This window comes from Peromyscus eremicus, chromosome 1, assembly GCF_949786415.1.
Source record: "Peromyscus eremicus chromosome 1, PerEre_H2_v1, whole genome shotgun sequence".
Classification (NCBI taxonomy): domain Eukaryota; kingdom Metazoa; phylum Chordata; class Mammalia; order Rodentia; family Cricetidae; genus Peromyscus; species Peromyscus eremicus.
This window is the reverse complement of record NC_081416.1, coordinates 154,803,459-154,937,609: the sequence shown is the minus strand read 5'-3', so window position 1 is coordinate 154,937,609 and position 134,151 is coordinate 154,803,459. Positions and strand designations below refer to the sequence as shown.

At 46.0% G+C, this 134,151-nt stretch overlaps 2 protein-coding genes and 1 long non-coding RNA gene across 3 annotated transcripts; all 3 read right to left on the bottom strand.

Moving 5' to 3' along the window:
• Positions 1 to 2,502: 2,502 nt before the first annotated feature.
• On the bottom strand, positions 2,503 to 8,231 carry Pdcd5 (programmed cell death 5). The gene is made up of 6 exons (XM_059274815.1): positions 8,025 to 8,231; positions 6,949 to 6,986; positions 4,719 to 4,780; positions 3,921 to 4,012; positions 2,939 to 3,010; positions 2,503 to 2,668 (listed from the first exon to the last, which is right to left on the bottom strand). Exons 1-6 carry the CDS (start codon positions 8,088 to 8,090, stop codon positions 2,621 to 2,623), a joined length of 378 nt encoding a protein of 125 aa, XP_059130798.1. The 5' UTR covers positions 8,091 to 8,231; the 3' UTR covers positions 2,503 to 2,620.
• Positions 8,232 to 49,478: 41,247 nt separating this feature from the next.
• On the bottom strand, positions 49,479 to 117,840 carry Dpy19l3 (dpy-19 like C-mannosyltransferase 3). Its single transcript, XM_059274804.1, has 19 exons — positions 117,673 to 117,840; positions 116,042 to 116,183; positions 113,199 to 113,332; positions 91,617 to 91,707; positions 88,919 to 89,040; positions 87,409 to 87,554; positions 84,735 to 84,858; positions 83,250 to 83,384; positions 77,797 to 77,928; positions 76,657 to 76,758; positions 72,477 to 72,550; positions 72,202 to 72,360; positions 69,020 to 69,142; positions 68,538 to 68,649; positions 67,809 to 67,865; positions 63,832 to 63,914; positions 55,676 to 55,808; positions 52,781 to 52,939; positions 49,479 to 49,917 (listed from the first exon to the last, which is right to left on the bottom strand). Exons 2-19 carry the CDS (start codon positions 116,142 to 116,144, stop codon positions 49,756 to 49,758), a joined length of 2,151 nt encoding a protein of 716 aa, XP_059130787.1. The 5' UTR covers positions 116,145 to 116,183; positions 117,673 to 117,840; the 3' UTR covers positions 49,479 to 49,755.
• Positions 117,841 to 125,386: 7,546 nt separating this feature from the next.
• Positions 125,387 to 127,195, bottom strand: LOC131902380 (uncharacterized). Its single transcript, XR_009377079.1, has 3 exons — positions 126,974 to 127,195; positions 125,972 to 126,122; positions 125,387 to 125,641 (listed from the first exon to the last, which is right to left on the bottom strand). It is a non-coding gene; the product is annotated as an uncharacterized LOC131902380 (long non-coding RNA).
• Positions 127,196 to 134,151: the final 6,956 nt, after the last annotated feature.

The window sequence follows — 134,151 nt, the reverse complement described above, 5'->3', positions numbered from 1 at the left end:
ACCTTCAACACACCCAGCTGCAACGATCTTTTGTAAGCGGGCCAGCTGATTCAATGAAGATGGTGGTAGTCTGGCCCTGAGACAGTCCTGTACAACACTGGGATGCGTGGAAAGCATCCTCATGGGATGGATGCAGTGTTTGTTTTTGTTTTTCAAGACAGGGTTTCTCTGTGTAGCTTTGTGCCTTTCCTGCATCTCTCTCTGTAGCCCAGGCTGGCCTTGAACTCACAGAGATCCTCCTGGCTGTGCCTCCCAAGTGCTGGGATTAAAGGTGTGCGCCACCACCGCCGCCCGGCTTGGATGCAGTGTTTTCTGTACTTAAGGGTGACTAGGACACACCCCCAGATCATTTAGAGCAGACCCTCACCCATCTACCTGCTCAGGGTTGATGCGATGAAGATGGGTCAGTAGCATACACAATTCTGAGTGCCCACAAAGACACTTCTGGTGGTACTTAAGTTGCCCAGTCTGGCCTTGGACTTTCATTCCTACTGCCTTGGTTTCCCAAGGAGCTGGGATTACAGGCCTTCCCCTGGCACACTCACAGTTAAACAAACACAGCCTCCTGCGCTGACAAAGAGCATGGATGCTGTCGGTTTGTTGACTCTTCTCTTTCCCACTTAATGAGAAAGTACTGACCTGCTTTTCTGTCTCTGCGCCTGCATATGTATGCCTGCATAGGAAAGAGGGCATCAGATCCCCTGCAACTGGAGTAATAGGTGGTTGTGAGGCACCCTGTGGGTGCTGGGAACCCCATCTAGATCCTCTGAAGAATGGCCAGTGCTCCTAACAGCTGAGCCATCTCTCCAGCCTGTCCATTGTCATTTTTAACAAAACCACTTTATTAATATGTGCTGTTCTGGCTCTGTGACCTCATGGTTTATCAGGGCAGTTCTAAAGAGGCAGACACATGCATTTGAGTGGAGTATTCAGCTTGCTAGTGCAGGCTCCTCAAGGCACAGGCTCACCTCTTGCCAACCACTGCAGTAAGGAGTGGAGCAGTGTATTCTAATTATTCTTCCACATGTTTTTGCATTTGATTTCCCCACTTAAAAGGAAAACTTTACGTGGCCATTAAAAATCCGTGTTGTTTGTAGGTCTCAGTACAGCCAGCTCCATGCCTGCAGGCTAACCACATGTAGCACGTTAGCTGTCTTCAGGACCCCATCCTTGTGTAAACAGCCAACTTTCCTTCATGTTTCCAAGTGTCCTTCAACACACCTCAGCCATTAGGCATCACAACTGGTGACTGTAACAAAACTCGAAGAGACATGTCAGGTATCTTTCTAGCATTTCATATAAATGAGCCATAAAGCAAATTTTAAGTATAACTGGTAATTTAAGGATATGCTTCAGATAGCATTGTTTACTTAGCATTCATGAAGTTGTGTTCAATTCCTAGCACCACACAGACCAGGTGTGGGGTACACATATGTAATCTCAGTACTAGAGATGTGGAAGCAGGAAGATCTTGAGTCTGAGGTCATCCTCAGCTAAATGGAGAGTTGAGACCAGTTTTAGACATAACAGTAACAACAAACCCAAACTATATTCAACAAAACCCTCTGAACCAAAACCACCCACAAAGCCCTTCAGCAGATTTCAACTATGACAGTGCAATCCTGAACACAAATTGACAAATTCATTTGCATTTTTTAAAATAATTTTTTAAGATTTATTTATTATGTATACAGCATGTATGCCTGTAGGCCAGAGAGGGCTCCAGGTCTCATTACAGATGGTTGTGAGCCACCATGTGGTTGCTGGGAATTGAACTCAGGACCTCTGGAAGAGCAGCCAGTGCTCTTAACCTCAGAGCCATCTCTCCAGCCCCCATTTGCATTTTTTTTTTAGGATTTATTTTTAGTGTGTGTGTGTGTGCGTGTGCGTGTGCGTGCGCGTGCGCGCGCTTATAAGGGGGTTCATGCGTAGGTTTCTGAGGCCACAGTGTGTCTGATCCCCTGGAGCTGGAGGTACAGGCTGTTATGATCTGCCCAACATGAGTGCTGGGAAAAGAACTTGTGCCCGGTGCTCGTCGGCTCTCAGCCATCTCTAGCCTACTCTTCTTGTAAACATGTCACTATTCAACAGTGACCACGGGATGTCCTAGTTATCTGCAAAAGTATTACTCTAGTTGTTCTGGATCAGAGTGGTATCTGTTGGAGAATGTAAACTCAGTGCCTCTGAAACGTAAATTAAATCAAAAGCCGTGAATTTGAAATGCTACCTGCAGGAAAAGGCAATGTCCCTGCTTTGACAAGTTCTGCCTTAAGAATGCCGGATATGCTCAGCTGATTGGGTTACCCAGGGGTTTCATTCCCTTGATGTCTCTGGCTGCCGAAGCGTGCTGGCACAGCTTCTATCTCCACCTCACGTTAATGTCCCAACTGCAAAGGAGAAACTTGCACTACCACCATTTAAAAGCTTTTGGAAGGAAGGGAAAATTATTCAAAATGCAGATCTTCTTAAGAGTTGCCTGTGATTCTGAAACACCCAAACTGCTTTAGTTTGAGTAACAAGTTTATTTTTTTTAAAATGCATATATAGACAATAAACAAAGTAAACATTTAAAAGGTTGTAACTGCCCTAGACACTGCTCCGTAAGTCTAAGCATTTCCTCTTAGTAATCGTCATCTTCATCGGACTCCATTACTTTTCTTCTGTTGAACTAGAGGAAAATTAAAGGAATGTCACACTTTGTAAAGCCTCAGATTTTCTGAGAAAAACATTTTTAATTACTCAAGTGAGGCTTTTTGTGTGTGTGTGTCTTTGGACCAACTTAGTGAGTGAAGAGGGATAATTTGAGAAGTAAGAATTTGAGTGTAAGATTCACACTCTCCACAAAGCCAGTCTCTCACCCCAACCACATAACAGGACCAGTGTCTGGAAGCGCTCAAAGGCACTCGACTGCTCAGGCACATGCACACGGGGCACTTACTTTAACTGTTGTTTTCTTTTCTGTCTGTTGGCTGACTTTCTCAAGTATTTCTATTAAACCTTGTTCTGATACCTATAAACAAGAGAAAAGTGTTTCAAAGCAAACATCACCTCTAAGCAGACCAGTCACAGTAAAGTCTCTCTGAGGTGCAGGGATAGCTCAGGAGGGAAGTAGAGGGAGAGCTCCTGAGGAAAGCAAGCGGGTTTAAGGCCGTCTTTGTCACTGCTAGCAAGGCGACGACCACCACTGTGTGAAAGGTCACAGGCATAGATATGCCGCCTCTGCCGACACCACCCCAGAGACAACACCCTCAGAAAAGACCACCCCCCTCTTTCCAGGTTCAGTGCAGGCAGGGCTTGTGTGCCGCTGAAGCTTGAAGATTGGACTTCCCAAATAGAATCCTTATGGCGATATAGCCAGACAGACACACAGACATGAACCAAAGACTTCAACCTCCCCTCACAAGTGCAAAACAAGCCTAGCTTCTGCAAACATTGGTGGTATGTTAATGATATTGACAAACCCTATTTCTAGTGCAGGGACAATTCAAGCCAGGTGACTCTAATAATCACTGGCTCACACTTGACACAGTGCCAGCAAAGGAGAAAGTTGAGCATTTTAGGACAGGCAATCATCACTCAAGATTTACAGTGGGGGTGATTATTCTCTCCTTTAAAATTTTGAGTCAATAAGAATTCTATATTCAAATATGGAAATTACTTGGTGCAGCCGATTTTTTAAGTTTTAAAAATTCATGTGCATGAGTATTTTGCTTCAATGTGTCTATGCAGCGCATGTGTGGAAGTCAGAGAGCCCTGGATCTGCTGGAGCTGGAGTTAAAGGCACTAGTGAGCCGCCTGACATGGGTGCTGAGAACCAAGCTCCAGTCTTCTGCACTGAAACTGGGGAGCCACCTGCCGGCCCCTAAGCCAGGGTTCTGCCTGCAGGTACCACCGCGCTCCTTCAGGCCGTCTAGGCTTACCTTCCCGCTCAGCTGTCCATATCGTGCCATCTGTATAAGGTAGTTCTCTACTGCTTTAGTTTTCTCAGGCTTCACAAGTGCTAAGTTACTTACTGAAAAGAAAAAAAGACAGACAAGAAAGCATGAAGACTAAATGCTTAGAGTTTACACTTAGAACTATCCACTGACACTTCCAAAGTATCTCACAAGCTTTTGTCTGTCAACAGGCAAAAGGTAGTTAGGGCAGACAGTGTGGTTAGGCCTCTCAATCTCAAGTCAGTCACTCTGTGGTGGGAGAGCCAAGATTAAACTTGAGTTCTCGGGTTCTAAACTCCATGCTTTCCTGCTTCTGATAATATACAGTGGCCTATGAAATGATGGCACGATCCATCCACAGTGGCCTCTCAAAGTGGAGACTGGACTCAAGTTTCCAACAGAAAAGGTGACAGTTTGCTCTGACTGGCCCATTCTTTCCTTTCCTCATGGTTTCCTAGATTTACTTTGAAGACTCCAGACAGAGCACTAAAACCCAGAATATAATCAACTCCTAGCCACCGCTCCCCACCACAACTCCGTGACTGTGCAAGAGTCAATCCTTACAAACTCTACTAAAATGTCCTCAAGGGGCATTCCTAAAAAAATGTGCTTCAACAGTAATAACAATCTCTCTCTAACTTTATAAACTTCATACTTCTTACAGTGTCTTTCAAGTCCTTTAAACATTTGCTCTGATGAGAACAATTAACTGCATACATGTTTCTGACCATCCAATTACCTCAAGCCAATTTTACGAGAATAAAGGAAATTGAAGAAGCTTACATCTGGCCCGGGCTGACTGATCCAGGACTTGGGCTAAGATACTGTTCCTCATCTCTGCTTCCCTACAACAAAACATAGGTCATACAAGATTAGAACTGAGCTGTCAGCAGGCTGAGTACAAAGTCATTTATTCAATGTCCCTTTAAAAGAATATTTGCATTTATTTATGTATTTATTTGAGGGGGGCACACGCCACGGCGCACATGTGGAGGCTGGAGAACAATTCTGGAGTCAGTTCTTGCCTCTCCCCATGTGGGTCCTGAGAACTGAACTCAGATCATCAGGCGTGGTGGCAAGTGCCCCTATCTGTTCAGCCATCCAGCAGGCCACTATAAGACACCTGCGGTTCACAGACTGGACGATGCTAGGTGCTCTGGCCTTCAGCTAGCTCTGTGGGTGTAAACCTACCAGAACGGCAGAACACTATTTCATGAAGCAGTATTTCAGTTCAACAACCATTACCAACATTAAGTACCGAGTGGGACACATGCTACAAACCTGTAGTAAAGTCTCAGCAATTAAGAGAGACCAAGTGTACTTTCTTTAGCGAGGATACAGAAACCTATGGAGACTCTGAAAGAGAAAACTGTGACCCAGGTAGAACCAGAGCCCATGGAAATTCTAACTCTGCAATTATTCTTGCTTCTTCCTGAATACTCAAGTAGCAACCATGGACAATGCTTTCAAACTTTTTGGAGACAGGGTTTAGCTACAGAGCTCAGGCTGGCCCGGAATTCACTATGTAGCCAAAGCTGGTCTCGATCTCTTCACCTTCCTTCCTCAGCCTCCCAAGTGCTAGGATCACAGGACTGTGCCACCTCATGCTGCTTTAAGACTTTTAAGTAGAAGACTTAAAATATTCCTCTAAGGCAACCACCCAAGGAAACGATTACACAAAGCAGACATGGACTAGCAGAATTAAAGGGACAGCTGGGGCTAGGTGTGCCCACTATCAAGGGCCTTGGGAACAGGGCTTAAAGTTTATTAGGCCATTTTCTCAGAGTTCCTGAATCTAAGATACTATGGGTTATAAGATGTGCCAGTCTGTTTTCACCATACTAGTACCTGAACCCAGGGCTCTGCAGATGCTAGAAAACGCTCTACCACTGCGTTGCATCCCCAGCCTCTCTTCTTTAATCTTTTTCAGTTTGAGACAGCATCTTGCTAAGTTGCTTAAGCAGGCCTTGAACATGAGATCCTGTCTCAACCTCCCAAGCAGTTGAGACTAGACGCATGTGCTTTATGTACTCACAGAATGAAAAAGAGACCCTAGATGAGGGATCCTGAGTAGAGAAGGAAAATGAAACAAGCTCCTCGAAGAATGTGGACTTAGAGGTTTAACCTTGCAGGTTGCTATCTGGATTTACATATACCCAAGAAATGGCCGAGGCAAAAGCAGGGTGTATTCACACATCAAATGTACGTCTGTGCTTCTGTGAAAGTGCTCTGCCATGTGCAGGGGTAAGATGGTGTTGTTGTTTGGTTGTGCTCTTTTGGGGGGCCCACTACCCAGCTCCCAAATAAATAACACACGGAAGTTTATTCTTAATTATAAATACCCGGCCTTAGCTTGGCTTGTTTCTTACAAGCTTTCCTTATCTTAAATTATCCCATCTACCTTTTGCCTCTGGGCTTTTCCCTGTTCTCTTACTTCTGTAAATCTTACTTTTACTCCGTGGCTTGCTGTGTAGTTGGGTGGCTGGCCCCTGGGTCCTCCTCCTTCATTTTTCTCTCTGAGATTTCTCCTTCTATTTATCCTCTGCCTGTCAGCCCCACCTATCCTTTCTCCTGCCTCGCTATTGGCCGTTCAGCTCTTTATTAAACCATCAGTTGTTTTAGACAGGGACAGTAATACAGCTTCACAGAGTTAAACAAATGTAACATAAACAAAAGTAACACACCTTAAAATAATATTCTACAACAAAACAGCAGTGTAAAGTAATATTTACTGAACGTTTACTGTGTGGTCCTGGGTCTAGAAATCCCTACGAAGTAATTCTATTAAGCTTATAGAGAGTAATCAGGCAGAACTTCAAAACAAGGCACTAAAGGAACTCCATGAGTATACAGTGAGTCAACCTAAAAAAGGAATTACCCTGACTCAGACTTATTAGAAAATCACTCTGTTAGGAAATTTGTTAAGAGTCACATACCAATTACAACTACTAAATAAGAGACAAATTCAATCTGTGAAACCACCCTTCCAGAAAGTTCCAATTGTAGCTCATACCTTTGCTTTGCTTCCTGTTGGGCTGCATCACCAGGATCCTGGGGGGAAAAAGGTAATTTTACCTTTTAATCAAGTGGAACTTCAAAAAGGAGAGAAAAATAGAAGGTATATTGCAGGGTTTGGGGAAAAGGGTGAGGTGACACACATCTGTAACTCTAGTTAGCACTCGAGGCAGGAGGACCTCAAGTTTCAGGCAGGCCAGCCTGGGCTACAGACAGAGCCCCTATTTCAAAATAAAGCAAACAAATGAAAACAAAAATAAAGGGCTTATTCGATTTTCTTTCTGCTCTAATAGGCTCCTGAGATGGAAACTAGGCCTCACAAAAATCAATGAGTCGGTTTCCATTTGCAATGCTTTGTTTTATTAAATATGGAAGGGCTGAGGAGGGGAAGACAGAAAGGGTGTTGAGCATACAGGTCAGCACTGCGGCTCAGGCTAACTCCCACCCCCAGCCCCACATTCACAAAGCGAGGACGAGCTTCCAAAGTCACAATCTAATAGAATGTTTGGGAACACACGCATTCCCTGGAGGGGCCCTGGGTCATGGAGCCCTATTTTTCCCAGTAAGATGACTGTCTGAAGAGACCCTGGCTTGGCACAAGGGATGCTGCGTCAAGGGGTGCTGCCACCGAGGCCACCCACCATCACTGTCCGCAGCCCGCCACTCCCTAGACGGCACCGCAGGGGCTGAGCACTGTCTCTCGAGCCCAGCTTCTGAGTCCCGCCGGGGACACGCCGTCGGGACGGTGTCCTCCGCACTCAAAGGACCCTCTCTACACAGCGCTGACTTCCGGTCAGCAAGACCGAATCCCTGACGACCAGAATTCGGCGGGGTTGGCACCAAGCTCGACGGCGGCGAAGGCCGAGGTTTGGGGGCGACCCGCGGGCGCGCACACCCCGACCCGCACAAGGCCCACGTGCGAACCCGCGCGACCCGAAAGGGCTGAGGCGGCCTCCGGGACCCCCGTGTCCCCGCACACACAAGGGGCTACAGGGGCGCGGGAGGCCGTGGTCCACGGACAAGCGCCGGGAGACCTTTCCCGGGGCGAGGGCGGCGCCCCGCCCGCTCGCTCACCCCATGCTTGGCCTGCAGCTCCGCTAGCCTCTGCTTCCTCAGCGCCTCGAGCTCTTCGTCCGCCATGGCGCGGCCGTCCCACGTCGCGCAGCCGCAGCCGCCGCCGCCGTCGGGGGTCGCGCAGCCGCACCTGCACTCCGGTAAACTCGGAAGGAATCTCCCCAGCCCGAGACAAGAGCACGACTCCCGCTACTGCGCAGGCGCGTGGGGCACTCAGGCATCAACAATCAAGTCCTGAGCCACGGCTGCCCCGCCCCTGCCAAGGGCGCCTCGCAGAGGACCGATCCTTCGATGATAAAAGGCGCAGAGCCGCTCTAAGGGGGCGCTTCTTACCAAAAAAAAAAAAAAAAAAAAGTCGTCTAGTTATAAGACATCGACTAGCAAGGATAATCAGTGCAATTTACTGGTAGCTTTCGTGGTGAGACGCGGGGGCTTGGAAAGGCGAAGTAGGGGTTGGAAATGTTCTACAACTGGGTCGTGGCGATGGTTGCACATTTTTTACATACGCTAAAAAAAAAACCCATTTGATTGTAGTGGATTGAGATGCCTAACTGTGAGGAGAAAGTGGAAGAGACTATCTGGCAAATGAACAAGCCTAGCGAAAGCAAAGTTTTGGCTAAGTTTAGTTGATGCTGGGATGGGGGTGCAAGTGATCCCTAGTGATTGGCAATGGGGCACTGCAGCAAAGTGTAAGCTCCTTAATCCTTAATCGATACCCTGTCTGCCTTAGCCCCACGCTGAGAAGACGCTGTGAGTGTGTGAACTCTGGCAATACACACACACACACACACACACACACACACCCTGATTTTGAAGTGGAAGTCTCCATATGGGGTGGAGTGGCTGAAAAAAAAAAAAAAAAAAACATGCCCAATTCTCCAGTCTTGTGACTTGCTTGAGGTGTACGTATTTTAATTATGCCAAAATATACCTAACCATTTTTATAATTTTTAAAAATCGCGCGCGCATGCGCACGCGTGTCTGTGTGTGTGTGTGTGTGTGTGTGTGTGTGTGTGTGTGTGTGTGTGTGTGCTGGAGGACCTAGTGTGGAATCCCTGGAGTTGGAGTTCCAGGCAATTGTGAGCCTCCTGACAGGGAATCAAACTGTGGGCCTCTGGAAGAGTAATATACACTTTTAACCTCTGAACCACCTCTCCAACCCACTGAATACCTACATCCACGCTGTTGAGCAAAGATCACTCTATGTATAACTTTTTCATCGTCACGGACTGGCACTCCATTCCCTAAGTAGTAATTACTTCCCCCTATTCCCATCACAAAACAAACAACACTCCTGTCTCTATAAATTTGCCTACTCATACAATGTTTATCGATTTGTGACTGGCATATTTGGTTAATCATACAACCTTCAAGTTTTTAATCCATGATGTACCATGTGACAGAACTTCATTCCTGGTTGGACTTGGTGGTGTATGCCTATAAACTCTGCCAACCCAGGGGTGTCTGAGGCCGGAGGATCTAGAATTGGAGACCAGCTTGCCATTACAGAGTGAGGCCTTGTCCTCAAGCAAACCAGTTCTCCCTCCTCCATTCCATTGCTTTAATGGCTGAACACACTTACTGCATAAAGCACATTAGATGGATCCATCAGTTTTGCCTTGTTTTCACTTTTTGTCTGTTGTAGGTAAAGCCCTTGTCTATATTGGTGTATAAGTGCCTGCCTGCACTCCTGCTTGAGTTATTTTAAATCTATACCCACGGGTGGTGGAATTGCTGATCCTGGGCTGTCTGAGTCACTGTGGTGGTTTGAATGAAAATGGCCCCCCCCAGGCTCATAGGGAGTGGCACAATTAGGAGGTGTGGCCTTGTTGGAGTAGGCGTGGCCTTGTTGGAGTAGGCGTGGCCTTCTTGGAGGAAGCCTGTCACGGGGCTTTGAGGTTTCAAGTGCTCAAGCCAGGCCCAGTGTCACTCTTCCTGCTGCCTGCTGATCCAAATGCAGAACTCTCAACTACCTATCCAGCACCATGTCTTGTCTGTGCTACGCCATGCTTCCTGCCATGGCAATAATGGACTAAATCTCTGAAACTGTCAGCCAGCCCCAGTTAAATGCCTTCCATGATAAGAGTTGCTGTGGTCATGGAGTCTCTTCACAACAGTAGAAACCCTACTGCTATGACAAAATACTTGGACCAAGGCAATTTATAAAAGAAAGCTTTTCATTTGGAGCTCACCGTTCTAGGGGGTTAGAGTCCATGACTATCCCATGACAATACGCAGGCAGGCAGGCTCGGCTCTGGAACAGTAGCTGAGCTCTCACATCTTTCGACAATAATCATGAGGCAGAAGAGCTAACTTGGATTGACTTGGGATTTTGAAACTTCAAAGCTGAGCTCTCAGTAACACACCTCCTCCAACAAGACACACCTCCTAATCCTTCTCAAACATATCCCCTCTCAACCTCTTTGTAGTGTAGCCTTGGTTGTCCTGGAACTTGCTCTGTAGACCAGGCGGAACTCGAACTCAGAGATCCACCTGCCTCTGCCTCCTGAGTGCTGGGATTAAAGGCGTGCACCACCACCGCCCAGCTCTCTCTGTTGTATCATAGTTACAGAAACTCAACATACTCCAAACTGACCCTTGACGTCTTCACTAGCCAGCCCTTCCATTGTTCGTCACCTTGGCAAACGACACCACTTATTAACTAGGTCAGAATGCAGGCATCTGGAGCTGAGAAACGGCGTAGTCTGTAAAGTGCCTGACACACAGTGTGAGGACCTGAGTTCATATCCCCTCTACCCACATACAAAGCTGAATTCAGCCTAGAACCCCAGCTGTGGGGGGCAGACACAGGTCCCTGGGACTTGCTGGAGAGCCATTTTGACCACAGTGCAGCGCTCCAGGTTCAGCAGAAGACTCTTGTTTCCAAAAATAAAGTGAAGAATAACAGAGGAAGACAGCCAATGTCAGCCTCTGGCTTCCACACATGTGCACAGGAACACACAAGTGCACTCCTGTGTGACAGATTTCCCCTAGGAAGATACAGCACATACATATCTATTCAGCCCAGAAAGGGAACCATAAAGACAGACCAAAGTCACGATTACACCAAAATCCAACTTTGTGAACCTTCGCGTTTTTCCTGGGGTTATGCACATGAGTATGTGTGAGGGTTGCTTCCAGGAGTGGGGATGACTCACAAAGCAGACCCGTCACTGAGAAGGCTGCCCCAGCGTGGGTGACAAGGGCTCATGAAGGCTACCACCCTGGTGCTCTCTGTACAACTTGCAGACAGTGTCTAGGCCCCAGAAATCTCCTCTCCCAACCGAATCAGCTCATCCAGTGAGAGTCTCCCCTCCCATCAGCTGTTTTAGTGGGGAAGGGCCTTCCAGAATCTTCCAAATTTTCATTTTCCCAGACATGTGACATTTTGTTTACTTCTGTGGTGGTTGGAATGAGAAATGTACCCCAAAGACTCGTGCATTTGAACACTTGGTCGCAGTTGGTGGCACTGTTTGGGGAGGTTATGGAACCTTTAGGAGGTGGAGCCTTGCTAGAGGAAGTATGTCACTGGGGGTGGGCCTTTTTAAATTTATAGCCTCACCACCTTCATGTTTGGTCTCTATGTTCTATGTTCCTGGTTGAAAATGGGATCCTTATACTTCTTGCTCCAGTCACTGACAGCCATGCCATTTTTGACTCTCCCCCTAGAACCACAGCCCCAATAAACTCTTTCTTCTACAAGTTGCTTTGGGGCATGGTGTTTTATCACGGTGACAAAGAGTAACTGATACATCCCCAGAGTCTCATGAGCCTTCCCCTCTAGAGGAATTTGGAGGATATTGACATACAGCACACACAGACGCACGCGCATGCGCACACACACACACACACACACACACACACACACACACACACAGGAAAGGAGAGAGGAAGGGAGGGAAGGAAAAGATGGAAACACCTTTGGTATGAACACAGGTGCACAGCAATCCCCGAGCCCACAGGGGCAATGCTTACAGCACCCTTTGGTCCCTCTACCATGCTTACCCCCATCCTTCTTTTCCCTGGGCAGGCCACCTTCTCGGCTTAAATATCCTGGACAGCAAAGCTCCGGCTGTCTCCTGTCAGCAGCAGAGGGAGCCCATACTCTACCAAAAGGGACTGAGTTCCTCGTTATACTCCAAAGCAGAAAAGACCGCAATTGTCGCTTTGTGCCACACGGTATGTCCTCACAGACAGGGCTCTAACCTCCCTCATACATCTCTGTTGCTGTGAATCCATGCTCCATTATGGGCTCACAGCGTCACTCTTGGAAAGCCTGGGCCAGCTTGGCGGGTGAGTTGGGGCTTCAGTGCTGTTCTTGCTGCAGGTTGTGTTGTGCGCTGTCACCTCCCACACTCGGGGTTTGTACCTTCACTGACTGCTTCCTGGCAGCCGCTTAGCTATGGTGCGTCAGCTGATCAGAGTTAGGTGGCAAAATGCAAGAGGCAGGTCAGCTGGTCAGAGTCTCCTAGCCCAGCATTGTAGATGAATGCTCGATTGCCCACCTGGCAGAGCATGGTGGCCAGCACCTCCCTGACCCCTTACTTTTGGTGCTTTGGTCCTAGAAACTATCAAAGAGAGCAAAGCACTCCTCTCACATGTCAAACTCAGTGTGTAAGCAGACGATCAGTAATGACAGAGGCTGAGATACTAATTGACAAATGTTTCTTCAACTACACCGGCATCGCTTGGGGACATGGCAAGTTTGGTTGCGGGCCATTACAATAAAGTCAATCACACGATTTCTACCCAATGCATTTAAAAGTTATTTTTACAGGACTGAGAGACTGCTCAACAGTTAAGAGCACTCGCTGCTCTTGTAAAGGACCAGGGTTTCGTTCCCAGTATCCACGTGCAGTCTCACAACCCATGACTTCAGTTCCAGGGCATGCAATGTCCTCTTCTGGCTTCCAGGGGCACCCACATGCACACGTACACACTCAAGCACATACATACTACACATCAAAATAAAACAATATTTTAAATGTATGTTTACCATGCTGGTTGGTTTTTTGTCAGCTTGCTACAAGCCATAGTCACCTGGGAAACAGGACTCTCAATTGGGAAAATGCCTTCATTAGATTGGCCTGTGGGCAGGTCTGTGGGGCATTTTCTTGATTGATGATTGACTTGGGAGGGCCCGACTCACTGTGGGTGGTGCCACCCCTGGGCAGGTGGTCCTGAGCTGTGTAAGAACGCAGGCTGAGAAAGCCATGGGGAGCAAGTCAGTAAGTAGCACTCCTCCACGGCCTGCATCAGTTCCTGCCTTGGGTTTCAGCCCTGACATCTCTCAGTGATGAACTGTTCGGTAGAAGCTAAATAAACCCTTCCCAAGTTACTTTTGGTCATGGTATTTGTCCCAGCAACAGAAAACAAACACTGACCCTATAATGTGTTGTAAGTGCACAGCATTGCATCTACAAAGAACACTATTGGGCTTCCAATGTCCTTTTGGTTAAAAACACTTTATTGCTAGCAGCGTGTATTACTAGCAATGCCTGTGTGGGCATTTTGCCTGCGTGTGTGACTATGTACCATGTGTGTGCAGCATCTGTGGAGGCCAGAAGAGGGCGTCATATCCCACTGGAACTGGAGTTGCAGATGATTGTGAGCTGCTGTATGGATACACAGTAAATAAATAGGAATAGGTAGGTATGGTAATGCATGTCTATAATCCTAGCACATATGTGGCTGAGGCAGAAGGATCATGAGTTTGAGGCCTGGACTGCATATCAAGATCCTATCTCAATCTAAAATCTAAAAATTGAACCCAGGTCCTCTGGCAGAGCAGCCAGTGCTCTTAACCACTGAGTTATCTCTTTGCCCTCTTTCTATTTTTAGAAGTAAGTTATTACCAATCTGTGCCATGTGTTTGGTGGTGTTTGTGTCCACATAGGTGCAGAGCCACCTACCACACTCAAAATGAAGTCAAAATCTGCTTGTAAAATTGAGTCTCTCGGGGAAAGCACAATCTGAAAAACTATTGTTTCCATAAAATGGTGTAACTCGGGAGGAGACATCTTGGTCTCAGCACTCATTCATCCACTTACTCATTCAAGAAGTATTTTAAGCTTAGCAGTGGCACATGCCTGTAGTTTTAGTACTTGGGGAGGGGAACTATGGAAGGAAGATGTGTGAGCCCTGGAGTTCAGAACCAGGCTGGCCAACACAGAGAGACTTTGTCTCAATACACAGATAAGTAAATGTATTAGTCAGGGTTCTCTCTCTGTCTCTCTGTCTCTGTCTCTGTCTCTGTCTCTGTCTCTCTCTCTCTCTCTCTCTCTCTCTCTCTCTCTCCTCTCTCCTCTCTCTCCTCTCTCTCCATATATATATGGAATTTATTGGGATGACTGACAGGCTGCAGTTCAACAATGGCTAACTGTGAATGGAAAGCCCAAGAATCTAGTAGTTGCTCAGTCACACAAGGCTGGGTGTCTCAGCTGGTCTTCTGTATGTGCTGGAATCCTGAAGAAGTAAGCTCTAATGCCAGGGAAGGAATAGATGTGCTGACAAGGGCAAGCAGGTGAAGAATGAACCAACCATTCCTCCTTCCACTGTCTTTCCAGCAGAGGGGGTGGCCCAGATTAAAGGTGTGCTTTCCAGCTTCAAAGTCTGGATTAAAGGCGTGTGTCATCCAGCCTAAAGATCCGGACTAAAGGCCTGTTGTCTTCTTGCCTTAAGGTTGGTATCACAAGTGTGACCTCCATTTCTGGATTATAGTTCATTCTAGATATAATCAAATTGACAACCAAGAATAGCCATAACAGTAAATAAATAGACAGGTATGGTAATGCATGTCTATAATCCTAGCACTTATATAGCTAAGGCAGGAGGATCATGAGTTTGAGGCTTGGACTGCATATCAAGATCCTATCTCGATCTAAAATCTAAATAATGAATGGATGGATGGATGGATGGATGGATGGATGGATGGATGAGCTATTCTATGTCTAGTCAGTGTCCAGTGGCATGCTCAGACCTGGAGAGTGCAGGTGACAAGCATTGAGTGTCAACTCTAAGCACGCTAAACTCCTCTGTCACAGCTCTGACCTTTCTCCACCTGCCTCCCGTGATACTTAAATTGCATAGCTCTAATCTACCTAGGAACAAATCCTAAAATTTAAGATGATTTTTGAAAATGTTTTTAACAGGACTGATGCCCACACTTGGAACATCAGAACTGAGGAAATGGAGGCAGGAAGATCATGAAGTTCAAGGCTAGCCTAGGCTACATAGTAAGTCAAGGCCATCCTGAGCTACATAGTGAGACCGTGTCCTCAAAAACCCCAGGGGTAAGGCATGTAGTTGAATGAGAAAGAACTTGCCTACCATGTGTAGGGCCCTGGGTTTGACTCCACAATGTTGAAAAAAATTTGAACGAATACAAGTGATTGATCTAAATTTCACTTTGTAAGTCAGAGAAAATTACTATTCAGTGTGAGGAGACTTCTTACATCTATGCGTTCATTCATAATTAAGCCAACTGTGCCACACAGGAATGAAAGCATATGAATATATGTGTATATGTGCACAGCTCTCATATCAAGATAAATGCTTGTGGAAAAGGACCAAATGGTTTTACCTATTATTTTTGTGAATTAAAATCCTCCCACTAATTTTTGCGGTCGGTACCCCAAATCAAAAGTTATTAACATCAATGAGTCAATCAGGAAGCATTTTCAGGACAGTGAAGGTGTGTTTATTATGCTTCTCGGAAAGACAAACACTCAACAAACAGATAGTTATAGAAATGCCCCCAGTCCTTACCCCAGGGAAATCCCAAGCTCCACCCACTGGTCCATCTGCCCCTGGAGGAGGCAGACTGAGGAGAAATGAGATGGAGCACATGGGCAGGCAGATGATAGGGGTCTCCTTCCTCAGAAGCCTTTCAAATGAGCAAGGAGCTGTCTGAGAAGAGCCGATGAGACCTCTGGGCCCCTCCATGGCTACAATGAGCCCCTGGCTATGTGATGGAACAAGAGAAACAGATTTTTTGTCACAGTTTTGCTTGGTTTTTTCTGAGGCTTCTCTCCTTGCCTGGTAGATGAATCTCCTTTCTGTATCTTCACAGGGTTCCTGGTGCTGTAGTTTCAGACCAAAGCCCAGGCACATTGGTGTCCAACAGCCACGGTTTCAATATACCAGTTAAAGAGATGACTATCCCAGAACGTCACTAAGATCACACATTAAGAGACCAGAGCATTGTAAACACAGGCTTGTCATTTAGCAAGGCTAAGTGACCTGTGTGACATCACTTCTCTGTCCTGTTTCTTTGGACCCTACTTATATTCTTTAACTGCCTCTTTATTTTCCGTTTTCATGTGTGTGTGGTGGGCATGTGTATGCATGCTTGCACATGTGTGTTTGTGTGTGTATGTGAAGGCCTGAGTTTGATATTCAGCATCATCCTCAATCACTTTCACCTCAGTCACTGAGGCAGGTCTTTGAATCAAACTCAGAGCTACTGATGTGGCTACTCTGTAGGCAGCTTGCTCTGGGGATGCCCTGTCTCTTCCTTCGATGCTGGAATTAGAGGTGAGCTACCATCTAATGGGTTCTGGGGATCCCACCTCGGGCTGCAAGCACTTCAGCCCTGAGCTATCTCCCGGCCCCTCAACTTATACTCTTCTCATAGGAGACCAATAACATATGGTTAGTTAAAAAAAAAAATGTATCGAATGTTTGGAGAATTAGAAGCCTCTCCTTAATTGATTTTGACTTGAATTAATTGTTTTCTAAAATTAAAAGCCCTCTGTCTGACTCAAAATCTTTTCAGATATCATTTAGCCTCTTGTTCATATCATTGTAGTTAGTTCACAACTTTGAGTTTTTCTTCAGAAGAATACCATCATTTATTTCCCCAAGAGGGTGTGTTTGGATAAGAAGAACAAAAAGTGTCATTATCAAAAATAAAAAGCTTATGTAACACACAATTATGTATTATGAAATATTTGGATGAGAAGTGGAACTTTCAGGGGGCTGTGTGTTAGCTTGCTGTCACTGTGCAATATACTTGACAGCATCAACTTACAGGACAAGGTAATTTTGGCCCATGGCCTCAGATCATGGTTAGCATTTGTCTCATCAGGGAGCCCTTGCTGAAGCCGAGCATCTTGGTGGCAGGCATACTGGAGCAAAGGGATTACCTCATCGTGACCAGGAGGGAGGGAGAAAGTGCGAGGAAGGGTCTAGGGATGAGATACAGCCCCCAGTCCTATGCCTCCAAGGACCCACCTCTCCCACCTCCTGAGTCTCCATCATCGCCCACTAGCCCATCAGATTATGGTGCCGTCAGCGGATGGACCCTCTGATGAATTCAGAGCCCCTGGGATCCAAGTTCTTCGCCAAAGCTCTGCCTCTCATCATGGCCGCTCTGGGGGACTGAGCCAGCCAAACTCGGCTGTGATAAAATACCAGACACAAGCAGTGTAAGAAAGGAGAAGTTTTCGGTCACCCAGGGCGGGGAGACATGGAAGGGTGGTTCTATTCAAGGCAGTAAGAGGTAGAACAAAGTAGAAATAGTAAGGGACCGAGCAAGATAGAGTACCTAAGGGCATGACCCAGTGACCAAGCCATTCCCTCCATCTCCTAATAGTCTGCTTGTAAGTAGATTAAATCATTGGCCAAGTCAAGCCCTTATGACCTGATCATCGTTTTGGTTTTTTACATTACTTATTTATTTTACAGGTATGTACCTGAGTGTATGTATGTGCACCAGGTTTAGTGAATGTCCTAAGATGGCAAAAGGGGGCACTGGATCCCTTGGAAATGGAGTTACAGTTAGTTGAGAGCTACCGTGTAAATGCAACCAAACTCCAGTCCTCTGCAAGAGCAGCATGTGCTCTTACCACTGAGCCATCTTGCCAGCCCCTCTAATGGACTTCCAAACCCAAGCAAGTATACTATCATGCTTTACCACTGCAGAGAGTACAGAGTAACAGGCACCCCATGGCTTGTCCTACTTCTTGTGGGAATTATGAGATGTCCCAATCTCTTGTTTATGAATGAAGACCTTTTTATTAAAACACTAGAATATAACAACTCTTACAAACTATGCTTTCACAGGGTTTATATATGTGTATGTGTGTCTCTGTGTGTAAATATACACCACATGCATGTAGTTACCTTCAGAGGCCAGATGAGGGCATCATATTCCTAGAAAATGGAGTTACAACAGCTGTGAGCAGCTGTGAGATCTTGACCTACTGTGTGCATCTGATCACTAATTAGAAAAACATGTTCCTACCCCAGACACTGCTGAAATAAGTGAGCTTAGTAAGTTAAAAACATAATTTATTTATTCAAATTAAATATGTAAATTAAAACCAAAGGCATCAAACTTTGCATGAGGGTGCTGGGACCTGAACCTGGTCCTCTGAAAGAGCAGCAGGTACACTTAACCACTGAGCCATCTTCCTAGCCCTGAAGCTATAGTTTTTAATCTTCCTTTTTTTAAATATGTGTTACGTGGTAGGCAAATTTGACCCCTTTACCTGTCAGGATTATCTAAATCTCGGGCCACTTAGGAACTGAAAAGCTGATTCTCGGTTGGGATGTCTTTCTATGACTAAAGTAAGGACCAATTCAGTAAAGAACCAAACACAATAATGACAAGAAATGAATTACATCATCTGGGGAGGTCCAGACCCCTACAAGATCTTGACCTACTGTGTATGTCTGATCACTAATTAAAAAAACATGTTCCTATCCAGACACTGCTGAAATAAGTGAGCTGAGAAACATTAGTTATGTAAATTAAAACCAAAGGCATCAAACTTTGCATTTCTGATTACATATTCAAACCATACAATTACAGCGTATAAAATCAATTTTTACTATAGTCATAAGTAGCAATTAGACATAGAGTTTTAAAATTCAAATGATATTTGTATTAGATGAAATTCCTCCTCTTCCCCCAGCTCCAGGAAAACATCTGAGTAGGAAATGATCTCCTGTGGTTCCTTTCTTCATAAGGAGTCCCCCCAAATAGCTGCTTGTGACCATTTCAGCCTAGGGGATGTGGGAAAGAAATGACCTTGACTCCCTCCAAACTCTGTCACTAGGGTCAGAGGTTCATAGTCTTCAAAGGTTCCAACACTTTGTCAAAGATTTGATGCCCAAAGAAAGTTGGGAAGAAAATGAGGGCAGATATGTGGAATTGGCAAGCAGAAACCAAAGACTATTTTCACTTTGTTTTCTGGATTTTGGTGGTGGCGGTGGTGGTGGTGCATATGTGTGTGTGTGTGTTTCCAGAGGAAGTGAGCAATAGAAGACTTGGAAACCATGAAAACCCCACACCTGAATCATGGTCTCTAAGCACCATTCCTTCCTAAAAGGAACCAAGGCTTCCTTGAAATGATAGATTCCAGATGTGGAGAAAAATACAAAGTACATATATTATGTGTACAAATAAGACTTGAACATACTCAGGATTGATGGAAACATATTCAGAGGACACCAGACTTAGCTTAAGCTGTGGGTATGTGTGTGTGAGTGCAGGTGCCTGTGGAGGCCAGCAGAGGGCATCAGATTCCCTGGAGCTGGAGTTGCAGGTTGTTGTGAATCGCCCCACATGTGTGCTGGGAACTAAACGTAGGTCCTCTATAAGAGCAGCAACTGCTCTTAACCATTGAGCCGTATCTCTCCAGCCCAAGAAACAGCTTTTTTCTTTTTTTAGACAGGGTTTCTCTGTGTAGCTTTGTGCCTTTCCTGAATCTTGCTCTGTAGACCAGGCTGGCCTTGAACTCACAAAGATTCGCCTGCCGCCTCTGCCTCCCAAGTGCTGGGATTAAAGGCGTGCGCCACCACCGCCGGCAAGAAACAGCTTTTTGAAGCAAGTTTTCTTGTAATTGATTTAAGCAAAATCAATCAGCGGATATATCCTACTAGTTAGCTTTCTCCTCATGATGACAAAGATCCCCGATGGAAGCAAGGCAAGGGAGGAGAGGTGTTTCGGCTCATGGTTTCATGATGGGGAAGGCATGGTGGTTGAGCTTGTAGCAGCTTGCCACATCACCCTGGAAGACAGGACAGAAAGGACATTTGGTCTGGAAGTGGGGACAGGAAACCCATTTCCTCCAGGTAGGCCCTACCTCTTAATGGTTCCACATTCTCCCAAAACAGCAGCACCAGTCAGGGGACTAGTTGTTCAAACACATGATCCTCTGGGAGATATTTCATATTTGAAGTGTGACAAATGCTAAGTCATTTTCTGTGTCAGTCAGTTTCCCAGCACTGTGACAGAATACCAAAGAATACAGCCAAGGGGAGAAAAGCTTTAATTTGGTCCGTGGTTTCAGTTCGTGGTCACTTGACTATCTTGATTTTGGATCTGTGGTGAGATAGAGCATCATGGTGGGGAGTGCTGCTGGAGCTAAACTGCTCACTCACGACAGCCAGGAAGGAGAGAAGATGAAATAAGAGTGGGGGGAGGTGGGCACAGGGATAAGATCTACCCACTAAGCTAAGGACCTGGAGCAGAGTTAATACACTTGCATCAGGGAAGCCTTTCCGGGAGAAGGACACTTTGCTGGGGAATCCGTCCCCCTCAGGAACAGAGCTGAAGCACTTCTGTTGGGATACTTTTCCCTCCTGAGCTTAGGTAATCCTTGGTTCCACACTCCCTTGAACCAGGCTCCAGCACTGGTGTCCACCACCTCCCAATAGCCCATTAAGCTCCGAATCCGGAGGCTGGAGAGCTAGCTCAGCAGTTAGGCGCCTAGAGGGCTGAAGTTCAGGTTCCAGACTCACAACAGCCTGAAGCTCCAGATCTGGGGAACACAGTGCCCTCTTCTGGCCACCATGGGTACTGTGCTCACATGTGCAAAACCCGCACACATACACAAAATTAAACAACAGCAACAATACATCTTTAGTTGTGAATCTATCAATAGGTTAATCCTTTGGAGTGGTCTCATGATCCAATCACTTTCCCCAAAGTCCTACCTCTGAACATTGCTGCCTGGGAAACAGTTGTTCAACACAGGAGCCTCTGGGAACATTGAAAACCCTAACAATAAGCCAGGTGGTGGCGGCACATGCCTTTAATCCCAGCACTTGGGAGGCAGAGGCAGGCAGATCTCTGTGAGTTCGAGGCCAGCCTGATCTACAGAGCAAGTTCCAGGACAGGATCCACAGAGAAACCCTGTCTCAAAAACAAACAAACAAACCAAAAGAAGAAAACCCTAACAATAACAGTCATTGACAAGTGTGTTGTTGGAAAAGATGCTCATGCCTCTGAGTATCACCTCAAATGCTTATTCATTAACAGCGGGAAGGAGGGCTGCAGAGAGGCTCAGCAGTTGAGGGTACTGGCTGCTCTTGTGGGGATGCAGGTTTAGTTTCCAGCCCCTACATGGTAGCTCACAACCAATTGTGACTCCAGCTCCCGGGAGATCTAGTACCTCCTTCTTTTCTCTGAAGTACATCAGGCAGGCATATGGTACATGTACGTACATACAGGCAAAATATTCATACACATAAACAAATTAATCTAAGAAAAAAGAGGAAAAGGGGTCTTCTCCATGGAGAGGAAAGTTCCAACTGTACTATAACCGAGAGTTCCAGCTATACTGCCAGTAAGGGAGCAGCTGATGCTGAGGATCTGTCTCCCAACAAAGGACCCACTTCCTGTAAGTACTGAAGGGCCTGTAAGGTGCCAAAGATGTTGGACTTAATTCAGTCATGGGGTTAGTGGAACAATTCAAATTGAGGGGCATTCTATAGAACAGCATGCTCAGATTCTAAAAATGTCAGCCTCAAGAATGTCCAAGATTGGGCTGGAGAGATGGCTCAGAGGTTAAGAGCACTGGCTGTTCTTCTAGAGGTCCTGAATTCAACTCCCAGCACCCACATGGTGGCTCACAACCATCTATAATGAGATCTGGTGCCCTCTTCTGGTGTGCAGGAAGAACACTGTATACATAATAAATAAATCTTTAAAAAAGAGAATGTTCAAGACAAAAAAAAAAAAAAAAGAAAGAAAGAAAGAAAAGAAAAGCCAGGCAGTGGTGGTACACGCCTTTAGTCCCAGCACTTGGGAAGCAGAGGCAGGAAGATCTCAGTGAGTTTGAGGCCAGCCTGTTCTACAGAGCAAGTTCCAGGACAGCCAGGACTGTTACACAGAGAAAACTCTGTCTCAAAAAACAAAACAAGCCGGGCAGTGGTGGCACATGCCTTTAATCCCAGCACTCGGGAGGCAGAGACAGGCGGATCTCTGTGAGTTTGAGGCCAGCCTGGGCTACCAAGTGAGTTCCAGGAAAGGCGCAAAGCTACACAGAGAAACCCTGTCTCGAAAAACCAAAAAAAAAAAAAAAAAAAAAAAAAAAAATGTCCAAGATAGGAGGCTGGGTGTGATGGTGCACACCTTTAATCCCAGCATTCAGGAGGCAGAGACAGGAGGATCTCTGTGAGTTTGAGGCCAGCCTGATCTACATAGTGAGCTCCAGGACAGCCAGGACTACATAGAGTAACCCTGTCTTGAAACAAACAAACAAACAAACAAACAAACACAAATCTCCAAGACAAGGCTGGAGCGATGGCTCAGTGGTTAAGAGTGCACACTGCTCTTCCAGAGGACCTGAGTTCAGTTCCCACATCCAACTTCTAGTAACTCTAGATCCAGGGAGTCTAGCGGCCTCTTCTGGCTCATGTGGCATTGCACTAATGAGTATGCCCCCTCCCCCCTCCCCACCTCCCCACCTTCCACCTTGTCCACCTGGCCTCCATTGAAATAGATATTAAAAATGAAGAGTGCTATGTGGAGGCTTACCACACTATTATTTCAATACTTCTGAAGGTTAAAAATAATCCAAATTACTGGAGTGAGCGTGAAACGCTATAGGCTACATAGAGTGAAAAGCTACACAAAGTAGAACTCTGTGTGCCTTCCATGAGGTCAACACCCATGATGGGGTGGGATTTTGCAGTGATATAGCTGCTCGAAGGCCACCTATACTCCTGTAAGTAACCCTTCGCTGTGCTGTATAAGAAGCCCAATGAACCCACTGGTTTCAACAAAAATAAATGAATAAATAAGTAGATAGATGAAAGCATTTTAAATGAAAAGTTGAAAGGAACAGTCTGGCTAGTTCCCTGTTACTGTATTTATCTAAATATGTTAGGCAAGTCTTAACAAAATAATGGATTTATTTTTAATAATCAATTATTAAATGAATGTGAAATCATTGTAACATGACTTGCTTTTCTTCAATTAACAGCTAATTGACTTTCATGCATATTTAACTCTTGAATAAAAATATACTCACATGGCTAAAAATGAAAAGGTTACAAAAAACTTCCCTGAGGCTGGAGAGATGGTTCAGCAGTTAAGAGTGCATACTGCAGAGGACCCAAGTCCACTTCCCCAAATGAACACCTGACTCTAGCGCAGGGAGATGCAGCGCCCTCTGCTGACTGCCACAGGCACAGGCAGACACAGGGTACAGATACATGCATAGGAAATGCTCATACACATACAATTAAACAAATAAAGCTACAAATAATTTTTAAGGGGCTGGAGGGATGGCTCAGTGGTTAAGAGCACTGGCTGCTCTTCCAGAGGACCCTGGTTCAATTCCCAGCACCCACATGGCAGCGCACAACCATTTGTAACTCCAGTTCCAGGGGATCCAACATCCTGTTTTGGCCTCCATGGACACCAGCACACATGTGGTGCATAGACACACATGAGGCCAAGACACCTATACACATAGAAAAATTTAAAGCCAAAACAAGAAAAAAGTGAAAGAAGAGGGCTGCTGTTATAGTTCAGTGCTTGTTGGCTGGTTGCCTAGCAGCCCAGCGTAAGCCCCAGGTTCGGTCCCCAGTACTTCACACACATACACAGAACCGCCTGCCTAGAGAGAAACGTTTGGTGAGAGTCGCTCACTCACAAACTGAGGGATCTGCTCTCCGTAGGAAGCAGGTGTCCACATATTTGTCTTGATAGAACACTCAAATGAAGAAACTGAGCCTAATGTCACTTGCTCCAGAACTTCATAAGATTTTAATGTCTAAGAATCCAAATTAGCACGTCTCTGTCCAAGGGGTATGAAAAACTAATCTGAGTATAATGATGTGATAATGCCTTAGCAGGAGCAGGGACCCACACCACTGCCTGCGCTGTGAGTTATAGCGGGGCCATTAACAGACTCCATCAGCCGGGCCTGATTCCGAAGGCTTATCAAGAACAGTTCCCAGGATGATCCTCGGTGCCGAGAAGGATCAGCCGTGGCTGGAGGTTGACGTCCTCACTGTGGGGCCTGCAGAGCAACCTGCCTGGAGTACCGAGTGAAATCCACGTTTAACATTCAGACTCCAGAGTTCTCAAAAGGGAGCTGCGGTGAGTGACAAGGACTTGGGAGGCGAGGAGGCTGGGAACCGTGATTAATGCCACCTCCCCTCTCCGCATGCCCGACTTCCTGAGCGAGCTGACCCATGTGTCTGTTGGAAGTCAAAGGGGTGGGCTGCTTCAAACAGGGCATCGATACACTTCAGGATAATTAAGTGCCTAATTGAGTGTCTCAATTCAGCTGAAGCAATTTATGTGGCGTCCTGTCATGTCTGCAGTGCCAATTCTACTCATGTCTAAGATGACATATTTTCTCTTGTGTGTTTGTGTGAGGTATGTGTGGTTTGTGTGGTGCGTGTTTGTGATGTGCATCTGTTGTTTGTAGGGTATGTGTGTACAGTGTGTGTGTCGTCTGTCTGTGTGGTGTGTTTGTATTTGTTGTGCGTGTTCTGTGTGTGGTGCACAGTGTGTTTGTGTGTGGTATGTAGTGTGCAGTATGTATGTGATGTGTGTTCATGTGTGCTTGCACACCCATGCATGAGCATATGGAGAACAGAGAAGGATGTCATTGCTTTCCTCCAGCTCTCCCTCTTATTCCCTTGAGGCACGGTCTCCTCTCCAACATGAAGTCTACCATTTCAGCTAGGCTCCTCAGAATCTCCCTGTCTCCATCCTGCAACACTGAGGTTACAGTATGCACAGCATGCCTCTTCTCTCTCTCTCTCTCTCTCTCTCTCTCTCTCTCTCTCTCTCTCTCTCTCTCTCTTTCTCTGTTTGTGTGTATTTTATGTGGGTGCTGGGGATTTGAACTTAGGATCTCATGTCTGTGCACACTAGGTAAGCCCTCTATAATTAAGCTACATCTTTAGTCTGCTCCCATTTTCACGAGGCCTGAAGCCCAACCCCAGAGTCTTCTGAAGGTTCCCTGCCTATTCATGCCATCACTTTGGGGGTCTAGCATGTCAACGCAGGGCATAGACATTAGACCATAGCAAAAGAAAAAAATATTGATATATTTTCAGTGTGGCCTTTATCAATAGATTTTCCCTTATCTCTAGGGGGGGGGCAGTTACTACTTTTTGGTGGGTGTCATTGCTTTGACTCCTGCATACTCAGTTAAACACTTATGAAGTACTTACTGGATATGCTGATCCATTGTCGTTCTGGATCCTAGTGTTAGCCCACACTGTCTGATTTGGTTTTGTTCTTCTAAGTGGAGTCTCGGCTTGTCACCTCAAACAATCATGAGGTGCCAGAATGGGATGAGTGGGACTTGGCTCTGTGTAGAAATCCTGAGAGCTTTGGGGAGCACGATGCATATTGCTGGCTTCTCTCTGTCTCACGCAACTGAGGAGCTGGAGTCTTCCAGCAGGGCCCACGCTGCTGTCTTCTGGTTGAGAAATCTATTTTTGAATGTCTTAGAAGGAATGGGATGGCCAAATAAGAGCTTTAAGACACATCAACATGGACCTAATTTATACAGTAAGATGCGTCCTTTGCTGTGGCATATGCAGCTTAGAGGAGGGATGACCTACCTGAGCTCACAGTTTCCAAGGTTTCAGCTCATGGTTGGCTGGCTGCATGGCTCTGGGCCTGAGACAAGATGGAGACATGCTGTGGAATATTAGTTTAAGGTGTGTTACATTCATTTATGCTGTGGAGTATTTTTTAATGATACATTCTTTTATGTTGCATTTGTTTAACTCTGTGAAGCTGTGCTCCTTTGCCTGTCTAAAACACCTGATGGTCTAATAAAGAGCTGAACCGCTAATAGCGAGGCAGGAGAAAGGATAGGCGGGGCTGGTGGGCAGAGAGAATAAGTAGAAGAAATCTAGGCTTGGAGCCGGGCGGTGGTGGTGCACACCTTTAATCCCAGCACTCGGGAGGCAGAGCCAGGCAGATCTTTGTGAGTTCAAGGCCAGCCTGGTCTACAGAGCAAGATCCAGGACAGGCACCAAAACTACACAGAGAAACCCTGTCTCGAAAAACAAAACAAAACAAAAATCTAGGCTTGGAAGAAGGAAAGGGGGAGGAGCAAGAAAAGGAGAAGGAGAGGAAGACACCAGCCAGCCAGCCACACAGTAAGAAGGAAAGAAAATATAGAATAAAGAAAGGTAAAAGCACAGAGGCAAAACGAGATAATTTAAGTTAGAAAAGCTGGCTAGAGACAAGCCAAGCTAGGGCCAGGCATTCATAAGTAAGAGTAAGTCTTCATGTATTTATTTGGGAGCTGGGTGGCGGGCTCCCAAAGAGTAAAAAACAAAACAACCAACTACAGAGACAGGAGTGTGTGGCAGAGGAGGAGGCTGATCATCTATCAGCAGCTGGGAAGTAGAGGGCCAGAGGGACCAGAGCCAAGGAATACCTTCAAAGGCATACTCACATCCTCCAGCCCGGGAAGCCTTCAAAGGCACACTCACATCCTCCAGCCCGGGAAGCCTTCAAAGGCACACTCACATCCTCCAGCCTGGGAAGCCTTCAAAGGCACACTCACATCCTCCAGCCCGGGAAGCTCCGCCTCCCAGTTTCTGACAGTCCCCACCATCACATTTTACATATTTACTCTGTGTCTGTGTGCACACACGCACACAGAGAGCTCAGAAGTCAGCTTGCAGATGTCTGTTGCTTCCTTCCACCGTGTGGGTCCTGGGGACCAAACTGAGGTTATCAGGCTTGGCCACAAGTGCCTTTACCCATGGAGCCATCTAGCTGGCCCAGCCAGTGGTCCTTTCAATGACAAATTTACTAATGAGTTGACACACTGATGAAGTCAGAGTCCTTGTGATCCAATAGTTGTCCTAAAGTCCCACAGTGAACATGGCCCTCTGTAGCCGAGGCCAAGCCTTCAGCACAGAAGCCCTTTTGGGGGACACATCACATCCAAGCCAGCATTCCTATCCTGAGTCTAGCTTTAATGTAGGAATTCCAGTGTGTGCACATGTTGAGAAGACAGTATGACAAACCCCAAATTAACTAAAACCTAAATAAAGGTTTGTGTTATTTCCACATACATATGTAATGCACTTGCATTATACCCATCCCCTCATTACAACCTTTTGTCTCCCCTCTTGGATCCCAGCAGTCCCCTTTCCCTCCACATCCTGACCCCCATCCTGACCCTGCCCCTCATCCTGATCCCACAATGAGGGGAATTGTGTAGTACTTGTCTTTTGTAGTCTGGCTGCTTTCACTTAACACAGTTTCCCGTTCCATACACTTTCCTGCAATGATGTGGCTTTCTTCTTCTGTATGGCAGGAGAGTCCAAATGGGTTTGCACCACATTTTCTGTACCCATCAATCCATCTGCTGACGAGCAGCTGGGCGGGTTGTGTAGCTTGGCTACCGTGGGAAAGCCTCAGGAACCACAAGGGGGCAGATACCCCTACAGCAAGGTGACATTGATTCTTTTGGGTATTAGGTGGTGGGTGGCTTTGAAACATTAAATGACTTATTTAAATTTGAGTCGTGTTTCATAAAGTGTGTGTAGTGTCTCTATGACGATTTTGGAGTTCCCCGGCGAGCTGGCCTTCCTGCTCCTTCTCCCTAAGCTCTGTCCTGCTGGTGCACATCTTTCACTGTCTGCACGTCCAAGGTGACAACATTAACCCTCCCCATAACTATGTTGCCCCTAATGTGTCTAGAGAATAATTTAAAAAACTAGCCAGGCATAGTGGCACACACCTTTAATCCCAGCACTCGGGAGGCAGAGGCAGGCAGATCTCTGTGAGTTTGAGGCCAGCCTGGGCTACAGAGTGAGTTCCAGGACATCCAAGGCTACACAGAGAAACCCTGTTTTGAAAAAAAAAAAAAACAACAAAAAAAAAAAACAAGCCAAACCACACCCCGAGGATTCAGCTGGGCCTGGTGATGCACACTTGCAATCCCAAGACTTGGGAGTCTGAGGCAGAAGGATAGACAAGGTCAAGGCCATCCTGGCCTACACAGAAAAGCACTAGAACACTGTCACTCACAGGCACACACACAGGGTTGAACTGGAGAAGGAGAGAAGGAGAGAAGGCCCAGAGGTTAAGAGAGCTCACTGCTCTTTTTTTTTTTTTTTTTTTTTTTTGGTTTTTTAAAACAGGGTTTCTTTGTTTAGTCCTTGCTGGGACTCACTTTGTAGAGCAGGCTGGGAACTCAGAGATCTGCCTTCCTCTGCCTCCAGAGTGCTGGGATTAATGTCGAGTTGACTGTTCTTACAGGGAGCCCAAATCCAATTCCAAGCAGCCATGCTGGGCAGCTCACAGCCATTCATAACTTCAGTGATGAGAACACCAACTTCCAGTTCTGACCTCCGTGGGCACCTGATAGTGCCCTGCACTAGAAGTGTTATGGTCAAAATTACTTTACCTGTGCAGTTTGCGAGATTAATTTCTCTGTCCGTTTCTACTAAGGAGAAAATGTTTGAAGACCAATCAACAGAGCCAGGCATGGCTCCAAGTGTCTTAGGATGGCCTGGAACTCACTGTGTATCTCAGGAGACCAATCAACAGAGCCAGGCATGGCTCCAAGTGTCTTAGGATGGCCTGGAACTCACTGTGTGTCTCAGGATAGCCTTGAACTGACTATCCTCCTGCGACAGCCTCCTGAGTTCTGGGATTACAATCATGTACCACCATGCTCCTCTCCCAAGTGTGTGTGTGTGTGTGTGTGTTTTAAACACACGTGTATTTTAACAGAACATCTTTTATTTATTATTTTATTTATTTGACTATTTCATTCATGTAAACAATACATCTGAATCATATGTACCCCAAACTCACACTCCCCAGGAGCCCCCAACTCCTCCCTTGTCCTTGTATCAGACACCTCAATGTGTCTTACCTTCATATTCTCCCTTCTCCATCTCCCTGCCCCTCTGTTCCCTCCCCATCTCTCTCTCCAATTAGTGCTGCCCCTTGACTGACCTTGTATATGTCTTGTGCAGTGACCACGTCATGTCCCGAGGACAGCACTTCACAGCCCTCCTCTCCATCCTCCAGCTCTTACATCTTTTTGTGCCCCCCCCCCATGATGTTTTTGAACTTGGGGCGTGGGGGTTGAGACAGATGTCCCATTTAGGGGTGAGTACTGGGTACCAGATGTTTTTCTGACGAGGAAGTACCTTAGTCCTCTGACCTTGGCAGTGGAAGGAAAAGCACACAGCTTGTCTAGGCAGGACTTCGACTCCAGCACCACCTCCTGCCCTCTGGCATCCACCTTCTTCTACCCAAGGCTACCCCCCAACAGAGGGAGATCCTCTCCACACCTCCAGTTCCCACTGGAGTCTGGAAAGAAGACTCCCCTCCAAGCCCTTCAGGCCCCAGGGTACAACAGCTCCCGCACTATTGAACCCAACACGCTTCTCCACTGCAGTCAGCCCTCACCAGCTGCTCCTTACACCTGCTGCGCATCCACAGTCAGTGTGGACCGATATCTGTGGTCCGTGGGTTGAAGCCATCAAAGGCACTACTGTATACGCCACACACGAAGAGGGAGAAAGGTTAGGCTTGTGAATTTTATCCCTTTTGTTTGGGCTCCTCCTGCCTCCGTCTCTTTAACACTGGGGTTTAACAGGAACTGTATGTGCACCACCACGCCAACTCTGTGCGTTCAGACTTCATGCTGAATATCTCCATGTTTTACAGGACACACTTGGTAGAATCCTGTTAGAGCGATTCCACCACTCATCTTGTCCTGTTTTTCCTATTGCTATTTCATATCTGCTCAGTACAACAGTTGGTCTAAACCACGAACTGAGTTAGGTTTTTCAACGAGGAGTCATGGGAGCTGGAAAGATGGCTCAATGGCTAAGGGCACTTGCTGCTCTTGCAGAGGACCTGAGTTCAGGTCCCAGCATCCACATCACACAGCTCACAACAGCCTGTAACTCCAGCTCCAGAGGCTCTGACGCCTCTTCTAGCCTTTGAGGGCACAGCACTCATGTGCACATACCCCTACACAGACATGCATACATATACATAAATAAAAATAAGAATTTTAAAAAGATGTCAAGTCGGGGTTGGAGATTTTGCTCAGTGGTTAAGAGCCCTTGCTGCTCTTGCAGAGGACCTGGGTTCAATTCCAAGTACCCACATGGTAGCTCAGAGCTCTTTGTAACTCCAGTTCCAGGGGATCTCATGTCCTTTTCTGACCCCCACAGGTACCAGGTATGCTTGGGGTGTGCATACATACAAGCAGTCAAAACACTCATATGCATAGAATTATCAAATAAATCTAAAAAATTTAAAAATTAAAAGCTATCGTGTGTCTTAAGTCTTTGTGTTAGACTGAATTTTGAAGTATTCTGAAAGCCCATCATTCTTTCCATGGGGTTCCGACTGGTTTAGCCTTCCCACTGGGTTTTCATTGTAGCCGCAGAAGGTTGTTTTCCAGAATCTCCTTGGGTCTCACACTGCCTGGGGTCTGAAAGTGAGAGGCTGCGTAATAAGGTTGACTTATAAGGCCAGGACCAGTCTTCCCAGTGGGTTTCAATTGTCATCAAAAGAAAAGAATGTTCTCCAGAGTGAGACAACTGGTCTCTGGGAAAGATTCTGGCTTTGAAAGAGTTACCATGGCAACCTGTCTTTAGGGTAGCTTTTGAGTTTTAGGAAAACAAAGGACTTGGCTTTGTGTTTAGTTGGTCACCATGGAAGTGCCACAGCATGCAGCCTTCACCGGCTCCCTTTGCTCCTGGGGGCATTTGTTTTTCTGAGATTTGGAGACTGCTCAACACTGGGTGGCCATCTCCCACCTCCCCCTGGTATCTTGGACTCAAGATACCTGGCCGTGTCTCTGACACAAGATATGTTTTCTCTAAGACAGCAGGCTCTCTGCTGGCTGGATACAGCCCTTCACCATGTGTTTACTGCTTCTTAAATACAGCCTCTAAGTCTGGAAAGAAGAATTTGGTGCACTGGAACACACTCTGTATATGTCTCTGCCCACCATCTCTGCTGTCCCTTTCTCTGGCCATAGGGTGCTGTTTGTCCCTTGAATGGTCCACTAACATTGCCAGGACGAGTTAGTCTCTTAAGGGGGAAATGGCATCTGCACTCTCCTGACATTCACGAGATTATGTGTGGATTAAAAATCTGAGGGTGACTCAGGTGGAGAAGAAACCATTGTGTATGTGTTTGTGTGTGTGTGTGTGTGTGTGTGTACACATGAGTGCAGTGCCCACAGAGGCCAGAAGAGGGCATCAGATCCCTATCAGATCTGCTGGGAACTGAACTCAGGTCCTTTGCAAGAACACTCTTTTTTTTTTTTTTTTTAAGATTTATTTATTTATTATGTATACAGAAGAGGGTGCTAGATCTCATTACAGATGGTTGTGAGCCACCATGTGAGTGCTGGGAATTGAACTTAGGACCTCTGGAAGAGCAGTCGGTGCTCTTAACCACTGAGCCATCTCTTCTGCTTTACTATTTATGGCTTTATTTTTTGGGCTGAAGATCCAAAACTCTCTTCTGGCCTCTGTAGGCATGGCACACATGTGGTGCACAAACATACATAGACGCAAACACTCATAAACATAAAATAAAAATATACAAAACCCCCAAATTGTATGCATGTATGGCATATATAGATATGTACATATATATATATATATATATATATATATATATATATATATATATATACACACTTTGGATGTTTTCTCCTTCAGTCTTATCTCCATTCATTGCATTTATTTTGGTCTTTGCAACTTTTTGTCCAGTGAAGAATCCTGTAGCTAGAGTTTTCCTGCCTGGCCCACAGTCAGGACAAATCTCTCTCACCTGCCAGTCCCACAGCAGCTCAGACCCAACCAAGTAAACACAGAGACTTACATTGCTTACAAACTGTATGGCCGTGGCAGGCTTCTTGCTAACTGTTCTTACAGCTTAAATTAATCCATTTCTATAAATCTATACCTTGCCACATGGCTCATGGCTTACTGGCATCTTCACATGCTGTTTCTCATCATGGCAGCTGGCAGTGTCTCTCTGACTCAGCCTTCCACTTCCCAGCTTTATTCTCCTCCTTGTCCTGCCTACACTTCCTGCCTAGCCAATGGCCAATCAGTGTTTTATTTATTGACCAATCAGCAACACACTTGACATACAGACCATCCCACAGCAGAATCCACTTACTTTTCTTGTATGACAGTGAAAGTACTTCTGAGAGGCTGTGGCTCTCCTATTGGCTGGTTTCTGTCATCCCCAGCATCCTAGAACCTAAGGATCCTGTGCTGGCTGCAGTGTGGGCTTCCTCCTTGATAGAGGGTTGTTTTAAAAAGGCGTCTTTGGTGGTGCACGCCTTTACACCCAGCACTCAGGAGGCAGAGCCAGGTGGATCTCTGTAAGAAAAAGGCGTCTTTTAGTTCCAGGTTTGGATTTTTAAAAAATTAACCTCTTACAGGCGATTTCTAGTTTTACTAAATTGGTACATCCTGTGGATCCTGTGGTGGAATTAGACATTTTCCACTCTCGACTCTTCCATCACGTCCCTGACTAAGCTGATTACGCATAAGCAAGGAAGTTGTGCGGCAGAGCCCCAAACTCTTCGGTGCTTCTACTTGAACGTGTCATCAATGGAGACCTTCATGCTGCAGCATCTCACTGGGATTTTCTTTCGGACATCCATTCCTCAGTTTCTTCTACATTCCTTAATATGCTTTAGCTTCGGTAACTGACATTTGTGTCAGTGACTCGGCCATCTTCACCGGGAAGTGTTCCTCCTGGCTGTTAATATCTCGGCACAAAGCCACATCACGCATAGCCATGGGTTTTCCTTAGCTGGCAGCGGCCTGGTAACCATTCATTCGTGTGTCTGCCAGCCCTGGCCACCATGCTGGCAACAAAATGCTGAAGAGAACCAGTGCAGTGCCTGCCTGCACAGAGCTTCCGGGAGGAGACCGATAGAACCTGAGCCTCACACGCTCATGCACATACTTGTTCACACTGACCCTCTTGTGCTCTGCACACTCAGTCACACGCTTGCTCCTTTTTAGCCTGTAAGATGCAGTATTAGGAAAGACGTAGACAAAACTGCCATTTTTGCCTTGTCTACAGATTGCATGATTTTATATTCTGTGATGGTTGGTGTGAAATATCAGGTTACCAGAAAATGGAGTCACCTGGGAGACGGCTTCTGGGCATGTCTGGCGGTGTTATCTTGATCGTGTTAACTGGGATGAGACTCATCTTAATGGAGGGAAGGACCAGTCCTCAGGGACTGTGGCCTGGATAAGTGGACAAAGGGAATTAAGTACTAGTTTGCACTCATTCATTCCTTTCTGCTTGCTGACTGTGGGTGCAATGTGAGCCGCCACCATGTGAGTGCTGGGAGCAGAACCTGGGTCCTCTGCAGGAGCAACATATGCTCTTAACCACACAGCCGTCTCTCAGATACCTCCCACGGCCTCCCCACCCCTTCCTCCTCTGTGCCCCTCACCCCTTTCCCTCCCAACTTTGTGCGCTCTTTATTTTTTACTGAATTCCCACTGAGTCCATCGGGTACTGCCTATAAGCCCATGTGTACTAGTTCCCTGGAAAAATGTGGAACCAGGCATGGGGCTCATAATGTAACTAACACCAGTGTCTCCTGTGCATGCGTGTTTGTATATGTGTATGTCTATGTGTGTGCATGTTGGTGTGTGTGTGTGTGTGTGTGTGTGTGTGTGTGTGTGTGTGGTGTATACATTTGTGTATGTAGTGTGTGTATGTTTGTGTGGCTGCATGTGTGGAAGTTTGTGTGTGTATGTAATGTGTGTTTGTAGTATGTGTATGTACATATGTGTACATTTATATATGTGTTTGTGTGTGGTATTTGTTTATGTGTGTTTGTGTGATGTGTGTGTCCAGTATATATGTTTGTGTGTGGGTGTGTGTGTGTTGCATCTCCCCAGGACAAGTCCCTCACACAAGCATCTAACAGCCATTGGGCATTACCCACCTGCTTAGCTCTGGCAGGCCCTGGCATCTGAGCTGATCTGCAGGACGCTGTCTGGGTTGTGCTGGAAGGGCACAGACGCAACTCTTCACCTCTGTAGCCTTACCTTGCACAGTCAATGGACTGAGAGCGTCGGGAAGGGTACTTAGAGAATGGGGGGAAACTCTCTTCAAGGTTTCTCATTCTGCTTAATTTTAACAAATAGAATATATATCAGCTAATGAATATTTCAGTCTTTCACGTATGAGCCGAGAATGTAATTACGGATTTGATTTTGCCGACTGTTGCTGCCTGCGGTAGTCAGAGATCACAAATCGCATTAGATGAAAGGTGAACCCCATTACGGCATCGGGAAAATGGAGCTTAATAAGTTTTATAATTATGGGGCAAATCTATGCAAATTGCCATTTTTTATCAGGCAATTTTCCATCTTCATCTTGGCGCTAATAGCCCATTAGACCTGTGGCAGCCGGTGCCTCGTTACGGGAGCACCCAGCTTTCTTTCTGGGTTGTTCTTTGTAGTAGAGACATGGTGGAGTTCGAGGGTGAAACAGACACAGGTGGATTTACTTTCTGTTTTTGATCTTTTTAAAAATAACAAGACTTCAATCCTGTGTTAGTCACTCAGCTAGAACTCAGTTTATATCCTTCTTACATAGAGATTGAGAACTGGGAAAAGCCAAGTTCAAGGCATTGTTTTGTTTAGGTTTTGAGACAGGGTCTCACTATGGAGCCCTGACTGGCCAGGGATTCACAAAAATCTGCCTGCTTCTGCCTCCCAAGTGCTAGGATTAAAGGCCTATGTTTTAGTTCAGGTTTCTGTTGCTGTGATGAAACACCGTGACCAAAAAGCAAGTTGGGGAGGAAAGGGTTTATTTGGCTTACAATTCTACATGGTAGTCCATTATTTAAGGAAGTCAGGACAGGAACTCAAGCAGGGCAGGAACCTGAAGTCAGGAGCTGATGCAGAGGCCATGGAGGGGTGCTGCTTACTGGCTTGCTCCTCATGGCTTGCTGAGCCTGCTTTCTTAGAGAACCCAGAACCACCAGCCCAGGCTGGCCCCACCTACAGAGGGCCGGGCCCTCCCCCATTGATCACTAATTAAGAAAATTAAGCTCTACAGGCCTGCCTACAGCCCAGTCTCATGGAGACATTTTCTCAATTGGGGTTCCCTCCTGTCAAATGACTTCAGCCAGCACAGTGTGGACCACCACGCCTGGCTTAGCTGTTGTTGTTTTGAGATATGGTTTCACCCGCTAGCCCCAGGCTTGCCTGGAAATAACGGGAATCATTCTGCCTCAGCCTCCCAAGTGTTAGGATTACAAGTACGAAGCCCGGCTAAAGATATCAATTTTTGAAGTGATTTTTGTTTTTGTTTATTCAAGACAGGATTTCTCTGGCTGTCCTGAAACTCGTTCTGTAAACCATACCAGCCTTTAATTCAAATATCTGCCTGCCTCTGCTGAGTGCTGGATTAAAGGCATGCGCCACCAACCTCCTTGCAAAGTGATTATTTTTTAAAGACTTATTTTTAATTATAAAATTAAAATTATTTTATAATAATTTTATATTATTATAAATAAAGGGGGGTATGTGCATATGAGTGCAGTGCCAGCAGAGGCCAGAGGAAGGTGTCAGATTCTCCTGGAGCTAGAACACAGGCAGTTATGAGCTGCCTGATGTGGGTGCTGAGCACTGAACCCAGGTCCTCTGCAAGGGCGGTGTGTGCTCTTAACCACTGAGCCACCTCTGCAGCCTTGATTCTGTTTTCTTCACTCACTCTGCACCATCATCTGAGATGTCATGTTTTAACACAGTGGCTTCTAAAAACGGATATATTTTATTGTTATGTGTTTTGCCTGTTGCATGTATGTGACCACATATGTATCTAGTACCATCGGATGTCAGAAGAGGGTGTCAGGTCCCTCAGACCTGGAGTTACAGACAGGTGTGAGCTGGGACTCTAACCTAGGTCCTCAGGAAGAGCAGCCAGTGCTCTTAACTGCTGAGTAGTCCCTCCACCATTCTGCACTCAAATCTAGGAGTGTGCTGTCTCTTTTCTTAATGATTCTGTCTCTGCATCAACAGACTTGTCCTGAAATTCTTTTCTGTGGTACAATTGGGATCCCAGCTGGCACGTGGGTGGAGTTCTAAAGTGGGTCCGTTCCTCGGGCTGCAGTTGGCAGTGAGGGTCCATCCTGCTGCCACCGGCAGACCCCAGACATGCAGAGAAGTAACACAAACTGTGGATTCTTTGGATTCTCTGGACACATAAAAATATGCATGGATACAGTACTGAGGATTCTGGCTTGAGCAACAGGGTGGACAAAGATATATGTCATCATGTCATTGGCTGCATGTCTCAGAACATATGTCTACCTGGAACATGTGACTGCATCTTCACTTCGGGAAAAGAGAAGAGATTTTGTGGATGCAATTAAGAATCCTGGGACTGAGCCGGGCGGTGGTGGCGCACGCCTTTAATCCCAGCACTTGGGAGGCAGAGCCAGGCGGATCTCTGTGAGTTCGAGGCCAGCCTGGGCTACCAAGTGAGTCCCAGGAAAGGCGCAAAGCTACATAGAGAAACCCTGTCTCGAAAAACCAAAAAAAAAAAAAAAAAAAAAAAAAAAAAAAAGAATCCTGGGACTGACCTCAACAGTTGGGGCTGGAGAGATGGCTCAGTGGCTAACAGCACTGACTGATCTTCCAGAGGACCCGGGTTCAATTCCCAGCACCCACATGACAGTTCACGCCTGCCTGTAATTCCAAGATTTGACACCCTCACACAGACATACATGCAGGCAAATGCCAATGCACATTAGAAAGACAGAAAGAAAACAAAAGAATCTTGGGGCTGGAGAAATGGTTCAGAGGTTAAGAGCACTTGCTGGTCTTCCAGAGGACCTGAGTTCGGTTCCAGTCAACAATGTTGGGCAGCTCAAAGCTGCTTATAACTCCAGCTTCAGGGGAGTTTGATGCTCTCTTCTGTGACCTGCACTCCAGGTGCACACATACACAAGATTAAAAATAAAAGAAATCTTTTTTTTTTCTTTTTTCTTTTTTTTTAAAAGAATCTTGAGAACATTCTAGATGATTCTGGGACTTCTAAGAGGAAGGTACAGGGAAGTTTGAGACATATGTGAAGTGCACATAAAGACAGAGAAAAGAATTGAAGATATGTAGTCATAACCCAAGAACCACAGGAGCTAAGGAAGTATGAAGTTCCCAGAAATAAAGAAAAAAATCCATACCTATGTCAAAGGCTGATTGACTATTAGAGCTGTAGAGAGTTGGAATATTGCAGATTTAGAGCCAAATCATCTTGGGCCATTTCTTTCCCACTGCTGTGTCTGACCTAATGTCTTTTTAACTCTCATGTAAAACCTTTCGGAATGTGCTAACCAGATCTGTAGCGCCCACCAACCCCAAAGCCCAGAATGCCATAAGCATTTATCAGATGGTGTCTGCTGCTACCCCTCCCACTCGATGTTCGAGAAAATAAAAACATAACAAGTGAAGCTCCATCCCAGACGCTGAGAGCTGAAGAGAGGGGGCTGGGGTCACGTGACAAAGGGTAGCCGAGGCCCACCCGAGGCGCCGTACCTCCATGTTGAGTGGCACCTGCAATCAGTGAAGTTGGATTTGCTTTTTTTGCTGATGGAAGAAAGTGTTTCAAAACAGGCATAGAGAAGAAAACACACATTAATATATGTTTTAGCCACGTCCTGGGCAGACACTTTATAGCGAAGGGTAAAGGAGTAATCATGGGAGCCAACCTCCCTGTTAGGATTGTCAGAATTGTGTTAATAATAGCAATAAATATTTATTAGGTGTTTAGTCTGCTCAGTGCTGTTCTAAAAGCTTTAAATTATTAACTAATTTAATCCTTTCAAAAACTCCATGGGATAAGACTGCTGACTTAATCTATTTACAGTCAACACACCGACGATATGCCCAAGGTTATGTTTCGGGCAAGTGCTGACACCAGACTGAATGCTGGCTTTTCCTCCAAACCTCTCAGAAGGACATGAAAACATAACAGAAAGTGGGTTTAGAGGGATAGCTCAGGGTCAGGGCACACATTAATCTTGTAGAGGACTTGAGTTCGGTTCTCAGCACACATATTGGGCAGTATGCAACCTCTTCTAACTTCAAAGGGATCCTACACTCTGCTGGCCTCCAAGGACACTGAACTCATATACAAATACACAGGCACACATATGATTAAATTAAATATAAAGAATAGTAGAAAACAAAGTGTGTAATAACCGAGACGTCTTCCTGCCTCGTCCTCTGCAGCGCTGGGATTGGACTTGGTTCCCTCCACCCCTCGCTGTTAGAGATTTCCCAGCGACCCATGAGACACATTCCTGTGCAGGAGGTGACATGGATACCATAACCTTCCAGGGGCAGACTTCAGTCTAGGTTCCCTCAGGGCATGACACAATCTATGCATCACCATGACCTGAGACAGAACAGTTACGGCTTCAAAAGTCCTCCTTGTTGGGTCTGTGAGATGCCTCAGCACATAAAGGGGCTTGCTGCTGAGCCTGATGACATGAGTTCAGTCCCCAGGACCCACATGGTGGGAGGAGAGAACTAACTCCCAAAAGTTGTCCTCTGACATCCACATGTACTCCATAGCGCACACATATGCACGCGCGTGTGCGCACACACACTCACACACACACAAGATCCTCTCAGTGGCTCTTCTTCAACCTTCTAACCCATATATTTTAATAAATTTTATTATTTTTATTTCATGTGTATGTGTTTCAATACATGTATGGGTATACACCATGTGTGTGCAGTACCCACAGAGGCCAGAAGAGGGCGATTAACCTGAAGCACCATCCCTAAAAGTCCTATCCCCAAACATCAACTTGGATTAATTCCTACCTTCTTGTTTGTATGCATGCATATGTACATAGTGGCCAGATCTGAGTGTCCCCCTCTATGGTTCTCTACTTTAATCCCTTGAGAAAAGGTCTTTCATTGAATTTGGACCTAGATAAACTTTGAGCCTAGGCTAACAGCCACAAAACTCCAGTATCCCCGTCTCTGCCCAGCCCTAGCACTGGGAGCATGCATGACTGTTCCTGGTTTTTTATGTGAGTGCTGGGGATCTGAACATAGGTCCTTGTGCTTGCCCAGCAAAGGCTCTTACCCTAGTTTTCACCTTATTTACCATTAATTTATTTTTATAGGTGTGTGTCTATGTGTATGTGCACATGAGTGCAGTGCCCACGGAGACCAACAGAGGGTGTCAGATTTCCTGGAACTGGAGTTGCAGTTGGTTGTGTACTGCCTTATGGTGATATTTTATTTGTGCTGAAATGTGATATTTTATTTGCATGTTAATAAATAAAGCATGCCTGGAGATCAAGGGGAAAAAGGCCAGCCATTTTTAAGTAAACATAGAAGTCAGGCAGTGGTAGCACACGCCCTTAATCCGATCACATGGCAGGCAGTCTTTGTGTGTTTAAAGGCACACTAGGGAACAGCCAAGCGTGATGACACACGCCTTTAATCTCAGTACCAACCATAGAGATCTGGAGGTCTGTACAGACAGGCAGTGACAAGGAAGTGAGGTAGCTGGGCTAAGAGCCAATGAGAGGGCAGAACAACAAGGCAAAAAAGGCGTGAGTAGACAGGAAGTAACTCACCTTTTGATGGCTGCAGAGCTGGAAAGGTAAGGTTGGTGGCCATCACTACTTCCCTGATCTCTAAGGCTTTCACCCCTATATTTGGCTCTGTGTTTCTTATTTAATAAGACCGTTTAGAAATTTGGCTACACTGCCTGCCTGATGTAGGTGCTGGGAACAAAAGCTGATTCTGAGACCAGACCAGCTACCTCTGGATAGAGAGGAGACAGAGAGGGCACATAGGAAAATGGCGGTTTATAAAGGGAGAATGGGAACCCCTGTGTTAGAATGGGGTGTTTCATTTCAGTTGGACATGTTCGTTAGGTGAGCCAAAGGGGGCTTTTAATCACTGGACTTCAAAACTTTGATAGCTGGACCTTGGTAGTCAGCTTCAGGAGGAGGAAGTGCCCAAAGAAGGAGTAGACCTTGGTGGCTGGCTTTAAGAATGTAATCTAATGGTTTTAGCAAGGCAGAGGGAATGAGGAAGAAAGGCAAGGCCTGCCAGAGCCATGCTCACCACACTCAAGCTGGCCAGAGTCTACAGGAGCAGAAATGATTCAAAGACAGCAGCAGCATCACCAACGCCCACCCAGCAAGCACGGTGACAGATCACAAAATCTGGAGCCCACTGCACAGCCTGCAGGCAGAGCAACAGGCTGGACAATGTCCTTTCCAGGTGCCTGAGTTGGCCTAAACCTCTTCCAGCAGCTGTCCTGGGTTCTGCTTCTTCCAGGCAGCTGGTCTGGTCTCAGACTCTTCTTTGCAGCTCAGCATCCTTTAGTCTGAGAGGGACTCACAGTTTTCATTGCTTTCCCTGGCAGGGAGGGGCCTAGTGACTTTGGTCAGTTTCAGGGACTTCCTGAAGCTATTTTGAGTTGTTTACTTTCTGGCTTAGGAGTTCTCCTGCAGGATGGACTGTTTGCATCTCAGGAAACCGTCACAATAGGCGCACATGCAGAAGTCAGAGGAAAACTTGTGGTGTGTGCTCTCTTCCTTCCATGTGGGTCCCAGGGATTGAACTCAGGTCCACTGGGTTGCCAGCAGAAGCCTTTGCCCACTGAGACATTCTAATGAGTAGTGATATCTCCTTGCTGTCTAATTTGTAAACCCCTGACTTGAGTTCAAGTATGATAAAGGAATGTCCTCTGGCCAAGGCCCACCTTCTCACTTATTTCTAAATCCCTGGGATATCAGACTGGGTTGTGGACAACGGGAATGAGATGAGATGGGGCCAGGAAGAAGGTCCGTGGAGGGAAAATTCACGTGCTTTTTCTTACCAAGACAGTCACATAATGTTACACCCAGAGATGGTGCCACTGTCTCCCTCACATCTTAAGGGGTCAACAAGAAAGGATATAATGAATTTAATGTATTAGGGTTCTCTAGAGCAACAGAACTGATAGATTATATTAAAAGGGACTTTATGGGCCTGGAGAGATGGCTTAGCAGTTAAGAGCACTGGCTGTTCTTAGGTTCAGAGGACCCAGGTTTGATTCCATCTGTAACTCCAGTTCTAGGAACCTGATGCCTCTGGCCTCCACGGGTACCAGGCACACAACTGATGCAGAGACACACATGTAGGCAAGACACCCATAAAAATAAGATAAAGTAAATGAAATAAGGGAGTTCAAGATTAGCCTGGCCTACATAGTCTCAAAAGCATGACACAGAGCACTACGGAAAGACATACCCTAAAGTGGAGGTCCAGTCCACCATGATTAGGAAGGGGAGAGGGTCACCATAGCCCATAAATATGTCTCCCTCCCCTGTAAATGTTTGTAACCCTCCCTTACAAAACAGGAAGCCCATAGTCTCTGCTTTACCCCCTGCCCTGTGTCAGCAGGATCAAGGTTCTCTAGAGTTACTGTCACTCTCCTGTGGCAGATCCACACCTGTGTAAGGTGTCCCGCTCTTTGCTGAGGTCTTCTCTTCCAGAAGACATGAACTAGGAACACCACCCCCACCCACTTCTACAACTCCTAACTACTGTTATGGGGAGGAACCCTGTCAGGCCCCTCCCCCGGCTCCGCCCCCAGGACATGATTGACATCCTCAGAGATGTTTTTGTCACACTGAGCTGGGAGTTAGGGAGAAACGTGGCTCTGCTTCAGGTGCCAAGGATGCCGTTTTGTTTTGTTTTTTAACCAAATTTTCATTTACTTTCTTGACTTATGGTTCGTTATTTGTTTCAAGCAATTGATTTTAGAAATATTTCCCCAGTAAGACTTGCTTCACTTCTCAGGTCCAGAAAACTCCACGTGAAAGCAAGACTCTCCTTTCATAATGGATGCACTGCCAACAATACACGGGTTCTCCCAAAGCGAATACCCTGATTAAATGGGCCAAAGGCCATTATTTTGCAAAATAGTAAACCCGCCATCTCCCACCGCAACCCCTGCCCTGGAGCAGCAAGGTTTAAGGCTTGCTGAGATGCCGTCACTTTACTTTGCTAAATCCACAGCTGCTGTAAAGACTAGAAATGTTTCTAAAGAAAATATGCAAGTGGCCAGCAGAGGCTGAAGAGATGGCACAGTGCTCACCAGCACCAAGGCTCATGCAGAGGACCTGAGCTGGGTTTCCAACACTCACCCCTGGTGGCTCACAACCATGTGTAACTCCAGCTCCGGGAGATCTGGTGCCCTCTTCTAGCCTCCACAGGCATATGCATTCACACAGACAGACAGACAGACAGACACTCAATTAAAAATAAGCCTTTAAAATTTAAAATACTCATAGTGAGCTGGACCCTCCCACCCACCTGACCAATCAGCAATCAAGAAAATGCCCTATGGATTTGCCTCCAGGTCAAGCTGACACAGGCCTTTCTTGGTGGAGGTTCCCTTTCCCTCCAGTCTAGGGCCATCGATTTCACAAAAACCAACTGGTACAGCTACTCTGCCCTAGGGATGGATGCCTAACGGGTTTCTTTCTTTCTCTGAACAAGTTTTAAATGGCCATCTTGACATCTTTGCTGAATTTGACATTTGGCAATCTTACAGGCCATCTTCGTTGCCTGCACATTCCTGAGCCTTCTCATGTCTTATCATTTTTAAAAATAAATACATTCTGTCATTATTCCTGCCACCGTTGCATATTTAGAGCCTGTCGACTTGAGCGATCGTATATTTTTAGTGGAATTTTCATATTTATGCACTCCTTCAGAATGTGCAACTCAGTCAGTTTCTTTGACAGGCAGTGGGAAGGGCAAGTTGGTTTGTCAGGCAGCATGGTTCCCGCTCTCACTGTTTCTTTGGGAGGAGCCCACTGACTGCCCATCTCTGTCAGACCATCAACAATACGAGCACAACATTTCTGTCGCTGCGTCTGAGCTACCTCCTCATTTGACACAGCTATTTCAAACTTTTGTCGTTTCCCCTCCTTTTAAGTGTTAAAATGTTTTTGAAAACTTCACACTAGAGTACTATGTTCACATCATGCCTCCCCCTTTCCTTCTCTAGCTCCTCTTCCACCTCATCTACCCGGGAGTTTCTTCCCTCGCTCGCTCGATGGGTCTCACCTCGTCTGTTCTGACATCTCAGCTACTTGGTCTGATGGTCTCACAGCACTTCCCTTCTTCTGAAGCATCTGGCATTTCCTTTACTTTTCTTACTCAATGCCTGACCCTCCACTATATAATGTTAAGTTCAGCGAGAATATGGACTTTATCTACACTTTCCACTGATGGGAACCCAGAGCCTCAAAAGTATCAGGGCTCAAAAACTATGGGGTGAGCAGAGCATGGTGGCATACACCTAGGATCCCAACACGCAGGAGGGTGAGGATGGAGGATCAGGAGTTCCTGGTCAACCCAGGCTTCAGAGAGACCCTGCATCAAAACACCAGAGCAAAATAAAACACGGCAAAAACAAGACCAACAAATGGACTGGGACGTTAGAGTAAATGTTATCTGAAGGTCGGTCTGCTAGTTTCAGTGTGCTCACAATCTCCACGGATGGTGTAAGCCAACCTGGGCTAGGTTTTCTGTAATTGAGTCTGAGCCACAAGCTGGCACTTTTCCTTAAAGGTTATGGTAATAGATTGACTTTATACAGTTCTAGGGATGGAACTCAGGGGCTCGAACAAACTAGGCAAGTTCTCTACCACTGAGCCACGTCCCCAGTCATACAACTTTTATTTAGTAAAACTAGGGGGCTTATTTTTGTTTTGGAGACAGTCTCACACTAGCTCAGGCTGACCTGAACTCACTTAACAGATCAGAGTAGCTGTGAACTCACAGTGGTCACCTTACCTTGACCTTACAAAAGATGAGATTGCAGGCGTGCACCACCATGCCCAGCTTTGGGATCTTTTTTTGTTCATGTTAGTATCATAAAGTTTCTAATCTAATACCTTATCGTCAGGTGTCCTTCTGGTTCAGAGGACTGGGTAAGTTCTTACACTCCTGGTGTCTGCAATCCAACAGGCTCTTATACGTATGAAGACACGGAGATTTAGGCAGGAGAGATGGCTCGGCAGCTAAGAGCACCGGCTGCTCTGGCAGAGAACCCAGGTTCCATTCCCATCACTCATGTGGCAGCTCACAACTGTCTGTAACTCCAGTTCCAGGGGCCCTGCCGCCCTCTCCTGGCTTCTGCTGGCACTGCACACATGTGGTGCACAGACAAGCATTGATACACATTAAAAAAAGAAGAAAAAGAAAATAAGACTGAGACATTTTCTTCATTAAACAGGCAAGACCACTGCTCACAGAGACAGCAGACCACCATACAGAGAGCTTCCCCAAAACGGCTGCACTGACCATTACCCACAATCTCCAGGGCGAGCTCAGGTGCTGGAATAAAACCCACATCATTGAGCACTAAATGAGCACCGCTTATGTAAATAATCTTAGTAGCAATAATAAGAGAGATAATTGTTCACAGGTGTCATTTCCTGGGGAAGAAAATCCACCTTTTCTTCTGAGAGAAAATGCTAATAGTTTCATTCAATTTATGAGTCTTAATTAGCACACTGCTGTTCTAATTATTGTGCGGGGCCTGAAATCATTTTCCTGCACCCCTTTCCCTCTCCTGCACATCCACACTCAATCAGCCACTTCTCTCTTTATGAATATGCACTTCTGGGCATGTGCACACATCTGTGCATGTCAATCACACACAGCACAAAGCGATGGAGTGCGGAGAGCAATCTGTCAGTGTCCGTCCTTGTCAGTGGTCCTTCCCCAGTTTCCATTCTCTCTCCCTCCCTCTTCTTGTGCTCACACACAGAGACACGCAAATGTGATGATTTTATTTTTAAGATGTATTTATTTAGTTTTTATGACTTTTTCTTTTTCTTTTATGTACATTGGCATTTTGCCTGCATGTATATCTGTGTGAGGGTGTTGGAACCTGTGGAGCTGGAGTTACAGACAGTTGTCAGCTGACACATGAGTGCTGGGAATTGAACCTGGGTCCTCTGCAAGAGCAGCCAGTGCTCTTAACCACTGAGCCATCTCCCCAGTTTGATACGTATTTACTTTTTTATTTTATGGGTATGAGTGTTTTACTGTCTGTGCTTCACTTCTGTGCCTGGTGCCCTGGAGGACAGGGTGTTGGATTCCCTAGAACTGGAGTCACAGACAGTTGTGAGCTGCCATGTGAGTGCTGGGAATCGAACCCAGGTCCTCTGGAAGAACAGCCAGTGCTCTTAACCACTGAGCCATCTCCCCAGCTCCTGCGTCTGGCTTTCTACATGGGTTCTAGTGATCAAAAGTGGATCTTTGGGCCTGTCTGGTAGTAGTTTTTCCCACTGAGCCATCTCCTTGGACACCATGCTCCCCCACCCAGGGGTTAAGAGCACTGGCTGCTCTTTCAGAGGACCAGGGTTTGCTTCCCAGCACCCACATGGCTACTTACAAACCACCTGTAACTCCAGCTCCAGGGGATCTGGTGCCTACTTCTGGCTTCCATGGGCACTGAACTCATGCAGTATACAAACATATATGGAGGCAAAACACCCATACGCATAAAATAAATACATCTTTATATGGCTGGGTGTGGTGTGCAGACCTGTAAACCTAGTTTTTCGAAGGAGAATCCTGAGTTTGAGGATAGCATGGCTACACAGCAAGGTATGGGGGAGGGGGAAGAGTGGAGTGAGAGAAGATGAGCATAGCCACGAAGCAGAACCTCACTACCCCGTCCCTGGTGATCTGCTCTACTGGCACACATCTCCACCCCTCCAATTTGACCTTCAAAACAACAAAAGACACCGCGGATCATTGCAAAGAACTTTATTTAGTATATAATCTCTATACAATTCAGTACAACAAATTAGAAATGCCCTTTCTAAGGTTTTCCCCAACAGATATCACAAACGGGAAGGTCAGTCGCTGCCCCGACCTAACAGACCAGTGCTTTCCCCCAGCCACGGGCCGCCATGGCTGGAGCAGCCGCAGACGTGTGATATGACGGACAGGATCCGAGACACTTTCATGCTCTTTCTCTGGTTCCAAGCTGTGTTTAAAATCAAATGTTTCAAACACAATTTGGCTAAAGATAAGCTACATTTCTGGGAAGTATCTTTATATCTTTAACGGCCTTGTTGTTTATGTGCTTGGCTAACACATCTGGAATCAAGTGGTGGGCCCTCCTTACTGACCCTCTGCCAGGCATGGGAACAGTAACTGTCTACTGAATGGCTAGTGCAGGGAACCGTCACCAGCAGTGGACAATAGTACGATCACTCACTGATCTTCTGATGAGAAGCCAGGGGCTTTTATTTCATGGAAGTCCTTGTCTGTGGTTCTTTCTTGCATAAATCACACCAACAACATGATTTGGGAAGAATATTCTCGAGTCTTCCTGTCAGCTGAGGCTTCCTCCAGTGCTGGGGACAGAACCCAGGACCTCATGCATGACAGGCAAGTTCTCTACCTCTGAGCCACATGCCCAGCTTCCAGCTTAGACATTAGAAAGGTGAGATGAGTACATAAATTATCTAGGAAGGAATGTAAGCTCATTCATTTCCTTCATTTTTATCCCCTAATATTTAATAACTTTCCTGACCACATTTAATTTTTAAAAAATATTTTCCTTTTATTTTTAATTATTTGTCTGTGAGTGGGAATGGGTACATGAGTGCAGTGCCTGTAGAGGCCTAAAAAAGGCATCAGGTCCCCCTGGAGCTGGAGTTCAGGCATTTGTGAGCCGGCCAACATTGGGTGCTGGGAACCAGACTAGGGTCCAATGCACGAGTCACACACACTCTTAACTACCGAGCCATCTCTGCAGACCCGAGCACGTTTAATTTAAAAGCAATTCTGATGAGAAATCCACCTTATCAAAGTATCCAATTTAAATTTTTGCAAAAAGTATCTCTTTTTCTGTCTGTTTTCCTCTGCAGTGCTGGGGTCAAGCTTAGGGCTTTGTAAGATGCTAGGCCAGCACTACTGTCAAGCCACACCCCAGCCCTCTTGTGGCTGGCCTCCGTACTCACAGTCAGAAGCAGAATGTGTACCAGAGACTGGGCTGGGCTACCACTGGAGCCTGGCACACAAGGCAGTGGCCACCTGCCGGATTGCAGCAGGTGGCTCCCAAGAGGGCTGGAGACTTGAGGCCCTGCGGAGTCAGAAGTGCCATTAATTAAGAGCACTTCTGCTGTTCTTAGAGGTTCTTCCGTGAACTCAAAGCCTAGTGCTTGTTCTATCCGGAACCACAACTGAATGTTATTACCAAGATGTAACAGTCCCCAGGGCCCAAATGGCAGGGAGTGAGGCCTGCAGGGTGCTGGTTTCAGCCTGCACAGCATTGGGGCCACAGCCAAGGGCAGGCCATCTTTTCTCCTGTGTGCTTGATGACAAGGTCACAAGCTATAGTCCTGATTAGAGCTAAAAATATCAAACATGATTTGCTGAAAGATTTGGTCACCAAGAGTAAAAACGTGTCCTATATACATCACAGTGTCTCGGGGAGAGCGCCTGTGTGAAGACTGGTTTTGGCACTTTGAATTTTCTAGGAAATGGTTTGGCAGCAAGGGCGCTGTGGATAATGTGAGCGCCGATTAGCATGACTGTACCACGGTAAGGACGTGCATCCAAGTTAAGTCCACGGCTCTTGGATACCAAGACGCCAAACACTGAGTGATGAGACACATACATACAGGAATGTTTAAAACAAATGCAAACTGACCCACAAAGTAACAGTCATGGGTCTCGATACACTGTGCCTTACTGCATCTGCTGTCCCTTCAGAGTAAGGCACTGGCCCAGAATGTTCCACCGGCGCTGGTGGCTGTGGCAGGCATGCGACTTTGCTGGCTTCATTAAAGTTTTGGCATTGATGAACATGTTTTCTTGCTGCGTTACCCCTAATTGCAGTGGTCTCCAACCTTAGGTGTTCAGAAAAGGCAGGATTCCAAAGTTCCAGTGGCCTAATTTAAAAACCTAGCTGTCCATGTTTTATTTAAATGAGTTTTGCATAAAAACCCTGAGCCTGACGAGACCATGGAAACGCACTGTGACAGCTCCTTAAGCGGTAACCGAATAGCGACTCAGTGGAGCACTCGGTCCTCCAGCCTGGTGCTCCAGGGGATTTATTGCACTAATGTGTGAGGAGAAACAGTTAAATCACTTCCGAATGGCAAGAACAGGAGAGAAAGTTAATTTCATTAGCTATCTTGATTTAATTAAGTGGACAATGTGCCTCTATCAGCAGCTTTTACATGCCCCCACCATTAAAAATGAATTATAAAAGCAATTATCAAAAAACTCTGAGCAGGTACACCACTCCTCTCTGCTGTTTACAACTGAGCACAGCTCGGAGGCACTTGGTCACCTCTTAGGAGGAAGAGGGTCGTCTCCGGGACCGAGAGGGAGGATTGGAGACCACAAGTCGAAGGGTATGAAAATGCCACACTGAACTTGAGGAGTCAAGATACAGTGTCTAAAAAACCCCAGACTTTGCAAGTTTCTAGGCTATGAAAAAATACAAAGGCTAAAAACACAAAAAGTTTACAAAGTTTTGCAAGCCCAGTAAATTGAAATGAGTAAGAAATGAAGCAAAACTGTTTTACTTGCAAGAGACACTAAATACCATGAATGAGTTTTTAAACAAGCCTGAACAGTAGCATAAGCTACCTGGTTACATGTACTTCTGCACCTCGCAGACTTCTAGGATGAGACCCGTGACACCTTTTCTCTTTGAGACAGGATCTCTCTACATAGCCCAGGCTGGCCCAGAACTCACTATATAGACCAGGCTGGCCTTGAACTCTCAAGAGATTTGCCCGCCCCTGCCTCCGAGTGCTGGGATTAAAGGAGTGCGCTACCACACCTGGCCCAGGAGCACCCTGATTGCTGTGCCCTGATTTGAACACACACTCTAAGTCTGCCCCACAGTTCTGCACATGTGACATTTTAGAGCACAAATGGAATATTTAAGATTCAAAGACCTAACATGATTTGTTTCTTCACACGTGAAAGCATGTAAATTGGAAAATGTTATAAAATTTTAAAAGAGACAGGACAATAAGGTTTTAAAAAGCCACTGACTGGTCCCAGTGGTGAAGAAATATCAATAACTGAACCGTGCAGCCTGTGAACTACACTCATTCATGACTAGCTCAGGCTCACTGATAATCACAAGTATTTCAGATCTTAAATAGGCTCTCATTTTCCAGGCCACCAGTGGGTCACACACGACTCCCTCAGTGGCACAGTCCCAGTCTTGGACAGGTACACACAGTTAGGCGAAAGAACACTCATGGAAAAGGCAGAGACGGGATGGAAGAGCCAGGCGTTAGTGGAAGGGTTTCGGAGGATGGCGGAGTGGTCTGCAGCTGCCCGCAATCCCAGCACTCCTGCCAGCCCTGCTCCTGACTCACAGACACTGACTCCGTCAGCCGCAGATGCACTGGGGTTTTAAGGATGGACACGGTTACTTGTTTCTGGACAGTTTGTAGACGTGGAATGTCTTGTTCTGGAATACTCTAGTGAAGTGAGCTGCATAGGAGGGCAGGTTCCTTTTAATCTCCTCACAGAAGCGAGGGTGGTCTGCAGGTCTCAAGTCGGGGTCACTCTCTCCTGGCCCATCCATCTCCTGAAATCAAAACAAACCCAAGTACAACTTGAGTGGCAGTGGTGAGACCTCATCTATCCATCCACCCCACCCCACCCCATCCGTTCAGCCGCCTATGCATCTACCCATCCACCCTGGCTTTTGTTTATTGCTTTTTTTTGATTTTGAAACAGGGTCTTTCTATGTAGTCCTAGGTAGCCTGGAACTCCAGATATCCGCCTGCCTCTGCCCTCTGAGTGTTGGGATTAAAGGCGTGCACCACTACGTACAGCCCAAAGCTTGGTTTCTGGGGACAGGAACTCACTATGTAGACAGGCTGACTTAGAACTCTTAATTCTCCTGCCCTCACTCCATGAATGCTGGTATTGAAGGCACCTGTCACCGCACCCACCCCCCAAAATAATCACATTTATAAAGGCCACAAAAACCAGGGTAGGTCCTGGGCTTTCTGAGGGATGTGATGCTGGTCAGTTAAAGGGTATTTCAATGTCAACCCCACTTAGAGATCATGGTCCACCTCGATCTCCTCCATCCAAACCAAGGCTGGAAAGGAGAATTCTGTGTCATAAGACTTGTCACCATTCATGGCAGATCAGAACCACAACTCAGATCTCCCTGTGCCCTGGTTGGTCTTCTGTCAACCTGACAAAATGAGACTCATTGAGAAGACAGACCGTTAACTGAGGGACCGCCTCCATCAGGTCGCTCATTGAGAAGACAGACCGTTAACTGAGGGACCGCCTCCATCAGATCGCTCATTGAGAAGACAGACCATTAACTGAGGGACCGCCTCCATCAGATCGCTCATTGAGAAGACAGACCATTAACTGAGGGACCGCCTCCATCAGATCGCTCATTGAGAAGACAGACCGTTAACTGAGGGACCGCCTCCATCAGATCGCTCATTGAGAAGACAGACCATTAACTGAGGGACTGCCTCCATCAGATCGCCTGTAATCAAGTCTATGGGGCATTCTGCTGATTGATGTGGAAGGGACCAGTCTACTGTGGGTGTCCTTTGTGCCACCCCTGGGCTGGTGGTCCCGGGTTCTATATGAAAGCAGGCTGAGTAAGCCATGGAGAGCAAGCCATTAAAGAGCATCCTTCCATGGCCTCTGCATCAGCTCCTGCCCTGATTCCCTTCATGAAGGACCGTAAGCTGTAAATGAAACAAATCCTTTCCCTTGTCTTGTTAGGGTTTTACTGCTGTGAAGAGACACCACGACCACGGCAACTCTTATGAAGAAAACATTCAGTTGGGGTGGCTCCCTTACAGTTCAGAGGTTCAGTCCATTATCATCATGGCAGGGGGCATGGCGGTGTGCAGGCAGACGTGGTGCTGGCTACAACTTGATCAGTCGGCAACAGGAAGTAGTCTCAGTGTCACACTGAGGGAAGCTTGGGCAAAAGAGACCTCAAAGCCTACAGTGACACACTTCTCCTAACAAGGTCACACCTCCTAATAGTGCCACTTCCTTTGGGGGCCATTTTTCTTTCAAACCACCACACCCCTCCAGGTTACTTTAGCCATGGTATTTATCACAGCACAGAAAAGCTGACTGAGCCATCCTGTTCTTACAAGCACATTATCCTGTCTCATGCCCAAAAGTTAAACACAAGCACTCGGGAGGCAGAGTCAGGTGGATCTCGGTGAGTTCAAGGCCAGCCTGGTCTACAGAGCGAGATCCAGGACAGGCACCAAAACTACACAGAGAAACCCTGTCTCGAAAAACCAAAAAAAAAAAAAAAAAAAAAAAACCAAAAAGTTAAACACAGAGAACTACAACAATTGGAGACAATTCCCCAACTCAGATACTGGGTGAGGAAAAGTGCTGTGGATATCGCTCTGTATAAATAAACACTGACTGGCCAATAGCCAGACGTGAAGTATAGGTGGGACTAACAGAGAGAATTGAGGAAACAGGAAGGGAAGGGGGAGACTGCTGGAGCCGCCGCCAGGACAAGGAAGATGTAAGGTACCAATAAGCTACAAGCCACGTGGCAAAATATAGATTAATAGAAATGGGCTAAATATAAGAGTAAGAGGTAGACAATGATAGGCCTGAGCTAATGGCCAAGCAGTTTAAATAATGTAAGAGTCTGTGTGTTTATTTTATAAGTGGGCTCTGGGACTGGTGGGACTTGGTGGGAGCTGGAGAGAAATTCTCCAGCTACAGAAAAGCAACACACGTGCTCATACACATGCTCACACACGTGCTCACACACGTGCTCACACACATGCAGGTGCGTGTTCTGCTCAGCCTCTGAAGTCAAGGCAGTCACTGCTTACTACTTTCCTTGGGCAAAAATCTGAGTCTCTAACTCTCACCTTCAGGTTGTTTTTGGATTTAGGCTTGTTTCCACACACCACTAGTCACCCCACATCCTAAAAGGAACAAGGACCCCATTTACTGTGACCTGGCTCAGCTCCAAGGGAATGTTCCTTTCTCTAAGGGAGACACAGCTTATCCTGCTGTGGAGGGCAAGCTTAGCTACCCTGAGGCGGTGTGGGCCACAGAGCCTGGGAAGAAGGGGTGGCCACTGCCTGACACTTAGAGATGTGTCAACAGGATGCTCTGGAGCAGTGCATTTAGAGGCAGATGTGTTGTATATAGCAGAGAAATACTCTTTACAAATAAAATTTATGCAGTGCTTCATCATGCAAAGCAGCCGAAGGCAGGGAGGTGCTGCACCTGAGTCAAACTGCAGGTCTGGACCTGCCCGTGCCCTGGCCCAGGCCCTGCTGTCACTAAAGAGCGGGCCTTCTACAAACATCTGTCTGTCGTTCATGCATGTGGTATGAGGTGATGTACATCACCTGGAATTCATCCAGGATTTCCACCCTCTCTGAACGCTCCCCAAGACAAAGAAGCAACACGCTCACGTGTCCGTTGGCGACGTCCAGCAAATCACGCAGCCGGCAGCCCCTTTGGTGCCTGCGTTCGTAGCAGATGCTATCTTCCAAGATCACAAAGTCAGCGCCAAAGGACCTCAGGAGCGAGTGCACTTCCTCTGGAGACCGTTTCGCGTATATCTGATAAACCTTCAAAAGGAGAGGAAAACGGGACAGGGCACATTAGCCTCTCAGTTGCCTGGGAGTTAATGGAGGAAGGGAGGGAACATCCCCAGGGGCGGTGCTAAAACCTGACACTCAAATCTCCTTGCTGCCCAGGCCACTCCTGTCCTGTCAATCACAGTCTGGAGTAGGGGGGTAGGGAATCCCAAATGGATACTGTGATTATTTAATAGGAAGAGGGAACAGGAGTCACACTGAACACATCTAGCTTAGATGTCAAAAAGACCTAGATTCAGAGCAAATCATTTTAAGTTCTGGATATATTTATCAGATTATAATTCTAAGAATTACTAAACATGACTGAGTCAACATGACAAGCATGTGTGTGGTACCATTTGGGCTCATGTGTGTCCAAGGGCCCCTGACCTTGGTTGGAGCAGGCCCTCTTGCTTTGTGGCTGTTACACTGTGTGCTGCTGGCCCAGGAGACCTAGGACTCACCCTCCATCTCAGCTCTTTTCTGGAGTCCAGGGACTCTGCAGTAGCAGTCTTTCCCTGGGGGTGCCCTGCCCTCACGTCCACCACCACACACCCTGAGCAAACACTGAGAGAGAAGGTAGTGTGGGGCACAGCAGGGGGCTATGAGAAGTACCACTTCCTCTGTGCCCTGAGCCCTGATACAGGGCTGTGGGTGAGGGCCTGATGCACAGTGAGGCACCCACAGGGGTAGGTGAGGTGGGAGGGTGAGCTGTTCTTATCACCGCTTGGGTCAGCAGGAGGCCTCAGCCGAAGTACACGGAAGGTGAGGACTGGTGTCCCCGGGACGTCGGTTTTTAGGGCTTTACAGATGGTACCTCTGGGAGAGGGCAGAACACAGCTATCTTTCTGTAGCTGAGTGGAGCTGGCTAACTCCCAATGGAAACTTCTGTCCTTCTACCAAATATGGGGTGATCTGCTAACACTCCAGCCAGATGAAAACCTTTTGAGTTCTTTAACCACATCACGAAGCAGGCGCTGGAGAGACGGCTGGAGTGTACACTGTTCGTGCAGAGGGCTGAAGTGCAGTTCCCAGCACCCATGCTGGGGGGTTCAAAACTGCCTCTAACTCTCGCTCCAGGATCCGAAGACGCCTTTGGCCTCTGTGGGTACCTGTACAGTGCACAACCAGCAACCCCCCAAATACTCCATTTATACATAATTAAAATAAACCTTAAAAAGAAAAGTAGTGGTTAATAGGATCCAGGCACGTTAGGAAAAGCCTATAGTCCCAGCACTCAGAAGGCTGAGGCAGGAGGATGGCAACTTTGAGGCTAGCCTGGGCAAAAGAGTGAGAACCTATATAAAAAAAAAAAAATTAAAAAAAAAAAAGGTAGCCGGGCTGTGGTGGCACACGCCTTTAATCCCAGCACTCAGGAGGCAGAGGCAGGCGGATCTCTGTGAGTTCGAGGCCAGCCTGGGCTACCAAGTGAGTCCCAGGAAAGGCACAAAGCTACACAGAGAAACCCTGTCTCGAAAAACCAAAAAAAAAAAAAAAAAAAAAAAAAAAAAGGTGAGCAGTCTGAAACATTCAGCAGTATGAATCCTCGTTGATAAGGACTTGGGTACCAGGTACCTTCCTGTACTGCTGACTGGCATATAAACTGAAGGGACCTGTTCAGAGGGTGCTTGATAAAACCTAAAAACCTGATACACCAGTAGAGACTATACAGAAAAGATACATACAGTTTCCCTCTCTTGACTACTCTATGCACGTTTGTGAAAGACAGGAATGGCCTAAATGATTGAAGAGAACACACCACACCCACAGAAAGTATTTACAGCTTTAGAAGTGGCCAGGAGGGGCTGTGGCTGCAGTCTGGTAGCAGTGCTCAGCAGTGCTCATCTTCATCTGAGGTCCTACTATACACGGTACCACGCCCTGGTACAGTCATCTCCAGAATACAGTGTCAAGAAGGAAGGCAGGCCACAGTACTTCTTTGTAAGAAGACAAAGAAAAGACGGGGCTGGAGAGGTGGCTCAGGGCTTAAACCAGGTGCTATTCTTGCAGAGGACCCAGGTTCAGCTCCTGGTACCCACACTGGAGGCTCATAACCACTTCTAACACCAGCTTCAGTGGGGGTCTGATGCTCTCTTCTGGCCTCTGTGTGCACTGCTCTCAAGGACACAAACCCACATACAGACACATAGAAACATACATACATGCTATCTGTCTCCTCGGAAGGCAGCGGATAGCTAGGATACAGGGACGAGGTGAACATGTTTCAGGCCATTCCTTTCTGTATGCTCTGAACTTTGAACTATGTGGCTGTATTATCTATTTAAACGAACAGCAACAGCAAACACCCTCAATACACACACATACACACACACACACACACACACACACACACACACACACACACACACACACACACACACAGCAGAAATGGCCCACTGCTGGTGTATGAGACATGACCAGTATGTCTCCACTTCCATTCTTTTCCTTCCAAAATCACTAGCTCCAAGGGCTTTGGCCTAAATGCTGCCTCCCACATGTCCCAGGATGTTGATATCCTCTTAGTCCTTTCCCTACCTAAGAGGAGCATGTGCTGGACCCAGCCCTAAAAGGCAGAGTCAGGAGACGCCAGCCCCATGTCCTTATGCTCTGGCTCCTTCCTATGTCACAGGCAGGAGGTGTGCAGCATGCAGCCCATCCTCATGGCACAGGGAGACCTGCCCTCTGGCCTCAGTGACAGCATAGGGCACACGAAAAGATGGGCCTCACCGCTTGGGTCCGCTCTCTCAGGCTTTTGTCTTCATAGTGTGGGTGGTTGGTTAGGGTCCGTCCCGTGCACAGCTTGACTCCAGCCAGCAGCTGCATGCTCCCAGCGAACACGGCCTTTCTTGGTGTGTTAGAGCTACAAGGTTTCAGAGTGCGAATTAACCCCAACACTACAATTTCCAAGAAGACAATACCTCCCCCCTCAGAATCCCCCAGTTCTGAAGGGAAACGTGAAGAGTCAGAGTCAGGGGGTCACACGAATGACTTGAACTGACTGACATCCAAGGCATTCTATGCAAACTTTAATTATTTAATTATTTTGAGACAGTCTCAGGATATGTAGCTCTGACCTGCCTGGAACTCGGGATCTTCCTGTCTCAGCATCAGCCCACTTCCTGTCTGTTTTCTTTTCACTAGAGCAAAGGTTGAGGAGCGTCTCGCTCTCCAGTTTGAAGAGTTGGCTTTTATGATGAATGGACTATTTTTGGAAGCAGGCAGTGAGCTCCTGAGCCCACAGTCTCTGCAGGATTCTCTTCTACCACTGCCCAGAAAGGCGGAGTCCAACTGAAGATCTCTGGGGCTGCAGCTGTTTTTTGAGCTAAACGAAAGGGCAGCTGAGAGCAAAGGTAAGACATGAAAAGTGAGCGTCTGGAGAGAAGGCTCAGTGGTTACGGACATTGGCTGCTCTCGGAGGGTACTCAGGTTCAGTTCCCAGCACCCACTCAGTGTCTCACAACCAACTGGAACTCCCAGTCCAGAGGATATGATTCCCTTTTCTGGCCTCCTCAAGCAATACATGCATATGATGCATATACATGCACCATGCAAATATATGTGTGTATACATGTGTATGTGTATATATGTGTGTATATGTATATGTGTGTATGTGTATATGTATGTGTGTATGTGTATACACACACACACACACACACACACACACACACACACACACACACACAGACACTCATACACAAAACAAGTGAAAAACAAATAGTAAGTGAGACGCCAGGGAAACACAGCTGACCATGACTCAATTTCATGGGGTAGAAGTGCATACAAACAGAACCCAGTACCACTGTAGACGACATCTGAAGAAGAAAAGCCTGCGAATAAACCCAAGAGCTGGGAAGACACCTCTAAGTAGTAAATCCGAGCGGATGCACGTTATTTCTGACATGGGAACATTCTTCCTCTTTAACCTTGACAAATAAAACAATACACAAAGCCAAGTTTAAACAGTGTGGGATACCCTAATGCTATCCCATGAACTTATTTCCCAATGACCACCAAGCTCCGACTCTGCTTCCTCATGACTGTGAGGGGCAATGATGGAGAACACGGGACAGACGCCACACACAAGGCCCTTCCTTTCCCTCAGCACTGGAGAGAAAGGAGCTTTCTTCTTTTAAATTTTGACACTGAGTCGCCACATAGCCCAAGTTAGCCTTAAAATCACCATCCTCTTGTCTCAGCTCTTGGGTGGTGGGATGACAGATGTGTCTGGCCAAAAAAAAGAGCCTACAGCTGACTCAGTTCCCTTCTTCCTGGGGAAAGCTGAGAGCCGTTGGGGTGGGGGCTCCCCCAGGCCTCTGCCCCAAAGAAGGATCTCCCAGATGCTCACTAGGAACATCCCAAGACAGGTTTATCTTTGAGTTAAGAAACAGGAGGGTCGCTGGCATGGCACTTGCCCTTGATCTCAGCACTCTGGAGACAGGCAGAGGCAGGTGGACCTCTGAGTTCTGAGCCAGCCAGCCCTGCATTGCAAGGCCCTGCCTCAAACACAAAACAGAACAAAAGACTAAGCAGAAAAGAAACAGGAGGCTGCTGCTCTGTGCTAAGACACGAAGGTAATCCTGAAGACTACTTGAAATGTAAAAAGAAAGCCAAGCAGGCGGCTGTAGCCTTCGGAAAGCAGGCTTGCAACCTGCTCTGCTGCCGCGGCTGAGACGCCCGCCTCTTGCATTCCTCTTTATTCCAATTTAGCACTAAGAATACAGCCTGGACGCAGGCCAGCAAAGGCCGACGGACGTCTGGGGGCAAGACACGCCGTGCCTCGAGTGATGACACTTACAAATAAATTACTTTAAGAAGATCCGAGGTTCCTTTCTAACCCTGACATTCATCAGCTGTTGCATTCCAATGAGGCTTCCCGGGTGAGGGGAGGAAAGCGGATGGAATGACAATGAGCGGGGAAGGAATGACAGACACATCATCTGCACCCGCCCTCGCCCTCGCTGAAGCCTAAAACTCTAGCATGAGCTTGGCTGGCCTGACGGGGTTGTCAGCATTCTAACAAGCAGACTCAGGAATACAGACCAGCTAGACACTTGCTCTGTCCCCCAGATCCACAGTTTACAGGGAAGTTTGACACTGGTCCCACATGGTCGGAGGAACCGGAGGGTTATGAAGGCATGGGAGGGTTTAAATAAAGGCATGCGTAGGTAGAGAACTTCAATTAAGGCTCACTTAACACTTATCCTGGGTCTTGTCTGTCTTCCTACCCTCCATTTAGAGTCTAAATTTTAGTTATACTCTAAATTTTAGACTGAATCACAGTTGCTAAGGGGAATAAATATGAATGAAAGGCAGAGCCATTATTTTCCCAGGCCAGTCCTCATTCCCCTTGGATCTTCTCAATGGCGTGCGCCATCCCACTGCAATAAGCCTACAATAACGTATCTTCTGCATGACATAGACTAAGAATACACGGCGAAGGGAGCCTTGTTTCCACGTCTGGCAGAGCAGGGGACACAGGTGGCCCCAATGTCATTTAGTCTTGAAGTGCCAAGCTTCAATAGGTTAATTACTGCTGAACTAATGGGCAAACTGAACACTTCAAATAACACAGAATTATGTGGCTAGGAGAAGTGATTCATGAAATATAAAAGGTTTAGGGTGAGGGGCTGGAGTGGTTAAGAGCACTGGCTGCTCTTCCAGAGGACCCTGATTCGATTCCCAACACCCACATGGGAATACACAGGTCTCTAACTACAGCTTTGGGGATCTGATGCCCTCTTCTGGACTCTGAGGGCACTGTGCACACAGGGTGCTCATACATACAGGCGGGCAAACACTCATACACATTTCCTGAGAGGCTCACCAGCACCTCAAGTCTGAACTTAGACAAACAAATGCAACTCTTTCTACCTGATTAAAAGCAGAAGAAATTCAGCGTGTGCTTTTCAGTTGTGCTGAGAACACTCCACACATAGCAAGCTTCTTGATTGCAGAGAGACTACTTCTAGTGAAAATCTTCTAAAGGCAAGTAATTAAAATGCCATCTTTCAAAATATTCCCATCTACAGGTCCCTCTTAATTGCACAAGAAAATTTCTAGGCAACAAAAATGTTGCATTCCAGGGATAGACTGGCACATGGCATGACCAGGCCAGGAGGCTGTCGCAGTCAGCTTTGCTGAAGTAAACATGCTTTCTGGTCACACCTAAAGCCTGTAAAGGGACACAAGAAGGCAGAAGATCTGATCTCTGCACCCAGTGTCAGAGAGGGCTGGGGCTACACATCCAGGGACCTGATCTCCACAAAAGGTCCTTGCAGGCTAACGTGCCTCTATGCAAATGTAGTTAATTAAAATTTGCTGAGAGTTGTGGCACAAGGGTAGAGCTACAGAGCAAGGCCTCAACTGGGAGAAAGGAAAGAAGGGGGAGAGAGATTCTCTCTCTCTCTCTCTCTCTCTCTCTCTCTCTCTCTCTCTCTCTCTCTCTCTTCTTTTGTGACAAGGTCTCACATGTATCTCAAGCTGACCGTCAACTCACTATGTTGCTAAAGATGACCTTGAGCACTCAGAGTTCCTATGCCCCTCCAAGTGTTAGGAATATAGGGAAGTGCTAGAGTCCCAGGCCTGGGTACTCTTGGTTTATAAATTTACATGCTCATTCCATTAGGAAACTAAAATCCAAACACCTTCCGACCACACTTGTGAAGCTTCTACAAGCTGTGAAGTTGGGTGAAGTAAGAGCATGGAGAACTGCATGGCACACACCTTTAATCCCAGCACTCGGGAGGCAGAGGCAGGCGGATCTCTGTGAGTTCGAGGCCAGCCTGGTCTACAGAGCAAGTTCCAGGACAGCCAGAGCTACACAGAGAAACCCTGTCTCTAAAAATCAATCAATCAATCAATCAATCAATCAATTTAAAAAAAGAGCATGGGGAACACACAGTCAGCAGGGCCGGCAGAGAGACCCATTGCTTCGATGAAGGGGCAGTGTAATGGACAGCCGCCAGTGTTCATGTGTCCCCTGGTGTCCTGTGTGCGCACAGCTGGTGCTCATGTAGAAGCTACTGAACTGTACCAATCAGCATATAACTTCAGTGTAAGAAGCTTGGTAACTTAAAGGCTTCCAGAGCTTCCACAGGACTCACGCCCCTTCAGCCCCTTCAGGAGTACTATCGAGTCTGAGGTTCTCCCCTGGAAAACCACAGCTGGGCTCCTTTCAAAGATGGGACAATCACTAACTCCCACCAAGGCGGTGGCATCTTCCACTGCGTCCTCAGTCAACCTGCAGGAATCCCTGACCTCCATGGCCCTGCAGTTCAGCAGTGAAGCCCAGAGCAGGTGTGGGGCTCCCGCAGAGCCTGGGACGGTGGTGACCAATTGATGAGTAAGCCTCCTCTCCACACTCTGAAACAGAGTAGTGTGATAGAACTTCTTACACTAACATGGGAGACAACTGCATGTGTCCCTGGGTTTTTGCATGTCATCCTAAGGCTAGCCATCTTGCACCCGAGTGTCTCCCCTTGCTCCAGCTGGTAAGAGTGCAGGTACCCGTCGTCAGTGACGCGCTGGATCCCCAGCTGCAGTCTTCTCTCCTGGCAGCAAACACACACCCTGTGACCAATCTCCACAGGGGAGCCAAAGTAGACTGGAGAAATAGGAAGGTTGAAAGAATACTAAAGTGGGATATGGTGGCACAGGCCTGTAAGTCTGGCTATGGGGAGGCTGAGGCAGGAGGCTCAAAGATCAAGGCCTAGCTTGGGCTACAGTGAGCTCAAGGCCAGCCTGGGCAACTTTGTGAGACCCTACCTCAAAATAAAAAGTAAAATGAGGTCTGGGGATGGTACTCAGCAGTCGACTGATGCTTACCTGGCATGTGTGAAGCCCTAGGTTCAACCTCTAGTACTAAAAAACAATAAGAATATTAAATGTACTCCCTTACAGGGAGACTCGAAGCCTGCCGACCACAGCTGATTTGAATGTTGATTTAAACAAACATATTTTGTGTCTAAATAGACCCTACTTTGGCATACATTCATCATCACTTAAGCTTAATTTACAAACATGCCAAGCAGCTATTTTTTTTACCAAAAAAAAAAAAAAAAAAAAAAAAAATCGTTTTGATTTGAGGAATTTTCAGGGAAAACAGGCAAGATTAGATGACAATGTAACGAAGCAATATTTTTAGAACAATATGAATCTTTCAGTTGCTGAGCATGAAATAAAGAAGAAGAAGCCAACCAGCTAATAAGTCAAAGTACTCGAGTATGCCGCAAAGATGCTGTTAGCTGAAGGGGGCTCTAGGATGCCAAGGCCAGTCCCCAGCAGGGAGGAGCTTAATTAGCTTCTGCAAGCCATGGATCACAGGTGGAGACGGTAAGGGTGTCTCAGGGAGAGGAGAGCCGCCATCTACAAGACGCAGTCTATGGCACTACCTTCAACAGAGTCATCTTAAAAATACAGAGGACCGGTGCTGGAGAAGAGGATCGGGCTCAGAGCATTTGCTACTCTTTAAGAGGACCTGAGCTCAGTTTCCAGCCCCCACGGTGGGTGGCTCACAATGCCCTACAACTTCAGCTTTAGGGGATCTGACACCCTTTCTAGAGTCTGTAGAGATCCCCACATAAGTACACATCCCCACATGCACTTAACAAAGATAAAATAAATCCTTAAAAAATACAGACAGAGAGGACCAGCCTCGCTTTTAGATGAACATGTTATAAATATCTAATCAATTAGTACAAAAGGAATTAGCTTCTCTTTATATGTATAAATAATCTTTCCCTATTTACAATAAATACTGAAAGAATTGTTTACTACAATATTACCCATCATGATTTAAAGTTAATAAATAAGGGCAAAGTGCTGCCCTCCTCCCCCGAGAAACATGTCAAAAATTACACTCCTGTCCCGTCAAATCCAGTTGGACACTGAGACCAAAGCCACACAGATACTTAGACTTAAGTCTCTATAAACCCATGCACGGTGCTCAGGAGACCCAAGCAGCATACAGTTGCCATCTCTTCACCTGAAGCAGTACTAACTGGCATGGCCAGTAAGCACTAATCGAGGTAGGGACCCATGAGGCTGCTGCTAAAATCCTAAGGGATGGAGACAGTGGACGATGCCTTCAAGACTAATGTGTGTGCCAGACAGGTGACTCCTGCTTATAAAGCAGGAGCGCTCACTCTACAGAGCATGAGCAGGCTGTTAGGTACAGAAGTTTGTCTTTGCCAGTGAGAGTCAGGGTTTCTGAACAAAACTTTGAAACACACAAGCTTCATTCTGAGGCTGGAGGTTGAGGTAAAGCAACCACGTTCAGGAAAAAAAAAAAAAAAAAAGAAGGAAAAAGAAAAAGAAAGCAATATCATGCTAGGGCATTCTGATGTTGATATATTGAAAAATCTTCTCTATGGGCTGGAGAGATGGCTTAGTGGTTAAGAGCACTGGCTGCTCTTTCAGAGGACCTGGGTTCAATTCCCAGCACACACATGATGGCTCACAACCATCCAGGGTACCAGACACACATGCAGGCAAAACATCCATACACGTAAGAACATAATTAAAATGATTTTAAAAAGGAAAATGTTTGCTGGGTGGTGGTGGTGCACACTTTTAATCCCAGCACTTGGGTAGCAGAGGCAGGCAGATCTCTGAGTTCGAGGACAGCCTGGTGTATGGAGGGAGTTCCCGGACAGCCAGAGCTATACAGAGAAACCCTGTTTGGGGGGTGGAGAGGGGAGGGGAGAAAAAAAAAAAAAAGAAAAGTGTTTTCTTGTTTCTTTCTTTCTTTCTTTCTCTCTCTCTCTCTCTCTCTCTTTCTTTCTTTCTTTCTTTCTTTCTTTCTTTTTTGAGCTGAGAACCGAACCCAGGGCCTTGCAAGCGCTCTACCATTGAGCTAAATCCCCAACCCCGTGTTTCATTTTTTAATTTATTAATTTTAAAAATTTGAAACAGGGTCTCTCTCTCTGTAGCCCTGCCTATCCTAGAACTCTCTGTGTAGACCAGGTTAGCCTTGATCTCAGATATCCACCTGCCTCTACCTCCCTAGTGCTGGGATTAAAGGCATACACCACTATGCCTGGCTAAGGAAAATGTTTTAAACAAAAATAAATACATTTTTCTGTAAAGTAAGAACATGAGCAATGTGATGAGTCTGATGAGGCCTGCAGTGAGCTTTAATTTAAAACTTCCAAGGAAAGACACTTTCATGTGTGTGTCAGCATTAACAGCAAATCTGAACAGGATTCAGATGGAAATAATAAAGATAAAATCAGTAAAAAGAAGAAACAAAGCTTTATTGAGAGTTAAAAAGTAAAAGGTGGTGTCTTTGTTTTTAAACCTGTGTGTGTGTACATCCATGTGGGGTGTGTGCATGTGAATGCAGCTGCTTGGGAGGCCAGAGGGAGGGTCAGAGGTCCTGAAACAAGAGTCCCACCTGGTTGTGAACTACCAGGTGCAGATGGTGGGAACTGAACCAGGGTCCTCTGCATGAGCAGTCAGTGCATGCTCTCAACTACTGAGCCTCATGGGTAAATAAAATCCCACTCTGCCTTCTGTCAGTGTCAGGAGTTTATTTTTTGATCCTGTTTTCCACTTCAAATGAGTACTTCCTTTCCCTCAGGGGATGTAGCTGCAGAGAATCCTTTTGTTGTTTAGAGACAGGGTCCCACTATGTGGCCTAGACTGGCCTTGAACTCACAGCCTCTGCCTCTGCCTCAGTGCTGGGGTCACAGGTGTGTGACATTGCACCCAGCTAGGAAGAGTTTCTTCCAAATTCAGAGTATTGAAGAAAAGTTTGATTAAAAAAAAAGAAAAAGGATGGTTCTTCACAATTAGAAAATAAACAACTCTCTCCCCCAGATGTATGAGATCTACAGTTGACTTCAGAAAGGCATTCTGTTTTAAACTTGAGAAGTTCCTCTTACCTAATCCAGTCCATGAGTTCCACTGTATCTGGGTCATAGAATTCTTTCAACTCCGAGAGTTCATCCATCATTCCTGGCCAGGACTGAAACCAAAACCAAAAATGAACCCCTGCAACTGTCACCAAGAGTAAACAACAGAGACAGAGAAACTGTATCATGTACTCAGGAGCCAAAGAGAAATGGCAACTGCAACCAGAACTGCTTTACCTTGCAAAGTTCCAGAACCATCCCTGCTGAAGCTAATGGGGTCAGAGACTCTGTTAGCTTTTACATACAGATTTTTATGTTGCTTTGAAAACAAAAGGTTACTGTTGGACCTGGACAGATGGCTCAGTGACTAAGAGCATTTGCTGCTTTTGCAGGGAGAATCTGGGTTCAGTTCTCAGCACCCACATGGTAGGTAGGTCACAGCAGACTGTAACTCCAGTTCCAGAGGATCTGCTGCCCTCTTCTGGTGTGTGTGTGCGTGCGCGCGCGCACACACACACACACACACACACACACACACACACACACACACGCACGCACACGCGAAAGGCTTCCCAAGCAGAATACCATCCTGTCCTCACCTAACTCACAAGACAGATGGCGCAGCTGGAACATCACCGTCAGATTGTTTCTCAGGATGGAAACTATGGCTTGGGGAGGTGGCTGACTCAACCAGGCTCAAAAGCAGCAGAGCTGTGCCCCAGAACCTGCTTCTAAACGAGCCCCCTGCTCGTTAGTGTCATGACTCTATTCTGCTGCTAGAATTCTGGGCAAATGGCTTGATACACAGTAACAGAAACGCTGGCACAGTGGGAAAAAAAATGGTTGGAAACTGGACTCTCCAGGAGAATCTAATACATTTGACTTTGTTATTTATGCCATTGGTCAACTCATGTCACTTCAGGTTATGCAGACACAATGTAAAAATAACCTTCCTTTCCATCACTAATCTAGTCCATTAATCAATTAAATCTTAATTATTCTCAAATGATGGTGGACCAAGCACCACTTTCTCTGTTAATTCTTATTTTTGTTGTTTTGAGACAGCATCTCACTATGTAGCCCAGGCTAGCCTAAACTCCTGACTCACTCTAAGTATTTTAGAGATCAAATGTGTTGTCCCTGTTACTTGACAATCAACAAAATACCAACATTTATCCAATAAAATAATCCAATTATTTTGGTATATCTGTGAATTCAATGGGTATTGGATATTTTTCTAATTTTAAAATTGCGGTTACTAAAAGAATGTTAAACATTCTGAATGTTAAACATTGGTTAAGCGTCCTGAGGGAAACTCCTTAAATAATATGCGAATAAAAACTAAATGTCACCTTTTAACAGAATGCAATAGATTAGCTGGGATTTCACAATCCAATAAGCTAACTGAGACCAGAGTAAATGCTTTTAATCTCTGGTTCTGAGGAGCCTAGCACATGCTTTTCCCTTTGAATGGGATTATCCTAGAAGAAAGAACCCACATTATAACTGCCAGTGAAACTCAAGCCAGGCTTTGTTCGAACAGCTACATCACTGACAGAAAAGCTTAACACAGACGGAAAAGAGTCTTAGTGTCAGGGAAAAACTCCTAATGTCTATATTGTTCATTTTCTCTGATTTTAATATACATATACATACATACATACATATATACACATACATACATACACACACACACACACACACACACACATCTTTTTTTTTGAGACAGGGTTTCTCTGTGTAGCCCTGGCTGTCCTGGATCTAGCTCTGTAGACCAGGCTGGCCTTGATCTCACAGAGATTGGTCAGCCTCTGCTGGGATTGAAGTCATGTGTCACAACGCCTGGCTTTACTTTGCATATTTGAGATAAAGTGTGAGTAGAAGCTTCCTACTATCTGCCCAAGGCCTGAGCAACAGTCTTGAGAAACTCATCAGAATCCCAATTCTCTCACCCCAGGACCACTGCTGGCTGCTGCTGGCTGCTGCTGGCAGTGGTGGCCTTTCCAGTTCTTCCACTGGTCCCCACAGCAGTGGTTCTGGAGAGGAGGGGACTTTGCTCCCACCAGGCGGGGCTTGGTATAGCAATGTGTAGGGAAATGACTGGCTGCTAAGGGGGGCGGGAGATCAGCATCAAAGGACACAGAAAGTTGGCCCTTTGGTACACTATCTGCAGTCAGCGCCCCAGCACATGGTTACCCGTGATAAAGTCCTAGTGCAGAGCAGCAGGTCTCACAAATCCAATGCTTTCCGAATCCTCACCAAGGCTGAGCATGAGCTTCTGACTCGGTGAGTCTGGAGTGCAATGCATATCTTGAATTTCCTAGTTCACTGCTGCTGATGCTTCTGCCTGCCTGGGGACCACGTGTAAGAGCCAAAGCTCTAGAGCATGCTTTATTTGCTCCCTAAACCCTTCCTCAATCTTATCACCTAGTCCTTAACCAGCTTAAAATAATTCATCAAATTTCAACAAGTAGTGGAGAATTCAGCCTACACCCAACCCCCACACCCCCCCACATACACGCACACACACACACATATGCACACATATACACGTAGACACATACACATGCATACAGACAGGCACACACACACAAATGTACATACACACACATGTGCATATGCATCTATACACACACACAGAGTCAGTCCTTGTTCCCATATAGTCCTGTTTCCACAGCTGTAGTAACAGAACAATGCTGAGCTTGCAGGGGTTTAACCCTCATAATTCCATGTTAAGGTGACGCTGCCAAGCTGCTTATTAAACATTTACCTTGTTTCACTTATTTACATCCAAGAATAAAATTCCGGGGGCTGGTGGGCCCTGCCTGTAAGGGCAGCTGCTATGACAGGACACGGACTATCAGATGCAGTTCCCAAGTGTAAAGTCTTTTGTTCACAATCACTCATGTTACAGTAGAAGCAGGCCCGTCTGGAGGCCGAGCTGCGGGCAAACTCTCTCTTGAACACCCTGCCAAATCAGGGCCTCTGCACAGTAACCTCCAGTCCACTGCTCTAACTTAAAATGCACATACAAATATCAAAAGTGTGTTTGTTTTGTTTGAGCTTGGTTTTGGTTTAAGAAAGGGCAAGAGAGCTGGATGGTGGTGCACACCTTTAATCCCAGCACTCGGGGACACACACACACACACACACACACACACACACACACACACACACACAGAGAGCCAGGCGGATCTCTGTGAGTGTGAGGCCAGCCTGGTCTACAGAATGAATTCCAGGACAGCCAGGGCTACAGAGGAAGAGGGAGACAGACAGAGAGAGAGAGACAAGAGTTCCGCTGGATTAAGTATTCTGTGCTATTTTCCCAGGCCCACAAATCTCAAAGACATAACAAATGAATCACCAAGTGGAAAAATTATTGATGACAGTGTCTCTGAGGGGTGCCCTGGCCCTTTCAAGTCAGTTAAAGGAGACTACGACATTTTTCTCCACATCACTACAGTGTCTTCGGGGTGGGGAGAGGGTCGATCTTTCCTTCCTTGTCTTGTTTTGTTTAGGTCTCACTGTGAAGCCCAGGCTGGCTCTGAAGGCTGGCTCCTCCCAACCCAGACTCTCAGCGTTGAGATTACTGTGGGTACCACCACACCTGGCCCCAGAGATGAACTACAGTGTTTATTCCATGTGTCCAGCTCCCGTGAAAGCATTTAATGAAATGTACAGGTTAACATTGGTGCTATCTTAAAACCTCTCTCTCTACATAAACCAATTTTTCCTGCCTTATTTGTTTCAAAATAGGTGTGAAAACATTTTCAGAATCTGCTTCCAGAAGAGCTGACACTAAAGGGATGGCTTTTTCTAAGTTAGTTTGTTTGTTTGTTTTCCTCTTTTAGGAATGGCTTTCATACCATAAGGCTTGACCTCTAAAAACTCCAAGTTTTTAAAGACCGTTTTTCCTATCAATGGCCCCTCAACAAGATTCAAAGGAAGTCTTTTCCAATGCCACAAGCACTCTGCTTCCAAACAAAGGATGAGTGAGTCGGCCTTACCTTACAGCACAGGTACAGCAGGGTGACTATGGGCACCGAATACCGCATGACCCAGATCTGTGGACAAAGACTCTGGTAAGATCACATCTCTCTGGGCTCTTCGGCCTCCCAGTCTGGCTTTGTTCACACACACCGTTTGAAGACAGCAACAAAATCAAACAAACTGAACGAAGTGTCGGTCTCCAGTCTGTCAAAGTGAGCTGAGTGAGGCACCCTGCCACCTAATGAATGCAGAGAGGGCAGAGTGGTTCACGGCTACGGGCTGCCCAGCTCTATCCTGGAGATGCCAGTAAACGATCTTTAGGAAAATGGCTTATAGTAACAACTGCAATTCTGGACAATGGAACTACTGGCGAGTTTTAATTTTGCTTTTTTTGTTTTTTACTGCATTCCTAAGTTCTGTGTATAGTGAACATATCCGACATGTAGAAATATAAGTGACTCAAAAATATAATTGACAGGGCCAGGCAGTGGTGGCGCACGCCTTTAATCCCAGCACTTGGGAGGCAGAAACAGGCGGATCTCTCAGTGAATTCAAGGCTGGTCTGGTCTACAGAGCAAGTTCTAGGACAGTTAGGGCTGCACAGAGAAACCCTGTCTCAAAAACAAAGCAACAGCAACAATCCAGATTTTGTATCTACTCTACATGACACCTGGCACCTACTAAACCCTGACAGAGAAGAAACTCTACGGCTCACTTCCACCTGGATGGACAAGGACAGCACTGACCCTCTTTGGGTTACAGAGATGAACCAGCCTCAGGAGCAACTCCCAGATCTCAGAGCTGCACAGGCCAAACGATGCGAACACACACATATGGGAGGTCCACAGGTACTTCATCCTGAAACGGCAGAGAGAAGGACGTCACAGAGCCTGCTGTGTGAGCGTCTGTCAGTGCAAGCAAGCCAGGGGGCCAGGGAGGGAAGCTCCCACACGCAAGATTGTCCTGTCAATCTGCGCAGAGGCCGGAGGGTTACTAATCCATTCCGTCACTTTCTAGGAGCACTCATGTAAGTAAGCCATTGGAGAATGTTCACAACTAAGGAAAACACCAGCAGTGACATTTCACAGAGGGAAGAGAATACATGAAGGCAGATGTATGGGGACAGAATCATCAACAAGGTGATGCCAGGTTCTGAATCCTGCTGCTAGACAACATCAATTAAAGAGCCATCAAGTTAAATCAAAGAAATCAGCAGAGATGGAAGTACCTCATCGTACTCAGCGCCAGGACCCCGAACAGAATGGTGTGGATTAAGTTGTAAGCGGCTTCTGGTTTCAGGTCAACTGCACACTTTCTTGTCTGACCCATGGGCTGCAGACTCGCGGAATCACTGGAGAAAACAGCAAATGAGCAACGTCAAAGCCGGATGTGTAGCTTTGATTTAGGTGGACCTTGTTATTTCCCCCACAAGGGAACAAATCAGCATCCATCAGTGTGGGATTTGAGACTTATGTCATAATATAAATGCATCAGCAATTAAGCAACTACAATTTCACAGAAGATTTTAAATAAAAATGTAAACAGATTCAATTCTTTCAAGAACAACAGGAACAAATCCTCTGGAGATGCCTGAAATGGGAGAGCTCTGAATTCAAGGCCAAGGCCAGCATGTTCTACAGAGTGAGTTCCAGGACATACATATTTATTTATCTATGAATTTTTAATTCAGTTAATGGATCAAGGGGCATTTCACCTACCAATGCCTCATTATTTATATCCAATAGATGAATGTTGTTATTATTAAAACGATGCTCCAGTTACACAATTGGACAGTGTGAATGTTAAACACCCAGTAGAAAAAACACTAACTCTTAATATCATTTAACTGTGTTCTTATTTATCCATCTATTTTCTTTACTTACTTATTTTTGAACGAGGTCTTACTACGTAGCTCCAGCTGGATTTGAACTCAGTTCTCCTGCTTCAGTTTCAGAGTGCTGGGATTACAGGTGTGCACCACCGGGTCCAGCTGCAGGAACTGTTTCTCGATCCTTTTTGTTTTTATTTTATATGTACGGGTGTTTTGTCTGCATGTATGTGTGTGCACCATGTGTGTGTACCACATGTATGTCTGGGTCCCTTGGAATCCAAAAGAGGGCAATGGATCTTCTGGGATTGGCCGTGAGCCACCATGTGTGCACTGGAAATTGAACCAGTCTCTTAACTTCTGATCAATCTCTCTGGCCCCAGTTTTAAAACATTTAAAAAGGAAATTAGAGATTGGCTAATTTCTAATTGGAGAGATGGCTCAGCAGTTAAGAGCACTGGCTGCTCTTCCAGAGGATCTGGGTTCAATTCCCAGCACCCACACGGCAGCTCACAACTGTCTGTAACTCCAGTTCCAGAGGACCTAACACCCTCTTCTAGCCTCTGAGGGTACTGCAAGCATGTTATATAGGCACAATACACATACACATTAAATAAAAGTAAATAAACATTAAAAAAAAAAAGAATCAACCTTTGACCACTAGTCAGCACACATTAAGAAACTACCATTCTTTAATTAACAGAGTGCTTTTCCTTGAAAACCTCCTGAAACTTCTAACAGGTAGATGAGGACCCTCTAATGCTGCAGTTCTCAACCTGTGGGCCGCAAGCCCTTTGGGGGTCCAATGACCCTTTCACAGGGGTTACATCTCAGATATCCTGCATATCAGATATTCAAATTACAGTTATGAAGTAAGAAAATAACTTTGTGATGGGGTCAGCACAGCATGAGGAACTGTATTAAAGGGTCGCAGCATTGGGAAGGTTGAGAACCACTGCTCTATTGCCTGCATTTACAACCATACAGCAGGCCAGCCTCCAGACAGAGCCTCCAGACTCACGGTGACCCCAGCGGACTCTGCCCTTGCTCTGGACAGTCTCAGCTCTGTCCTGTCTTCACACCTGTGTCTCTTTAGTCACACTAATTGTGCCATCTAGAAGAACTTTCCTGTTCCAGGGGGGCTAAGGTTTTTCTTGAGCCAGTTTATAACAGATGAAGTATTTTCATAGTTTCTTTCTCAAGAAGATTTCTATCTATGTGTCTGTGTGTGAGGACTCCTGGAACTGGCATCACAGGAGGCTGCGAGCCACCCACCACGGGTGCTGAGAACTCAGGTCTTCTGGAAGAGCACCAAGCGCCTGTATCCGCTGAGCCATCTCTCAGGCCCTGCTTTATTCTTAGTAACCACAAGGCTGCAGTGATCTGGACTCACTCTTACCACAGTTCTTGTGACTGGGAATCACAGTTCACCAGCATTTTAAGTAGCCATGGAACTACACCGAGAAGGGGCTTCCCTGAGAACTCCATTAAGCTCTCACAAATGACAGTTGAGTCAACTTTTTAATTTTCTTTCAATGAAACATGATTGTAAATGTAAAACCCATCAGCATGGAGGGAAGTATTCTATGAGTCTTCCAAAAAACCTTCGTGCTCCCTGATGCTTTCTTCTGTAGCGGGGAGATGTGCTAAGTCTTAAACACAGCCATGAGTACATAAAAGTTTCAGTAAACACTCATAATTATGGTCCATACCAACTTTATGAGCTTTCAAATGAGACCCAAGGGAACAAACCAACAATAACTATTCTTCTGGTACCGGGAATCAAACCAGGGCCTCAGGCATGCTAGACAAGTGATATACCACTGGGCCACTTGTCTGGACCTAATTTTCCCTTGTTATTTTGAAACAGGGCCTAAGTTGTTCACATTGTCCCTGAACTCATTTTAGTGTAGGGTGGCCTTGAACCTGTGACCCTCCTGCCTCGGCCTCCTGAGTAGCTAGGCTTACAGGCCTCTGTCACTGTGTACAAAGTTCTCACTTGAGAACCATGTGATGGAGTTACCGGAAAAAAAAAAAATCATACACAAACAAAACACCCCTCCCGCCCCCCACATTTTCAGTCATTTCACTATTTTGTATGGTGCTACATTATAACTCTCACTGGTAGCCGGACCCAGGCTGCATGTGTCTAATCTAGAGGAAGAAAGAAAAAAGTCCCAGGGAACTAATCATTGAAACCACGCCAGACCTGTGACCTGACAGCAGCAGCACCAGCTAGTGACAGCTAACGCCCACGAAAGGGTCTTGGCACGAGACACTACTTCCGGTACTTACTGTGGTTCTTCACACTGTTACACAGCAGCCTCACTGAAGAGCTTCTTTACATGAAAGGAGATAGAAGAACCGGCGGGTCACCCAACTCGCCAGAGATGGGCACACCCAAGCATGCTGGCCGGACAGGGCCGCAGCCCACGCTGCACTGCATGCACTTTTGAACATGAACAGGTGTGTTCATCTCCCGCTGTGTTCGCCGTTCCGTTCGTATTTTCACCCTCCCTCCCTCCCTCCCCCGCTCCTGTCCAGAACAACGTCACTAAAGCAGGAGCGTTAAGAAGGCCTACCTGAGGTTATGAAAGGCAACCACCGAAGCCGTGATCACTGTGACCAACAAGACGAACACGTATGCGTAAAACAGCAGTGTCTCCGAGAGCCTGTGGAATGTGTTGAGAGGCAGGAGGCCGAAGGCTTCTTCACACAGGTAGAGATTCGCATCGAAGTCCCTGGGGAAGAAGGGAGGCAGGGGATGTTACACCCGAGACGAGGCAAGGGGACGCAGGGGAGAGGGGATGCTTTGGGGCTTCAGGCTAAACAGCAGGCAGTCTGAGGCCAGTCATACCTGGTGGCTCCAAACCCAAACTTGGCCTTCAGAAATTTAAAGATGTGCTCGTCTGACTTCAGGTTCAGAATTTTCTATTAGGAAAAGAGAAAAGGAGATGAGTGAGAGTGTCTCCCTGACAGCCTGTGATGGAAACAGCGCAGAGGAGCAGTCCCGAGCTCTCACCTCCGCCCCATTGCCTCTCCCCTTCTAAGGGTGATCCTTTATTCAAACAGCTGCATGAATTCAACATGCAAAGTAGAACAAGGAAAGGTGACCTTTTTCGTTTTGTATCAGAAAACATCAACAAAATGATCTGAAATCTCAAGCAGGTGCACAGCCCCTGTGGCTTTCAGGATTCAGTCATTCAGATAACTCTGGACAGACGTGACCCTAAGGTGTAGATGATCCCAACTCCAGTGTTCACCATTACATACTGTAATTTTAATTTCTGTAATTTTATTTTTTATTTACGAATTATAAAAATCCACATAATACAAACAGGTGGCTCAGGTGGTTAAAGAGCCTGTCCCGCCCTTGCAGAGGACCTGAGCGGGGTTCCTAAGCACCCCAACAGAGCAGCTCAGAACTGTGTGTAACCCCAACTTCAGGGGATCTGATGCCCTCTTCTGGCCTCCATGGGCACCGCACTCATATGTACAATCCCTGCTCCCCACATACGCATCATTAAAAACAACAAAAATAAGTTTTTTTTTTTTTGAGACAGGGCTCCTCTGTGTAGCCCTGGCTGTCTTGGAACTCGCTCTGTAGACCAGGCTGGCCTCAAACTCACAGAGATCCACCTGCCTCTGCTTCCCAAGTGCTGGGATTAAAGGGGTGTACCACCAACACCCAGGAAAAATAAAATCTTAAAGACAAAAATGGGGAATATCAGATAAAGAAAGGCAGAAAAAAAATAAGATGAAGTCACAATTGAGAAAACAAAATATATTCATTAACAATGAGGCAAAAATGTGGCTTGTGCCCCTGAGCAGCAACTCCAACTACTTGGAGCAAGGGAAATGCTTCCTGTGGGTCCAGTATGTGCAAGGAGTTTCACAGACTGCTTTTTCTCTTATATTTTTGGTTGTGAGCCTAGCCTTTAACGACTGAGCCATCTCTCCAGCCCCAGACTGCTTTTTCTAATTTGCTGTTGTAGGTCTCTGCTGAAACACTCAGTGAGGGTCGATCAATAGACTCTTATCCTTTGGAGTGTCAAAAAAACAAAGTCTAGGCTCAGAGGTCTCTACTGGTTAAATCAAAGAGCGGAAGGATCACTGAGTCTGCCAAGCGGGAATGTGGAGGAGCCTTGCACATGTAAGCTGTGAGTGAGCGCAGTCAATCCCTGCTATTATCACAGACAATGGCTTAGGGAATCCATAGTCCAATCTTCAACGTAGTGTTTGCATACAGACGTTCTTCTGCACTCTTTTTTTAGGGGAGGAGGGGGCAGTTCGAGGTATTGGACTTAGGGCCTTTGCACATGCTAATAAGCAAGCAGTCTACTGCACTGCTAGCTGCACAGGCTGGCCTTGAACTCAGGAACCTCCTGCCTCAGTCTCCTAACTGCAGGATTACAGGAATGCACCACTACCGTGCTTGTCTTTCTGTAGACCTGAAACTAACTCTAGATTACTTACAATATCAAATATAAAATAAATGCCATATAAGTGTACTGTATTATTTAGGAAATGTAAGACAAAAATCTATACATGTTCAGTATAGGCACATTTTCTGTTTGTGTGTGTATGCATGCAGTGCACATGTGTGTGTGTGAAGGCCAGATGTTAATGTCAGGCGTCTTCCTTCACCTTAATATTTGAGACAGGACCTCTCAATGAACCTGGAACCCACTGATTCTGGTAGACTGGCTGACCAGTGAGTTCCAGGGATATGCCTGTCTGCCTCCTGGGCACTGGGATTACAGACACATGCTACCATGCCCAGCCTTTCCTATGGGACCTAAGGATCTGAACTTAGGTCTTTGTGCTTGGGTGGTTAAACACTTTACCAACTGAGCCATCTCTCTGGCTCCTTTTCTGAATAATTTTGAGTCCTCCAATTAGGAAACTGTGGGTATGATACAGAGTTTCAGACATAGTGGCAGCCAGGCAGTGGTGGCACACACCTTTAATCCCAGCACTCGGGAGGCAGAGGAAGGTGGAGTTTCTGTGAGTTCAAGGCCAGCCTGGTCTACAGAGCAAGTTAGTTCCAGGACAAGGTGTGGCTAGACAGAGAGACCCTGTCTGGAAAACCCAAAACCAAACCAAACCAAACCAAACCAAACCAAAATAGAAAAGTGGCATGTTCATTGTGGTTCACTGACTAATTTTTTTTTTTTCCTGTTTGACAGTCAACAGGGAGAAGAAAGAGACTGCTGTTCTCCTCTGAGGGGAAGGAAGATGTTTACAGGTGTCTCTTCTGCTAGACCAGCCTTGCTTAAAGACAAGTGGGAGCTCGGGAAGCCAGCTCAGCAGTTAAGAGCACTGTTTGCTCACGCAGAGGACCCAGGTTTGACTCTCAGCACCCACATGGTGGCTCACAACCATCTGGAACTCTGGCTCAGTGGACCTGATGCCTCATCCTGGAGCACCAGACACACATGTGGTGCACAGACACACATGTAGGCAAAACACCCATATACATAAAATAAAAATAATAAAATTAAAAACAAAAACAAACAGGGCACCAAGGTCCAAGAGGTATACCCTGAGGGAAAGCCTGCCCTCAGACAAGCAGTAAACAAAGCTATGCCATAGAACACTCAATCAAAATCCTAGTAAAGGCAGGCATGATGGTGCTCACCTTTAATATCAGCATTCGGTAGGCAGTCAGGGAGAGCTCTGTGAATTGTAGCCTATTCTGCACAGTGACCAGGTTACTAAATGAGTTATTCTACTATCTAGTTATTTTTTTAATTTATTTTGGTGGTGGAAATAGAACTCAGGGCTCTGTACATGCTGAGTTCATACATGCCCACAATGGCATCCCAGCCTCGGGTTGTTCATTTTAACTTAGCAAAAATGAACTCACATCTTCTTTTGAACAAAAAAAAAAAAATCTCAATAAAGCCCACCTTGTGGGGCATGGTAGTGCACACCTGTAGTCCCAGCACAGAGGTGGCTGAGGCAGTGGGATGGGGAGTTCAAGGCCAGCTAGGTTACACCGTCTCAAAAACCTCCCAAACAAAACAAATAGAAAATGATCATTTAAAAAAATACCATGGTGCTCATAGTAAATAGTTAATGTTTTTAAAGTTGAGCCTTCAATCTGATGAGCTCAAGGACAGACACTGCACTGGCTAGTTTTAGGAGAGGAGGGAGCCTCAATTGAGAAAATGTTTCCATAATACCGGACTATAGGCAAACCTGTGGGGCATTTTCTTAATTAATGATCGATGGGGGAAGGCCCAGCCCACCATGGGTAGGGCCATCCCTCAGCTGCTGGTCCTGGGTTCTGTTAAGAAAGCAGACTGTGCAAGTCATGGGGAGCGAGTCAGTAAGCAGCACCCCTCTATGGCCTCTGCTCCAGTTCATGCCTCCAGGTTCCTGTCCAGTTCCTTCCCTGGCTTCTCTCAGTGGACTGTGACTGGGGATGTGTAAGGAAAACAGACCCTCTCCTCCCCAGTTTGCCTTTGGTCATGGAGTTTCATGACAACAACAGGAACCCTAACTAAGACAGATAGCATCCACAGTGATTTCGATGAGATGTCCTCCACAGTCTCGGGCACTTAGACCCTTGGTCCTTAGTTGGCGGCACGGTCTGAGGAGGCTCAGGAGGTGCAGCCTTGCTGGAAGAAGTGTGTTGTCAGTGGGGTGGGCTTTGAGAGTGTAAGGCCTCACCCCACTCCCAGTTTGATCTCCCTGTTTCTTGCTTACAGTTCAGGATGTGAGCTCTCAACCTGCTTGGCTCACCATCACGGACTCTAAGCCTCTGGAGCCACAGGCCCTAAGAAACTCTTCTCTGAATTGCTTTGTCATAGCGACAGAAAAGTGACTAATAAGGATGTATCATGAAAGGGAAGAGAAATGAATAATCAAAACCAACAAAACCAAGTGTGGCCCTTGCTAGGTCAATCAATCATGACTCAGGGATTCAAGTACGCTTTATAAAAAGAACTATTTCTAATTAAAAGTTCTAAGCTTATCTTCAATCCCATAAATACATTTCAGAAAGGATTCAATCTCACTTATTAACTTACCTTAATAACGTTGTTGAGAAAAAGTGTCAAACAGAAAACTAGAAGTAAATGCAACAATAGTTTTCCAATCCTAGTCAGGAAGGTCCCAGTTTTTAGGTTTTTCTAGAAAATGAAGGAACTGTGTTTTAATTTTTAATGAACATTTAAATATACTTTAATGTTAACTATAACTTCATAATCACGAGAGATTACTCAAAGATTTAAAGTGTTGGCTCATGTAACACACATACACGTGCAGACAAAACCTATTCATGGGGACTTTTTCTTTAGTAACTTTACATGTGACATGAAAAGGGGGGATATCGGTGGTTAAAGTCAAAGCAGGGAAGAGGGTGAAAAGGTGGGGGGGGGCTGGGGAGATGACACCAAGAATGTATGAAAAAGCCTTGTGGAACCTACTAGTTTGTAAGGTAATTTAAAGATGCAATTAAATAAAGGAGATGGAACAGAGGTCACCTGCATGGGTGAACAGGCTGTCCCTAGAAGACATAGGTTGTTAAATGAAAACCCTGGTGGGAACACATGAAGACCTCCCTATGAGTTACTGGATAGGAAGGCCCCAGCAGACCCTAAGAAAACACAAATTCTTGGCTGCCCACTGTAACAGTCCTTAAGGCCCTACATGGTGAACACAGGGGTTGTGGAGAAACCAAACTGGAACTGACTGCTGGGAGACGCCCTCTCAGCAGGCAGCTTTCACGGTACAGAAAGGTGCTATACAGGATACTAGGTGGGTGGGGTGGGGGCAGGGAAGTCATCAATGATCTTACCTAGCACTGACCCTGCAAATAAGGCCTAGAGAGCCACACAATCAAAAATAGATTTTATAGGGCTGGAGAGATGGCTCAGCAGTTAAGAGTGTGTACTGCTTTTGCCGAGGACCCCAGTTTGGTTCCCAGCACCCAGTGTAAGCAGCTCACAACAGCATGTAACTCCAGGTCCAGGGGATCTAGTGACCTCTTGTGTCCTCCATAGGAATTGCACTCATGTGCACATTCACCACACACACACACACACACACACACACACACACACACACACACACACCACACACACACACACACACACACACACACGCAGGGCTCAAGATGAAAATCTTTTTAAAATAAATACAGTTTATAAAAATTTAAAAAGTCCTACCTGAAGTTTTCTTACAATTAATACCGAAAGGTTAAAACTGATGAGCAGCGATCCCAGAATCATGGAGTTAAAAAACTGAAGCATGCAGACGAGGAGCAAGCAGCTTATCTGTATGCCGTACAGCCAGGTGGCCTGCAACAAAGATGACACCAGGGAGATTTCATCAGGAGACCAAGCCACGGTGACACAGTGGTCACATTTCAGGTTACAAGCAATGCAGAACATGAACCTAGCTCCAAGAAACATCATCTATAAAAGGACACAACGTTGTTTGAATTTCACTTGTTTTTGACTTTTACTGACAGAGAACGTTTTAAAGATTTTTATTTAATTGTGTGTGTTCACATGAATTTGACCATGTGTGTATGCAGTGCCTCCAGAGGGCAGAAGAGGGCGTCAGATCCCTTGGAGCTGGAGTTACATGCAGTTGTGAGCCACTGGATGTGGGTGCAGGGTGCTCGTGAACCACTGAGCCATCTCTCCAGCCCAGTAACAGAACATTTTAAATTTTGTGACATTAATGAAAAGGGAAACAGAGGGGTAAATGTTACTTGGGGAAATGACAAAATGTGATTCATAATTTCCAGTTTTCTTCCCAATTCTTTTTATAATTAGTATCTACAACCAACAGTCAGGACTTTATCTCTTCCCATTACCTTCCAGACCATCCACGTCAGGACCGTGTCATGCATGACTTCATTTAGTTTGTATTCATCCCCAGTTAAGTCTGAAAACCCACATGACAGCTCACAACTGCCTGTAATTCCAGCTCCAGGGGATCCAACACCCTCTTCTTACCTCTGTGGGCACTGCATGCATGTGGTACACATACATACACACAGGCAAACACTTATACATGTAGAAAAAAATAAGCAAATCTTTTTCAAAGCAAGTTGATAGTTTTTCAATTTCATACTCACACAGACCTATGGAAAATAACAGTTTTGTTCAGCAGACCTGACCTCCCTAACGGTTCACGCTTTTAAAACTCAAAGGAAACTAATCTGCTTCACACATGGAGAAGTGAGGCCCCGAGCTCTGTTGATGCCTGGTGTCCCCAGGAACACAGGGCAGAGGATGCTAGTGGTTTTCAGGATTACAATACACCTTACTGTACACAGACAAACAGGAAACGGAAGAGTAACTGATAGGAAGGCAGAGTCAAGAGTTGAAACCCAACGCCATTACTGACGGAGGCAATGCAGGTTCAGATGGCACCTCCCATTTCATACAAACCACATACTCCACACTGTACAATCTTCGCATGCCAATGACCATTCTGTGAAAACTTAAACTTCAGAACACTGCATAACTGTGTAGGTCTGATTCTGAAATCTACCCCACAGAGGCTTCTGTTTGTAAGGCTTGGAGGGGAGAATTACATACATGTATACAGTGCATATGAGTATATCTAGCCTGTTTCTATCTTATGTCCCCCAATATGCTCCCTCCCAAATTCAGGTCTTTTTAATTTTTTCCTTTTTGGTTTTTCAAGACAGGATTTCTCTGTGTAGATTTTGGTGCCTGTCCTGGATCTTTCTCTGTAGACCAGGCTGGCCTCGAACTCACAGAGATCTACCTGGCTCTGCCTCCTGAGTGCTGGGATTAAAGGCGTGCGCCACCGCCACCCAGCAATTTTTTCCTTTTTGACAGCCCACTAACCAGTTAGTACTGCTCATAGGTGTGTAGGTGTGAGATATCCATCACAGCGTGCAAGACCTACCAGGGCCACTTCCTCAGTAAAGAATGACTCTCCCTCCCTTATTAACTATCCACTGCCTGCGGCCACTGAGGGTGGGGGTTGAGGCCAGGATTTCAGCTGGCTTGATCTTTTGTAGTCTTGTGCAGGCAACCATAGCTGACAGGTCAATGAGCTGAGTCTCTGGGAGATGAGGCCCAGACATGGAAGGCGTTCACTGGCATCAGGCCTTCGCAGCTATGCACAGCTCTGGCTCTGATCCTCGATTCTGTTCCCTGCCTGCTGACTCTAATGCTGCCTTGTGCTCTGGACACCACAGAACCAACCCATCCCATCACCATGTCTTCACCAAGATAGACGGAAATCTCTCTGCAGTCGTGGAACAAAACAAACCTTTTATTCTTAACTTGTTCTGTCCCTGCAGTAGGAAAAGTCACTATGATCACAGTGTTTCACTACAGGCCATTTTGACACAGCTACATGATGTGGGTATACCTGCCTTAAATGTTTTTTAAATTTATGTGTATGAGCCTGACCGTATGCACTCCAGCTCCTTCCTCCCCCCAACCGGAGGCACTCTTAACATCTATCTCCCTTCCTCTTCACGTCCTCTCCACTGAGTGAAATGTGTGCTGCTTGCTGGGATGCCAATTCATCTAGCGCAGGGAGCCACAGCTGCGGTGAGTTCATGGTGAGGTGGCCATGCCATGTCTCACAGGCCTCCTGCCCATCCTCCCGCTCTTACATTCTTTCTGCCCTCTTTTGGGAGAAGGGGATTGGGACGGGGTCCCTTTAGGGCGAGCACTGGGTATCAGGTGTTTTTCTGACTATGAAGTTTCTTAGTGTTCCAACCTCGGCAGTGGATACTCTGCTGGCAGGGAGGGAAAGGATGTCATGACAGCTAAGTGGGGGCTGAAGTCAGGCTCCCCATGTGGCCTGTGGGAGATGGTGGAAACTCCAGATTTCCTGACATTGCCCTGACAGGAAGCAGACGTGCTTCAGCAGAGCCGGGTGAGGGCAAAAATCCAGGCACTCCCACCATCAGCTGCCGGCAGAGGCGGAAGTGGAACTGCATGGGTTTGGAACGTGTTGGCCGCCATGAGCTGTTAGTTTCTGTCTTGCTAAGTTTTCTCCTTTCTGGTCCTTTGCTGCAGAGAGTGTTTTCTTGTGCTTTTCTGTCTGAATCTACTGCTATTTCTGGGTTTCTGATTTTTCAAGTGTCTACTCAGGGATCTGTGAAGGAAAAAGGAAACACAGGTGACTCATTGCCACATTTTCCTTCTGGTCTGGAAGTTTCTAGTTGTCTTAGTTAGGGTTTCTATTGCTGTGAAGAGATACCATGACCATAGCAACTCTTACAAGGAAAACATTTAATTAAGGCTGGCTTACAGTTCAGAAGTTCAGTCCATTATCATCATGGTCAGGAAGCATGGCTGTGTGCAGACAGACATGGTGCTGCAGAAGCAGCCAAGAGTTTTCCATTTGGATCAGCAGGCAGCAGGTAGAGAGTGACACTGGGCCTGGCTCGAGCATTTGAAACCTCAAAGCCCCAATGACACACTTCCTCCAACAAGGCCACACCTCCTAATAGTGCAACTTCCTATAAGCCTACAGGGGGCCATTTTCATTCAAACCACCACACTGGTCATCTCTGTTTTTAACTCTATGGTCAATCATTTGCTCTGTGTACATGCCCAGGGCTTTACACTGCTCTTGGAACAGGAACAAGAAGTGTGTGCATTCTACCTTGTCTGCACTCAGCCTCTGGCTTTCAAAAGACTGTATCTTTTTTTTTGTTTTGTTTTTTTGTTTTTTGGTTTGTTTTTTTCGAGACAGGGTTTCTCTGTGTAGTTTTGGTGCCTGTCCTGGATCTTGCTCTGTAGACCAGGCTGGCCTCGAACTCACAGAGATCCACGCAGGTTACCTCCTGAGTGCTGGGATTAAAAGCATGGGCTACCACCGCCCGGCAAAAGACTATATCTTACAGATATGTGTAAGCACCTGAATGTATGTACATGCAGAAGCCTGTGGAGGTTAGAAGACGCTGTCCAACTCCCTGTAAGTAGAGTCACAGACAGTTATGAGCTGCCAGTGGGTGCTGGGAACTGAACCTGGGGTCCTCTGCAAACAAGTAAGCATTCTTAACTGCTAAGCCATCTCTCTGGTCCCCTAACTCTCTTTTTAAAAGATTTTATTATTTTATTTATTTTGGTTTGTCAAGACAGGGTTTCACTGTGTTGCCCTGGCTGTCCTGGAACTCACTCTGTAGACCAGGCTGGCCTTGAACTCACAGGGACGCACCTGCCGCTGCCTCTGCCTCTTGAGTGCTGGGATTAAAGGTGTGCACCACCACCATCTGGCAAGATTTTATTTTTTTAAGATTATGTCCCTAAGTATGTATCTATGAACGGGCATGTACTTGTGAGGGAAGTACGGTCAATCAATTATGACCACGTCAAATTATGGTTAAAGGACAGCACACACACCAGCAGGCAGAGATAGCTTTGGTTATTTTACATGTAGTGTTTGACCAGTCAGCAAGAGCACACATTCTGTGTATTGGGAGGATGTGACTATGACAATTTTATAAAACACTATGGAATAAAATAACTGCCCAGTCTGGAATGGTGGCTCCTATCTGTAACCCAGCACTTGGGAGGCAGAGGCCAGAGGACTGCCCGGGTTACAGAGTAAGACCTTGTCTCCAGATGGCTCGGCAGTTAAGACCATTTGCTGGTCTTGCAGAGGACTCAGGTTTGGTCCTCAGCACTCATTTGTCAGCACATAACCATCCATAGCTTCAATTATAGGGGATCTGGAGCCCCTTCTGGCCTCTGTGGGTACCAGGCATGCATGATATACACATATACATGCAAGCAAAACACTCATATATATAAAGTAAAAGTAAATATTTTGTAAAAAATGAAAACAAAACACCTCCAAAAGGATTATATGTCCAATTGAGTTTTATACTAAAAAATAGGTACTATATTTTATATATTAAGAAATTTTAAGAGCTACACTGTATTTTAAATTGTAAGCCATGTTTATAAATGGCAACTCACTGAGATACCTGTGCCTTGATAGACACTTTCAAATGATTTATTTATTTATATTTTTTGCCTGCATGAGTTTATGTGCACCACATGCATGCAGTACCCATAGAGGCCAGAAGAGGGCATCGGATCTCCTGGAGTTGGATTTAAAGGAATGTAACTCCACATGAGCTGCTATGTGATTGTGGGGAATTGAACCCCGATCCTCTGCAAGAGCAGTAGGTGCTCAAAACTACTGAGCTATCCCTCTAGTGTCTAGAGGCACTATTTAACTTGAAAAAAATGTTGATGGGCTGGAGAAATGTCTCAGTGGTTAAGAACACTAACTACCCCTACAGAGGATCCAAGTTCAATTCCCAGCACCTACAGGATGGCTAACAACATCTATAACTCCAGTTCCAGGTGTATCCAACGCCCTCTTCTGGCCTCTGTGGGTACTGCATGCACACATGTGGCCCACATACATATATGCAGGGAAAACATTGATACACATAAAACAAAAAAAGTAAATAAATCTCACACACACCAAAAAATGTTGTGACTGTCAAACTGGGTTGCACACAGTACTCAGTACTCAGTTCTGAGCTTCAGGTGACCACAGCATAATCACACAGATCTATGTAAGAGTTCTGTCACACGTCTGCACCAGTTCCCATCTCATCATGCCCACCGAGAAGATGGAGGCAGGCGGTGCTCACCTTCACGGCCGGTAGCATGTCCACGGAGTCCAGGATGAATAGCACCAGCGCCTGCAGCAGCATCATGAACTGGTTAAACTGCCATGTCAGGCTGAAGAGAAAAGTTGATATGAAAATGGCAACAAGTGTCAGCTTCTGTGGAAAGAAGGAGAAAGCTTTGGATAATTTACATGTCTCCAGTCATAAAAAAAATCTCACAGTTAAGTTTCCTTAGGAGCAGCCTATATCCCTATAAACCAAATGAAAGTAGAGAAAGCACACACTGCTGCTTTGAAAACCTTTGCATTTGTTATTTAAACTCTAAGTACCCCGAAGTGACATTCTCATATAAATATTCACATATGGTTTGTGCATTCCACGCTGATCTAGAGGCCGTAATATACCAAAGCACATCTCAAGAGCAATGGCTCAGAAATTCTGACAGTTTCACAGAACTGTGTGTGGGCTTCCTGCAACTACTTGAGGGTAGATTGTAAAGAGGACATTTTAAACTTGAAAACATTTTCTTCGCAAAGGAGGAAAATGCTCAGAGGAAGAGAGCTTAACTGGAAGGGAAGAGATGGTCCAGCAGTGGAGAGAGCTTGCTGCTCCTGCACAGGACCTGAGGTGGTTTCCAACACCCGCTCGGGGCTGCTCACAACTGTCAGTAACTCCAGCTTGAGGGGGTCGGCGCCCTTCTGTGGCCTCCAAGGCACCAGAACCCAAGTGCCTGTACCCCCACCAAATACATCCCTGCACACATAATTTAGAAATCATAAATTTGGTCACAGAATGAGAGCTACCCCTGAGAACTGCAGCATCCTGCTTCTCAGACAAAACCAGGGGATTAAAAAGAACTCTAGGAACTCCGGGCTGGCAAAATACCTAGGTGGGTAGAGACACTGGACCCCAGTTTAATCCCGGGAACTCACACTGTGGTGGGAGGAGAAATGATTCCCCTGAGTTTTCCTCTGACCTCCACGAGTGCTGTGGCACCTCACAAACCCAGAGACACATACATTGGACAGACAGACAGACAGACAGGCAGACACACACACACACACACACACACACACACACACGCACACGCACACACACACACTCTCTCAGACTCTCTCTCACACACACACTCTCTCACATACTCTCACATACATTCATTCACACACACACACACTCACACACACATACTCAGACACATTCATTCACATACATAAACACACTCACACACACTCATACACACATACATACATTCATTCACACACAGACACATTCATTCACATACAATCACACACATACATACACACTCACACACTTTATACACACATACATTCACACACACAAACTCACACTCAGACACATTCACACACATACTCTCACACACATACACACATACATTCATTCACACACACACACACTCACACATATACACACACATCAGACACATACACACACACACACACACACACACACACACACACACACACGTAAAGTGTTCTTGAAACTTACTTCAGACAGAGGCTGTAAGTTTGGTCTCAGAAAGTAGGTAACTGCCGCAATCTGAATTGCGAAGAAAGGCAGAGCCCAGTTCTCCCTCAGCGGGATGGTAAACTCAACTCTCGTGGTATCTGTTCTGTAGGGAGAGAACACAGACAACCAGACTAACAGTTCTTGTGATGATTCCTCTCAATGGCCACTTTCATCACCATCTTCATCCCTTGGGTTCCTCGTTAGCTAAGTGCTGGGATCGGAGCTCAAGCCCGTGTTAGCAAGGGTACTGAGGACGCCGAGTGCCCACGCCAAACTGCCCCTCAGACTTTTCTCTAGATGCTGAAGGCAACGTTTTCTCTTCTTTGCTTTTTCTTTTAAAGATTTTTATTTTATGTATCTGAGTGTTTTGCCAGCAGTGGCCAGAAGAAGGCATCAGATCCCCTAGAACTGGAGCTACAGGTGGTAGTGAGCCACCATGTGGGTGCTGAGAACCAAACCTGGGCCCTCTGCCAGAGCAGCCAGTGCCAAGACATCTCTCTAGACCTCAAGACCTTATTTTCCTTAGCGCTTTGTATCTGATGCTGAAACGTGCTGATGGCGGTAACCTTTCAAATGGCTTACCCCAACAGAATGCCACCCTCCAGAGGACAAGAAGAGGTGAGCTTTCACCTTTGTGTAATCAGTACCAGACACACTCATGCACAGACTTCTGTAATCAGTACCGAGACACACACATGCACAGACTTCTGTAATCAGTACTGACACACACATGCACACACTTGTGTAATTAGTACTGACACACTCATGCACATACTTCTGTAATCAGTACTGACACACACATGCACACACTTGTGTAATTAGTACTGAGACACACACATGCACACACTTGTGTAATCAGTACCAACATACACTTGTGTAATCAGGACTGACACACATATGCACACACTTGTGTAATCAGTACCGAGACACACACTCATGCACATACTTGTGTAATCAGTACCGAGACACACACACTCATGCACACACTTGTGTAATCAGTACTGAGACACACACATGCACAGACAATTGATGACGACTACAAAGAATGGCAGTGCCCTTCAGTGTGTGTGAGCACAGATGACCCCCTTCTGAGTTTCAAGGTCCATACCTCTAAAATGAAGGTCACAGTACCTACCAAGTGGGGTTGCTGTTGTTTTATTTTGAGACAGGGTCTCTCTGTGTAGCCCTGGCTGCCCTGGAACTCACTATATAGACCAGGCTGGCCTTGAACTCACAAAGATCTGCCTGCCTCTATATCTGCTATACTACCAAACCCAGTCCCTAATATGGTTGTTAAAAGAATAGATTTTGTAAAGTGCTGAGCACATTATAAGCATTCACTAGACTTGTAATAAAAATAATTTTGGGAAGGCTGGAGAGATGGTTCAAAGGTTAAGAGCACCAGCTGCTCTGGCAGAGAACCCAGCTTTAGGTCACAGCACCTACATGACAGTTCACAACTTTCTCTGACTCTAGTTTCTGAGGATCTGATGCCCTCTTCTGGCCTTCACAGGTAACAGGAACAAGTATGGTGCACACACACACATGCAGGCAAACACTTAAATACATAAAATGTGAAAAATCTATATTAAAATTCATTTTAAAACTTTAGGGGCCTTACTAACTATTGCTGCTGCTACTGTAAGCTGGGCAACAATCCAGTAAGTCTTTTTTCAAGACCAGGGTTTCATTCTGCAGCCCAGATGGGCTGGTTACTTGCTATATAGTTCAGGCTGCTCTCATACTTGTGGTGATCCCCCTTCCTCAGCCTCCTGAGTGCTAGGATTACAAGGCATAAGCTACCATGCCCAGCCAATCATCTTGAATAGGTTTTAAACTGATATTTCATAAGGCTCCCACACTTACAAATTAATATGAAAATATATATCAATAATAATAACAACAGAATTGCATGCACACAGCACTGAGTCTTTTGCTACAAATCCTATTATGACGGACAGGGAACCTGGGTGTGATGGGGAAGCCTCTGACTGCAACAGCTAGGAAAGCAGAGGCAGGAGATTGGAATTCAAACCCTGCCTGAGCTACGGAGTGAGTTCAAAGACAGCCTGGCAACATAGTGAGACCCTGTCACAAAATCTGAAAACTACAAAGTGAGTTTAATAGTAGAATGCCTGCAGGGCATACACAATGCCATGGTTTTACACACACACACACACACACACACACACACACACACACACTCATATACACATACACTCACTCACTCATACACACACACATATACATACTCTCACACCTACACTCTCACAAATACTCACATACACACCTCTCACACACACATTCACTCACACATACACCCACACTCCTCTCACACAACACTCATACACCCTCTCTCACACACAAACATTCACACACCTCTGCCATCACCTAACTGTTTAGAGATGAGGTGTGTTCCTAAAGAAATACTGACCGCAGAGCAAGCAGGAAACGACAGTGGGATTGTAACAGATGAGGCTGTGATGTGGTACTTCTCAGAGGGAAAACTTCTGAACGGGGCTAAACAAGAAACCACTCTCAACCCAAGAAGTACGGCACACCGTGCTTCGGCTCACCAACCACACTATTTATAGTCCTCCTTCATTCTCACTCAAAACCGGGAAAAGAAGAAGAGCAAGCTGACCTGACTCACCTGTTGGTGACGTACCAGAGAGCTGCCAACAGTCCTGACAGCCAGGTGCCACTGAGAAGCCAGCTGGTGATATAAAGGGCTGTGACGTAGACTGCTTGGAGCCCGAAAAGAGTGTAGATATAAAAATAAACAGGTTCTAGATATTTCTGTAAAAGGTAACAATAAGAACTGTTCATCAGGGCCTGGAGGTAACTCAGTGGTAGCTCATTTGCCTAGTGTCTTAGTTACTGTTCTCTTGCTGAGAAGAGACATGGTGACCATGGCAACATACGGAAGAGTTTATGGAGGCAGTTTCAGGGCGAGTCCATGACCATCATGGTGGGAGCATGGTGGCAGACAGGCAGGCTGGAGCAGTACCTGAGAGCTTACATCTTGATCCACAGGAAGGAGGTAAAGAGAGAGCTAACTGGGAAAGGTGTCGGCTTTGAACCCCTCCCCCATCTAACACACACCCACTCCAACAAGGCCACACCTCCTAATCCTTCCCAAACAGTTTCACCAAGTGGGGGACCAAGCATTCAAATATATGAGTCTATGAGGGCCATGCTCACTTAAATACCACACTTGGGTGTGCCAGGCCCTTGGTTCATTCTCCAAACTATGAAAGTTTATCATAGAAGTCCTAACCTTCCTTACTGGCATTTAAAATCATGTCCAGAGAGGGGACTATGGAGCTGGCTCAGTGATGAAGAATGCACACCACTCTTGTAGAGGACCCAAGTTCAGTTCCCAGCATCCACACTGGGCAGCTCTCAGCCGCCTGTAACTCCAGTCCCTGGAGATTCTAAAGCCTTTGGTCTCTGTATGTACCTGTACTCACATGTACAAACCTCTACCCAGACACACAAAGCCCACAAATCCAAAACAAAAGAAATCCTCGAAGACGTGTGCACAGAAAGGTAACGCTGAAAAGCTCGCAGCAGAGCCTGCAGCAGGGTCACCACCACAGGAGACTGTCTTTCTTCAAACTCTCAAGAGCAGATGCAAGGGAGGCCTCCAGACAAACCAACACCAAACTCTGTCTCATTCTGCCTCATTCACGGGGAAGTGGCCATTGTGATCTGATAATTTTATGTGTTTTTTTTTAAATCATAAAGGTAAGTCATAGAGCAGGGTGGTGGTGGTGCATGCTTTTAATTGTAGCACTCGGGAGGCAGAGGCAGGTGGATCTCTGTGAGTTCAAGGCCAGCCTGGTCTACAGAGAGAGTTCCAGGACAGCCAGGACTACACAGAGAAACCCCTCTCCCAAAAAAAAGTTAAGTCATAGAGAAACAGGTTAGTCAGGAATGGTTACACATTTTCAAATGAAACTATTTCTGAAGCTTCTAGACTGCATGCATATTATGAGATAAGCCAGGAAGCATCTACTTGTAAAAATAAAGTAACAGTATTTTACAGGACTAAAAAAAACAGAGCAAAACCAGCTGAAATCAGAAGATGAGTGAGACTTCCACTCTGACCAGCGGCAGGTGAGGACCTTCATCAGACACTAAGAACGCAACGAACGTACCTGTATGGGGAGGACTCTATACAAAACACTGAGGAAAACTTCTTGGTAAATATTCATTCGTTGGAGGAGGTTAATCGTCCTCATGGATTCCGTTTTATTGTCATAGATTAGGCCACGAAAACCTAAGGATATTTGGGGGAAAAAAATCAGAGAAAAAAATGACCACCATACTTCTCCATTAATTCAACATGATGCATAGACTCTTTAGTATTACACTGAGAGTGTGGACAAAATAAGTGACCTTGGAGTAAATTGTAGAGCCATAGTGACAGACAGCATGACAGTGAGACAAAAAACGGACAAGCAGAACAATGGGAAAGAACAAAGGACCCACAATAAACCCATGTAATATGGCAACCTGACATCTGACAAAAACATCAGAAACACGTGTGAGAAAAAAAAGGTTGGCGGTGGTGGTGGCGCACGCCTTTAATCCCAGTACTCGGGAGGCAGAGGCAGGTGGATCTCTGTGAGTCTACACAGTGAATTCCCCAACAGCCAGGAGTACACGGAGAAACCTGTCTCAAAAAACAAAAACAAAAACAAAATAAAAAACCAGCCCAAACCTGCAATGACACCTGCTAGAGGAAACCATGTCACAATATAGGTACACATAAGAACTTCTGAGCAGAACCCCGACAGTATGGCCCCCAAACTCACAAATGTGATGGCATGAATTTAAAAAGCTTGTGCACAGCAAAGGAAACACATCAGAGCAGACACAAAAGACTATAGAATGGGAAAAAACTACCAGCTGTACCTCAGACAGACGATGAATAGCTAGAACATATAAAGAACTACAGAAATTGAACACCATAAAAACAAAACTGCTAACCAGTAAATGGGTTTATAAACTGTCGAACAAATTTTTCAAAAGGAAGAACACAAATAGTTGACAAATCTTTTTTAAAATGCTCAACATCCTTAACCATTAGGGAAATGCATATTAAAATGACTTGGAGAGTCCACTTCACGCAGGTCAGACAGGCCATCGTCAAGAAAAAAAAAGACAGTAAATTCTGGAGAGGACTTGAAGAGAAGAAGAGCCCTCCTCCACAGCTGGTGGGCGTGTAAACTGGGGCAGCCAGTGTGGAAACCAGCGTGGAGGCTTTTCAGACAATGAGAACCAGCCATTAAAAACCAGAGCCCCTCCCACCCCACGCACATGCCCTGAGAAGCTATGGCAGTTAATGTTTGCTGGGGCAGGCGGATTGATTTCCGTCAATGGTATAACCACTGTGAAGTTGCCCATGCTCCAGTAAACACCACCCACAAACGATTATTAAGGCAACCTCGATTTAACTCGGTGGTCACAAACAAAACGAAGCAAACTTAAAAAGATGTGAAAGCACATAATGAAACTCGTTGGGAAGAAAACAAGGTTTAGTGGAGGCAGGGGGATGAGAGTGGATAACGAGGGAGATAAAAATGACCAAAATGCATTATATACACATATGAAATTTGACAAAGAATTTTAAAAGCTAATTTCTTCCTCAAAAGTACTCATCACAGGATCGCTCATCCGGTGTCAGCCTGTCAACAGTGTTAGTTGTTTTTGTCGTGTAGCAGGAGTACACAGACTGGGATTTGCAGAAACACAGATCCACCTGATGTCACGCCCGCCCACCGATGGCTCCCGATAGAGGGAGTGCTATCGTACACGATGAGACAGACACTCCTAAGAACATGCTTCCGTCACAGGTACATTCTGAGGAACTGCTGGTTTTGAGAACCCCTGACCTGGGCTTAAGTCAGCACTAAGGGGACAAAGACCCAGCTCCACGATACCAAACTTGCCCTCAGCATCCTGAGAGGTTACTTAAATTTTGAGGGACCCTGACTCTTGCCAAATCAGGATGTATGGCTTTGATGTTGAAAATAGTTTCAGAATTAGCCAGTATGATGAAGGCAGAGTTGGAGATTAAAGCTCTTAAGCTAAACTCTCAAGAAGAGAGGGCCAGCACACCCAAGACACAGATTCAGGCTACTGTATTGCTGCATCTCGTGCCCCACGGTGCCAATGTGGAAGGTGTTGGAAGCTGTGGGAATTTCATTGCTCAGTGTTTCTCGGGACATCACCTGCCTCCTTTGTCTCTGTTTCCCTCCTTGAAAGCTGAGAAGACAGGCTGGCTCCAGAGGTACCTTGAATGGGATTACAGTCTGATAAAATAAAACCAGGAGCTATGGGAGTTGGAGAGATGGTTCAGCAGTTAAGAGCACTGGTGTCCTCTAGAGGACCCAGTTTGATTTCTAGAACTCACACGGCAGCTCACGACTATCTCTAACTCTAGTCCTAGGGAGCCCGTACTCTCTTCTGACCTCCACAGGTACCAGGAACACACATGGTACACAAAACACTCATACATTATTATTATTATTATTATGAGTCAGGTGTGGTGGCGCACGCCTTTATCCCAGCACTGGGGGAGGCAGAAGCAGGTGGATTTCTGAGTTTGAGGCCAGCCTGGTCTAAAGAGTGAGGACAGCCAGGGCTACACAGAGAAACTCTGCCTCAAAAAACAAAACAAAACAAAAAACAAAAAACAAATGCAGGCATTTGTGTGTCTCTCTGTCTCTGTCACACACACACACACACACACACACACACACACACACACACACAATGCATCAGTGCAGAGCAGGCCTTGACCCACAGCAGAGCAGGCAACAGCGCCCAGACTGCAGCAGTTATGATTACCTTGCAGGAGGGTCGGCGCCTGCAGCATCTGCTTGTAGTATGAATAATACAGTCCACATTCCGTCCTGAATGAGATTTCTCGCTCTACTTCCTGAAACAAAGTGAGAATGAACTACTGGGTTTACTTGACCTAGTTTTGTTGAAACACCCACCATTGCTATAGAAACAAGACGCACAACTACAGAACTTAGGAAAGAAAAGATAACCCTGCAAACACCGAAGTCTTGACACAGGGAGGCATGGAGGCGAGTGCCTGCAATCCCAGCAGCAGGAGGCTGAGACAGGGGGATCATGTCTGGTCAGGAGACTATACGGAGAGATCCTGCCTCCAAACAACCAAATGAAGGCTGAGGGTGCTGACGCTGGACGACAGGCTGGATGCCCAGGGGTGCCCATTATTCTCTCTACTTTTGTAAGTGTGATTTCGTAAGAAACCATTTTTAAAACCTGACGGAACTTGTTCCATTTAAGTGGGTATATTGAAGTTCATGGTTTCACACAAATTACAACTACAAAAACAACAATAACAAAACAAACAAACAAAAACCTCTCAAAACTCAACACTAGACCAAGTACTATTAAATCTCAAGAGTGCTGGAGAGACGACTCAGCGGTGAAGACATTCCACATGCATTTTTCTAAAGTATAAGTGACTTGAAAAGCTTCAGTCTATGCCATTACAGACTCCTTTATTCAGTGTTCTAAAAGCCAGGTCCTAGAGCTGAGCTCACACTGTGTAAAAAGTGGTATCGTGCACATCACCACTTCCTCAGGTAGCCAGGGGAGGTCATAAACACTCACACTGCTTGCTACAAATCCTCACTCCAGCACATCTTTGCTCATCCCTACCTGCCATGATTTTTCCAAAGAGTAATAAACATTATTAAAAGAACCACTTATGGGCTGGAGAGATGGCTCAGTGGTGGAGAGTATTGGTTGCTCTTGCAGAGGACCTGGGTTCAATTCCCAGCAGCCACATGGCAGCTCACAATCATCTGTAACTCCAGTTCCAGGGGGATCTGACACCTCCTTCTGGACTCTGTGGGCACTGCATGCACATGGCACACTTAGAAACACGCAGGCACACAGTCATACACAGAAAATTAAAAAAATAAAAATAAAATTTTTAAAAAAGGAGAGCCACTTGGGCTATTTATCTTTAGACCTGTAAATTAATGTGTTTCTTCTACCCATCCTTTAAAAATACTATGAATTTGGGCCAGTGAGTGGGCTCAGCAGATAAAGGTGCTTGCTACCAAGCCTGACAACTTGAGTTCCATCCTCATGACCCACTTGGTAGAAATAATAAGTTATCCTCTGACCTCCACACAGGTGCCTTGGCAAATATGTGCTACACAGACACACACACACAGACACACACATACACACACACACACACACACACACACACAGAGAAATGCAAAACTTAAAAAAAACAGAGTAAAAATATATAAACACTAAGAACCCACTCATGTGCTTATGGAACAATCACTAATGAAATATTAGCATGCACACACACTTATGCATGCACATGCACGATTTCAAAGAAATCTTCTAAGAATGACAAAATATCCAACTATTAACTCTAGGAAACTATTGGCTGGCATTTACTCCTTCTGGGAACATGGGAGGGTAAACTTTATATACTGAACTTCCTGTCACAGAAAATAACCATACCTTGGGGAAGTTGTGCATTAAAGAAGAGAAGGAGAGAGAGGAGGAGGAATGAAGGAGGGAGGGAAGGAGGGGAGGAAGAGCACGAATGAGGGGGAAGGCTGTGAAGGAGGGAAAGAGAAAGGGAGACAGGAAGGAGAGGAAGATGAGGAAGAGGAGTTTGCTAGGCGGGCTGGCTCGGGTGTGTAGTTCCAGTACCCAGAAGGTGGAGACAGGAGGATCACAAGTTGGAAGGCCAGCCTGGGCTACATAGTGAGACTTCATCTCAAAATAAAAGTTTTAAAAGGGCTGGAGGTGTTTGGCACACGCCTTTAATCCCAGCTCTTGGGAGGCAGAGGCAGGTGGATCTCTGCAAGCTCAAGGCCAGCCTGGTCTACAGAGCGAGTTCCAAGACAGCCAGAGCTACACAGAGAAACTCTGTCCTGAAAAAGAGGACAAACAACAACAAATACTGCTGTAGATGCAGCCCAGGAGTGCAGACTAGCCTGGTCTACACATGGGTTCCATTCCTGTAGCGCAAAAGCAAAACAGAACAAAACCACAACTATCAGCCTCGGCACCCTTGCTTCCTGGAAAGGACTCTGGGGCCAGCCCGCCTCCTCTGCCTCCATAGTGGTGCAGCTGAAAGAGGTGACCTTTCTCAATAATGACACCAACCTAGCCATCTTTCATCTTTGTGAACACATGCTCTATCGCTTTTGAGCATATAAAACCAAACTGGTACCCCATGTTTCTGTCCTGTTCAAACTCCCACTCAGATAACCGTGGAGACTGCCTATGGATGATAACTGAGCAAATACTAGCTTTTGTCCATGCAAAAGAATAAAACAAAAATAAACCCACATTAAGTGTAATTACACTCCTCTTTTTTCCAGCTGCGTTTGAGTGTTCACAGTGCCAGCTACTGCCTTCCAGAAGACCCTAACTTCAAACCTATAGTTTCAGTGAGGGAGCCAGCTCAGTCATTCATTCACATCTTTGGGCTTCATTTCCAATAGGATTCTAAGAATTAAAAAAAAAAAAAAAAAAAAAAAGTCTTATAAAGATGGGGGTTATTCAAAGTGTAAAAAGTGGAAAGCTTTTACGCCCTTCCCCCCTCTTTACTACACCCAGAACAGTAAAAACCAAAGGGGGATCTAATTAGTGAAAAACGCATTCAAACATGATTAATTGGTAATCCTGGCACCAGCTGTCTCAAACCAAATGCTATCCTTTATTAGACAGACACTCGCAAGTTTTACATCTGCTTCACGCTAAGAGAACATCTGCTTCACTCAAACACTTTCCCAGTTCTACAGCAATTTATACTCTGGCTGGTGGTTTGCACCAATGAAAATGTACATCCGTCGAAGTTACCCTCTGTAGAATGCAAAGTGGACAGATACTCCCCATTTTAATTTGCATAGGTCCTGGAGGGGAGAGCAGTGTTTGGTAAAAGAATAAAAACGTGTCTGAAAATAATGATAGAAAGAAGCAGACAGACGGATGAACTGGATTCTCTTTTGTGTGTGTGTGTGTGTGTGTGTGTGTGTGTGTGTGTGTGTGTGCGCGCGCACGCACGGACCCACAAGCACAAACCAGAGCCGGCAGAGGGTGTCAGGCCTCTGGATGCTAGAGTTCCAGGCTGTTATGAGCAGACAGTACAGGTGCTGGAAACTGAACTATGGTCCTCTAGGACAGCAGCCAGTGCTCTTGACCTCCAACCCATCTCTCTAGACCCTGTGCATTGTAGTTTTAGAGATCTGAATGCCTAAAAGCACTGCAGTAATAGCTTGGATAGTAATTTAAATACTAAAAGGTGAAAACACAGTCCCTGGTCTGTACCCCAGGGGTGTGCGAGCAAGTGGCTGGCCATGCCTGAAAGGTTATCACGCCCTTCGAGACAAATGACACCCAGTTTGGGAACACATCAAGCTCATTTAAAATATCTCATATCAGTAACTCGTGTTGATAGACTATCCTCTCCCTACCCCCAATTAGGCTGCTGGGAATGGAGATGCCGACGACCCATTAGCTCTCTGAAACGCTGTTACAGAGTTAGGCTAACAAATCATCTCACCAAGAAACCGGAGTTCAAGGGAAGACAGCTGTGCAGAAAGCCCACACTGGGAACCATGCCCTTGGCAAACATACTTACGGCACGTACATGGTTTATTGTCTGGTTAAATTCACATCCATCTGTTAGATGTGAGGATTCCTGCCCCAGACTTGATTAGAGCTGTGACACGTGACAGCTGACAAGCAGCGTTGGTGAGAAGGTTAAGTCTTGCAGGCTTTACCAGCGCGCACTGGGCCTGCCTGGCAGCCGTCGGCAGCTGCCGATCAACCCCGGCTATTCCAGAGACACCTTGATGTGAAGAAGTTTGCGAATCCTGCAGCAGGAAACCTATAAAGCCGTACTGGCGAAACAGAAGCCCGTGGAAACGGACTGGGAAGAAGCCAGGAGAGCCGAACAAGCTTGGAGTAGGTGGAAACAAAGGAGTCTAAGAAGCCAGTCCTAGACCCAGAGGAACAAGGAACAGTGCATGGAGAACAAAGGAAAATGCTCGCGGCTGCTCCTAAGTCCAGTTCCAGGGGATCTAACCCTGACCTCTGACTTCCCCTGTTACCAGGTACACATGTGGCGCGCGCGCGCACACACACACACACACACACACACACACACACACACACACACGCAGGTAAAACACTTACATGCGTAAAATGAATCTAAAAATTTTTTTTTTTTTTTAAAGTAGCTAGGTGTGGGTGTGGTGGTGCACACCTTTAATCTCAGCACTTGGCTGAGGCAGGGGGATCTCTGTGAGTTCCTGGTTTGCATAGTGAGTTCCAGGCTAGATATAGGTATATATAGTTTAACCGTGTCTAAAAAAAAAAAAAAAAGACAATGTGATGGGATGGTATCTGAGCAGAGATCTAGAGGTAACTGTGGCCAGTGGATACCTGAGGGAAGGACCTGCCAATCATACAGAACCACACACAAGTACCAGAAATAGGCAGGAAGGCAAGGCGGCCTGAATGCAGATGAGGGTACAGGAAGAGTGGGTACTAAGGGCTGGAAGGAGGTAATAGAGGGGGCCTCTTCTGCTCCCATAGGTGACACAGATTCATTCTGGGCCTGTACTTGCCAGCTAGGAAGAGTGAAGTGTGCAGAGGAGTCAGGAGTTTGTTTTTACACTCACTAGGTAGGCCAGGCTGGCGGGCACTGACTGATCTTTGTGCTTCTGCCTCATGCTAGGATTACAGACATGTACCACCATGCTCGGACACACACACACACACACACCCTTATATAGTACGTATACTTTATATAGTTACGTGTATACGTGTGAGTGTAGGCTACGTTTGTGCAGGTGTCCACGGTGGGCAGAAGGTGTCAGATCCCAAGGAGCTGGAGTTACAATAACTACTTTTAACCACTGAGGCATCCCTCCAGCCCCTAGAGGTTTGCAGAGTTCAGAGCGGTCCGCCTGGACCACTGGGTGAAATAAGCCAGCTTCAGAAAGATCAACAGTGCAGACATTCCCTCACGTGCAGGATCTATACATACAGCACACATATGTGAGACAGAAAAGGGTGGCTATGTGGAGTGGAGGGAGGGGACTGGAGGGAAGGGGAGCAACTCAGAGCTGGGGCAAACAAAGAGTCCTGGCAGGTGAATGGAGCCGAGCGCAATGGCGGCATGTTTGACATCTCACAACAAAAGCCACTGTTTATACTCGGTTTAAAAAAAAAAGCAGCAAAGCTGGGCTTGCATTAGGGGCTGCAGCAGTCACACAGGCAGAGAAAAGGCACAGTCTCGAGGCAGTCACCTTCTGGACATCGCACGTGTGTAAGAGTGGGATTTGCTGAGCGACTTCATGTAGGGTCTGAACGAACAAGATCTTTCCAAGCCTTCTGGCCTATGCCAGCCAGACATGAAGTTGTGAGCTGCAGATGTGAAAAACGCCGAGGCGGCTCCTAGCTGCCAGGGCTTTGGCCTGCTGCATCTGAAATGCCCACTGGACACCAGAAGAAGGTGGCCAACTAAGGGGCTGATGCACAGGTCTGGATTTCAGGGGAATACCTGAGTGGGGTCCTCACTGGGAGCCACCAGCACGCAGATCTTAAAAACGAGGGTGGATGGAAGAGACCTGGGGTTTCAGCCATCAGGAGGTCAGAGGCCGAGGAGCAGCATTAGAAGCCCCTCGGGCTCAGTGGCAGAGGCAGGAGCCAATCCCAAAGAAGTATGTCCTGGAAGACCAAGTCCAAGCAAGGCTGAGTGACTACTACCGGGTTTAGCATCTTGGAGATCACTGGTCATTTTACTAAACGCCTTTTTAGAGCAGGACTGTGTACTCAAGCCCAGTTGCAAAGGGTTCCAGAAAGAACCATGAGAGAAGAACAGGGACTACAGTAGCTCAAAAGGAAGAGGGCACAGCGGACGCATGCCCCAGATGGGAGCAAAGGTGCAAACATCAATGGCAGAGCGCCTGCGTCAGCAGAGGCGCAGAGAAGCCAAAGGCACAGCTAAGGCACAAGAACCAGTCAGGTACGGTGTGAAGGCTTGTTGTCCTCAAGTCCCCAGGCGGGATGAGGACTGAAGGCGGCCGCCTTGTGAAGATCTGAGCTGGGAGCTGGGCCTGGTAATCCACACCTGTGATCTCAGAGCTGCAGAGGCCTCATGTCCGAAACGCAGTGCGCCCAGTATACACGCAGTCATCTGTGCATGAGCACAGGGCTGCGACAAAGTCATGATGCCCAGCGTTCGGGGGTCCTAGGTGGAGTCAGTCGCCCTTTTCAGCTCTCACACAAAGATGAACAGAGGATGAAGAGAACAGGGTCAGTGTAGCAAGGACCTCAGCTCTGATGTCAGCTGGACAGGGTTCCCACTCCAGCTGTAGCATGGAGAAACAGTGACATCACTCAATCCTTTTGAACCTCAACTTACCTTTCATAAAATAAAATATACTCTATGAGGAGGAGGGCTTCAGGACTTCAGGTTATAATCTATGTCGTGTGTGTGTGTGTGTGTGTGTGTGTGTGTGTGTGTGTATAAACATGTTTCCTCTAGGAGTTCAGCATTGGCCAGTTCTGTGTTCTCAGTCACTGCACAGATGCTAAGTAACACAAGGAAAACCAGCTGCAGCTCCATGTCGGCACTGCAACGGCTTTGTAGAATGTGTTCTAGAACGGTTGGAAACCACCGGAGTATTTGGTTTTGGGTTTGTTTGTTTGTTTGTTTAAGAGTTTAGGTGTCTACAGCTACGGCTCAAGAGTGAAGCGCCTGTCTAGACTCCACCAGCGAGGGGCCGGGGGTACAGCTCAGAAGGAGGGGGTACAGCTCAGAAGGAGATCATTTACCTAATGGGCAGAGTCCTTACTTGCATCCCTAGTGCAGGGAACATTTCTCACTTGAAAAAAAAAATCACTAGTGCCTGGTATTTTTAGGGTAAAGAATGGCAAATTATGCTCTATTAAAATTACAGAAATTGTTTTCTGGGGCCACATTTGGCCATTCTTATCTTCCTAGAATTAAATCCACTTTTTTCTAAGACCTCAGATTTGCGTAGGCATGCTACCCGTGCCGTCATGACCTGCTTCCGGTTTTTAGTTTTTGGACTTCTATTTCATTTCTTCCATCTTTGTGCTTTGGTGGACAAGACCAAACCGACAGCTTTTTCTTTTCTTTTCTTTCTTTCTTCCTTTTCTTTTTTTTGATTTATTTATTTATTATACATACAGTATTCTGTCTGTATGTGTCCTTGCAGGCCAGAAGAGGGCACCAGATCTCATTATAGATGGTTGTGAGCCACCATGTGGTTGCTGGGAATTGAACTCAGGACCTCTGGAAGAACAGCCAGTGCTCTAACCACTGAGCCATCTCTGCAGCCCCGATAGCTTTCATTTTCACCAAACGGTTTCCTGTTTATTGATCTACTACTTAGCTGTAGCCCTCCTTTTGCCCGATTGTTTACTCTGCAATTCCACGAAGGAATATTCCATTCACTTCTGGGTGCTTCATTCCTGTTCTACATTATACTATTTAAAACAACAAAACTCCGCACACTGCTTTGAAATACATCTCTGCTTCCTGGATTTCATTTCTAATTTCTAAACATTCCACATTCCTTCCCTTGTGCTCCAAGAATTGTTTAAGAACGACTTTCAGGCACCTGTCTGCAATGTAGAAGGCCCTGGCTTCAGTCCTCAGGGGTACAATAAAGTGAAGGGAAAGTGGAGGAGGGGAAGGATGGGGTGACACTCATTACAAGCAGCAAGGAGTTTTGTTTTCAGTTAGCTTGAATTTTTATTTAAAGGAATGAATGCATCAAAGAGGAAACTGTCACACTATCCTGAGGCAGGAGCCTGAGTGTTTACTTTACTGAGAGAATAAAGTCTTTCTACGTTCTCTGTCAAAAACAAAACAAAACAAACTCTGGGGAGCCAGAGAGATGGCTCAGCCATCCAGAGCACTTCCTGCTCTGGTAGCAGACCCAGGTTCAGTTCCCAGCACCCACATTAGCAGGCTCACAATTGCCTGGCATTACAGTTCCGGGGCATCCAATGCCCTTTACTGGCTCTGGGGACATAGCACTCATGTGCTTGCATATACACACACCTATATGAGTAACTTAAAAATAAAAGTGTGGAAATCAGATACGGTAGTGCACACCTGTAAGTTTGAGGCCGGCCTGGTCTACAATATGAGTTCCAGGCCAGCCAGGAGTAGTGAGACCCTGTTTCAATTAAAAATAATAATAATAAGTTTGGATATATCCGATATACTTGTGTTCATGCATCTTCTGTCCTGCTTTTGGGAATGCTTCTTTGATTCATTCTTCCCCCTCCCCGTGTGTGTGTGTGTGTGTGTGTGTGTGTGTGTGTGTGTGTGTGTGTCCTGCTTTTAATTGGGGAGGTTTACTGGGTGACTTTCTTAACTACAACACAGGACAACTTATTTACGTCTCTGTGTACTAGCTACTGATGTTCTGCAATGAGTAACTGTGATGGTATGCTGTGTATACTTCTTCTGAGCTTTTGGGTAGTTTTCTTTCATAAACACACCTATGGGGATATGTATTTTGAGACAGTATCACTATGGAGCCCAGGCTGGTCTTGAACCCAGGTCTCTCAATTCTCCTATTTCCACTTCCTAAGCGGTAGGATTACAGGGATGTATTACAAAACTCAGATCTATTTGTTGATTTATCATGTAGCTCAGGGTGACTTCAAAAATCTCTACGTAGTTGAAGATGTCCTTGAACTTCTGATCATCTCACTTCCAGCACCCAGGACTGAGGTTATAGGTGTGCACAGTTTACATGATGCTGGAGATAAGCCAGGGCTTTCTGCATGCTATGCAAGCTCTCTACTGAGACCCATCCCCAGTTCAGCTTACCAGATTGGAATAGACACATATTTATAGATAAATTTTGCTTCTAGCTATATAAAAGAAAGTCTCCACTAAGATGTCTCCACTACCTTTCTCTCATTTTTCTTTTCATGTGCCATGTTACTACTATCATATCATTACTAGGTCATTATATTACACAATCAATCATTACTTCATTACACATGTCAGCCTGGGCTGCTTACATCCAATACACTTTGTGCTGTAGTGTTATGTAGCCTTGGTCCTACAGTAAATAAATGCGAGTTCCACTGATAGCATTTATGACATTTTTTTCTTGTTTCTCTCTCTCTCTCTCTCTCTCTCTCTCTCTCTCTCTCTCTCTCTCTCTCTCTCTCACACACACACACACACACACACACACTTTTTTTTTTTTTTTTTGAGATGAAGTCTAGCTATATAGCCTTGGCTGGCTTGGAACTCACTCCATAGACCAGACTGGCCTCTATTTGCCGGATTCTGCCTCCTGAGTACTGGGATTAAAACTGAGTACACTGCCATGCCCCACTTCTATCTAAAGGCTGGGTTAAATAGTTCCTCTTTCAGTGGTGGTTTGAATAAGAATGCCAGCATAAGCTCATATATTTGAATGCTTAGTCACCAGGGAGTGGCATTATTTGAAAGGATTAGAAGGATTAGGTGTGGACTCACTGGAGTGTGGCCTTATTGGAGAAGGTGTGTCACTAGGGGTGGGCATTAGGGTTCAAAAGCCCATGACGGGCTCAGGCTCTCTCTCTTGGCCTTCAGATCAGGATATAGCTCTCAGCTACTATTCTAGAGCCATGTAAGCTGCCATGCTCTCTCCCATGGTGACAACGGACTAAACCTCTAAACTGTAAATAATCCCCCAGTTAAATGTTTTCTCTTTAAAAAGTTGCCTTGGTTGTGGCGTCTCCTCACAGAACAGTGAGAACAGTAACTACGACAATGCCTTTAATACGATGAAATAAGTTAACATGTAAATCACTTAGAATATTCTATAAGCATCATTCAAAATTTAAAAAAATTTGTGACAGGCTAATATGCAAATCACTATTGTAGGCCTAGATTAGCTCTAACTTGTGATCCTCCTGCCTCAGCCTCTTGAGTGTTGTATGTATTACAGGTATGTACCACCACACTGAATTCCATTCATGGTCCCTGAGTTTCGCATGTGATCATGGAAACCCATGACTCTCCTCTCAGGTCATGTGATCCATAATGCCCACTGGCTCCTTTATTAAGTCCCGCAATCCATCTCCTTACTCTTCTCTCTCTCTGAAACTGAGGGGCTGTGTATGCTATGAAATCACTCACCACTTAGATATATCCCCAGTGCTAAGTCTTACAATGTCATACTGCTCTATACTTTTTAATCTTCTGTGCACACCTCACATGCATGGAGTTCAGTGGGCAACTTTGTAGAATTGGCTCTTTCCCCCTCTTTACATGGATTCCAGGAATCAAACTCAGATCATCAGGCTTATGTCCAAACTGCTTCTACACACCAGGCCATCTCAGTGGCTCAGAATTAGTGCATGTGAATACACACACACAAACCGTCTCATGGATCCCAGGCTGGCTTCAAACCCATTATGTAGCCCAGGATGACCTTGAACCTCTGATCTTCTTGACTCTTCCTCTCAATTGCTGGATTACAGGTTTGCTCTGCCATATCATGTTTTCATAGTGTTACTTCAGGCTAACGGTTTTGCTGGGTTAACATTCCCTAGGACCAACTATGTCCTTTCAATTTGTATACCCAAATTTCCCTTTATCCTTGAATTTTCGGTGACAAGTTTCTGTCACCCGTCCCCTTCTCTTTGTTGGGACACCAGTGCTGCATGTTTGCTTTGTCCTTCCTGGCTGCCTCTTCCCCTCCAACACGTGACACATTTCTCCCCACTGCTTCCATTTCCCCGCCTGTCCAACTCTTCCTCTGTGCTTTCCACAGACGAACCTGCAGGATGCTGAACCCTGTTTGGTCCTACTTTCTTTTCTAAATTCTGTCGACTCTTGCTTCCTTTCCCTTTGTGGCCTTCCTCTGTCTCTTTTTAAAAAGCACAGACTGGGGGTAGAGAGACGGCTCAGTGTAGGGTTTCTACAAGAGACACCATGACCATGGCAACGCTTATAAAGGAAAACAGTTGCTGGGCGGTGGTGGCACACGCCTTTAATCCCAGCACTCGGGAGGCAGAGTCAGGCGGATCTCTGTGAGTTTGAGGCCAGCCTGGGCTACCAAGTGAGTTCCAGGAAAGGCGCAAAGCTACACAGAGAAACCCTGTCTCAAAAAACCAAAAAAAAAAGGGAAAACATTTAATTGGGACTGGCTTACAGTTTCAGAGGTTTAGTTTAGTATTGTCATGGCGGGGAGCATGGCAGCATGCAGGCAGATATGGTGCTGGAGACGGGGCTGAGAGTTCTACATCTTGATTCACAGGCAGCAGAAGCAACTTGTACCACACTAGGTATAGCTTGAGCAAAGACCTCAATGCCCGCCCCACAGTGACATACTTCCTCCAACAAGGCCACACCCACTCCTAACAGTGCCACTCCCTATGGGCCTTTGGGAGCCATTTTCTTTCAAACTACCACAGTGAGTAGGAGCACTTGCAGAGGATCTGTGCCCAGGTGGAGGTGCACATCCACTGGACAGTTCCAGGCAATCTGATGCTCTCTTCTGGTACACAGACAGACCTGCTGGCAAGCACTCATATTCATAAACATAAATTCAATTGTAAAAAGTCTATCTTCCAAATTGGCAAATACTCTTTATTTTGGGGACACGGTCTCACTGTGTAGTTGAGGCTGGCCTTAAATTCGATCCTCCTGCCTTAGCCTCTTGAGTGATGGGGTTTCAGGCCTCACCACTGTGCCTGGCTATTTGTGATCTATGTGGTCTCTATCTTCAAGCCCTTGCTATCAAGTTTTGCTGGTTTCTTCTCCCCCTTTCTCCTACTGTATCATTTCACAATCTTCTGCTGACTCTTTCTGGGTAATTAATCATTGTAAATATAACTGACAAATTCTTCCTTGATCAGTTCTTTCCAAAAAGGCTCTGGTGGAGAGAGGTAAGGGGCATACTCACACCAGCAAAGTCACTTTAGGAGAGAGGCTGCTTTTCAACAGTGATTTCTTAGCCTGCCCTGGTGGTGCATGACTTAAATCCTAGCCCTCAGGAAGCAGAGTCAGAGACAGGGAGAAATCTGAGTTCAAGGTCAGCCTACTCTTCATAGTGGATCCCACGCCAGCCAGGGCAACATAGTGAGACCTTAAGAATGATTTCTTTAGTTCCTCCCCTGAGTTTAGTCAGCAGTGATTGGCAATGTTGGGGTTGTCCAAACAGCAGCTTCTGTTCTACTAAATCCCACGTCCTACAGATACAGTCAAACCCTGTTAGGACTCCCTTCATACTGCCTAGCTCCATTCTTGTTCACAGAGGCACATCTAGGAACTGCTTTGTGGCTCCTTGTGCCTGTCCCCAGGGCCCCCATCAGGGCATGGGCGGACACGCCAGTACCTCAGGCCTATCTATACTCGGTAACCTCACCGGATGGTGGAGCTGGAGAGCCCTCTGTCAGGTCAGCACCTTTGACACTCTCTGGACCTCACTGGTTTTGCCTGGAATTGGGATAACAGGACTTTGAGACTCAGGAGATACAAAGTCCGGGGCACAGTGTGGTAGAGTATGCTTTGCATGCGCAGCCTTAGATGGGAGGGAGAGAGGGGAAAGAGAATCCGGCTCTCTTCATTTTCCTTAATTGTCCTGACACAATTTCAAGACGAGTAGAAAGTGACATGTTTTTACTACCACTTCAAAGTGAGAAGTTAAGTAAGTAATTTTGGAATTTAATGACACAATTAGAAACAATCTAACTCTCCAAAATTGGGGCACATTCAAAGAGTGAAATAAATAAGAGTATACGAGTGTCAAATCTGTGGAATTCTATAGGCATACATTTTTAATCTAATAATGGTACAAGCTTGGTGAAGACGTGTAAGTGTCTGTGTAAGAAATCAGATACGGCAATTGTACATATGATATTGGGTTTGCTAGGTAAAATACATATGCATGTAGGATGAAAAATGGAAGAGGAAAATACTTTTCTGTGGTGGTGGTGGCAGAAATGAAAACCAGACATGCACAAACTAGACAAATGCTCTACCACTAAACCACATTTTCACCTTCAGCACTCAAAAGTTTTCCCCCTTTTTGTGTTCCGTGTGTGTGTGTGTGTGTGTGTGTGTGTGTGTGTGTGTATTCCTAAATACATAAGTACAACCTGCTCAATCTCTATAATGCTATTTGTATGTATGTTTTCAGGGCTGATCATCTGGTATTGATAATCAACTGGTGTGCCCTTCCCTACTTATAACAACAATTAATGAAAATAGAGGCCAGGAATTTAAGCATTTGGGAAGGCTTAAAGGGGAGGGAAGGAGGAAACGATATCATTATAAACAAACAAACAAAAAGCAGTAGTGAGTCTTACGCAGTATTTTTCATCTGAAAGTCTGTTTCGCCATCACACTATAGCACGTCTAACAACAACAAATAAAGCATAATAAACGTTCAATAAATAGAAGCATAACAGCAACATGGCTTTCCTACAGCCTCTGCTGACCCTGACCACTAAAATGCACTGGCTGTCTCCCACTTGCCAGGACTCACAGCATCCCATCAGGCAAGCTAAGCTGCTCCTTCCGGTCCACCTCCAGGCAGATCTTCCCAGCAGCCGGCTGCCTCCCCGTTCCTCTGCTTTCCCTTCCTGCAACCCCAGAGGTCCACCCTGCTTCACACACAAGCTTATTTACTTGGCCCCAATAATGCACTGGGCTTGGAGGGCAAGGCAGCGAGTAGGAACATGGACTGTGCCCTTTCGGTTTGTTTGATTATGAGAAAGAAGCGCAGAAAAGGCAGGCTGCTTTTAAAGGCCGATTTAAAGCTAAGGTGTTTACTAAGTTAAAAAAACAACAAAAAACCACCATAAAATGTAGCAAGAATACTGCAGACAGTCCACACAGGATGTGTCTTTTTAATCTATAACATTTGAAGTTTCATGGCAAGGAAAATAAACTACAGTGACTGAACAGGAAGAAATAAGCTCTCTACCCCATAAGCGAGGCTCAGAATGGGGTTCGAAATAGATTTTCTACATTGCTTAAGCCAGTATCTTTCCCTTCGGTTTTCAAGTTGATGCTTCGAGGTTCCCACTTTTCAAATTCAAATTCAAAGCTGCAAAGAACATTCCAAAAATCACTTTGAAGCAAACTGTCACACAGTCAAGGTGAGCCTGGTTTATTCTCAGTGTTCCAGTGAAGTGACGAGGTGACACTATCCTGTCCTCATCTTACCGGGACTCCAATCTGTGTCTCCTCAGGCACTTCTTAGCCCCAAGCACCCCACGACGACGATGTCCTCTTGGACAACACATTTGGGATTTCCCATGACCCTAACCATAGTCCACATGTGTAAGAAAAAAAAAAATAAAAGCTACAAAGGTCCCATGACCTACACCTGACAATGATGTCACCGTGGGGTTTTGTTTTTTTATTGTTTTTTTTTTTAAATAACATTTTTTTCATTTATTTTACCTAGCGACTGCAGTTTCCCCTCCCTCCTCTCCTCCCCTTCCCTTCCTTCCCATCTACTCCCCTCCCCATCCACTTCTCCTTGCCTCTATTCAGAAAGGGGCAGGCCTCCCATTGGCTTGAACAAAGCTTGGCACATCAAGTTGAGGCAGGACCAAGCTCCTCTCCTTGCTTCAAGACTGGGCAAGGTAATCCAGCATGGGGAACAGGTTCCCAAAAGCCAGCTAAGCGCCAGGGACAGGTCCTGATCCCATGCTAGGAGCCTCACAGACAGACCAAGCTACACAACTGTCACACAGGCAGAGGGCCTAGGTCAGTCCCAGGCAGGCTCCCTAACTGTTGGTCCAGAGTCCATGAGCTCCCACAAGCTCAGGTCAGCTGTCTCTGTGGGTTCCCCCATCATGACCCCTTTGACTCATACAATCCCCCCTCCCTCTCCTCAGCAAGACTCCTGGAGCTCAGCCCAGTGCTTGGCTGTGGATCTCTGTATTTACTTCCATCAGTTACTGGATAGAGTATCTCTGATGACAATTAGGGCAGTCACCAATCTCATTACAGTATATGGGCCAAGAGTTCTTTGGGGCCAGAGCCTACTCTTGGTTGCCAACTAATAAAGACCTCCAACTTGGCATACTACTTGTATGGTAATCTGTAACTTTCTCTCCTGGACTGCAATACCAGGCCATCCAGGGCTGGGCACTGAGACTGTGTTTCAAAGGAAACAAACACAAAGACACAAGGCATTGAGGTAGGGCATGGTGGTGTATTGTTGGAATCCCAGCACTCAAGGTTGAGTCTGAAGGACCAACGGCTGGAGGCTAGCCTGAGCTATGCAGTGAGATGTTATCCTAAAATCAAGTAAAAAGTAAACCAGTAAGTCATTTGGAACACAGAAACTCAACACGTGAGTTCTTTATCTTTCAAGGAATTATTTTTAGTCTCTGAATAATAAACAATTCCAAGTACTCAAAATGAAAGTATTTTCACTAAAAAAATAGCTTAGTGCCAGGAGTAACTGCACACACCTTTAATCTCAGCACTCAGGAGGCAGAGGAGGGCAGATCTCTGAGTTTGAGGCCAGCCTGGTCTACAGAGTGAGTTCCAGGCCAGCCAGGGGCTACACAGAGAAACCCTGTCTCGAAACAAATAAAAAGAGATACTGCTTGAATAAAAAGTGGGGAGGGGAGTTGGTTGTAGCCTCCATAGGACAGGGAGTGGTGGGTGGAAGAAACCTGTTAGAGGATATGCCAGCTTGTGGCTTCCCAGATGGCATCGGAGGCACAGAAGAGGCTGTCCAGGCTTCTCTCTTCCCATTCTACACACTTCTGAAACAATCTCACCCACACATCTACAAGCTGGTAATATGAAAATGTCCATTTTTCAACACAGATGGAGTGCCTGCCTTCGGAGCCACAAATCCAGCTTCCTCAACTCCCTACCTTTGGCATGACAACTCTGAAAGTGCCTTCAGTAGTGAAAGTCAGCTGGGGGGCGGCGGCAGGAGAATGCCGGTTCAGAGCCAGCCTGGGCTACACAGTGAGACTTTGTCCTTGGAAGGAACTTCCAAACTCCAGAAATCAAGAATTCAGCTGTTCTCAGCCCTCTGCTCCTGGAAGGCAGCCCTTAACTCCTGAGTGACGAGTGCCCTTTTTCTGAAGACCCCATCTGACAGCTGATGCTGCTGACTCAGAATAGGCCTCTTGTTTGTATGAAGATGACTCAGGATGTCAGTAAGCCTCGCCAGTAACTAGAAGGTTAGGGCTTTGAGCCACACAGTATCATTCTGACCTCTCTAGGCTGCAGACTGGGTTCAGCCTGCGGCCAAGGATCCACTGAGTCTTGTGCCAGCTAGTTTGCACGACAATTTGACCCCACCTAGAGTCATTATGAAAGACAGAACCTCAATTAAGGAAATGTGGCCACCAAACCGGCCTGTGGGAAAGCCTGTGGTATTTTCTTGATCAGTGTGGGGCTGGCTTAACTCACTGTGAGTGGTGTCCCACCTGCACAAGTAAAAGCAAGGAGACCGAGCAAGCCATGAGGAGTAAGCCAGTAGTCAGCATTCCACTATGACCTCTGCCCGAGTTCCTGCCTCCAGGTTCCTGCCCTAACTTCCTTCAATGATGGACTGTGGAAGTATAGGCTGAAATACACCCTTTCCTCCCCAAGTTGCTTTTGGTCATGGTGTTTCATCATAGCAATAGAAACCCTAAGACACTCGTCTGCACTGGAGCTTAGGTGAGCTGTCTCGGATGGTATACTGGCATCAAACCAGACACTGCTACACTGTGCCAAGAGAGTACTTCAACCTGAGCTCACAAGGAAGGGGAATGGATGCTTGGGTTTGGGTCATCCTAGACTACCCTGCATCTTTCCCTTCCGCTGGTTCTAGCCTGTATCTTTATGTCACCTTCAAGTACAGCATGTCCCTGAATTCCAGGTGTCACTCTAGCCAACTGCTCATCCTGAATGGCTAGTGAGCACCTCAGAAGTTATAGCCAACTGCTTAGAGGTGAGAGTCAACTGGGGATCCTTCAACTTGGAACCGGAATTTGGCTTTTTGAAAGTGGGTCTCACTATGTTATCCTGGCTGGTGTGGACCTGTGTAGACCAGGCTGGCCTCGAACTCAAGAGAACCACCTGCCTCTGCCTCCCAAGTGCTGGCATTAAGGGTGTGCACAACCACGCCCAGCAGCAACCAGTCTGCAGCCAGGGCAGTTTTGCCGAGGGCTAGTTCTCAACCTGGGAAGTTTGGCATACCTGGTAGTAGCTGGAGAGAAGTCACTGCGCCCCAGAGAACTGCATCTGGCAGTCTGCATATGTTACTGGGATGGCAAATGCGGCCAACCAACCACCAAGCTGCTCATAGAAGACCGCAGTTACTATCTTTCTGCCCTGTCAATCACCTTCCCTAAAAAACGGCAAAATATCCTTCCAAACCAACTTCCTAGAAACCTCTGACTCCACCCTCCCTCTTCTCCTCCAATTCCTCCCATCCTCTGAACCCCTACACAATGGGAGTGCAAACGCAAGTTCTCCAAAGAAGGCACATCTGAGTGGAAGGCCCTGCAGATCGAGGAACTGACTAGAAGCTCCATGCCTGTGGAGATGGACGGCTGCAGACCCAGAGCCAAATCATCTCCTGCTGTCTTTAGTCTCAGCAGCCATCTATCCCCAACCTCGTTCCCTGACTAGGATGTCTGTCTAGCAGGTGAAACTTCTGGCATCCACTCACTTAGCCAACCACCAGCTTCTCCCAGACTCAAGACTACGAATGTCCTAAGACAACATCTGGAACCCACAGTAGACCTTGCTGTAACCCATGTCTTAGTCAGGTTTCTATTGCTGTGATAAAACACCACGACCAAAACCAACTTGGGGAGGAAAGGGTTTGCCTTACACATCCAGTTCCTCATGAAGGGAAGTCAGGGCAGAAACTCAAGGAAGGAATTAAAGCTGAGGCTATGGAGGGGTGCTGCTTAATGGCTTGCTCAGCCTGCTTTCTTATACAACCTGGGACCACCTGCCTAGAGATGGCCCTGCCCCCAGTGGGCTAAACACTCCCACATCAATCATTAATCAAGAAAATGCCCCAGAGACTTCCTTCCAGGCCAGTCTGTTGGAAGCATCTTTTCAAGTGAGGTTTTCTCTTCCTGGATGACTCGAGCTTGTGTCAAGCTGGCAAAAAAAAAACCCACAAAAAGCAAAAACAAAAAACCAACAAAAAAAACAACAAAAAACCCAGCATACCCACATTCTTGGTGTCCCCACCAAAGTATCTGGGTAATGCACTGATTCACGATCCCTCTGATCTGTGACCAGAGGAGTTCCTGTGACCTTTTCCACAGCAGCATGTGTCACTCAGAGCAACAGGAATCCGTATCCAGGCCATGCTCACTCATATTTGGCTCAAAATAAATTCTCTCATTCCCTCCTGAGCCAGAGCTGCGCTGTGTAGACAGGGTCTTACTTTCCTTCCTTCCTATGCTCACAGAATTCTGGCCCACGAGCCTCCTCCCTGATTCTGGACTGGCCAACCTCTCTCCCACTTTGCAGCCACTACCCTGTGGTGCATTTCTTCCTTCTTACCACGTCTCACCCTTGAGAGCTCAGCTTTATCCTGACTCTAAGGAGGCCCCTAGTCACTCATCTGCTTTGATTTTTCTCTCTGATTTTGTGCCCCTCATCAAAATTAAGTCTCCGTCCATGCCGGATTCTCAGGCCTCGAGGAGTGCCTGGCTCACAGAAGATAATCGCTTATTGGATATCCTAATTGGATATTCAGGTCTCATGGAATCCACTGAACAGGATTAACTCAGCGGTGGGCTCTAGCTTTATTCTGCCCTCCTCAATCCATTCTCCACACCACAGCCCGAGACATCTCTCTAGCAAAGCGCTGCAGCCTACTGAGATGCAGAGCCCTTCACCATCAGCTGTCGCCACACTCAGTCACCCTTTGCCCATCTATCCTCCGGCAAGGCTGTGCTGCGGTTGGCACATGCAAGTCTCCCTTGCCTCCTGGCCTGAAGCACATGTTCCTCCTGTGGTGTTCATTTTCCCTCCCTGGATCTCTTCCTTTACTCATCCTTCAGGATTCCTTAACCAGTACGTGTAGAAACCTTCCCTGCCCCTCCTGTGGGCCTCGTTAGAACTCTACCCAGGTCAGAGCATGGATTCAGGATGTGTACCACTGTCCGAAGCCTTGCCTGTATTATTCTCAAGAGCATCACCCACATGGAGAAAGGGTCTCATCTTATTCGTTTGTACTGCTACGGTTAGGCACAGTGCATGCTTAATACTGCAGATGTCTACTACGTATTTACTAGACAAGCTGAGGCCTTTGTTAGTTCCTCCATGTTCTCCACAGCATTTAGTTTGGTGTTACCCACAAGACATGGGCTCAATCCTATTGAAAAAGTAGCACAGTGGCTACTCTGACCCAGGGTACCCAAGCATCTTGATGATCGAGTATGGTTCTTTAAGGATGTGAGCAAGGCCACTCATAAACTTTAAAGAGCTTGACTAATAGTTCTTTCAACATGTCTTCCTGCCACACTGCTATCAGAATTTAACTTTGGCCATAAAGTCCCATAGAGGCATTTTAGGCTTTATTTAAATAAAGACATTAACGTTCATAAAGAAGCATTACCTGTGGCTGGAGAGATGCCTTAGCAATTATGTGCACTTGCTGACTTCCAAAGGACCAGGGTTCAGTTCCCAGCTCACAACCACCTGGGACTCCAGCTCCAGGGGATCCAATACCCTTTTCTAGTCTCTCCCAGGCATTTGCACCCACAGGCAGGTGCATCCACAGGCAGGTGCACCCACAGACTGGTGCACCCACAGGCAGGTGTACCCACAGGCAAGTGTACACACAGGCAGGTGCACCCACAGGCAGGTGCACCCACAGGCAGGTGTACACACAGGCAGGTGCACCCACAGACTGGTGCACCCACAGGCAGGTGTACACACAGGCAGGTGCACACACAGGCAGGTGCACCCACAGGCAGGTGCACCCACAGGCAGGTGCATCCACAGGCAGGTGCACCCACAGACTGGTGCACCCACAGGCAGGTGCACCCACAGGCAGGTGTACCCACAGGCAGGTGTACACACAGCCAGGTGCACCCACAGGCAGGTGCACCCACAGGCAGGTGTACACACAGGCAGGTGCACACACAGGCAGGTGCACACACATGTATGCACACTATACCTAAATAATAAAGTAAATCATAAGGAAAAAAAGCAAGGCATGTTTGGATCAAAACTTCCTTCTATGGTGTCACACAGACATGCCCTGAAACGATACCGGCAGGCTCTAGATATTCTAAGACAGAAAGAAAACAAAATGATATTTAGAGAGTCAACCCCCCACTCTAAGAAAACGATGCTTTTCCATCAAACCCATTGCACACACAATATTAGAAAGGTCTGAAGCTCCTGATGGAGATTAGGGCTCCATCTGAGTTTCTTCCTTTGTTTTTGCCTATCGCAGTCAACAGACAGAAAAAAATTAAAAAGTTAAAAAATAAGTTTTCCACCATGGCCCAGCTCACACACAGATCTACACAATCAAAACTGAAAGTAACAAACAACCCGCAACCCTACTCTGTACTATTCCACTGGATTTCATCGAAAAGCATGACTCGCAGTCCACTATGCCGGTTTCACAACCCACGTTTTGACAAATACTATGGTTTAAAACAACTACAGTAAAACTAGATTTATTAAAAATAACAAAATTCAATTTTCTTTCTCTCTCTCTTCTTTCTGCATGTGTATAGGGTATGGGGATACACAGGCACATGTATTTGTATGTGCACATGAATGGCGGCCAGAAGTCAACCTTGAGTGGCATTCCTCGGAAGTCGTCTGTCTCCCTGGAATCTGAGATTGTAGAGTGCACTAGTCTACCTGGCTTTTTACAAGAGTGCTGAAGATCTGAACTCAAGTCCTCAGCACGCACTTTACCAACGTGCTCATCTCCATAGTGCTTTTTCCTTTATTTTTCAGACAGGGGCTTCCTATGTAGCCCAGGCTAGCCTCAACTCTCAACCTCTCTGCCTCTGCCTCCCTAGTGACGGTACAATTTGGGTACCACCATACTGAGTAAGAAACTCATCTGATCATACAAATTTTGATGCCATTTTTAAATGACGAACACGTAAGTCTTTTTACCCTAGAGTCAAAACCTTTCAAGATCCAGGATTCTTTTCTTTTTTGGGAGGATAAGGGCTCATGTAACCCAGGCTAGCCTTTGAATGCCTGATCTTCCTTTTTCTACCTGAATACTGGGATTACAGACATGCACTACCATGCCAGGATAAGAAAGTGGGTTGGATTCCCATGATAAAACTGTGTGGTCTTGGTCATTCATCTACATGGCTAGCTACTGGGAAAATGAATTAGTAGATCATATAATAACAGTCCAAAGTAGCCCATACCTTAATATTGGAAAACCACAAATCATTCTCATGCAGGGTGGCCAGGTAGACAGATGTAAGAAGTCCAATGCAAAGGGCCACGATTCCACCAACCACAGACGACAGGATCTTCCAGAACCTTCCCGAGGCACAACCTTTTTGGAAAGTGAAACACATCAAACAAGAATATAGAACCTGGGGCAGGTGAGACAGTGCCACTGTTAAGACCACTTGCTACTCTTGCAGAAGGCCTGAGTTTGGTTTCTAGCCCTCAGATCAGGCAGCTCACAACTGCCTGAAACTCCAGTTGTAAGGGATCCGATGCCTGCTCATGGGTACAACCTACACACAGACACGTATGAAAAATCAAAATAAATTTCACAGAAACAATACAGCACTGACCAAAGGACACACAAACTAGGAAAAATGCAAATATAGGAGATTTAAGGATAGTAAGAAACGATGAATATCCTAGTAGGGAACAGACTAAGGACACGAACAGGCAATGAACAAAAGGGGAAGAAACAGGCAATAAATGTAACAGACAGAAGAAAACATGTTAAAATTCATTCAGATTCTCTAGCATTGACAAAAGAATGAGCGGTACTTAAAAACATTTTTGATGACTATGGAATTTAAAATTTCTAATATATGAGCTGGGGGTGTGGCTCAGTGGTAGAGCCCCTGCACGGCCTGACCAACACTGCAGGAGGGAAAAATGGTAATGGAGTTGAAAACTGCTTTGGAAATGGGCTGGTAGTTTTCACATCAACTTGACTTTGACACAGTTAGACTCAGCTGACAGGATAAAACTTCACTTGAGGTGTTGTCTCCACAAGACCAGCTGTGGGCCAGTCTGCAGTGGATTTTCCTAATTAGAGACTGACATGGGCAGGCCCAGTTACTGTGAGCTGTGCACGCCTGGGTCCTGGCTGCTATAAGAAAGCAGGCTGAGCAAGCCATGGGGAGCAAGCCAGTAAGCAGCACCCCTCCATGGCCTCTGCATCAGCTCCTGCCTCCAGGTTCCTGCCCTGCTTGAGTTCCTGCCCTGACTTCCTTCGGTGATGAACACTGATATGGAGTGTAAGCAAAACAGGCCTTTTCCTCCCCAAGCTGTTTTTGTTCATGGTATTTCATCACAGCAATAGAAACCTTAACTAATACAGAAGTGGAATTAAATAAACAAACATCTTGGGTGCTGGAGACTTGTTGCTCTTACAAAGGACTCAGGTTCCATTTCCAGCTCTCACATGGTGGCTTAAACTGTCTGTCACTCCAGTTCCAGGGAACCCGATGCCCTCTTCTGACCTCCGAGGGCACCAGGCACATGCACGTGGTGTACTTATGAAAAGGTTCAGGACATGGTAACGGAAGAGCAGCTACTTCCCCAACAGCACATGGATCTTGCTCGGTTTTGTAATGCTACATATGACTGCTTGAGGGCAACCATGTGGAGACAGCTACAGTCAGACAGCAAGATAAACACTGTCATCTGTGCCACTCTCAGGAAGAGGAAGTTGGGAGAAGCAGTTTTTTCTTCTCTTTAAAATTTGTCTTTAATTTTCAGGGTTGCTTTTTTTCCCAACAATCTTCAAAGTTTTTTTTTTTTTTAATTAAAAACAAAATAAAACAAACCAAAATGGGGCTGGAACAATGGTTCAGCAGTTAAAGAGCACTTACTGCTCTTGCAGAGGACCCAGGTTCAGTTCCTACCACCCACATGTCGGCTCACAACCGTCTGTAACTCCAGTTCCAGGGGACCCGGTACCCAAGTCTGACCTCTGAGGACAGCAGGCACACACCGGCAGTGCGTATACACATATGCGGGCCAAACACTCATGCACATGAAAACAGATAGATCTTTAAAGACAAACAAGAAACAAGCTAAGGCCGGTGAGGCAGCCCGGGGAGTAAGGGCATTGCTGCCAGGCCTGAGGACCTGAGTCTGATTTCTGCAACCCATAAAGTGGGAGGAGGGAGATTCCTGCTGGGTGTTCTTGGACCTTCACCTGCATACACTGTTGAGCCACCACACATACACGGTAACTAAATAAATGCAATTAAAAAAAAGAAAGGCACAATCTAACATAAATTTTAACTGGGTAACATCATCAGAAATTACTCCAAATTACCTAACAGGCATTGGCTCCCATCAATTTAGCTGAGCGGCCTGGCTCTCCAACATAGACATCTTTTATCTTATTAAACAGCTTTTTCTGCTACCTATTAGCTCTGGCTGCTAAGAATTCATCTGGCTACAAAGGATTAATTATGTCCGATATCGAAAATGGCTGACAGGTGTGGAGCTTTTCAAGCTTACTTCAAAAATTTTCACCACATTTAATTACAAAATGTGACCGGGGCCACTTAGCAACTGTTCAACGTTATATAAAGGTTTCACCAAATTCTCATTTTTTTTTCTCCTCCCCCTCCATTCCTACCTACCCCCAAAATAAAGCAAAAGAGATAACTTCAGGAATTTGGCTGAATATAAAACGTTAAATTTCTTTCTCAAAGACTATAGTGAAATGAGACTGAGCCAAGATAAGGTGCCTGGGCGGTACAGCACACACAAATCAGACCGGATACTAGAGAAAGAGATGGTGAGGGAGGGCAGGCAAAGCATCAGAGGACCTGACGACATTGCCGCCCGTAAGCTAGCCAACAGACAACTTTTACCAAGCTCTTTTACAGATGACAGCTGAAAAGCCAATATAATCAAAGTATAATCAGAATATCTGCTGCTGAAATAAGTGTCCTTCCTAAGTCTCACTAATTTTTTTTTTACCCTTTTAGATTGTGACATATGCTAATACGCAGAAGGAAAAGTAATCCAAAGTGCTACTTTAGCTCAAATCACCTACCAGATGGCAATTTCTTTTCCAACTTCACATTTTCTTTTGGTGATAGAAAATCCTCAGAAACTTCTATGGTTTTTGTCTCTTTTCTTTGCCGGACGTACATCATGATGTCAAAGATTCATGTGCATTGTTCTTCCAACAACTCCTACAAACAACACCCAGATAAATGCCCCACAGATATGTCAGCACCCCCTTCACCCCAATATACTCTTATGCTCTTATGTACTTAAATGGCTTGACTCAAGTACGCTGTCAGCAGACCCTCCCATATAATTCTGAAGCAGCCTTTAAAGACACAACACAAATATTTAACTCAACCATATTTATGAGGCACCTGTTCTGCAGCAGGCACTTCCAGGAGTCAGGGATGCAGGTGAGCCACATGAAGTAGCCCAGCCCTTCTTCCAGGAAGCCATCTTGGATGCTCAAAGTCTTGGGATATTTTCCTTCCCCGAATCCGCAACACTAACTATGCGATTGTTGTGTGACACAGTTTTACACTATTTTCTACAGTTCCTACAGAAAGTAGTGGGTCTGATTCTCCCACAGAACTGACCACGTGGGAGGGATTCCTAGTAAACTTGTGACAGCCAGATTTTGAAGAAGTGAAACACTGTTCTTTGATACCTGAATTTTAGCACCTATGTTCTTTGAAACACTCAGGGCTAAGCTACACGCCTCAGTGTCAAAGGCAGCGGGGCTATGCCAGTCAGGGTGGCTGCTCTCCCTGGGGAGCAACAGTGGGTGTAGCTGCGGGAGCAGTTACCTAGTTTGGAAGCTGTGAGGGGGAGGCGGGGGTGTGGTGGCGGTGAGTAAGCTGGCTCCAGTCCCCCGAGAACATCTTGCCTCGTTCCTCTGAATAATGAATAGCGTTTTACTAATTATCTATTAAAGATGAGGAGTAGCAGGAGTAGCGAGACGCGACTGTTTCGGCAGCTAATCCAACCTGCACTCGAGGTACCAATGTTTACCTAACGGTAAGCCACTTGCTCAATACAACAGAGGAAGCCAACAACACACAACGCTTTTGTTAAGATTTGTTCATTCAAAAATAATGAGAAGGAACACAGACTTGAATGCTGTGCCTGAAGGCCCAAGAAATGAAGAAAGTGAGGGAGAAAAAAAAGGGGGGGGGGCGGGAATCTTTTCAAAGTCTTGCAGCCACAGCTGGGATCCTGTCCCCTCTTGGGGAGTCACGCCCGTCCTAGCCCTAGGCGGAGCAGGGGATATAGAGGGCCCATCTGCATCCACCCTCAGCCTGTTGAGACAGAAAGTTAACAAACACTCCAGGTGCTAATTACGATTCGCGACGTTGCGACATGATGGCAACAACCCCAGGAACTAGGAAACAAAAAGTTACTCTAGCCAGCGGGACGCAAAGCCCCGGCCGGACTTTAGCTAAGGGACCAGCAGGCAATACCAGGACTGCCGATCGGGATGCGCGCCGCCACTGTGCACCTGGAGCCACTCCCCTGCTGCGCACCTGGCGAGCCCACGAGGGGCCAGGTGCCGGCCAACCCCCGGAACGTCGAGGCACTCGCTCCCGCTCAGACATGCTCCCTCCTACACCCCGCCCACGTGTCCCATAGACACGGCTCGTCCAGTTGCCTCGCGGCCGACCCGCAGCTACAGACCTGCGGCCTCAGCAGTCCTCGCGGGCGGCTTGGGATTGGCAAAGAAGCACGCCGGACACCCAGGCCTTGGGGACGCGCCCACACCACGGTCTAGAGCAAGGTGGAGACCGGGAGGACCCAGCGGCGGATGGCTCTGTGAGGCGCGATTCAAGGCTGGGCCTGGGGGGCGTCTACAGCCTCTGGAAGGGGCGCGCCGGGGAGGCCGGGCCGCTGCCGCTGCATTCATTGGTCCAGGGAGCTGTTCGTCCACGCAAGGCTCCGCCCCCGCCTCCCGCGCTGCCCCGCCCCGTCTCGTGCGGCGCAGACCGGAAGGAAGAGGCGCACTTCCGCTCGGAGCCTTGCTAGGCGTGCTCCTTTCGCTGGCAGTTCTTAAGCTCGGTCAGTTTCTGTCCTCGGAGGCCCTGCTGCCCGGAGAGATGGTCACCTAGTCTCGGGGGGCGTTACCAGCTCCACTTCCTGTCCCCAGTGCCCACCTATCTGTGCTTTAGACGTTTAGCGACAGAACCTGCAGCTACGTTTGCGTCTGGAAAGACAACGCCCTCCCACCCTCACCCATCCCCATCCCCGGTTGTTTGTGCTCTGGGCTTTACTATTCTTTTCCTTAACACGCTGCTCTGGTGTTGAGTCCTGACGTTACTCCTATCTTTAAATTGCTCGTCAGCCTTTTTTTTCTTTGAGACAGGGTCTCGCCATGTAGCTCAGGCTGGCTTGGATCTCTCTGCCTCTGCCTCCTGAGTGCTGAGATTAAAAGTGGGCTCTATTGTACCCAGATTGAGTTTTAGTAATGGATGGCCCTCTGGGATCAGTACCTATGAAAAGGTGCCCTGCCATCCAATTCCAACAAAAATTGCTTCATCCACCCTGCCTTTCTTAGTTACTAGTCTCAGCTAGATCGTTTTCTACTTTGGATATCAACTGTAAATACCAAAAACACACTGCTCAGAATGCTCTCTTATTAGATAGGGTATTTTTTTTTTCCCTTCTCCCCTTAAAGTGACTTGGGGAAAATGTAAGTGCTGTGAGGTGTGTCCCTTAGGGGAACAGTATTCCGCTGCTGCCTGACTTACGAATGAAAAAAAAGAAAGGAAAAGGAAAGGAAAGACGACTGCTCCTAGGTTAGGTGGAGGGAAAGATTTATTGTAGGTATGTGGGAGAGTACAGCCAGAGGCAGGAACCTCCGGGAGAGTCCAGAGTGGACATGACCCTGAGTCATGTGGGGAGAGGGGGAGGGGAAGAGGGAAAGGACAGAGGAGAACCAGGTGCAGCAGCCAGGAGGCCCAAAGGCACAGAAAGAGCAGGTAACCAAAATGGTTGGATTACAGGGGGAAAAGCAGCCCAGCCCCTGGGCCTGGAGAGTTCAGGGTAGGGGGGGCGGGTACTCCAGCAGGAGGACCCTGGAATAGGTAGGGACAGAGGGATGCAGGGAGAACCAGGCAGCCAGATCCGCTTTGATGTGTTAAATAGGCACCTCCGCCATTTGTCCCGGGTTTGAAACCCAACAATTTCTGTAACATGAGGCAATAACTGTCCTGAGAACATCAAGTTGTACCATTCTCGTAGGAAGTAGGCACCTGCTGCTGAGAGTTGGAGTCTTAGGTCATGGAGTGTGCCTATAGTCCCACCACCCAGAAGGCTGCAGCAAGAGGGTGGCAACTCCAGCTCTTGCTTGGGCTGCGTGCAGAGACATACAGTACTGATTGTCACAAAAATACAATAAGGCAGTGAGTTGTAGTGAAGCAGAACAGAAAGACAGGGAGAATTATGGGGAAAGGAAAAGGAATCCCCCATCCCATCCCAGATCTAGATGAAGCCTCTCCCCAGCTGTAGACAGGAATTCCAGCACACACACAAACAACACTTGCTATAAACTAAAGGCTGCCAACATAGAAATGATATTCCTCTCATGGATAGCTATCTAATGTTAAAATAGCAGTGACCCAGGCTGAAGACCTGAATGTATTTGACTTTTGTTTGGGTCTCATTCATTTCCCCAGATACCTGGGAATCTCAAGGAAGACACTTACCATTTGTTTACAGTAAAGATATCCTACCTTAGGGCTGCAGAGATGATTCAGCAGTAAAGAGCACTTGCTGCTCTTGCAGAGGACCCAGGTTTGGTTCCAGAACCTATGTGGTAGCTCACACCATCTGTGACTCCCGTACCAGGGGATCTAATGCCCTTTTCTGATCCCCCAGGGCATCAGGTATTCATGAGGTCCACATACTTGCAGGCAAAGCACTCATTAAAAAATATAAGTAAGGAGCTAAGATGGCTAAGCAGTTAAGAGCACTGCCTGCCCCTCTGGAGGGCCAGGCTTAGATTCCCAGTACTCGTATCCCGGTAACCCCTGTCTCAGGGGATCTGATGCCCTCTTCTGGCCTCAGCAGGCAATGCATGCACATGGTGACCAGGCATATAGGCACGACATTCATATACATAAATCTTTTTTAAAATTTATAAATAAATAAATAAATAAATAAATAAATAAATAAATAAATAAATACAAGTCTTTAAAAAGTATTAACTTGGGTGATAGCCACAGAGGTGAAGAAAACTCAGCACAACCTGGGATATTTAGGTGCTCCATGCAGCTGGAGTCAGTGTGGGTGTCTGTACAGATTATGTAAGAGGGAGGAAGCGATGCCAGCACCTAGGTTTCTGACTTGAGCAATCAGGCCAGTGGAACACACCAAAAGAAAAGCAGGCTTGGGGTGTGTAATAACCTGAAGGAGGGTTTTCTCATAGGCAGAGGTAGTTCTGCCCAGGATACTGCTGAGATCAATCAAAGCTCACCTGGTGCTGTCTGATCAGCCACTGTGTGGCTGACAAGGGGCTGCCTCAGAGGCCAGTCGCTGCTCACAGGGCTCTCTGCACAGGCTGCTGGAATAGCCTCAAGACATAAGCACTGGGATCTGAGGCTTCTGAGGTGTCTGTAGGGAGGGCAATGAAGGGAAGAGCCAGTGGCATGGTGACTAGGACGAGCAGAAAAGAAATGGCAGCAGAGGGTGGCCTTCTCCCTGGGCCTGGGGGATGCAGCCATGCACATTCCAGGCAAGTCTTTCACACTCAGTCAATCCTTTCTCAGAGCTACGCCCTGGAATGTGTTTTATCAACCCCCTCCATGCACTTCCTGCTTCCTTTCTTCCTGTCCAACTTGCAGTGAGCTGCTCTCTCCACATATCCTCCTGCTGTGAGGATGCTCTGCCTCCAAGGACTGCAGACAGAACCCATGGAGCCGTGAGCCGAAACAAGTACTTTCCTCCCTTAAGGTGTCCTGTCAGGTCTGGTCACAGTGGTAAAAAGCTAACTTAATGTGCTTACGTCATTCTGTCTCCTGAGGCTACAGCACAGTGTCAGCCTTCTGTTGGATTGCTCGCTTAGGGGAGAATTTCAGTGGTTTACTGAGGCTACTCCAACAGCCTGTGGAGAGAGCCATGAGAGCAGCAACTGGCCTCCAGCCAGCCACCTGCCAGCCATGGAGTGAGCTATTGTGTTAACACATCAGACAGCTTAGATCAGCTCTGGCTGGTATCAGGATTGATTCTCGACAGAATCACCTCTGCTTGTCACTCTCACACATTGGAACTCTCAGGACAGTGGATGCATGTTGTTGTTGTGAGGGTTAGGTTTGGGGGTGTATTATACAGTGATAGATACATCAATACAATACTAATCACCCATATGGATATGTCATGATGTATCTGCTCCCACTGAGCTAGACATCTAGGTTGTTTCTGATATATTATGTATATGAATGTTTTGCCTGCATGAATGTCTGTGCACACTACAAGCAACCCTGATGCCCCAGGAGGCCAGAACAGGATATTGGATCCTCTGGAACTGGAGTTACAAATGGTTCTGAGCCACCATGTTGGTGCTGGGAATTAAACCCAGGTCTCTGCAAGAGCAGCAAGGGCTCTTAACCACTGAGCCACTTTTCTAGCCCGTCTTTTTGTTGTTGTTTGTTTTTTGAGACAGGATCTCTGTAACTAAGGCTGGCCTGTAACTGTCTATGTAGACCAGGTTAGCCTCCAAGAGATCCACCTGTGTTTGCTTTTCCAGTGCTAAGATTAAAGACATGTACCACCATACCCAGTCTGTTTCTGGTTTTATGCAATTTTAAGCAATGCTGTAAGAACATTCTTAGACAAATACAATTCTTTAGGAAATGTTTCTAGAAATAGAATAGAAAAAACTCATGTTCTAATTTGTGATAAACGTTGGCAAACTACATCCCAAAAGGCTGAACACTTCCATTACTTTAATTTTTATTACCACTTTGTATTACAGCTAGTATTTCTCTGTACCTTTGCCAACAGTGGACATATTTAATCTTGGCCAGCGTTAAATGAAAACTCATATATCATTATCTTACAGGATTTTCAGGGTAGGGCACGGCCTGCTAGGGATAACACACAAGACTTTCCACATGCTGGGCAAATGCTCTACCATTTTTTGTAGCCTTACTCCTCACTCTTGCATTTTTGCAACATAACCTTGAGTCAGTTATATAGCCCAGGCTAGCCTTGAACTCATCATGTAGTCCAGGCTAGCTTTGAACTCAGGATCATTCTGCCTTATCCTTCTAAGCACTAGGATTATAGGTGTGTAACACCACACCCCATGTATATATTTATTAGGTAAAGATGATGATATCAGGGTTTCTAATTATTTATTTTTACTATGATCGATCTTTTTATATTTGCTGTCCTGCTCAGGTATTTAATTTCTTGTGAAATTATCATTTGTTCAGTGTGACTGTTTAATTACTGTTTGTCATATACATCACAGATAGCGTCTCATTATTCTATTATCTATTGTATGTCTCTTGCTATGTAGAAAATTTCTAGGTTTATATGATTAAATTTGTCATCTATTTATTTATTTTTATATGCAATGGTACTTTGACTACATTTTTGTCTGTGTGAGGGTAACAGGTCCCCAGGAGCTAGAGTTATAGACCGTTGTGAGCTGAAATGTAGGTGCTGGGAATTGAACTCAGGTCCTCTGGAAGAGTACCCAGTGCTCTTAACCCCTGAGCCAACCTGCCGGCCCCCTAAATATGTCATTCTTATAGCTCATAATGTTTACAAGTTCTCTCATTTCAAGATCAATTTTTCTTGAGTACTTTTTTCTAATATTTTAAATACAAAATATTTTTGCAGTGGTAGCTGTTATAGCTATGATCTTGAATCACCACCCCTAGTGAGGTAACAGGTAACTGTTACACCTGCCTATGACCTTGAAGTCCACTAGGGACCCTTAAGACCTGAGATGCACATATTCGGTGTTCTCTCTCTTCACTCCCTCATGGTTTTGGATGCTGGGAAAGACCAGGCAGATCTGAGACAGAAGAACAGCATGGGACCATGCCTCACCTTCCCAGGACCCTGTGACAAATTCCTCTAGTCTGTCTTGTGAGTTTTCTTTCCCAAATGAATTCCTTTGCCCTTAAAGCAGATTCCATGGATTTCTCCCACTAATTTTTTTTGAGGGGAGGGCGGTGGTTCAAGACAGGGTTTCTCCATGTAGCCCAGACTGGCCTGGAACTCACTCTTTAGACCAGACTGGCCTCAGACTCAGAGATCTTCCTGCCTCTGTGTCCCAGTGCTGGGGTTAAAGGCGTGTGCCACCATCGCCCGGCTTCAGAAGTTTTTAATATGGAATGAGAGATCTAACACAATCTTTTTCTAATTGTACCATTATTTCATGACCCTCACTTTGATGCTCTAAATGACTTATACTGCATAAATTCTCATGGGTTTACAGCCAGTTTGTGAACTATTATATTTATTTTTTAAATCCGAATTATGCTTTCTTTTTAAAGAGTTTATTTTGTGTGTATATGTGTGCCTGCAGTGCCCATGGATACCAGAAGAGGGCGATGGATTCCCCCAGAACTGCAGTTAGAGGCAAAGTACCTCAAACCAAACCTGTGTCCTCTACAGGAAGATCAAGTGTTCCTAACCACTGAGCTATTCTCTAGCCCCTGTTTAAATTCTCTTTAAAAAGAACCAAGGGTGCATCCCTGTAATCCCAGCACTTTGGAGGCTAAGGCAGCAGGGATAATAGATAGGGGCTAGAAAGATAGCTCAGTGATTAAGAGCCCATACTGCTCTTGCAGAGGACTAGTCAGGTTCCCAGCACCCACATCAGCCGCTCTCAACCACCTACAATTCTAGTTTCAGGGCACTGTTCAGTCTCTGAGGGTACCTGCATTCACACACCCCTCCTCCCACACACATAATTTAAAAATAATAAATGCTAGAGTTCTTGCCTATGTGCACAAGGCCATGGGTTTGATTCCCTGCAGCAGCAAGAAAACATACAGCCTACAGAACCAGCAGTGCCACAAGACTGAAAGTACTGTCCCATTGTAGAAGAATGCCCTTTTAAGTCTGAGAGAGCAGTTGATTTTTAAGCATGGCAAATGGTTCAGCTACATTGTATATTGTTTCAATGAACTTTATAATAATTTTCCAGGTTCCATGAAACAATTCATGATAATCATTATTACGATGGAATAAAACACATAGAAATGGGTGGGGAAAAGTTGGTTCTTACAACACAGCCTCCGTGACTGGAGCATATACGTAGTTCAAGACAGTTTGGCTCAGGGCTGTAGAGACAGCTCAGTAACTAAGAGCACTTGCTGTTCTTGCAGAGGACCTGGGTTGGCCTCACTGTCCAGGATCTCCACCTCCCCAGTGCTGGGATTACAGATGTGTGCCACCATACCTGCTTTCTATAACCCAGCAGTCATCTCCAGGTTTTTGTCATATGATAATTATTTCTCCTCATCCTCTTTCTGTATACATATTAATGTGTTCAAAGTCAGTACAAGTGGAATTCCTAATATTTCCTGCCTGGGTTGTTTCACACCTTCCTTGAGTATGGCTCCACGTCAGGAACCACAGACATGGAGTCTGTCTTTGGCATTCTTCTCAGCCTGGTTTGGCTCACTAAGTCTTTTGTGATTTTGGTAATGCTGAGAATGAACTCAGGCCTTTATGAATGAATGGCTGATAAGCACTCTACCCCTGAGTCACACTCCAGCTCCTCCCTGGGGGATTCTAGGCAGGGGCTCTAACCCCTGAGTCACACCCCAGCCCCCCACTGGGGAATTCTAGGCAGGGGCTCTACCACTGAGCCACACCCCCAGCCCCTCACTGGGGGATTATAGGCAGGGGCTCTACTACTGAACCACACCCCCAGCCCCTCACTGGGGGATTCTAGGCAGGTGTTCTACCACTGAGCCACACCCCAGCCCCTCACTGGGGGATTCTAGGCAGGGGCTCTACCACTGAGCAGTGCTCCCAGCCCTAATACTTATTTCTAAAGGAAGCCATACAATGGTTTCTGAGCTTTGCTAGTGCTCACAGATCATTGCATGGGAACTGAAATTGTCCTGGCTTCTCCTTTTCAGCCTCATATTCCAGCCAATACAACCCCTTCTCGGTGAGTGTCTGTAGACCAGGCATTTTGAAATATTGCTAATATTTTTCTCTTCCTCTGTAAACTTTGTATTAACTAGATTCAGAATGGTTTAAAATTGAATTACATGGGTGGATTGGCACAGGCATGAATGCCAGTAGCTGAGGGTTAAGTTCCCAGAGCTTCGAAGCATCCATTTTGTTTCATTTTCTTCCTTCACACCTGCTATTCTTCTTACCTTGACTTCTCTGTGCTTTTTTAAAAATTTCCATCTCTATGGTTACCTCCTACACGTCTTTTCATTTTTCAGGGCTGGAATCAGTGTTGTGTGTTTCTGAATGAGGGGCAAGAATAGTCCAACTACCCAACTGCAGCAGATGATGGTGCTCGGTCTCACAAGCTTTCCACGTGTTCTCGCTTCTCATCCATCAGTGGCCTCGGCTGGTCCTCCCAGTTTGTTTCTCTGGACTGCTTGAGTAGCAGCCCCTGTGCAACAGATAGGCCTGGGTGCTGAGAGCCTGAAGCAAAGTCTCCCTAGTAACAGATGTGTAGGCATATTGTCAGGTTTCAGATTCTTTTTGGGTTCTCTACAGGAAAAAGAAGAACCCTGAGCTGGAAATGGATGTGTTTCTAGAACTCCCAAATCCAGACATTTTTATCATCCCAGTTTAGTGCTGGGCTAGCTTTTCACCAACATTCTTCAACTGTTCCCCTAAAAAATTGAGAGCCCCTGGATGGGGATGAGCTTGTCTGAAGGTGGCTTCTTCCTCCCCCTCTTCCTAGCCTCTTTTCCCTCCATTACATTGATTTATTGTGTGTGTGTGTATGAAGGTGAGAGAATAATTTGTGGGTGTCAGTTCTCACCTTCCATGTAGGTTCCTGGGATCAAACTCTGGCAGTGAGTGTCATGACCCACTGAGCCATCTCCAGGCCAGAGACAGGGTCTCTCAGTTGAATCCAGAGCTCACAGATCCAGCTAGTTTGCTCTGTGGCTCCAGTCTCAGACTTCTGTGCACTGTAATTAGAGTTAGGCCACTGTACCTACCTGGAATTTATGTGGGTTCTGAAGATCCTAACACAGTCTTTATGCTTGCTGCTTGCAGGGCAAGGGCCTTAGCCAATAATTGTCTCCCCAGTCCCTGACGGTGGCTATGGTGTACATTTAACTATTAAGGGCTCTCTAACCATTCATACATCTTTTGCAGACAATGTCTACTGAAGCTCTTTGCCCATTTTTGAAGGTAGGAATGAAAATTCATTTGGTGCTGATGGGCAGCCACATCTCATTACCACAATGTTTCACATGTCCCATGGGGCTACGAGAGCGGCTGGGGACCAAGTCTAGCTGAGCAGCCATATGCTCAGCTAAAACTCATACCCATTTTGGAGGCTGGAGAGGTGGCTCAGTGCTTAAGAGCACTGGCTGCTCTTCAGAAGACCCAGGTTTGGTTCCCAGCACCTATGTGGTGACTCACAGCTGTCTGTAACTCCAGTTCCCAGGGATCTGATGCCCTCTCCTGGCCTCCACAGGCAGTACATACATATGGTGCACAAACATACATGCAGGCAAACCCTCAAACACATAACACACACACACACACACACACACACACACACACACACACACACACACACACACACACATTCTTACCCCTGGGGGATCAATAGCTGTATTATAGTTACACACCAGTAAAAACTGTTGGGTACTGTATTCGCTTTTACTTTTACATAGCTATGACCAAAATATTTTACAAAACAACAGGGCAGGAAGGATTTATTTAGTCCAAGGGTTCAAAGGGTTCAGCCCATAGTTGCTTGGCCAGAACATCCCAGCAGGAGCAGTGAGTGGAGACTAATTTTCTTTACCTCAAAGTGAACAGGAATCAGAGCCATGATGGAACTGGAGACTGCAGAGAACCTTCAAAGTCCGAGTCTCAGTGAACTCTCTCTTCTAATCATGCCCCATCTCTCAACACTTCTAGAACCTCCCAGTGTTTCCAGAACTTCCCCAAATAGCATCATAATCTAGAATTCACCACATGCTCCTTGGGAGATATTTCATAATCAAACACTAATAGGCACTACTGTGCAGACAGAAATTTATATAATGCATTTCAAAAGCCAGAAGAAAAGGCTTGAAAATTGCCACCACAAAGAGTTGGTAAATGGGGATCGAGAAAGGGCTCATCTGTTAAGAGTGCCTGCTGCTCCTGCAGAGGACCAGAGTTCGGTTCCCAGGACTCTCGTCAGGACACTCACCTGTATGTCCAGCTCCAGAGGAATCACTGCTCTCTTCTGGCCTCTGTGGACATTGCACTCACATGTCATACCTATGTGCATGTTGCCCCCGCCTCCCACACTTAAAATAAATCAGAGGCTGTAGAGATGGCTCAGCAGTAAAGAGCACTTGCTGGTCTTTGAGGGGACCTGGGTTTGATTCCAAGCATGCACATGGCAGCTCACAACCATTTCTAACTCCAGTTCCAGGGGTCTGATGCTCTATCTTGAACTCCAAGGTCACAGGCATCTGTGTGGTGCACAGACATACACATAGGCAAGATAGCCCCCCCCCAAGATAAATAAGATAATAATTTAAAAAATCTTTAAAAAGATTTGGTACATGAAGAGATAAATGTTTAATTGATTTAAACAATATGCAGTATATAAATGCACCATCATTTCATACTATAGTTTTTATGTGCTTTTTTTGGGTGTGTTATAAGTTCTACACTGTGGAAGAGAAGAATGGATGTTGGAGAATATCAGTCTGTCTGCCTCAATTCAAGTGGAAAACATGTTCTACTGAAGGCCAAGGTCAATTGTGTTTTGTGTGATGTACACTAGTAGTCTTGTTTCTCAACTCTTTGTCAGCATCTTAAGCAGCATGATTAATAAAGCTAGTGTGTGGGAATGGCTTGGAATGGAAGAGCAGAGCCAAAATAACTAAATACCAGTGAATGGCCCAAAGTCAATTAAAAATGACTGATTATCTGGTTTGGTATGAAATGGAGACTCTCTCATTGTACATGCTTTTCTTTTCATAGAAGAATAAACTTTTCTTCAGCATCAGTTCTAAAAACACTGCCACTGAGCCACACCCCCAGCCCCTCACTGGGGGATTCTAGGCAGGTCTATCTCTGAGTCACACCCCCAGCCCCTCACTGGGGGATTCTAGACAGGGGCTCTACCACTGAGCCACACCCAAGCCCCTCACTGGGACATTCTAGGCAGGACTCAACCACTGAACCACACCCCAGCCCCTCACTGGGGCATTCTAGGCAGGTGCTATACCACTGAGCCACACCCCAGCCCCTCACTGGGGGATTCTAGGCAGGTGCTCTATCACTGAGCCACATTTCAGTCCCTCACTGGGGGATTCTAAGCAGGTACTCTATCACTCAGCCACACCTAACAGTTCTGGATTTCTCCTTTTAAACTGAAAATGCAATTTTATGATATAAGTTCTTCTTGAAGAGCTATCTCTAGGTCATAGAAACTCAACTAGTAGGCATTTGTTAAATGATTTAGTAAACTGGCTGAATAGTGCTGTATAAATGCAAATTACTGGGAGGTTGAGATTCATTGGTCTAACCCTTCAGGTATTTCATACAAGGCAGCAGTGCAACTACATCCTGATTCTGCACTTCTTTTCACAGAAGATGAATGCTACTGTTGTAGGGTTTTGATAGAATTACGTATCTTTTCCTTTGTGCCTGTCTTCCGTACACTCTGTTTGTTTGGTGTATTACACTTTACTGTTGCTGTGATGAAACATCATGACCAAAGCAACTCACAGAATGAAGGTTTTGTTGGCTGTTACAGTTCCAGAGGAATAAGAGTCCATCTTGGTGGGGAGGTAGAGCAGCAAGCAGCAGGCATGGCAGCTAAAGCAGGAAGCCGGGAGCTCACGTGTTCAGGTGCAAGCTCACGTGAAGCAGAGAGAGCAAACTGGAAACTGTGTGAGTCTTTAAACTACCAAAGCCCACATCCAGTGGCATCTGTCCTCCAGTGAGGCCATACCTCCTAAACACCCGCCAAACAGCGCCACCAGCTGCGGACAAAGTGTGACACACATGTGCCTATGGGGGACATTCTCATCCATTTGGCAAGGTATAACATAGCTGGGAAGTATTGTTGCGCTCTGCCCATTTAATGGTTTTTTTTATTCTTTGACAATTTCATTCACAGATATGATGAATGTTAGTTGTTTTCACCCCCTTCTCTCTCACACCCCTCCTGCACCCACTGAAGCCATTCTTCTTTTCAACAAGTCCCTCTCATATCTCCTTTATGTCTGTAACCCACAGAGTTTAATTAGAGTTACCGACATGAGTGTGGGAGCATGCGCAACTCATCAGTGGCTACACTATTGAAGAAAATGATCTCACTCCAGCCCCAGCAGTCATCAACTGCCAACAGTAACTCAGGGAGGGCCCTTCCCTTATCCATGATGAGATGCTGATAGGCCAAATCTTGTGCAGGTAACCACAGCTGCAGCGAGCTCATGAATTCGATGGTGATGTGATGTCCAGAAGACAACTTCTTGTTGCATAGTACTCTGCACTCTGTGTCTTACACTTTTCCCCCTGCCCCTTCTGTGACATTCCCTGAGCCTTGGAAAAGGTGATATGGCTGTCCTAGGATGGGACTTCGTATTCCATTATCTTTTATTCTTGCCATTCTGGACAGTTTTTAACCCTTTCCCACTGTAATAAAAGGCTTCTCTGATGAAGGTTGGGGCACACCCAATCTCAGAGACCCAGAAGTTGAGACTGAAGTATTGGCGGTAACCCCACCTTGAATAGTGAACAAGAGCTAGGACCTCTCTGTCCTTTGAATCCTTCCTTGAAGATTTAAATTTATTTATTTATTTAGTCTCTCTATTTGGGCCATGACTTGCTGGTGATGTGGAGGCCAGAAGAAGGTGTTGGATCCCTGCTGTGGGATGTTCTATATGGCAAATGTGTTGCTCTGATTGGTCAATAAATAAAACACTGATTGGCCAGTGGCTGGGCAGGAAGTATAGGCGGGACTAACAGAGAGGAGAAAAGAAAGAACAGGAAGGCAGAAGGAGTCACTGCCAGCCGCCACCAGGACAAACAGCATGTGAAGATGCCAGTAAGCCACGAGCCACGTGGCAAGGTATAGATTTATAGAAATGGATTAATTTAACCTGTAAGAACAGTTAGCAAGAAGCCTGCCACGGCCATACAGTTTGTAACCAATATAAGTCTCTGTGTTTACTTGGTTGGGTCTGAGCGGCTGTGGGACTGGCAGGTGAGAGAGATTTGTCCTGACTGTGGGCCAGGCAGGAAAACTCTAGCTACTAATGGCGCCCAATGAGTTGGCAAGAGTTTCCACCTAAAACCTGAGAAAAGATTCTAAAATGGAGCTAAAAACAGCTTCCTAATTGTCTCTCTCAAATGAGCAGCAGCCTGCTGGTTTGAGCTACTGGCAGGTTCCTAGCATGCACGCTCGACCTGCAGTATGGCGGGAATGAGGCCTCTGCAAGTGGCACATTAAGCTGCGTGGTGGATTTAGCTTTTGCTAGTACAAAACAAGAAAAGAGGTTTCTGGGCTACACGCTGCTTGGATAAAAGCATAGACCCACAATAGCTCCCAGAGCTGGCGGAAAATGTACCACCACCATGTTGGGAAGCTGAGGTGGGCAGAACCAGCAGCCACAGCTGCTGCAGTTTAAAGCAATAGATTCACAATAAGACTGATTCAGATGTAATAGTTTACAATGTGTGTAAAATATACGTAGGCTTGAAAGAGACAAAAAAGGTGATATATACAGTTATATAAACAAATACATAGTTTTAAAAAATAAAGTCTTTAAAGAGACAGTAAAATTAATATAAAAAATAAGCCATGTAAAGATGAATATTACACAGAGAATTGGATTGTGTTGTCTTTGGGATTTTTAACTGTAGAAAAACATTTGATCGTAAAAGATGTTGAGTTAAACCAATATGTATATTTTAAAGATACCTTGACTTCAAAATTTGGATGTAAGGATGTGTTGCCTTGGAAAGGAGGCTCTGCTTTTGTTCCCACAGAAAGCCAGAGGCTATGGATTTGTTCCAGATTAAGATACATCAGGTTTGACCAGCCAAGACCCCCTGAAAGTCTCCGATGACACCATGGCCCAGATGATCCAACATCCAGAAAGGTTTGAAGGCAACTGGCTCAGACAATACAGCCTCATGGACTATTCCATAATCCTAAAATTTTCTTTGTGTCCCCATAAGATACAGCGCCCCCTCCAGTAGGAAGTAGTAAGAGAAGCTACGCCCAAATTCCCAAATTATATGTAATTTTACTTTAAGGTTAAAACCTTCCTTTTTGAAAAAAAAAAGAGAAAGAAAGAAAAGAAGAAAAAGACAATTACTAGTTTTAAATACTTTACATTGGATTGGATTGTTTTATATTGTATACAAATTATATATATTGAAATTGATATTGTTAGAAAATGCTATATGTATATTTCTAATTGTACTTATACCACTCATTTAACAATGCAATTTTCTGATCCTTGAATGTTATTATTACCAACTATTAGGATATAAAGAAATGAAAATTAGTAGTTAGACATTACAATAGAACTTGTAGTCATATTAGATATGTTTTAAAAATTGAGCAGATATATTTTAGACAGGTCATCTTCAAACCCTTCAGAGATCTACAGAATATGGCATTTAAAATGTTTTAATAACTTAGAAAATTTTTCTTTTTTGAGACATGTCAGTTCCTGGCAGTACCAATCTACTTCAGAGAAAATATGGGCATTAAAGAAACTGCATATGGAGTTAACTTTCATTGTGGCAAAAGTTAGCCACTGGACAACAAAGTATCCTCAAATCAACAGGACAAAATGGACAGACAGGACATGAAACAAAGGACTACTGATTCTTGCCAAAACAAGTGTGGTTATGGCTTTATCGAAAGGCATCTCCTGAGGCCAGGACAATATGGCACCATCCCTGAAGTGGCCTTCGCAATCCAGAAAAGGTACAGTGCCCTTTTCTTCGAAGGCAGCTGAACAGGCAGTGGGCTGATGGCTTCTGATGTGCAATGGAACAGCAGCTGAAACAGTTATTCTTGAAGAGTAACTAAGCTCACACCTCTCAATAGTAGACTGGCATTTGATAGAGGGATGTGGAGAAGAATGGGATGCTGAGATGAAGCCATATATACACAGCTAAGAAGAATGGACAGTTGAATTAAAAAACCATCAACAATTTCCAGAATTTAAAATCCTGAATCATGACATGACACTAGTGGAATTTAGGTGTTTCTGGTACATTGACTGCTCTCACCCAATGTGAGGTTGAACTGTTGACCTTGTGTGTACATCCTACTTCACAAATGAGTCTGTCAGATACGCTAAGCCTATAGGCTGAAGATGATGCCCCAGCACTGCGGAGAAACCTCAGGTGACTGTCCAGGCAGCTGGCTGTTTCTGTCAACTCACAAATTTTTTGGAAATTGCTTGCATGCACTTCCTGTTTTTGTTTTTGTTAGCTAATATTATTTCCTCCTTGGGTCTCTGAGGGAGTTGAAGATTAGTTAGTTATAGTTGAAGGTTAGTTAGTTATAGTTGAAGATTAATTAGGATAGAAAGTGAATTAGATACATTTTGGACTTACCAAAATAGGATAGATAATGAAATTATTTTCTCTGAATTTGTCAAATACAAATGGACTAGACATTGTTAGGTATTTATTACTTGTATATATTGTATATAGTTATTGTACTTTTGTATATAGTTTTTCTTTTCTTAGTTATAACCTTTTTCTTTTTTTTTCTTTTTATTAAAATAGAAAAGGGAAAATATAGTGGTATTTTATTTGTACTGAAATGTGATTTTAATTGTATGTTAATAAATAAAGTTGCCTGGGGGTCAGAGCTATTAGAGCCATAGCAAGAGTGTGGCGGTGGTGGCGCATGCCTTTAATCCCAGCACTTGGTAGACAGAGCTAGGTAGATCTCTTTGTGTTCAAGGATACAGCCAGCATTGGAGACACACGGCTTTAATCTCAATCTCAACCATAGAAGACCTGGAAGTCTCTACAGACAGGCAGTGACGAGGCAGTCATATGTTTGGGTCTGAGCGGCTGTGGGACTGGCAGGTGAGAGAGATTTGTCCTGACTGTGGGCCAGGCAGGAAAACTCTAGCTACAGATCCCCCTGGAACTAGAGTCACAGGTGGTTGGGAGCTGCCTAGTGTGGCTGCTGACACCTGAGCTCTAGTCCTTGGAAGATCAGCAAGTGCTCTTAACTGTTGAACTGTCTATCTGTCAAGCTCCTTTCTCCCCGGCCACTGTAATTTTAAGTGACATCCATAGATGATGGTCAAACACAGGGCTGATTTGTAAAAACAAGATTTATTTTATGTCTATGGGTGTTTTGCCTACATGTATTTCAGTGTAGCATGTGTATGGGGTTCACAGAGGTAAGAGGGTGTTGGATCCCCAGGAACTGGAGTTACAGATGGTTATGAGAAGTCATGTGGGTGCTGGAAAAAGAACTCAGGTCCCCAGGAAAAGCAGCTAGTGCTCTTAATGGCCAAGCCACCTCTCCAGCCCCCGATTTAGTTTTCTTTTCCTCCCTCTGACATTTCCTACTTGATCACTAGGCCCTTTGGTAGAAAGTGGAACACTATTCCTGGCCTGCATTTCACTGTTCTGCACCAACAGGTTGGCATCTGGACCTCAGGTTTTTGGCTGCTTTGGAGCACCAGTGTCCTGGTGAAGAAATGACCTCTTCCAAGGTTACACTGGCATCCCTTAGAGCCTTTGCACAGCCTGGGGGACAATGTGTGTGTGTGTGTGTGTGTGTGTGTGTGTGTGTGTGTGTGTGTGTGCAGGTGCTCACAGAGGCCAGCAGCAGAGGGCATCAGATCCCCTAGAGGATGCTTTTCCAACCTTTGATTTGCCACACTTGTTTAAACTTTTCTTCTTTTAAGACAGGGTCTCACTGCTGTGGGATGTTCTGTATGTTAAATGTGTTGCTCTGATTGGTTAATAAATAAAACACTG

Excerpts from the sequence above, each read along its gene's own strand:
- Pdcd5 (XM_059274815.1), bottom strand. The coding sequence starts at position 8,090 with ATGGCGGACGAAGAGCTCGAGGCGCTGAGGAAGCAGAGGCTAGCGGAG. Across the intron at positions 6,987-8,024 it reads AGCTGCAGGCCAAGCATGGG|GATCCTGGTGATGCAGCCCA; the intron begins GTGAGCGAGCGG and ends TTTTCCCCCCAG. Across the intron at positions 2,669-2,938 it reads AAAAGAAAACAACAGTTAAA|TTCAACAGAAGAAAAGTAAT; the intron begins GTAAGTGCCCCG and ends ATTTTCCTCTAG.
- Dpy19l3 (XM_059274804.1), bottom strand. The coding sequence starts at position 116,144 with ATGATGTACGTCCGGCAAAGAAAAGAGACAAAAACCATAGAAGTTTCT. Across the intron at positions 87,555-88,918 it reads ATAGAGTCCTCCCCATACAG|AAATATCTAGAACCTGTTTA; the intron begins GTACGTTCGTTG and ends TACCTTTTACAG. Across the intron at positions 84,859-87,408 it reads CTCTGGTACGTCACCAACAG|AACAGATACCACGAGAGTTG; the intron begins GTGAGTCAGGTC and ends CTCTCCCTACAG.